Genomic DNA, 139,259 nt, shown 5'->3' with positions numbered 1-139,259 from the left:
AATTAGTAATCAATAAATAAATAAATTTACCTGCCATTGACGACAACCCCGGTTGCACATCGGCAACATTGGCCGTACGCAAACCACACCGTCATCATCCCTTGTTAAAACAAAATTCAGTTGTTCCTATGTTGACCTTGAAATAGAATATGTGCGAAATCGAGATTAGGAACGCAGCCCTTCACTACTCGAATGCAATTTTTTATACATTTATTTTTTAATTAATAAGATCTTGTACTGAATATAGTCATCACTATCAGGGTCTACACTAGGATAATGTGTCTTTTGATTGCTTAATATGACTTACCCTAACTATAGTTGTTGTCAATTTTTGACCCTAACTGCACAAGTCCTATCAAAGGCAAAGAGGTGAAATCTGGAGCCTGCAATTGTGACTGTCGCTTGAAAGTCTGGGAGTGGGTCCGCTGTGCAGCTTAGACAGATAACATTTTTATTTGCAATAGTACTCTTTTACCCACATTTCATAGCCACATATCTTATTTCATTTTACTGTAAGTATTTGTTAATAAAATATGCATATATATTTTCTAATTTTTTTAAATGTGGTATTGATAATTAGAATTGCGTCGTTTTATTTATTCATTTTCAATTATTGATTAATTGATAGTTTAAATGCTTTTTTTAGTTACTGTTAATTTACTATAATGAATTTTGGTACCTATATTTGTGAAGAACTCGTTGTAAATTAAGACGGGGCTGCCTACGTACCGACTACAGGTTACATTACTAGGTATTTTAGGGTTTAAACTTTAAATAATGTATTAAATTTATTTTAGTTAGTATAAATCCGTATTCAAGTGAGCTGTTAAAACTTTTTACATTTATTAGCCAACCCCTTAAACTGTCTAGTTTTACTAAAATGTAATTTAATTATAATCTTGATTTGGAAAGAAAAAATATTAACCTTTTTGATAATCACTATTTGTTTGCTTGAAAGATTCAATATGAAAAACTGTTGAAAATTGTTTTCAGATTTGATTTTTTTCGTGACGGACTTTACATATTATTTTGTTTTACTCACCTGATGTAATAAATTAAATGGGTAATTTTGAAAATCATAAACTTCGGTAGCGCTTCAACAATGTTTGTATATTTAGAAACAGATAACAGTATATTTTTGGTATAAACTTTCCCGAGGGTTTAGAGGGAAGAAAACAAAATCCACATCAATTTGAGCCAGCGGTATTGTGAGGACTCTTGGTCGTCAAAGGAAGAAAGGTACTGATATTCTTTCGGGCATTTCTATTTTTTTACGATTCTCTCTGGTCGCTGTATCTAAGTTGGCAGCCTGGTAACTCCTGGTGCATTTTTGGGTTTTGATATTTGATATGTGTCTGGTTAGTAGGTAATTGGATTTTTTTTAGGTTTAAACCCTATTAGGCTTATGTGACACTTTAAGCCTATTACCATTTTTTTGGTTTTATGTTAAATTTATGGCTATTAAAATAAATAAGACTTTAGTTATTTAGTAGTAAATCCTTAAGAGAAAATCTGGAAATAGCAAACATCATACTGTCAGTAATCTTGAAATTGTGTGATTGGGGCCTGTTTTTAATGATTCTGACTGAAGCTTCTGTAATTCTGCTACAAGTTTATTGATTGTAGATTGCTCAAAATCAATAAGTTTATCTAGTTTAATGATGCCACTCATAAGATCAGCAATAGACAATGGCATTTTTCTCGGGCATTGGTAGAACATCATTATCTATCTCCGGGGATGTTCTGGAACAGGCTCTCAATTGCCCCCAATTAAGTCGGCACTATTGGTATCTTTGTTAATATTTAAGATACGCGATCGAGAAAATTAGCAAACCTTAAAGGATTTTTTCTGCCGATTAAAATGGTGAAAGGAGTAAAAAAATTGAACATCGTATTTTTAAGAATATGTGATAAATGTTTTTTTTTGGTGAATAAAATCCCCTGTATATTTTTACATTTTTACATAAATTTTTACTAAAAATATCAAAGTTATAGTGATATTAATAATTTTTCCAAATTTAGGCTTTGAACATTATTAGTTATCTCGTTTTCTGAGTAGATAAATTGTGATTAAGAACTTGACCTACACGGCCAACTAGTGATTCGGATTTAATGCTTCATACCTTTTTAATTTATTTATTTATTAGCGGAAATCTCCAATTTTACAAAAATGAAATAACAGTATCAAATCAAAATACTCTACAATCAAATACTCCTACTCATAAATCAATAAGTTCATATATTCAACCCTAAACTGAACGAAAGGCTAATTAATGTTTGCTTTAAAGAAAATAAATTTCCAATATTTAAGAACATACTATATCAGAAGCCCCATAAAATTAAATAATTAAGTATACTCAATGGTTGCTTCAAAATAATCTCAAGATAAATTTGGACAAAACTAAATACATATTGAATGAAAAAACATGTTATAATATAATTTAAAAGAAAAAAAAATATATCAAATTAACTTAATTGATTTAACAGTACAAAACGTCTTATACTGGATGAAAATCTAGATTAGTATACGTATTATATTATATTATATTATAATATATTGAAGGTATAAAAATTATACATTTTAGGGAGCCTTTTACAATGTATCAGCTAAGTAGCAAATTTATAATTCTTACATCTTGTCAGTACTAAAATGCCTTATCCCAGTGTGGGCCACCAGTTATAAAATTAATATCCAAAAAGTTAAGTCCTACAAAATAAAGTACTTAAAAAAATTACTACCTCATGCACACCAATGATATTTATAAAATATTAAAAATTAATCTTACTGATTATGTTCGTGAGTTGTAGCAGGCAAAATTAATTTTTAACATTGTTATAAGTTACAAAAGTCAATTCCTACCCTTGTACATATATTCAAATAACATACGCGGATATCAGTTAAGGAGTAATAATATTAGGCTAAATAGTGTAAGAGTCAATATAGAAATCCGATTGATGAAGCTTGAAAACTATTTAACAATCGACAGATTGTGTATATGGATATATTAAAAGAAATTTCTTATTACCAGTTTATTAGGAAACTTAAGCTTAGTTTTAGTCAATATTATTACTGGACTAGCTCTTAATATTTTAGCCACACTCGATGTTTACAGACAGTTATAAATGAAACTGTGGTACCAATTGTGCATTGTTTAGTAGTTCATTTAGTTACGCCTCAATTTTGTAACTGATTGCTTGAAAAAATGTTGCTTTCAAATTTAAAAAAAAAAAGATTCCATGAAAATTTTACTAATTTAATTTTGTCAATGTAAATATGTGAGTATATAATACAAACTTATGAGTTTCAATAATAATAATATGTAATTTTTCGGCATCCCACTTATCAATTAGTCATTTATCATGATTCTGATTGGCTGGTGAAAAATAAAACGAAATTGGTATAGTACTTTTTTTTGGAGATATACATTATTAAGATAATTATAATATTTATTCGTTATTAACATTTAGAATAAAATATTATTTCTTATTTATGAAAAAACAGACAAATTGACTTATTACTGCAACTTATTTGTAGAGCCCAGTAACGAGATTTTTGGCAAAATACGTATTCACTAACCCACAACAGGATTATGAGAAATTTCTATCCTACCTATTTATTGAACATGAGAAATCGAGAATAAGGTAAGTCTATGCATTTGTTATGAAGTTTATTAGTGTTATAACTTTTTTGTAGTACATTCGGATTATGTAATAATTAATAATATTTGTAGGGAACTTGAATCCAAAATCCTGGCTAAAATGTCGGAAGACAATGATTACCAAGCTTATTATTTTAGACCAGTCGCAACAAAATACTACAGGATTTCTAAGGAAGGTTATGACATGATTAAAGATTTACAGGATCCTGTTCCCAAGGAATATTAAATGTTGCAATAATTTGTAGTATATAAATTCTAGAGCTAATTTTTCTCGTTATAATAAAATTACGTGCTAAATTTCAGAAAAACGAAAAGTTCTTTTAAATCACCCCTAAGAAACAAAAATTAAGACATTTTACTAACGATAATAATTATAATAAAGGTCCTTATTGATCACAAAAATAAATATTACATACCAAATTGGGTAAGATGCAATTCCTTCATTTGCATTGCAAACAAAGGCCTACTTACGAAATATATTTGTTGGCCAAAATTTATAGTATTAACTTTCTTTTTATATTAATTAACTTATGTTTAATCATTAGTTAATTAACTTAAAAAAGAAAATTAAAAAGGACAATTATAAAAATAGGTGCCTATAAAGTACATTACAAGCAAACGGGACAAAGCTGAAAGCCAGTAATTTTCTTGTATTTTTTTTATTCATTTACAAGGTAGTGTGAGGGTACTATTTTATTTTACGCTTTTTGGATATTTATCAATTTTTTAAAAAGTTAGTTTCGAAATGATATTTTAGAAGTTTAATTTATTAAAAATTCCGGTAGTTTCTTTTAGATAAGTAAGTGTTAAAAAGCAATATGAAAATGACCTTTCATATAAAGAAGTAGTGAAGTTCAGGGAGGGTGAGTCTACCACGAAATCAAGTTATTCACATCGGTTCTAAATCGTTGTTTATCCTAGAAATACCAACGAATTTTTGACGTAATTTTAAAAGCAAAAACTGATATGTGCACTGAATCCAGTTACTAGTTTTTAATGTATAGCATAGTTCCTTATACTCCATTCTTGTCTGATACTGATACTAAGAGAAGAATTTTAAGTCCTCTATGTACGCTATTGAAATCGATCTGCTTAAGCATAGTGCCCGTATCAGTTCATTTGAAAACTTCCAATCCTAATACTTCATTACGCAAAATTGTTGCTGCCACTGGTATTTCATTAGGCTCTGTTCACACAGTTACCAAACTTCATAAATTTCATCCATTCAAAATAAAAATATTGCAAGAGTTAACCGAAGACGATTTCGATAGGCGAGTTGAGTTTTGTGAAGAAATGATTGAAGCGATTAATGATAATACTATTCATGTAAAGAATATCTGCTTCAGCGATGAATGCATATTTTATCTAAATGGATTTGTTAATAAGCATAACTGTAGATATTGGAGCAATGAAAATCCTCATGCATTTGTTGAAGGGCATACCCAGTACCCTCAAAAAATTAATGTATGGGCAGGCATTTTAGGAAATAATAACGTATTTTTAATAATTACCGGAAATTTAAATGGAGACATTTATTTGGATATCTTGGAAAATACCATCAATCCGCTTATCACTGAATCCATTGAAAACCAAATCGATGATGATGGAAACCCTATAATACTTGATGAGGCTGAAATATATTTTCAGCAAGACGGCGCTCCTCACTATGTTCTTCCCGTTCGGCAATGGCTAGACGACGAGTTTCCAGATAAATGGATAGGGCGAAGGAGGCCTATAAAATGGCCTGCTAGATCTGATATAACGCCGTTAGACTTTTTTCTATGGGGTCATTTGAAATCTATTGTGTTTACTCCCCAACCTGAATGAACTGTTTGGATGAACTTCGTCAACACATCATCGACAGCTGCCATGATATCCCACAACATGTTTTTGAAAATGCCCGTCAGGAATTTGAACATCGCCTATATCATTGTTTGGCCGAAAACGGGCAACATTTTGAACATTAAAATAAAAATTGATATTTTCATGTTTTTGTTTTCTATCTGAACAAATTAACATAAACAAAGATTTTTCTAATTTTCTCGAAAATGAATCGACCTATTTAAAAAAATCAAATGTCAAAATAAAAGACTTCGAAAGACCTTTTAAACAAGTTAGTACTCGATACTCCTTGCCATTTAAAATGTTTAAGGGGATGACCCTGGGGGGCAATGGGTGAAAGGGGGTGAAGTAATTTTAGGTTAGAAAGTTGTCCCCCTTGACAAACCTTTTGACGTATTTCGGCGTTTTTTTTAAACAGTGGTTTTCGATAAATCCGTGGTGGGAAGTTTTCAAATGAACACCCTGTATAACATTCTCATAACAATGTTTTCACTTTCGATGTTGTAGCTTTTTGATTTTGAAATATAATTTTTAAATTAACGTGATCCTTCTACATACATTTGTTAATGTGGTCTGTAAATTTCAAATCTTCCTATATCAGTAATTCTAAACTTCATATTTTTCTTATGAAATGAAATTAATTTAGAGCCAATTTTCTGTAATTTAATTTTTTGTTTAAGTTTTTTGTCGAATTGGCGATTTTTCGAAGAATTTTTTTGAAATGTCTGCTATATGTTACAGATCGTAGTGAATGCTGCTACGGCTTCTTGGCAAGACGTTCTTTTCTTCCCCGATTTTTGTAACTTTCGTTAAAAACTTAAGGCTAACAACTTTGGTACTATTTCGATTTTTTTTTGTAGGTTTTTCTTTGGCGTTATACGTACAAAGGATGAGAGTACTCTCGAAGAAAAAAAAACAGTTTTTCCAAAATTTTCTATCACGATTCATTTGCGTCGTTATAGTGCAGTCAATGGGCATCAAAAAAGGGCCTAAATTTTAATAGCATTCCAGTCCATTAGAAAAGCTTAATTTCACGGATATATTCCTCTCCCTTCGGTTTTTGAGAAACGCCAAAAAGTTTTTTGATTTAAGTTTCTGGCCAAACAGTGGCTCTCAGAAAATTTGATAGGACAAAAAATTAAGAAATCGTGAATGAATAATAAAAAATGTCGTGAATTAAATTCACGACAATTTTGGTCCGGTGTAACAAAGCTGTAAAACCTAGGGAAACAAAGTTAGACAGCGCCAAGTTATCCAAAACGCTATTTTTTTAAAGTTTTTTTTTTACTTTTCACTTTTCTCCTCTATTCAAAAACTTGGGAGTGTCAACTTGCCCATGGATAAGATCTACGTTCAGGAGGCACCAACAAAAAATCGGTGAGAGGAAAACAAAAGAAGATTTAACAATTTTTTTGAAATTTTCTTGCTTTCTTTCTTTGTTATCTTGCTCATTTTTGTATATTGTCATACTGACGTTAAGAATATTTACTGTACTTTAACCATTTTCTTAATTATAACTGTCGTACCAAGCATCGTTTATAGTTACTAACGTTTTATTATGATTAAAATAAACCACCACTCTTCCAGTGACCACAATATGTAAAATTCGTTAAGTTCGCCACATGCAATCAATCTGAATTTTTTTCCAGCGAAACAATCTTTGGTTTCATTTTTCAAACTAGTCTAATATTCATATATTTAGTATTTTTACCTTTTACAATTTTTTTCCTAGGTAGGGAGTTTTTATATTTTTTCTTAATAATGAATCTGGTAACTTCACAGAGCCTTTCGCCTTTCCATCACAGAGGGCAACTGTTTTTGACTACTCTTTGTAGAATATGGAACCCCAGTTAAAAAAGCAGCTTTTTGTAAAAATTTAAAATTTTGAAAAAAAATCCTTCTTATTTGTTAGACGACAAAAATATGGACTTTCCAGTATTCTAAAGGTAATTATAAAAACATTTTATTTGAACACTTTTCCAAAAAAATTAACGATTTTTTTAATAAATGAAAAATGAGATTTTCGCTTAAGAATTCAGGGAATTTATACCCATCCCGCTTTATAAGCAGCGATCCTTCTCCATAAAGTAAGTGTCGGACCGAGCGATTTATTCGCGATGCGTTACTATTGTCTGATATGAGTAGAATTCTGTTGATCGACGAAAGGCACACTTGATCGTCAGGCGATCATATTAATTTTGGTTTGATTTTTATTGTCTTTTTGCAATTCCACACTCTTGCCTCTTGCTGGTGCGACGCGACGGGTCTTATGTGACTATTGATTTATCTCTTATAATTTTTTTTTGTCGTTTTTTGGTATATTTTTGTTGTCGTTAATTATTTAAATATTGTTATGGGCAGATATGTATTTGAAAATTGTTATTAGTGGTATAATAATTTTAGTACGGTATAATAAATTTAGTACATAAAGTATGCCTGAAACAGACGAAAGATCAGAAGACGTGAGAAAAATCTATATTGTTAAGACGTGCTCAATTGCAATCAAGATAAATACATATTAAATAATTTTTACATTTCAATAGAATTATAGCTTTATTATAGATACTGTTTAATATTTACCTAATCATACATCAGGGTTACAATAAATAAATACTACAGACCCCAGAAATATCTGAAAAAAGCTCGTAATAAAAGAGGTAATTTTTTATTTTGAGGAAGATTTTTTGTGCACACCGAATTTGACTTGTGTGGCTTTAATTAAATCAGAAATCCAACCCCTGAATATTTGAAAAATTATATTAGAAAAAGGGGTAGTGTCGTATGATATCATTTTAAATATCTTTTGTTTCTTATGTTATCTCATTATTAAAATTTACAGTGTCATTAAAAAATACTTTATATGAATGTTTTTTAAAAATTTTTGGATGTTTTTTAAAATTCTTTTCTCTTTTTATTATTTTTTTAAATAAAAATATTCTATTCTTATTAATATCATATAAAAGTACGCAGGATATTTTACAAAGAGCTACTTGCTGAAAAATCTGTTGAAAATGTATTTTTAACACAGGATAGGAGTTAATATTGGTATTCAGTCATAGTTTTTGATGGCTATATTTATAAACATAACAACTTTTTATAATGTTGTAATATTATAGATATTATTCATTCATACCTTTATATAAATGTTATATGTTGAAATACAAAACCACACACGTGTGTTATTTCGCAACGAACCAGAGTCAGCAGTTCTAGGAATTGGTAACAATACCATTTCCGTCGATTAGCAAACCGGTGGCCTGATTCCTTTACCATGGGAACCGCTGACACCGCTGTACTATTTTGTATAAATACAGCACATATGATAATTTTAAGTTAGTTCTGTAAGATTAATTTTAAGTTGTATATTTAATCTATGTCCATTTGAATTTTGTTTTGAATTTTAATTAAATAATAATTATATTATTAAATAAACCTTTTTTTAAAAAGCGAAATCAAGTTTTAAAGTGATAACAATTGGCGCAGTCGGTAGAATCCGTAAAACGTCAACAGAACAAGAGAATTTTAACTGTTAACGGCGGATTCCAATCCCAATTCCCAGAGAGCAAACAAGGCGTCCTCACTCATTGGCACAGGCAGTGGAACATCGTTGGAAAACCTCTGTTTGTTCTGACCAATAGAGAACAAGACAACTCCATGCATCTGGCTTTAATGTAAGTAATCGAATCATCCCGTCTTCTTTTATATATAAGCGATTTGATGATACCATTTGTTCGATAATCTGATATAGGTTACCCATTTTTATTTAAATATTTTATATATCTTTACGTTTAAATATTTTAATATAATAAAATCTATTTACCAAAATGCCACCGAAAGAAACTCATATGGCAACAACCGCTAAAATAGATAGAAACAGAAATTGAACTCTATAAACTTTCGGAGATATTTTCAATTACCCCTGTAGAGTATGAAGGTGATCAAATCTCCTTAAACACCTTTATTAGTTCGTGCGATTGTGCAAATAATATGGCTATAAATGATCAAAAAACTTTACTCACTCTATTTATAAAAAATAAACTTAAAGGGAAAGCTGCCAAACTAATACATTCAAGAAATCCCCAACCATATGCAGAAATAAAGCAACTTCTTAATCTTTTTCTTAATCATTTTGGAGATTCTAGAGATTTATCGTCTCTTATTCAAGACCTACAACGATTTAGGCAACTCCCAAAGCTGACAGCCACAAACTGAACGCGTTCCACCAACGCAAACTTATTACAATCGACCCCAACCTAGCTCAACTCAATACCCCTTCCGTTATTCAGAAAAATCCAAACTATGTAAACAACCATCAACGTCGTACCCATCATATGAATTCTAATAATTCTGATATACCAGACTCCAACGAATATGATAATAATAAATAATCTCACTTAGAAGAGGATCAGAATTATTATTCTTATAATAACCAAAACGAGGAAATTAGTCAAGACACCGTAATACCTGAAAGCGACTACCACAATTTTTGGGCACTTTCAGATCAAAACCACCCTCCGGAAGACAACAACCTATTATATATATACCTATTATATATCCAGAATACTATTCAAACATTGAACCTAGACGACTTAAACCCACACTTGAACTTCCCCGAACAAAACTTTCTTTAAATCCACTTCTTACCGTCAACGCGAAAAATTTATATTACATTAAAGATGCTTCCAATAACTTTAAACTTTTAATAGACACGGGAGCAGGAATATCGATTTTTAAAGAACATATTGCAACACAATTCCCCCAAAGTTTTGATTTTTAACCTGGACATAGAATTCGATGGAATTTTAATCTTGATTTTCTAGAACATTATCAATGCACAATTGATTTAAATACAAAACAACTTTTTACAAATTTTAAAACAATACCCTTGCATAAAGCAACTTCCAACACCCTTCCATCCGAAGCTCAACCCTCTTCAAATACCATTTCAATTGACGCACGCACCGAAAAAAATTTTAAATTAAAATGTCATCTTTCCAATACCGATGCTGTCTTGTTAGGACAAGAAAAAGAAAAAGTTAGGCTTCCTCATGCCCTAATACACGTCAATGAAAAAGGTGAATTTCTAACAACAATTATTAATGCAAATGCAATTCCTAAGACAATAGATTTCTCCGATTTAATCGTAGAAACTTTAGATTTATCGAATCCAGTCATGAGCTTCAATGCACAAGACAATGTCATACCCGAACCAATAGACAGAAGGCATATTATAAAAGATCGATTAGGAACTGAACATCTTAACCCGAAAGAAGAAGAAGCTATAATAGAAATCTGCTTGGAATTTGAAGATATTTTCTATCTAGAAGGAGACACCTTAACATTTACCATTGAAGTTAAACATGTAATCGAAACCAATAACACCAGACCGATCTTTACCAAATCTTATAGGTACCCACAAATCCACAAAAAAGAAGTGAAAACACAGGTAGGAAAAATGTTAGACCAAGGCATCATACGACATTCTACTTTACCTGTTTGGGTTGTACCTAAGAAATTGGATGCGTCAGGAAAACAAAAAGGCGTGTCGTCATCGATTACAGGAAATTAAACGAATTCACCATAGATGATAAATACCCTCTACCGAACATATCTGACCTATTGGATCAATTGGGAAAATGCCAATATTTCTCCACTCTCGACCTTGCTTCTGGTTTCCATCAGATTGAGATAGATCCAAAAGATATAAAAGATAGAATTCATTTGTATGCCATTCGGCTTAAGAAATGCCCCGTCCACATTCCAACGTGTCATGGACAACATCCTTTTTGGCATCCAAAATGAATTGTCTAGTCTACATGGACGACAATATTATCTATTCTCCCACCATTCACGAACATCTTGAACGTCTTAAATTAAACCTAAAAATTCAACCGGACAAATGCGAATTCCTCCGCAAAGAAGTCGCATACTTAGGACACCTAGTCACTAAAGATGGTGTTAAACCTAACCCTTCTAAAGTCGATTGTATCCAAAACTTCCCGGAACCTAAAACACCAAAAGAGATAAAATCTTTCTTAGGTCTCGCCGGTTATTATCGTCGCTTCATACCCAACTTTACCAAGATCTCGAAACCACTCACCAAGTTACATCAAAAAGATACAAACTTTTTCTTCGATTCAGAGTGTAAAATCTCCTTTAACAAATTAAAACAAGCATTAGTTTCAGACCCCATCTTAATATATCCTAATTTCGAAGAACCTTTCTTACTTACTACCGATGAGAGCGCATTTGCAATAGGTGCTGTCCTTTCCCAAGGTCCCATTGGCAAAGACCTTCCAATAGCATTTGCCTCGAGAACTCTCTGTAGCGCTGAAACCAAGTACTCAACCATCAAAAGAGAATTACTCGCTATCGTATGGGCTGTCAAACACTTCCGCCCTTATCTCTTTGAAGGAAAATTCACTTTAATAACTGATCATCGACCTCTAACTTGTCTATTTTCGATCAAAGACCCAGATAGCAGATTAGCTAGATGGCGTCTAAAACTTGAGGAATACACATACCGTATCGAACACAAATCCGGAAAAATAAATAAGAATGCCGATGCACTCTCCAGAATAAGAATTAATTATTTTGAAGAATGTGCCTCGATGCAATCCAAAATAAAGGTTTTTGCATCTAATGAAAATACACCTAAAGAAGAAAAGACAGAAGAAGAAAAAAACCCTTGTCTCCCTGTTACAGATGATTTCGAAGAAACCGAAGAGTATATGGTACAAGAATATAATAAATTTACAAAACTTTACAAGACGACATCTTTATTAGATTATTCCAAAATATAAATATCAAATAACCAACTCTTAGATAAATCCCATAAAAATATAATTTCCTTCTTTTGGCAAAGTAAATTACAAAACTTACATCATGAAATAATGGAAGATATACTTGAAGAACACTTTGATTTCAGATCTTCTAGTATTAACATCGTCCATAGCAAATCAGTTAAGAATAGGAAATACTTCATAGTTCTACTACCTTATAACCTGGAAACAGTAGTTCCACATCTATTTTATACATTATACAGGGATATACACGAATTTGATGACTCTGAAACTTACTGTATAGAAAACGATTTAGAACTACCCATTTTAGAATTATTTAGCTTTATATTTGCCGACAAAGAAATTAAAATAAGAATTTGCCAAGATTTAGTTCGAACCCCAGACAAAGATGAAATACCAGAAATTCTAGATCATTATCACCGCGGAAAAGCGAATCTCCACCGAGGAATCAACGAAACCATAAGACGAATCAAAGAAAAATACACTTGGTCCCATCTTTCTAAAGATGTCGAGCAATTTCTGAAAAATTGTGAAACATGCCAAAAAACCAAAATTTGCCGGAAAAACTTAAGTGGACCATTAGTTATAACAGAAACCCCGAAGACCCCTTTTGAAAGAATTAACATCGACGTTTTCGAATACCCAACAAGAAACCACGCATTAACAATTCGAGATGAACTAACCAAGTTTACACAAGCCTACCCTGTTGAAAATAAAACGGCTAAGACCATAGTCATTACGCTGTTAGTATTCTTTCAACACTATGGTAAACCTTTGAGAATACATTGCGATTACGGACCTGAATTTAACAACACGTTGTTAAAAGATCTTTGTCGCTTATTTGACATCAAATTAACATTCTCTAGTGTTAGTCATCCCCAATCAAACGGATCTAACGATTCATGCAACCCTTTCCGAAATGATTCGTGCTAACTACGCCGATAACCCCGATGAACATCCTTTTCAAGTACTACCCTATGCGGTAATCTGTTACAATAATACTCGCAATAAAACGCATGGATTTACTCCATATGAACTCATTTTCGGACATACTTCAAGTCGGTCTCCTGAAAATTTATACAATCAAAAAGAACTAATATCTAAATATGTTAAAGATCTTAATAACCGAATGGACTTTTACTATAAACAAGCACGCCAAAGAACTGAAACACAAAAGGAAAAAGCAAAGGCAAGACACGATGAATATGTATCAAAACAAAACTATGATTTCAAAATCGGTAACAAAGTTTACGTGAAAGAATCTCAAATTCTAAAGCTGAAAACCTCTTTAATGGCCCTTTCGAAATAATTTAAATTTTCCAAAACTCCGCAAAACTATTAAACATCGACACAAACCAAATTTCAAAAATTAATTTCGACAGATTAAAACCAAACTATGAATAAATTTTCTTCTTTTCAAATTCTGCGGCCTGTTCGCAATGTCCTTATCCCAAACATTTCTTACCCCCTATAAACAACAAAAATTCTAAAACCATCAAAGATTCTATCGCGAATCTTACTGATACTACGGGTTATTATGCTGCGAGTTCTTGACACTTGTGAATCTCTTATGGAAAGATATGCCTTTATTGAAGACTCTTTAAATGATATTCTAAATGCCATCACCTTTGCACGACTAAAAATTCTACATAGTTCCATTATCACACCAATTGATTTGATCAGCTCTCTTAAACAAATCTCTCAAGCAATAAATAAAAACAATCTACCCTTACCAGTCTATTCATCTAATATTGCTCGATATCTCACCATAATTGAATTAGAGGCATATCAATCTGACTCGAAAATAGTTTTCATTCTTAAAATTCCTCTTGTAGAACCAGAAACTTATACCTTATAGCATGTTTACCCTATACCTATATCGGATAATAGAACTGGATTTCAACAACACAGAAATATATTGCGCGAGATGATGATTCGATACTTTACGTATCTTTGCAAAATTTGGAACACTGTAAAAGCTTAGGACAAAGCCAGAAAATCTGCCTGGACAAACTACCTCATCCAATCGATAGAGATGCAATTTGTGAAGCACAACTCTGAAGCAGAACGCCCAACTACTACCACAAACCTGCCAAGTTACCGTTCTCCTAGCCAGAGGTTATAACGTCTCCTAGCCAAAGGTTATAACGTCCAAAATATAGACTAAAACTTATGGTTGATTTCACTGTCTGATCCACTACCTATCACCATTAAATGTATAGGAAGAGAGCCCTCCTCTAGTATCGCTAATCTAAATAGTATCCTGCAACTTAAACCCTCTTGTACATACTTCAATGGCGTTTACATTTTGATAAAATGTATTATTGTTTCAAGCGATTTGTAAAATTATATTATATTCTTTTTTGAAATTAATATCGTTAAGTGGAATGTTGAACAATCGTTCATATTATACTATAAATGTTATTAAGAAGCTATACAACAAACATTTTTTCAAAAAACTTAATAAACCATTACTCAGTAAACCCAATACCCTCGGATCTTATCGATCTATTACTTACTTTGGCAACGTCTCTTCTAGTGTCGCACAGTGTTTTAAGTCCAATGAATTTGTCACTAAACCTAATATTGGTTTTAAAAGCAAAAACAACTTGGCAAAACATTTAGTAAACACTAAAGATAAAATACCGATAACACACTGATCTGGAGTTTACAAGTTAACTTGTTCCCACCCATTATGTGATATCTGTTATGTCGGTCAAAGCGAAAGGAAAATTGAAGTCAGAGTCAACGAACATTTAAGACTTATCACGCGAAATAAAAATACTTTTATTAACAATACTAATTCTCCTTTTGCGAACCGCATATTATATTCTGGGCATAATTTTGATCCGGGACCTAACACTGAGGTTCTGTATGTTTGTGATAAAGGGTTACAATTGGACTTGTTGGAAGCATTTGAAATAAATAGGGCCATAAACTCCCCAGACTGCACATGCATTAATGAGCAAACTAAGTTTGACAGTTTACGCTTTTTTGATTCAATTAGCCCTAGAAAATAACTTTTACTTTTACCTTTATTGTTTTTAACTCTTTCATCTTATAACATTTGTATAAGTGAAAATTTAAAATCTTTTCTTTAACGCAACGCTAATATACAATAGTTCTTTATAGTACCTTCTTTTAATATGTAGAAATCTGTATCGTCCTAAGTATAAATTTTATATTTTAAATCGTAGATGTCCTTATTGTACTATGTTTTTAATTTTAATTCTTTTATTTATTCTTGTTTTTTTTTTCCCGATAATGGGTAATTTTTGTTTAATTTGGTGAACGTATATGTTTTTTGTAATGTTCTGGTAAGTTCTAAATCTATATTGTTATAGCGAATAAGCTCTTTTTTAAAATTGTCTTGAATTATCTGTATTTTATTTTAGTATCTGATGATGGCTGATAATACATTTACCTAGGTGACCTACATGCATTTTTCTTGGAGATAAAGACTTCCCCTATTTGTATTGTAACCTTTTTTTAAAAAGCGAAATCGAGTTTTAAAGTGATAACATAAATACACAGAGAGATTTTTTTTAATGTTTATATTTTTAACCTTTGAACCGGAACTCATTGATTCAACTGTCTTTAACTCAGGTTTCTCCGATCATGAAGCAGTGTTAACTAAATTTTCTCTCAATCACAAAAATAAAAGAGTCCCGCGCAAAATGTGCCGTATCTTTGGGAAAAAAAAATTCCTAAATTTCAAAAATCTATGTCTAAGAACGGTCTGGGACTTCCTATCTGATGATGTTAACACTGATTTTCTCGATTTATAAAGTCACTGTCTGATTTGGCATCCAACTCATTTTCTCTTAGACCCATCAAAATTAAACAAAAAAAACCATGGGCTACTAAAGGCTTACGCTTGTCTTCTAAAAATATACGCTCCTTATCACACTTAAAAAAATTCTCAGACAGTGTGTTCTTCCAGAATTACGTAAGGTTGTACAAAAAATTTACCATAAAAAAATAAAGGCAGCCAAGGACCTCTATTACAATAAAAGGATTTCTAATTCTGGAAATGTTGGTAATGAGACTTGGTCTATTGTTAATGAATTAAGGGATAAGGCTTCTCCATCTATCACAAACCCCACTTCATCGGATAACTTAAACAACCACTTTATAAATGTAGCCAAAAATCTCATGAATACCGTAACTCCTTCCCACGATCCTCTCTCATATCTCGCTAATGAGAATTTACATAATTTCTTTCTTACACGCATATATTAGAAGAACTACGCAGCACAATAAAAGACATTAAAAACAAATCTTCATCTGGGGCTGATGGTCTAACACTCAAAATGTTTTCAAATCTCCTGGATATCACTTTAAACCATCTTACCAACTTGATTAATATGTCTCTTCAAATTGGAATCTTTCCAAGCTGCCTTAAGACGGCAATTATTATTCCTTTACGTAAAGGGAGCGAGAAGGATCAATGTTCTAACTACCGCCCAATTGCACTTCTCCCAACATTATCGAAGATTATTGAAAGACTGGTAAAGAAACGACTTTTATCCTTTTTGCTTAAATATAAAATTATAACCCCACATCAGTTCGGATTCTTGAGTAACAAGTGCACCAATGACGCTATGTTGTCCCTCTTTAATAATATATACTCCAGCCTAAACAGCCATCTCTCTACAGCAACAATTTTCTGTGATTTCTCTAAAGCTTTTGACTGTGTAAACCATAATATCCTAATTAATAAATTTCAGCACTATGGAATTAGAGGAACACCTCTCGAGTGGTTCATGTCATACCTGAACAACAGGAATCAGTTTGTTAGGGTTGATTCGATGACGTCTTCGTGCAAGCCAATAGAATGTGGGGTACCTCAGGGCTCAGTTCTCACTATTTATAAATGATATTGCTAATCTGGACATAAATGGTAAAATTTGTCTCTTTGCGGACGATACTAGTTTTTCTTTGAGCAACTTAAATATGGTGGCTCTTCGTAGAACCATATCTCGTGACCTAGTCACCATTAAATCGTGGTGCGATTCAAATCTCTTGTGCCTTAACGTCTCAAAAACTAAAGTATTATCATTTGGCGGTGCGTTGCAACCTTTTGTAATTAATAACAACAGAATGGAGGTCGTTAATTCCGTAAAGTTCTTGGGACTGATGGTAGACAACTCTTTAAATGGGATATCCACATCGATTCCTTATCCAAAAAATTAAGTTCTGCATGTTTTGCTCTAAGATCAGTATCTAGGGAGCTAAGTTTGGCAACGGCTATAAAAGTTCATTATGCACCTCCGATATGCCCTTCCGTTATGGGGTAATTTTAAGCACGCGCTTCCTAAACACTGGTTAATTTGTTTATGTTGTTATGATAATGTACATAAATAATATTCGAATATTATGTAAACAAATTAGTAGTTTGCTAATAATGTTTTTGTAAACAGGTGCCTGCTTTTTTGCCGACTTTGTATACAAGTGAATGTATATATATTTTATAGATTTTAAGGAAATATGACCTCAAACAATTTATAAAATTGTTAAGTTTTTTGTATGTTTTGTTGTATTTTTTATTTTTATGTTTTTGTATTTTTTGTTTTTTCTTTGTATATATTTTGTTTGTATGATTTATTTAAATAATAGCTTTGTCGACAAAATTTTATGATAATAAAGCATTGATTGATTCATTTAATAAATCTGTTATTTTATAGTGATGAGCATGATACTATTAGAAGTATCTTACCTGATATAATTGTGGAACATGTCAAATTTGGTAACGAAATTCTCAATGAATAATATAATCTTAAAAACTTTGGTATGGGTATGTTTCTTAATAAAAAATCATTTTAGCAATTAAAGTCAGATAGAAAATACCATAGTAGGAAGAAGAATATTTGACGTTCAACACTATAAAATAAATATCTCTTGGATGCTCGATTGCGGATATGGTACTTACTATACCCATGATGATTTGTGAAAGTCCGTGGAAGTCAATGGAGGTTGCAGCGAATGAAGAAGCCAAAATTGTCAAAAGAAAGGGAAATCTAGATGAAAATGGAATACATAGCTTGCATTACGAAAATTATAGTTGTAATTTGTTAGAAAACATACCACTTCCAATTATATTTTCAGTGGTATTTTCTTAAAGTCATCCTATTTTTTTGAATTTAGGAAGAAAACGAAGCAATTCTAAAAATTAACCAGTTTCACCAATGTTGAGGAAGTTATTGGCTGTTAATGCACACAGAATGCGTATACCGATAAATAGAATAGGCATACCTAAAAAAAATGAAGCTGACGGTTGCTTAGAGGAAAAGTGCATGAGAGTGATAAAACATAAGAAATGTGGCATCTTATGTATTTGAAGAACAAGAGATGTGCACAGCATTGGGATACTTCACATATACGATAAAGGACATGGGAAAAAATTGTATTCCTAAAATGAAGGAATGCGGCTTATTTCAGGATATCGAGATTCGCTTTAAAAGAGTCGCAACAAGTATAATATATAATAATTTGGTGAAGCACTACAATTCTATAGTTTGTAAGTTTGTTGGTGGAAAATGCATAAATTATTCCCTTAAAGGATGTTATCCAACCGGCTGTAATGCTGCTGCAATTTCTTCTAATTCATATTATTCATGATTATTATAATATTAATCAGAGTGGTTTAAAATTTTAGGAAGAAAATTTCAAAATATAAAGGCTAAGCGCAGGATTTCTTAAAAAAAAAGAGACTTTTTCAACGCTCAAAACTAACAGTCCCTCCCGATGAAGATTGTGGCCTAATAAAACCTATTGAAATAAACCCAATGGACGGAAACGAATATCATAATCAAAAACGATATCGAAATCAAACTAGTTATTTTGAATCGATACAGGAAGGATTCATAGGAATTACTGCATCAATTAGAAAAATATGAAAGTTAAGAAAAAATACTTCCTGCTTCAACACAGTTAAAAACTTATTATACTCCATTTTTTTTGGAAATAATTCCATCAAATATGGTAAAGATTCTGAGTCTGTTGATTCTTAATTTCGCTTTCGGCCACACCGGAAGTGGTATTCAATTATTTGATATATCGAAATATAACCATCAATCGTGACCAAATTTTCAAATTCAAATATATTTCTTGTCTAACAGGAATCTAATCACTAGGACAAAATATGAAAGTAATAACAATGAAATAAATAAATAATAACTATAATGAAAACTAATAATAATTTATTTAAAAAAACTGGATTATCTGGGCTGTTCCACAAGTCTGTTAAGTTTTCTTTCCTCGTATCTCAATGGGCGTAGGCAGTTTGTCGAGATCGACGGCTTTCGTTCTTCTCAATATATAGTGAAATCTGGAGTTCCCCAGGGAGCAAATTTGGGTCCTTTGTTGTTTATATTGTTTATTAACGATCTCGCATCAATTATCTCTTGTTATAAATTGCTTTTTGCCGACGATCTGAAAATTTACACTAAAATTAACTGTTTAGCCGACTGCCAGCATCTTCAAGAAGTATTAAATAGTATTAATAGCTGGTGTCAGAATAACAGACTTTTTCTTAATGTATCAAAATGTTTTCTTGTTTCCTATTGTAGAAATAAAACTTCTATACAATATGATTACCATATACAGAATCTTCCTTTAACAAGATGCCATGAAATCAAGGATTTGGGTGTAACGTTTGATGAAAATTTTGACTTTAAAAGCCACATTCAGAATATTGTACTATCATCATCCAGGTCTTTGGGGTTTATTATTAGAAATTGTCGTAATTTTAACGATACCAGCGTGGTACTATTATTATATCAATCTTTTGTACGCTCAAGACTCGAGTATGCGTCACTTATATGGCATCCAATATATGAAACTGAAATCAAAAACGTTGAATATATACAACGCAGGTTTATAAAGTATTTGCACTATAGGGAAGATGGCGTTTATCCAGCCAGAGGCACTTGCCAAAATGTCATGCTTGGACGGTTCAATATGAAAACCTTACTCGATCGTCGTGTGACAACGGCTATAACTTTCTTATATAAGCTAGTAAACAACAAAATAGACTGCATTTCACTCCTAAATCAGATTTGGTACATTGTCCCAAGGATAAACTCCAGAAATTCTCGCACTTTTTATTGCAACAGAGCATTAAATAATATTTTCAAGAGAGCTCCGATTTTTTACATATGTAATTTGTTTAATACACTTTGTAACTACAACATAGATCTATTTGTTGTTACGCTATCTTCTGTGCTGAGGCTACTCAATCAATAACCTAGTATTACAACCTGTAAGTACCTGTCTAATGCTGTTTGTTATTTAGAAGTGTGGCATAAAGGTATGTTGAGTTCTTTTTTTTATTTTTCTTTTCTTTTTGTTTATTCTTTAAATTAGTTTTAACTGTTTTACTTTACTACTTTGTTTTTTTGCATTTAATTTTTATTCTGTTATTATTGTTTTGATTTGTATTTTTTTTCTGCACTTCCTGTAAGTGGGTGACCGTTGGAAATAAAGACTTATTTATTTATTTATATAATTATATAAAAAAACATAACTAATAGGTAATCATAAAATATGTACGAAAAAAGTACAAGAGATACATTAACTAAATCCTAACAATATTATTTGACAATATTTTTATTAAATGACGAGGACATGTGAAAGAAATTGACATCCAAATTCAAAAGACAAAATTCGACGAAGATGCCCTGTATAAAGGCTCTTTCCTTGCTAAATTTGTACTATATGTTCGTAAGTAAAAAAGGTTTTGTCTTCTAGTACTAATGTAACGCACAACAAGGTATAGAGCTGCTGGTAATTCCGGGCAGTTAATACGACCATTACATAGTTTGAAAAGAAAGCAAACCAACATAAATGGTTTCCTGAAGAAGGGAAAGCATATTTATTCATGATGAGTAGCAAGTGCTGATCACATCCTTTGGGTTCAGCTTATTCGGGGATATATTCTGAGAAATTTACGTTGAACAGATTTCTGACCATGTGAACAACGGTTTTGATACCAGAGTGGAGCCGCATGAAGTAATCGCGTTTTTATAAGGGAATTAAACAAGATGATTCTACTTGATATATTAGTAAAGTATGATGTAGTTTTTATAATAAAACCAAGAGATTTTTAAATATGACTTTATGATGTTAGCTATAGTAAATATTAAGTTTATTAAAACCACGTGTCGGACGAAAAAAAAACAAGAGGTCAAAACTTTTTTAAGAAAAAGTAGTGGCGTAGTATTTTCTTGACTAAAAATATTCAATAGAAGACCTGTAGGGTACTACAGGTCAGGCAGAGAAAATATTTTTTGCACATTAAAAAAATGCGTCTTGATGCATAGAATACATGTACGATTTTCATAAAAATGTTTACAATATTGTTTTAAGTTATTATTAAAAAACTAATTTTTTTGAAAACTCTAACACCCTGTATCTCAAAAGTTAAGTCGTTTAGGACATATGTTCATGGGAACTTTTTTTCTTAAAATGGGTCCAGGAATCACTCTCTTAAATATTAGCAGTCTTCAAGGAACATCCTGTATAATAAAGATAAAATTTACTTTTTTTCACGGGATTCAGCCAGTAAAGCAAGTTTTGCACGCAATATATATTTTTTGTATATTTAAGGATTAAATCTTATTTTAAACATCTAAAGTAAACTTAAGAGAAAAACGATAAATACTTATAGACAAAAAGAGTGTAAATTTGATTTTTTCTTCGGCATAAATGTTTGTAAAATAATAAAAAAATTAAATTAAAAAATCACAGTAATTGTAAAAAATCGTAGAAATTAGTAATAATTTTGCTACACCTTCAAACTTGGAGTGTAAATACAAGATAATAAAATACATATATTTTTGAGACACACGTTTTTTCAGGGGATGAAGGGTGTTACGTTAATTTTTAAGTATTTAAAATGTTTAGTGTTTAAACAAAATTTTGTAAGAATTTTATTTAAATATCCAAAATGAGTAACATCTCTGTATTGACCAATATAACAATAATATTATTCTAAATTTTGTATTAAGGATTCCTAATTATTTTAACACGCTAAAGTAAAGTGCTATCTTTGAACAGTAGGCTATAGTTAGACCTAAATCGATCAATATATTGTAAATTTCTATTATGAAAATGGAAGAATGTCTGAACCATTATTGCAAATTTCTACAGCCGCTAATTTGGGTACCATATATTTTTAATCCGGGCGTATTTAGATATAAATAGCACATACATTTGGTCTATAATCATTTTCAACAGGTGTCGTACTTGGTCAATTGTATTTGAATTTTAGAGATCTATTATTTAATTGATTTTTTGTAATTATAGAGTTGATTATGGGTTATGACTTGTTTGCAATTGATTACATGGTGGTCTGGTTATGTTTTTCTTTGGAGCTAAGAGGGTTTTTGGTGATAGGCTAAATAGTGATTTCCTGCCTTCTGGTGTTCATTATTGGAGGGTCGATCTGTCGTCTGTGTAAATCTTCTCGGGGGAAACAAAAAGGCGAGTGGCGATATTGGGCGAGACTTGCATTGGTGCTGATTAAGTTCGATGTCTATTTTGTCAATTTTTCAGACCTTAGAGTCTCCGTTTCGGGATTTAAAATTGGCTTTAGACAAAAGTAGTCGTCGGTGCTCTTATAAAGTATTGATTGTGTGACAGGGCGTGTCCACGCGTCTATATCAAGTTTATCTCAGAAAATAGCGAAGTTAAGTGCCATTCAAGTCTGGAAACTTCTCAGATTATCCTAACTCTTATTTATTGCATAATGAAACAAGTTATATTTATGTAATATATATATTTTTTGGATTGCTGAACGTTGAAAACGATGATATATTAGATAAAGTTGATACCATAAATCTATTTTGTCATAAATTTTATATAGAGGGTGAAAAGGTTCTGATTTAATAATTAACAGGTCTATAGTTACAAATAATAAATTTTTCTCGGTTGTTGGTATAATTCATTGCTTATACAAAAAAAAAAGATATTGTAAGGCTTGCATGATCACGTCGGTTACATTAATTGGGATATTATCGCGATATATTATAATTCCATACCGTCAATGTCAGTTGGCATATAACATATTTAAGATTTTAGAACACATTAATAAAATCCTAATAATTGTACTTATTTATTTTTTTTTTAAGAAAAAGAATCACTATTATTATATGGTCAGATTGGTATATAGACACTACTCACATACTACAGGGTGGTTAGGATTTAGTACTTAAATCTTGAATAGAATTATTTAATACTCTATAATAGTCGTTACTTACATTATTAACTAAGATAAATTATTGTATGGGCTTTGAGTGGCGAATTAAATACAATAAAATTCAATACTTTGTATGAAAATTTCAAAGGTGTCTTTTATTTATTATTTATTTATCATGACCAGTTCTGTAGTTTTAGTTTAGGGTGTGGGGTTTATAAGTGAATAGGTTTTCTGGTTTAAGCTGTTATAAGCCAGTGGCGCCAATTCCACCTCTGGGATTAATAATTGGGAAATTAATTTATTTCTTTTAATGACAAATATTTACATTAGATATAAAATTCTTAAGTTGAGCTAGCAAGGCATTTTGCTGCGCCATTTGGCATCCCTGTGACTCAGCGGTGTAGCAAGGGGTGTAAGCCACCCCCAAATAACTTAAAAATCGTAGTAATAGTAATAATATTGTTACAGCTTCAAAATTGGTGTATAAATAAAAGATAATAAAATACACGTATATATATTTTATTATATTATACATATATATATATATATATATATAGTATATATTTTAGCGACTACACACGATTTTTCAGAGGATGTAGGGGTGTAAGCCACCCCCTGAAAAAACTGTGTTTCTAAAATATATCGTGTATTTTAATATATTTTATTTACAAACCAAGTATGAAGGTTTCAAAAAACAAAACTCAACAAAATTTATTTAGTTATTTGGAGGTGGCTTACACCCGTTCATCCCCTGAAAAAACTTATGTCTCTGAGATATATCATATATTTTATTATCTTTTATTTATACACCAAGTTTGAAGGTGTAACAAATTATTTTACAAACATTTATCTTTTATGCTGCAAAAAAAGGGAGTAGATTTAATTTTTTTATTTATATGTAATTATAATTTTTCTCTTAGCTTTATTTTAGAAGTGTAAAATCAGATTTAATCCTTAAATATGAGAAAAAAAATATATTGCGTGGAGAACTTATCTCGACAGTCGACCTGTAAAAATTTGATTTTTGTTTCTGATTCTGTTACTAACTTCCATGACGTCAAATGCCTGCGAAACCAAGTAAATTTTTACTCAAAATCATCGACGTAAGAAAAACACATGATTATTATTAAAGTTACGTATGTTTTTAAAATTATTATTTCAATTATTAATTAATTGTTGATAGATACATCGACAAACGGACAAAAATTAAGCGACGCTATAATATTCCTAAAAAACTTTGTCACTGTACCTTGTATAATTAGGAACAATTTTGTAGTATCAGTACATACCTTTTTTAATCGTATTTAAACATTCTTTGCCTCTTGTGATGAATAGCAAGAGATTAGTAAATTGTTGTATGTTTTTATGCATTTTTTCATGGACAAAAATAAAGCGTCTTGATCGATATTGTTCATACCATTAGTAGATAAACATCGGTTTTGGTCGGTATCAAATCTATATTTTGTTTAAAAATGCCTCGTGGTAAAAGTTTTTCTATTGATCTTAAAGAAAGAATTATTGCATCGTATAAGATGGGAACACCACAATACGTCATAAAACAAGAACTAAGGGTTTCAAAATCTGTTGTGTCGAGAACCATTCAGAACTATCGAATTAGAGGAAAAGTAGTTAATCGAAAACAGACGGGTAGACCGAGAAAAACTTCAAAGAAACTGGATAGAAAAATTAAAAGGATCTCCCAGGCAAATCGTCAGCAAAGCAAATTCTGGCTGAAGCTGGGGGCTCTAATGTTTCCTCTGGAACGATACAGCGCAAACTAGTTGAAGCAGGCTTAAAAGCATGCAAACCTGCCAAAAAACCGCTTCTTAGTAAGAAGAATATTAAAGCACGTCTTCTGTTTGCAGAACAACATGGTCACTGGACACCAGAGCAATGGAAAAAAGTACTTTTTAGTAATGAGTCAAAGTTTAATTTGTATAAAAGTGATAGTGTTCAATATGTTCGTCATATTGCAGGTAAAAGACTTGACCCAAAGTATGTCCAAGGTACTGTAAAACATGGTGGTGGCAACGTGTTAGTATGGGGTTGTTTCTCTGGCTATGAAATGGGACCAATATACCAAATTAGGGGGAATTATGGATAGGTTTAAGTATAAATATATCCTTGAAAATGTCATGCTACCTTATGTGGGATGGAATATGCCACTACGTTTTGTTTTCCAACACGACAATGATCCAAAACATACAGCAAAATGTATAAAAGAATGGTTTAATGAAAATAAAATAGCCATTCTTAAATGGCCAGCCCAATCGCCCGATCTTAAGCCGATCGAAAACCTGTGGGAAATTGTGGATAGGCAACTTAGAAGTAAAACCTATAAAAACAATGAGTACATTTTTGAAGAGATTAAAAATATATGGAAAAATATTGATCAATATATAATTGATAATTTAATTTCTTCCATGCCTCAAAGGTGCCGCCAGGTAATCGCAAATAAAGGCTTGTGGACTAAATATTAAGGGAGCAATCTGATAATGTTTTCTTTTATTTTTATTGTAAGCGTCGCTAAATTTTTATCGTATAGAAATATTTAACTTTTCTTTTTCTTTTTATGATCTTGTTTATACGGAAGAATTTTGGAATGTTATGTAATAAATATATGTTTATTAATGAGTGTATTTGTTTTATTGAGTTTTAATTCTTCTTGCCTCTTTGCTTTTTTAATAAAAGAAAAAAACTGTATCGTCGCTCTATTTTTGTCCGATACTGTATATAAAAGAAAACATTTTCTTCAAAACTTGTGAAAACAAAATTGTTACATCAAAATTGATACTGTCCAAAAGCAATAACCCCAAAAAAGCCTATTTCTATTAGCTAATAAGCTACGCCACTGTCTCTCGCCATTAGGAAGCGTTCGAGAATCTTTATGTTGGCCAGCCCCACCGGTATGAAGTTTGAATGTGGCGGGGCCACGAACTTATAAATATACCTGGATTGCTAATGCATATGGCCACGATACCCAAAAATGACCACTGCATGGTGGCCGCCATTTTTATAGTGGTTGTGTCCTTTCGATGTTAGTTACTCTTTTAGAATCCCAGCCCTAATGTCTAATTTTTGACGTACATCAAATATGACAATAGTGACGTTAATGACATTCTAACTGTTGTATTTGACGATTGTCTTTTTTAAGTTTTGTTTGGGTGGAAAACAAGCCAAGCCGCATGATTATCTCCCAATTTAAAGTTTTTAAGTAAATTTATAGCTTTTTGTAGTTTTTTTGAGTCCTGGGTTGATAAATTATTTTACAAACGTGCCAACATCGAATCATCGTGCAACTACATAGAGCAGGAGACAGGTAAATTTCAATTATGACATACCTAAGTGTTTTATAATAATGTTTAGGTGTATCTTGTTGTATTATCGTTTTCCAGGATATAATTATAGATTTAATCCTATTTTAGACATATCTATGTCTGTAAACACATCACATTTTTCCCAACTCTTGATTTAAGAAATAAGATGGCGGGCGGCAAGAACGCATCGTCAAGTGACTCGTCATCAAATATCTATTTTGAGTGCCATAAATCTACTAAGTCAAGTACAATTGTGTGCATAAAGTGTGGAAAAGCATTTCATAGATCTTGTGCCGAACGCGACTATTCCAAAAAAGTGCAGTTTATTGACGCCACTCGTTTAACATGTTGTGATCACGACTTAACCTCCAACACCAGGGAATATCCAGAAACGGAAACCATTAATGTTGACCAAACAACTGAGGTACAACTATTACGAACTCTTGTTAAAGAACTACAGGAAAAAAACCTATTATTAGTGGAAAATACTGCCCTCTTAAAAGAAAAAATTAAGTTTTTAGAGGAAAATAAAATGACAAAAAACATAAACCAAGGTAACAAAAAATCCCAACAGAATAATGTCAACATCCCAAATACGCAGGTACCACTTCCAAACACAACTGATACTGTCACCGAGCAGCTTGAAGTTAGCCGCGAAGCAAGTGGCCATAAACAAGTAGCAACCGAAACGAAGGATGGTTTCCAACTAGTTGAAAGAAGACGGAAGACTAGAGCTGGGCAACAACTATCGACTGAAGTCAAAGTCGATGGTCGTTCTATCTCTGAGCATAAAATGCCCACAAGAAAAAGAGCAAACATAGGAACGCGTGTGGAGGATGGAACTATATTCGGTCAAGCTACTGAAAAAAACGAGGACAGAAAAATATGGTTGTACCTTAGCAAAATCTCGAAAGCAATTACTAGCGAGGTGATTAGAACCTACGTAGCAAAGCACATTGATACCGTTCCAGAAAACGTAACCATTAAAGAATGTCTACCCAAGACAACAAAATCTGAGCGGAAGAGATACATGATTGGCGTAAGCCCCGTCCACAAAGACTTAGTGTATGATAAGAATTTCTGGCCACGTGGAGTAAGTTTCGAAAGGTTCAACTTCTCGCGTGGTCGTAATTTTTTAGACCATCATCAGAGAAGTCAACAAGCCACATGAGTCTGCATTCTAACCTAACAGTTGCTATACGGGATTTGCATCGCAAGAAGCATGAAAACTATTCTCAGTGTGGGTCTCACCATTCTGACGCTGAATACTTGTCACCAAATACAAATACTTTCAGTAATTCTGCACTAAAGCTGCTTAACTACAATGTGCAAAGCTTAAACAATAAAGTTCTGGAGCTCGAGGTTCTGCTGGCTACACTATCTCCTGACATTCTCACAATTACTGAACATTGGCAAAAAAACCAGGACATAACACTTGTAAAGATACATGGGTATAACCTCTCAAGTTACTATGGTCGCTCTTGTTCAAAAGGAGGTGGCACTGCTATATTTTATAAAGATGATCTCAGTGATCATGTTAAAGTAGAGGAAGTAAACAGTCTACAGACTGGCACAGAAAAAGACTTTGAATTTTGCATTTCTAAAATTGTTATTAATAGCAATAATTCCATAATAGTTGTTTGTGTCTACAGATCACCTAGTGGTAACAGCCAATTTTTTCTCCACAATCTTGCTAACCTACTTGATGAGATGTATAATAACAAAATTCCTTTTATTATTTCAGGAGACTTTAACTTTAACTTTAGTAATCCTGATGACCATGGCGTGATGGCCTTGCTTGGACTAATGCAGACCTTTGGTCTAATACCTTACATTAACTCCAAAACTAGAATCACTGCTCACTGTGCCTCTCAGTTGGATAACATCTTTACAAATATGAACTCAAGTCTTGTCATATCTTCTGAAGTCCTTGTTTCTAATCTGTCTGATCATTATCCTCAAATTTTTGTTTTTAAGAGACAGATGGAGGTTCCCCAATGTGGTATGGTTGTGAAGCGACGAAAATTCTCAACACACAACATGAATCGATTTTACAATATGCTGATGTCGGAGGCATGGGAGGAGGTCTATTCTGCTGAAGGAGTTGAAGGAAAATATAATACTTTCTTTCGTATTCTCTTCTATTATTTTGATTTGGCTTTTCCAATATGTACGACTAGGTTGAAAAATAAGAAGCCAACCTGGATTACACCAGAGATAAAAAGATATTCAAACTACATAAAAGATCTCTATGTTTGGTACAAATATACTAATTCTAGGGAACACTACGTTACATACAAACATGAAAGAAAACAATATCGACGTTACATCTCCTCTTATAAAAAGTCTATAAATGATAACAAAATCCAAAATTCAAAAAACAAGATAAAATCAGCATGGTCAATCCTAAAATCTGAGTCAGGTAAAAATAAAACTAACAACAATATTGTTTTAAGGGAAGATGGTCAGTCCATTGAGAACCCAGCTTTAATCACCGAATTATTTGCTAAACATTTTACTCTTGACCATCAACAAAGCTGTAACTCCAATATACATGACTTGCATAATGATTATCCAACCATATTTCTCAATCCTGTTAATTCTCAGGATATCTTTAAGATATTGATGAACCTTCCAAATAAATTTTCCTCTGGCTTGGATGAAATTCCGGTTTTCGTCTTAAAGTTTGTTGGAATTCACTTAGCCGGACCCATTTCCAATGTGATCAATGAGAGTCTTTCTACCCAAATTTTTCCTTCTGCTCTTAAGCGGGCAAAAGTAGTGCCTGTTTTTAAGAAGGGAGAAAAAACGAATATTGCCAACTATCGGCCAGTATCCGTATTACCATCCATATCGAAGGTATTTGAAAGGGTTATCTATCAAATAGTTATGAATTATTTAACTCACCATCAAATAATAAATAAACACCAATACGGATTTGTTCCCAAAAGATCGACGGAAATGGCCATTTATAGTGCAATACAATATATTATGGAGAATCTTGAGAGAAAGGCCAGTGTGGCTGGACTGTATTTCGATTTGTCTAAGGCGTTTGACACGGTTGACCATTCTTTACTGCTGGACATCCTGGAACGGTATGGCATCAGGGGTGCAGCATCTAAATTACTCAGTTCATATCTAGAGCAAAGAGAACAAATAGTTTGTGTGACACATTCCGGCTCACCAACGTTTTCCCGCCCCCAAATTATAGGAAGAGGTGTGCCTCAGGGCTCAATCTTGGGACCTGTGCTCTTCCTATTATATGTCAATGGCTTGCCTGAGCTGTTCCCTTCTGATATGATTTGTCAATTCGCCGACGACACATCAGTTATAGTTGCCAGGAAGACAGTGGCAGATCTTTCACGGGGCTGCTCATCCGCAGTGGAGCGCATGAGGACCTGGTGTCTGGACAGTAAGTTGTCTTTGAACTCTGGTAAAACGGGGTTGATTAATTTTTCGAAGGCCAATATTGTCTCAGAATCTCTACTTGTGTGGTCTGGTGGGCAGTCAATCCCTGTGGCCAATAGTATTAAATTCTTAGGAATACACATTGACCCCAATTTAAATTGGGAGAAACATATTAAAAACCTTTATTCCAGATTAGCTAGCTTGTGCGGATTGATTAGAAGATTAAGGGATGTAGTGTCTGAGGTATCTCTTCGCCTATTTTATTTCGGACAGGTACAGTCGATCTTACAATATGGTATCTGTTTCTGGGGATCTGCAAGAGGAGCTCTAGATATATTTAGAATGCAAAAGCGTATCATTCGTTGTTTATTGGGCATGACCTACAGAACTTCCTGTAGGCCTTACTTCTGCAAACTAAAAATACTCACCCTTCCCTCCCTATACTTTTCTTCCTTGGTGTTATTTGTGAAGAGACACAATCATTTGTTTGTTGAGAATAGGGAAATGTACGCTGAGGATGTGACTATGATTACACGACATAGAAGCGATCTCCGTATTCCATTGCATAATTCAGCTTACTATGAAAGAGGTTCTCATTATATGGCCATCAGGGCTTATAGAATGCTACCTGCTGATATTAGAAGCATTGAATCTACAGTCCAATTTAAAAAAGCTGTTTACCACTGGTTGCAGATTAAATGTTTTTATAATTTTACTTTTGAATAATAATTTTAACTTGTGTTAGATATTTAGAATATTTATTTTAAATTTTGTTATTTTGTTTATATAAGTATATTGCCTCTATGAATTCTAGATAAGAAAAATTAATGTACCCCATGGGAGCTAGATCCTCCTTTGTATGACGTTGCTTTGTCGTCCTGTATACGATTTTGTTGGCAAATAAAGGATATTATTATTATTATTATTATTATTATTATTATTATTATTATTATTATTTACATTATTATTAGTGTGGATAAGTCTGACCTTAGTGGTACTCCTATATACTATTGCCCAATGTCCTGGCTTCTGGCACTTCCTACATGTAGATTTTGCCGTTGGGCATTGATCCCTAGAGTGGGGTCGTAGACCACAGAACCTACACTTCAATATTGCCACTTCGAAAGTTGTTTTTTCCCTACCTTGGTTGGAAATACCTGGAACCTTTGACTTTTCACTTTTAGTTGACTGCACTCGACTTACTTGACGACTAGATAATTCCCTTGACTGGGATGCTTGTAATTCTGCTTGCTTAGCCATCACACTGCACTTTTTTAAATCCAAGTGTTCTTTTAGCTGCAGATGCTCAGAAGTCTTAGAATCCAGCATCCCAACTACATTTCTATCTCGGATAAGTTCTTCTTTTAGAGTGCCATAACTTGATAGAGTGCACCTTCCTCTGCACCTGCTTCATTTTTTTGTTCGGGCATGATGACTTTTTAATCTAACCAAAAAAATTACCTTGTATGATTTCAACAAGGGTTTGCGTTTAATGATACTCTACACTACTGGAACTGGTAATCGCGCATTCGCTGATCTCAATACGTATCCCCTTCCCTAGCTTGTGTTGTGAGGCTTAAAACCATAGAAATAAATGAATATTAAAAGAGTGTTCAAGAGGTAGCCTAACCTGATCATCAAGTTCTAAAACTTAACCTAAAAAATTTAGTTCGGTTAGACCACATCGAGGGCCAACTTCTGTCATAATTGTCATTAGATTATCAATTTTCTTTCGTTCCTTGCCCCCACCTTCGCATCATCGATCGTCGCCATTGCTTATTCCTTTTTATTTTGGCGTTCATTGGGTGTGTCCTGTTGTTTTTTTCTCAACAAAAAATAGTTAAAAATGTAGCTTAAAGTGATTAAAGTGTAATTTCATCATATAGTTTTCACCATGTTGTAGGTCACCTAAAATTGTTGTTTACCATTTTAAAACTGCCCTAATAATGTTATCACCAGGAAAATTCATTTTTAAATGCAAGGCACCTACTAATACATACTATTGGCCTATTGAGGATTCATACAAAAATAAAATTTTCTTTAAATTTCCTGAAAGTGACATTATTAGGAGGTCCGAATGGTTTAAAATACTTGGTTTAAGCCCAACCTCAACAAGGTGTTATTTATGTCAAGACCATTTTGATGATATTTCATTTACTAGTACTATACATACTGGTTTAAGAAAGTGTGCTCTTCCAATTGCTGGCCCAAGTATTATTCAAAATGCCCCAGTACTGGTTGAGGCACAAGTACCTTGGGAAGATACATTGACTTTATTTCCTGCTATTGTAATCCAGCAATCTCAATATGATGTTCAGAATGAACATAATTATGCTAGACCACTTTTTTACTAGGTCTGACAAAAGGTATCATCAGTGCTTTGCTGCTAGGAAGTACCAAAAGCACAATAAGTGAAACAACTTCCATTCTACCAGGTCACTACTCAAAGAGGTACCTCACCTCGATAAGATGGGAGTAAGATCCAGGGATTCTCCTTGAATAGTTAAGAGAAAGGACCGACATCTAGAATTTAGGGTATACATCAGTGTCAACTTATTTTTAAAGGCGGCGTAGTCCTGCTCATTTGCCGCTTTTCCGACGTCTAATCCGCTCTCGTGATTGGTCACTTTTAGCATCTTAGAAAAGTACTTAAAAAAAAAACCTCACATCAGAATGAGTTGAAAATTGGTCAAAGTGTTTCTTACTCGATTCATGTCTATGACGGATCGGTCATAGAAATGTAATTATTAATTACAGTAGACTATTTTACCGACTGTGGCAAATGTCAATTATTTTAGTTCGGTTAGACCGCATCCGTGATGCTGCAATCGAGTTTAGGGTAAAGATGGTGCCTACTTGTTACTATGGGATTAAACCCTCTTATACTTTTAATTACTCTATGCTTAAAACTCATTTATAAGTTAGGTTAGAACCCACGGCGACCCTCTACTGTAAAAGCAATAATTTGCTTTTTTTTACGCCACTGCACGACGAAACTACACCGCTGCTACCATGTTTGATCATTGGGTTCTTGAAATGAAAGCTAATTTGGTCGCTGTAACTCGTTTTTACTTTTTTAAATTATATTATATATTCACGAGCGAAATCAAGGCCTGTTAACACACCGTGTCCAACGTTGCCACGTCTAATAACTAAATCTAATACTAACCAAACACCTGAACAAAACCGAACTCCAACTAGATAATAAGTATTAAATTAACTAACAGAACAGTAACAGTAACTCTCGACCAGTATTTGGCCACGAAGAGTCTAGAGAGAGACAGACCCAATGTTAGGGTTTAAAGAGTAAAGGAAATAGTGGTAACTCGTGAGCAACTTCTCACTTCGATCGCGACTCGACTCACACACTACATCTCGGGGACAGTAACCCATCCTTACTTCTACAACAACTGAGATCGACTGTATTAACTAAACTTTGCCCGTGCGACATTTTTACCAGCTTGTTTTACTTAGTGGGTGTAAAGATGCTCAATAAATGCATCTTTCATCAACAAGCGATGTGAAAAAGGGCTTAAGACTTAAGAGCCTTACAGTTACATGGCAATTCATGGGTTATATTTGTTATTTTTAAAAGTTTGAAGCCTTTAAAAGTAATCACTTCAAATTGACAATTTTCTGACTTGTGGGAATCTTCTAGGGTTCGATCGTGTCCTTAAAATTATGAACATAAACAAAATAAAAATAAATACACCTCGATGACAGAAAAGGGTGTTGTTGGGTTAGTTCCCAATATGTATTAATGATCGGATTTCCTATGGAAGGGTTTTGAAAGAAACTACTGATAAATAACAAATTACATCTGCCGCGTCCTAAAACTCCCAGTGGAACACAATTTACCTTGTCTTATACTTTTGTAGGAGATAAAGCTTTTCCGCTACTTGAAGAAACTAACCTAATGAAGCTGTATGCTCAAAAAAACCTAACAAAGGAAGAAAGGATATTTAATTATAGATTAATTAGAGCACGGAGCATCGTAGAAAATGCTTTTGGTATAATGGCTAGCCAGTTTCGTATGTTTCATACGGATATTGCTATTGACATTAAAATGGTTGATACTTTAGTTTTAGCATGTTGTGCTCTTTATAACTTCCTTAGACGTAACTCATCTACAACTTATTCACCAAGATCTTCATATTACCAAGAAGATGAAAAACTGAAACTGAAAAAGTAATATCTGGAGAATAGCGACAAGATGAAAATCCTTTAACACCACTAAAACGTACTCCGACAGCAGCATCTGCGCGAGCAAAAAAATAAGAGATGAATATAAAATATACTTCAATACTAACGACGCTGTAGCTTTCCAGGAGAAAAAGGGTGATTTGACTCGAACTTATTATAACAAAGAACAACAAAGTGTTTTATGGAAAAGTTAAAATACAGGGTATTGATACTTATTTGGGGTATAATAATAACTCAACTCTATGACAAGTAGATTACAAAAAAATCGTCAGTTGGTTGAAAACTCGGTTTATGCTTTGAAAAACATCTTGAAATGTCCACAAGTGGTCCATTTCGCGTAAAATGCCACTTTTAAAAACATATGGAACAAAATTTGTACATGATTATTTAAAAAAAAATTAATATCTACATGTTTCACGTACCCCGTTCTGTCGCTGCAAGCCGCAACTGATGCCAATAACTTGCATCGTGAAACATAAGAGTCGAATTACAAAGGCGCTCTCTGGGCAAACCCCATTTATTTTTGATACCCCAAATTACAGAAAAAAAAATGAAAACATTTACCTGTTCAGGATATTCATCAGGATAATTTAGAAGATTATCTAGAACTATTATAAGTAGACTAATGTTTTATAGAATTAGCGTTTTCGAAATAAAGACTATACAACCATTAATTTTTCCACCGTCAGGCCACTTCCTGTGCTGCCCATGTTAAAGTGAAAATGACCTTGAATCTCAACCACTCTGGCTGTGTTCATTGACGTTCGGGAGATCATCAATGAAAACAAATTCAGGGACACTTTAAGAGCCATGCAGTCACTGCCCATCAGAAGGAGAGGACATTCCTGTATGGCCCGTGACCAAATTTTTGTGTGACCGGTCTCGCCAGCACGTAGTTCGACGAGGACGTATAGCCTGTACGCAGTCTCGAATTGCACAACGAGGTCCAGAGGCGGAAGGCTCAGCAAAGTCTCAAGCGCTCTAGTTGGCGCCGTCCGCATGGAACCCGTTATGCTGAGACATGCAAGACGTTGGACTCTGTCCAGTTGAGCACGAATTTTCGCTTTCTCCGTACATGGCCACCAAACGATAGCCCCGTATGTGAGAAGAGGTCTCACAATGCGCGAGTAGATCCAGTGGAGGATCTTAGGAGACAGACCCCAGGTATTGCCAAAAGCCCACCTGCAGGCCCATAGCGCGCAGGTGGCCTTCTTTATTCTGGTGTCTGCATGATCGTGCCAGGAGAGTTTGGGATCCAATTTGATTCCCATTTATAAACGATAAAACTTAAGTAAATATTAATAAAATGGTAAAAAAGTACTTACCGACACTCAAAAATAAATGGATATATCACTAAGGATAAAAAAATATTAAGGAAAAACGTTCACTTACAGTAATGTTTTAGGAAAAATATCCATTGTTCTCCTATAGGAATCGATTTGTGTACTCCTAGGATCTTATAGCCTAAACTACTATCTTATAGCCTGGTTGCTGGAAGTTGGATCGTTGCAGGTACTTCCGACGATTCTTGAAGGTTTCTCCAGACCTTCTTTTCAGCTTCCAAGGATTGCAGCGGTCTTCAAACCGTAAAAACGAACCCAAAAAGGCAATTTTTGTCCTATTAGAAAAACCGAACTACCGACTGCGCCAGTTAAATGATAGCTCCGAGCATTTGCTTTTTAAAAAACAAATTTATTCGAGAACGGTTGCAATTAACCTAACTTAAGTCTTAAATCTAATTAAACATAATTGAATTGAACTGGTTACAATATAATCTATGGTATTTATAATAATATAATTATTGACAAAGGCTTATTATACAATTATTATGCAGGGTCGGCATAAGGTAGCGGGTTAGAACCCGTAACTTGCGCCAGGTGGGCAATTTAAGGTATATGCGAAAAGTAATACGGCGAAGCCGGCTTCCGTGGTAAAGCGAAGAACGGAGACATGAGAGGGCGTTTTTCAGAGTAGGTCGAGTGGCCTGACTTATTGTAATCTATAGATGGTGGCTTTGCTTATTCTTGATAATTCTTAATATCAGATAAATAAAAATACATATTATAGTTAATAATAAAATACCTTAAACATATAGCCAGTCGTTCTTTTGGTGTTATTGATAGCCTCCAAAATTTGTCTTTCTTCCTTAATTTTTTCTTCACTTTCGTCATCATCCATTAGATGGGGAAACAATGTTTTAAATTTTTCCACTATAAACCCATGCACACCTCGTTCGTTTCTGTGCAGTTTTATCTAATCTATGTTCTTTATCTAACTCAATAGCTACTAGTGCCGAATTTCTAGTCCTAGAATGTGAGAACATTCCTGTGGACTTATAGCTATGGAAACTCAAAAAACAAACGGACCACTTTGCGGAGTAAGGTGCGATTCGGTACGGGCGGCCCCGCTAAGTTGCACTCTCGGAGATGTGTGGTTTGGTGGATAACGTACCGAGACATGGTCGAGCTGCGCTCCGGGTCGGTACGAATTTACGGTGCGGCTCTTGATTGTCCCCCTCTCTTCTCTTATCTTTCGAATGCGTTTATATAAAAATTTGAAATTTGGCACACACCAGCAACCTAAATACTGCTTTTTGGTCCCTAGCTGATTTTGCAAAACTTAAAAATGGCGTACCGGTGCCAAAAAATGCGAAAAATAAGATTTTGAAACCGCTATTTGGTTATGGGTAAAAGTAATGACTTAATATTCAAGGATCATAAAGCATTCGTGGGAGCTTTCAAACGGTGTATCGCATGATCCCCCTCTTTGTTTAATTTTATTTTTAATATGGTGTCGCGCCGCCATTTTGAAGTTTTGCAAAATGAGCTAGAGACCAAAAAGTAGTATTTAGGTTGCTAATGCTGTATGCCAAATTTTAAATTTTTATATAAACGCATTTAAAAGATAAAAGGAGAAGTCCTCTCTTCTCCTTTTATCTTTTAAATTAAGGGCCGCACTGTATGTGTCCCGACCTTAATTCATCTTTAGGGGTCTACAATAGATAGAAAGAAATGGTGTTATGTTAACATTTTTTTTCTTTATTTTCTATAAATATTTGTTTCAAAATAACAAAAAATGTAAATTGACATAAAATGACAGTATGCAGTCACAAAGGAGGGAAATGGAAATAAAAACGTAAATAACATAGTTAATGGGCGGTTACTACAGAACTAGTAAAAACTACACAGAGATAATTGTTTATATTCGAAGCCGGTCAAGCAACTCCTACACCTAATTATCAGTGTCGCCCAACTGCCGCGAGGACTTTCCTTATTAAAGAAATCTTTGGTTTGGATCCACAGATTCGCAAAGCGTAAATACTTATATGTTGGAAAGAGGTTGAGATTCGAATCATCCTAACTTAGTAATTCGTATTATTCGTACTAAAATTAAATCTTAGATATTATACAATACTATTGTATAAGTACATAACAATATGCCGTATCTTACGGAGGTTTGAATCAATGCAGTTATACAATACGATGCCAAAAGTATGAATACGATACATACGAATTGCGGATTCAACCGAAACGCAGTTCCTAGAACAGCAAGTTTGCTTGTATTATTGATTAGTTGGAACCAGTAGAAAAGCTTTTGGTCAGAGGAAATTATTTAAAAAAGGAAAATTAATTAGAGGTTTTTTAACAGTTGCTGCCGCGGCAACGCGGTGAGTAACAACTATTTGTTTTTACGTTTTTTTGGCGTATCATGCTTCCAAGAACCATGATGTGATAAGAGCTCCGCTCTACTCCTTTCTTTTGGCCGTCTCTCTTTAAACATTGACAATCCAAGTGGCAAGCAACTCGTCAAACAGCTGATCTGAAGATTTTTGGATGAGCCATCAGTGTAGATCTTTGAGCAATGAGTTTTGTTTTCTCACTATTCACCTTTCCCCTAAATTCTTTCCTCAATAATCTACCGATGTATTTCATATTTATCTCCTCTTATTCTATGTCCAATATACTTGTTCCCTTACACATTTCGAAAATGCATTTTTTAAGCGAGAAATTGAGAGTCAAATGCAGCGATACAGGACGATGAAGGTTGTCATTATATTGGCCTTTATATTAAGGCCAATATAATGAAATATGCAAATGATTATTAGAAAAGGAATACAACAAACTATTAACGAATTGAATCGGAGCTACACAAGCCGAGATATTAATGAAACAGTGGAAAAAACAAAAGAAAACTCGTTTTTTCCCATGGTACCATTTTCTTTTCCCAAAATGATTATTCACAAATTTAAATGTTGGTCCTAAACTGACAATTTCCAGTACAAAAATTAAAGAAAAAAATATATTTTTTTTGGTCGAAAATCGAAAGGGGTATGTCCACGAAAAACTTCGAAAAAGTGGTTTTTATTTTTTCTAAATAAACTATAACTCTGACAACTTTTTGCTTCAAATAAAAGTTCTCGGGAATATTAGTTATATATTCCCGAGATAAAATATATTCTAGCTATTACAGAATCAGAGAAAATAGAAAAAACCAAAATATCGAATTATCAAGAGCCCTATGGAAAAATTTAAATTTTTAATTTTTCTATCCTGTACTACTTCAGAGTACCTTTAAAACACATTTGATTTAAAAAATATTTGACTCTAAAATGAACAGAAAACTTATTTATTTGCATTTTTCGATTTTCGAATAAAATCCGGCCCAAAAATGAGCATTTTTTTCAATTCAATTCAATTTTTTCAAAATATGCTCTGAATTCAAAATTTCTTTTTTCTAGGTAAAGACCATTCAAAAAAAGCTTTATGAAAAAATTTTTCACGATGTATAAGAGTGCCGCAATATAAAGGGAAATGATTAGATCCCATAAGAGTCTATGTATTGGGATAATGCAATCGAGTTTTTACATCGATTTTTTTTCATTTCTCACTTTTATTTTGAAAGCCAATTGTAGTAAAATATAAAAAGAATTAACAGGAGGAGAAACAGGAATAAAAGAAACCATCAATGAATTGAATCGAAGCTATAAAACCCGAGATATTAGTAAAAATGTGGGAAAACCAAAAGAAAACTCGTTTTTTCCCACTTTTTTTTCTTAAAATGACGATTGACTAATTTTAATGTAAGCCCTAAATTGATAATTTCCAGTAAAAAAACCAAAGAAAAAAATATTTTTTTTTGGTCGAAAATCGGCAGGGAATGAATCGACATTAAAAAAGGTTATTTGACTCTAAAAAGAACTGAGAACCTATTTATTTTTATTTTTCAATTTTCTAGCAAAATACGTGTCCAAAATCATTTTTTTTTTTAAATATGCTGCGAATTCAATTTTTTTTTAGATCAAGATCATTTAAAAAATAGTAAAAAAAATTATCGACAAAATTTTTTACAATTTATGGGAGTGCCATAACACAAAGGGAAAAGATTAGACCGTATAATCTTTCTGTCTGTCTGTCTCTATAGTCTGTCTATTGGGATTGGTTAAAAGAATCTTCACGTCGACTGTTTTTATTTTCCATTTTTATTTTGAAAGGCAATTATATTAAAAGATGAAAAGAATTTAAAAGAAAAAAATAACTGAATAGAAGCTATAAAATCCGAAATATCAGAAAAAGTTAAAAAGAAAATAAGTGGAAGCACGTTTTTTACACAGCAACTGGTTTCACATTCATATTCTACTTAACAATCCCTACTTAAAAGAATCCCATAACCTAAAATGATTACTACTACTAATTATTACTTTTATTTTCTTTACAAATAATTTCAAGCTATTAATAATCTTAAGCCCTAATAACCCTGTTTCTTACGATAACAACTACAAGTATCATAAATTAAAAAAAATAATATTATAATCATTATTTTTCTTATATATAAACCTAAATAAATCAAATACCAACTCTCAATCAAATGAACAAATATTATATAGGTGTCTATTAATTATTTTAATGCGACATCTTTTGGAAACTTTTGGACAGAGTCACACGCTTCTCGCCTCGGAGTTCTAGCAATGCATTATTTTAATTTTAGACAGACTCGGAGGTAGCAACGGTTAATCTTAATTTTAAGAAATCAATAATGGTTTCCGATATAAACCTCATAAACCAAGTTTCAATCAAATGAGATCAATAAAAAAATAGTTTTGATAGTCACGTGAGCTGAAAACTCAATCGTTTAAAAATTTGTTAAGAGCTAATAATTATTTCCTAAATAAACCCAAAATACCAAATTTCAAACAATTCGGACCCATAGGAAAAAAGTTTTGATTGTGACGTGACATTAAAACTCAATATTTTAAAAATTTGTTTGATATTTGTGTGATACGAGATCTGATTTTCTTAAATTAAAAATTAGACGAATACATAACATTGCCATTAACTTGGTACTTAAAAGGTTTCTATTGGAATATAGTTGTTTAAGCGATATATATGACCTTTGTAGAAGTTGCTCAACATGAGCGGAAAAATTAAGCTGACAATCGAGTATAACACCCAGATTACGAGCAAAATTTTAAAATGGTAATATTTGGTCATCTATTTTGATTTTAATATTATTTTTTAAATATTCGATTTCTTTTGCCAAACAGTATGAGTTTTGATTTTGATAGATTCAGTTGAAGGTCGTGTTTTCGCGTTGAAGAGATCTTTTAGGTTGTTCAGTTCATGATTAATAGTTTCGTTGCAAGTAAGAAAGTCTTTTGAAGAGAAGTCATAGTACATCTGGGTATCGTTAGCAAAAGCTTATTTTTTTCCGACATGAAGAGAGCTTATAAGTTTAGACGTGTAAATAATAAAGAAAAAGGGACCAAGGATAGAGCCCTGAGGTATTCCTGATAGTATGCCACTAGAATCCGAGCACACACCATTACCAAACACTTTTTCTTAAAAATCTTACATAAAATAATAATACCCAATAAATCCCGATTAGATTTTTTTTTTATCATTACGACCCACTGTGTTGTAATTTTTGTCTAGCAAAATGCCTTGTATGTACTGTGTCGCATGAATATCATAATAATACACGGAAAATGCTAAAACGTCAAAGCTTTACCGAATTATCACGGCTAAAAGAACCTGATTTGGTAAAAGATATGCATATATTCGGATTCTCCAGAGTCTCTTGAATAATTCTATACCAATTTCAGGAAGTTCTAAGCTATTTTAAGCATTTTATCGATGAAATTACGGAGCAAGTCTGAGCCGATTCATCCACATTGACCATGTTGTCAAAACCGCCGTAAAAGTCGGCATTAAAATCGCGCGTAGACGTCCAAATCGACCATTTTCAGACGATAATTTAGGGTATAAAAAAAGGTTTTTACCTTATGATTTGTACATGGAAAAATAGTATAGATTAAGGAACAGATTAACATTAATTCTAGACCGATTCCAATCCGTTTTAGTAGTTAAATTTTGATTATAAAAAGGGTCTTCTTTCGGAGAAAATCGCCGTTTTCGTTGCCATGGAGATACGACCATGGACGGCTTTGAGAAAAAGCCAGTGTGCAGGGTGATTTTTAGCGATTTTTGGTGCTTGGGACTTTTTTGAAAAAAAAAAAATACTTTAAGGGTACTTGTAAAAATAGCGAAAAAATGAAATTTTAGTATGTTATAGTAAAATCAATGGCGCATCTGCTCGATTGGTTTATCTATCACATATAGGGTGCGCACAATTAATTTCCAAGGTCAAAAAATGTTCAAAAATTCATAACTCAAAAACGGTTTTACTTAGAAGTACGGTTTATATTGCACAACATTTTGCTTATCGCAGGCTACAAACCGTCTATAAGCTATTTAGCTCTAAATGGCGCCAATAAAAAGTTATTAAAGATGGAAAACAAAGTGTAAAAAACTGCTCACCCTGTATAAATGATAGCGTTAAACGTAATACGCCGTTTTATTTGGAAAGAATGAAGGTTTAATTAATCTAAATCATAGAATAACCAGACAAATAGAAAAATACTCCAATGCATTGTAAATGGCACCTATTTGGACACCCAACTCGATCAGCTGGGACGGTAGTTGGGCGGCCAAGGAATTTCGCTCGCGATGCGAGCTGCTGAGGTGCCAAATTTCTTTTCTAGCGTGTCGCGCGTCGATCTTGATTTGTCTTGTTATTCTATGATCATCTATATATTTGTGTTCGGTGATGATCATATTGAGTTGGGCGGCTCGACGGCTCACCGGCCGGCCTTGTGTGATTATTTTGTTTTTGCATTGACTTGCATATCAAAATATTGTCATGTGATAAAGCCCGCAATTTTTTCGTCTATGTCTAGTCTTACGCGTTTTACAAGTGGCGATAAATGTTATTATTTAAATTGCGACAACCTTAGGCGGAAATGCAGTTTGAAAATGTTTAAGTTTCGCATTAAAAAACCAAATATTTGTATAGTCCCTAAGTATTTTATTTCCTTTTCAAAAAAATTTTGTCCATAGCGTCAATGTCTACCCGGCTCAATCTTGATTTTCTGTTAAACACACATAATTTTGATTTATTGATATTTAAACTCAGTTTATTGTGGTAGAGCCAGCTAAATAAGTTAGCAAGAACAGTGTTTATATTAGATACCAGTTCATTAAGATTTTTACCAACTGTGTAAATCATGGTATCACCTGCAAAAAAAACAATTTTACATTTTTTGACTACTTTTATCATATCATTAATATATAGTGAAAACAATAATGGACCTAACACTGTGCCTTGCGGTACACTAAACATAACATCAAGAACACCAGACAAACAACTAACATACTTAACACGTTGGACTCTGTTACATAGATAAGATTTAAACCTGTTTAAGACTGTACCCTTAATTCCTAATATTTTTAATTTTTAAATTAAAATATTCCTATCAATGGTTTCAAAAGCTCTTTTAAAGTCTAAAAATACGGCTAAAACATAGTTATCACTGCCAATGGCTCTGAGAAAATTATCACAAATATCGACAACCACTGATTCACAAGAGTGATTCTGACGGAAACCTGATTGATTGGAAACGATTATTGAATTTTCGTTGCAAAAATCAAGAAGTTGTTCTTTTACACAAACCTCAAGGAGCTTTTCATAGACAGGTACGGTGTTAATGGGTCTGAATTAATTGTGATTATTGGTATTTTGTACTTTTGGAACAGGAATAACAGTAGACAGTTTCCAGGATTCTGGAAACATACCGTTGCTTAAAGAATTGTTTATAATATTTAATAGACGGCCACCTACAGCATAAGATACATCAGACAGCACAGCCTTGGATATACCACTCTCGCCTCCTACGTTTTTCAGATTTTTTAGAATTTCTTTCATTGAAATTTTTTTAAACTCGGAAAAGATCTTATTAGGTTCAGGGGCCCTGGTAAAATGAGTTATCATATTTAGAGATTATGGAATATTTTGAATGATACTGTCAATACTATCTACAAAATTATCTACAATTAAATTTTTGTACAATCACCACTTCTTGATTTACCAGTTCTCCTTCAAAGTTTATTTGATTGGGCACTGTTTGCCTTTTACCAGGTAGTAGAGTCTTCAGTTTTTTCCATATTTCCTTAGGGTTGTTTTTATTTTCATCTATGAATTCTGCAAAAAATGTTTCCTTCTCTACTCTAATTTTATTAACAATAATATTTCTTTTTGCCTTATACTCATCCCAGGCACCCTCACTCCTATAAAAAACATAAAACATCCCTTTTGTATAAAATATCCCTTTCATGCATAAGGTTTTTAATGTCAGACGTTATCCATTTTTTATCCACATATTTTTGCTTTTGGATAATCTTGACTTTAGGGCACATTCGGTCTAAGATCGTTTCAATATCCCCAATCATAGAGTCTGCCAGTAAATTTACATCAGAGCTATCCTCGTTACAGTCAATAGCAAGCAGCTTTTCCTGTAGATGATTAGAATTATAATTTTTAAAAGATCTTTGATAAATCACGGCATCAACAGGTGGTTTTTCTTGCTGGTTAAATTAAAAAAACGCGCCGTGATCTCTACCTCAGGGGTGGGGTGGAAAAGAGTATACCAAAATTGTAAAAACGGAGGTAGAATTTCATGACTCTGATCAACCACCCTGAAGGATTACAACACGTCATAATGAGGGCACCAAACAATTTCATAACCTTGGTTTTATTATTAAAGATTAAATCCCCCAGAATGGTTAATCAGACTTTAATATTATTGTTTATCCACTGGCGTCTATTTGTTTATTAGTAGGCACATACTTATGCCTAATAAAACATTATTCGATTGGTTAAACTGTTCTATTATGTTATTCTTATTTTTTATGTAAAAAAATAAAAAGCAAAAATTTTGAATGTTCCTCACCGAATAAAATAGTTTTTTTTTTGCAATATAAAACCGCTCAAAATTTATCCTATCTTTTTTTTATTTATATGTTTTACCCATAAAGCCAAGAATTACCTAATGGCCAATAAAAAGTATCAATAATAATAGCAAAATTACTATAATCAAGGGTTTAAATCACTTAGGTTTTAAGTTTGCTAAACATATGTACATATATTTGAATAAGTGTGCAATGAGGAAGTTGCATGAAAAACAAAATCGGTTTTTTAGTATTAAAAACCGAAGAACAAAGTAAAATAATCAATACGTATTTTTTTATTTTGCTTAAATCCGATTATTTCAAAAGATATTCGAGTTTTTAGTTTTGTATATATAGATATACAAAGCATGGAGTGACGACATTAAACTATCGTCTTATGACGTCACAGGCACATTTCAAACCGCTGTAACTCTGTCAAATTTGGAACTATGAAAAAAAGAAAAAACACGTGTTTATTTATTTTTCATTCTCTATCAAAATCAAAAATAAAAAAAATTGATGCAACTTCCTCATTCCATCTTTCTTCTTTCTAAACATTTTTTGAAACTGTGAAATATTTGTAGGAATTTGATAATTTTTTATTAACTATTTTTTAGAAGGCGCAATACTACGCAATAAAATAATTTTCTGTAAAACATGAATTCGCCTCAACAATTTAGATTTTATTTAATAAAATTTAGTATCTAAATATCTTAAAAACCTTAATATCTAAACTATATGATTTCCACTATAACGTAAATAAAAAATAAAACTAATCAAATAATCTACTCTACAAAAAAATACACGCTAATACAGATAAAAATATCTTACTGGGCGAATTTCTGATCATTCATCTGTAGCAGTAGTTTAATTTTGTTAAATTTAGCACAATCCGGCAACCCGCTCCATCGCTCCGTCGAAACAAACCGGCGTCTATTCTCTCGTTAGCCTATGATCTAAATGAAATTAAAAAAAAAAAAAAAAACTCAAAATTTTTTTTTTTTATCAAGGTTTTTTTGATTTTTATCCCCAAAAAAATATTTTTAATATCAATAAAATTTTTATTTTAAAAATTTTTTTTAATATCAATAAAATTTGTAGCTTTTAATAAGACGAACATATCTTCTGTGAGTCATTATTTCCAGAAAGATACCTTTAAAACGTCAGAGGAGCTAGAAGATCACACATGTCTAAAACTTTGGACGTTAAAAAATACTTCCCGTATGCTCAGAATAACCAAACTCACGTGAACTCTATTCGATCTATAGAGTTTCATAATATTCAAATAACCGTTGCGATCTGTAGCGAATCTGGAAAAATTGGACAAAATTTTGTTTTGATTTCAAAGGCGTCCTAGTCTTAAACAAAAAAAAAACAAATGAAATTTATAAATAATCAGGTTGTAGCCTTATATTTCTAGATTATAAAAAGGTAAACATCTTTTCTCTAAACTAAATACAACCAAAGTTATAAGCACTTTTGTCCGGCGGGTCCGAATTTTGTGCGAAAACTCCCCTGCGGGAGAGCCCCTGCATTAGACCTTCGTTCTAATAACTAGGACTGTTATAGTTTAGATGAAGTTACTTGGACAAGTATAAAAACTAAAAACGTTTAGCACGCGGGGTTTTCTTTATAAGGCATTGGCGTGCATATAATTTTTGTTTCTCTGGCTTAATATATATAGTAAAAATATTATTTTACAACCAACAAAAACATTTATCAAGTCACGCAAAAATCGTGGTTAGATTTAATGACACATATTTTTTACACAGTTTTTTTTAAATTTTTAAAAAAATTGTCAAAAAGGTGGGTGGTTTGTTGTAACACAGGTATAAAATAATGTCGTGGCCGTGCTGCAATAGAATAATGTTATACTTGCCTCCGTTGATATTTGTTTCGATAAGCCCAAAAATTCCCGCTGAACAATGAATGTTCATTGAAATGAAATTGACAATGAAATTTTTGGACTTATCGAAATAAAATATAAGTGAAGTTAGCTACATATTCATAATTTAGCACCCAAATTTTTTTACGTCCAAAAATGCTTACCTATTTAGCATCACTATCCATCTCTTCAGAACTGGATTCATCATTGGCATGGATATAATTGGATTCATTCGCGATATCTATTATATCTAATTAAATTATCGTATTTAAGACTTATTGAACTTACATTAAAGTAAATATAACGAAAGGTTTCGTTAAAAATTTAGGTTCAAATATATTTTAAATATGTGAATAAGTCTATTTTCTTCTTCTTTTCAATATTTGAGCGTATGAGATAGTATTTTCTAAATTAATATTTAATATAAGTGACATAATACACAAAATAAGAGACTCGTTAATTTTAATGTCAAAAATTCAATTTAACCTTGAATTTTTATCTTAAAAAATTGTACTTAATTTTTTTTAATAAATTTGGATGGTTTTAAGAGGTAGTTATCGCGCATTTTTTGACATGCAATTAAGAATTTTATGTTCACCATTCTTCACCATCACGCATACAGGTAATGATCTCATTTTTTTAACAAAAAAATGGTACGCCACTGAGATATTTTAAATTAAAAATAATTTTTGAATTCCTCATTCAATTTGTGACAAACCCTAAGAAGACCTCTCTCACCTTTTTTTCGTATGTGGCGCCGTTTCTAAGCAAAAAAAAACATCTTGACGCGTATTTTTCTTAAGTTTTAGTAGATCATGTTTCTTTAATTTGGCTAAAAAATTTAGAAAATCCTACAGGTCGTTTAGTCAGAATGCTCACAAAGATACAACAGTTTGATTTTGATTTAGGTCATTTGACATAGGTTCCTGATCGTGAAAATATACCTGTAGACTTTCTAAGCAAATGCGTTACTTAGATTACAAGATGTTACTTGATAATTGGTATACTCAGAACAAAGGTTTTACAAAGATTTTTAAAGGTTCTACATTTTTTAAAGAACACCCCAGAAAATGTTCCTAAATTCATGGTTAAAAATGGTTATATTTTGAAACATTTAAGTAATAAACTACCTCTTAAAACTAACATTGCAGAATGTATTTCTGCCATATGAAGTTCCCAGAATTTTAATTTTAGATAACGCACCAGCGCATTGGCCATTTTTAATAAAATGGTTGATGATCCTAAGATACCAAGGACTGGTATAATTGTCGGTATCATCCAAACTTTAATAAAGTAGAGCTCATCAATAGAAATATAGGTCCAGCAATTCGCTCTTATAGATTCTCACAAGTCATGGGATAAATTTGTACTTCAAATTCAAAGTGCTTTAAATTCTGCTGTTTATGAAACAACCGATTTTTTTACCATATTTCTTGGTTTTTGGTAGAAAAGTACCTCAAGGTGACTTTTACAAGGAAATAAATAATGAAGTTGATGGTACGAAAAAAAACCGTAAACATTATGCAGAGAAGCTTAAAAGTTTACCGAATATCTATAAAATTGTGCATCAAATATTGAATTACATTTATAAGAGGAATTGCAAAACCTATAATCTAAGGCGGCGTGAAAAGGTATATCAGGTTGGTGAACAAGTATGGAGAAGGAACATGGTTCCCTCAGATGCAAGAAATGAATTTTTAGTAAAATTAGCAGATACATATATTTTATATGTGGTACGGAAAGTGAGGTCTAATAGTACATATGAGCTAGACCATTTAGATGGCAAGGATGCTGGAGTTTGGCATGTCTCAAAGCTTAAACCTTGCTTAATTTCTGATTGGAGAATCGTTGCTGAATTTAAACTTTGTGTTTATAGGAGATGAAGCATTTGCTTTACATGACCATATTTTAAAACCATTTCCACAAAGTGATCTTACTCATGAAAGGTGATTATATAATTACAGATTATCAAGGGGAAGAAATGTTGAGAATGTTTTCGGTTTGATTGCAGCCAGATTTCGAATTTTGCATACGCCTATAAACGTTGCTGTTCATAAAGTTTGTTACTTTATAATGGCTATATGTGTACTTCATAACTTTTTAAAGAGAAAAGCAAGATCATATGTTAGTGGGAATGCGTTGGATTCAGTAAATGCAACCTCTCACGAAATAAATTACAATGCCGAATGGCGAGAAAGTGAAGTACAACTTGTTGGTCTAAGAACTGTACGTCAGAGTAATTATTTATCAGCAAAATCAAATCGCGATAAATATGTTACCTACTTTAGTGGAGAAGGTACCAGTACCTTGGCAAGAGGACATTCTAATGAAGGGAAAAGCCTGAACAATTCTATAACTTATAGTTTAAATTTGAATATTTACACAAAAAAATAAAATATAAAGTTTGAGTGGACACTAAATTGTCAGCAATAAATAAAACTTAAATAATATAAAATGTATACTAACCATTTCACTGCATTCACCTTTTTCCTTCTCCTTTCTAGAAGCAGCAAGTGGTTGTTGTTCTTCAACTGAAGAAATTTGGCTATTTTGTGTAGCGTTTTCCTGAAGGTTATCACCGGTCTCAAAAGCAGAGGTCTCTTCGGAGGATGACTGACTGTTCCCCATAGTATCAAAACTCTCTGTAGGTAACTCATGTTCTCGGGTAAACATTAATAAATCGAAATACCAGAGACTTGGCACATACTGAGTATCACTAGAAGCGCCACTTCTCTTAAATTTTTCAGATTTTATAAGCTCTTTTCGAAACCAACCCCTCATCGATTGAACTTTCTTAGAGACAAGGTCTCGATCAGCATTTGGATCGACCTTGCGATAAAATTGCACTAGTGCATCATATCCCAAATTTTTTAAGTTTCTATTCCCATACTCCTTCGATTTCACTTTCCACAATGCTGGATGAGACCTATAGATCTCTATGAATTCTGTTAAGAATTCTTTGGTGGCGTGACAAGTATCAGTCATAATAAAAATCTAAAATAACAACTACTTGAAATACGTAGTAACTTTAAAAGACCCTGACGTGGTGTGGAGTGTGGGTACAGAACTCGACGTAAGCAGTACTCCCCACACTCCAACGGAATGCACGTTTAAAATCTCCTCCCGATCTATCATTTTTTCTGCGCATAACACTCACGCTTATGATTTTCCACGTGTTTTTAGAGATGACACAATAAACCGTGCAAAATAACGTCTTTGTATGGCTGGCTAATTTTTAAGCCGTAGCAACGGTGTTTTTTTGCTCTTCAAATGTCGAAAATACCAAATTTGGTCTATTCTTTTATCATAGTAAAAAAATTCTAGTTTTTTAAAATACGTCGGCTTTTTCAAACGACATACATAATAAGTATCTATAGATATTGTATTATCATCTCTTAAAAAATCAAAATTTTTCACCGCCAACAACAATGTTTTTTTTATTCTCCAATTATCGAATACACCGAATTTGGTCTCTTCTTTTATCATAGTAAAATTACTTAAGCTTTTTAAAGTATAGATATTAAGTTATCATCCCTAAAAAAATCTTAAAATTTCAACCATAATAACGGTTTCTTTTTTAAAATCTTTAAATATTAAACGTCTTATATGGATTTTAAAATAATTTTATTCGGATTCTTTTTTATATAGATTTTTAATTGTGCCAACATAACAAAATCAGTTAAAAGGAATTTTTTGCATTGAAAAAATGCATCTAATGTAAGTTATAATGCACTTAAATTTTTGCATGATTGTGTTGAGTAAACTATCAATTTTGATAAGCACCGATCCGAAATCGCGCGCGTCTTCGTGGACCGGCAAGTGCCGTTGCTCGTATTCCGTTGCTAACATTACTCCGGTATATATCTTATCTTATGTAGATAATTATCTTTTTAATGATATTCTTACCTTAGATTTAAATATCTGACTTCTCGTCTTTATCTCCTTAATACTAAGGGCTTAATTTGTAAATATTTGAAACCTGCTGCCGGATTGAGTTATGTATATTTCCCTTATATTTCTCCAATATCTTTCTTTTCTAAATTAAATTTTTTTATCTACACCTTAACTCGTTACTTAACTTTTGATTTATCTTATGTACTGTGTAAAGCAATACATTGTGAGTGTTGGACACTTTCTCTGGAAGTTTGTTACCAAGAATAAGAAAATGGTTATCTAACAACCGTAGTAGCTGTAGGGGAGATCAATTGTTTACTTGTTTTTTTTTTCAATTTAATTTGAATAAAAATATATATACAAATTATAGTTTATTCAAAGAGCTTTGGGCTCAAGATATTTAAGGTTTTAGTTTGTATAAAAAATATACCTAAAAAAAATAAAATGATGGTTTATTTTTTTATTAGCTCGGTTTAAAAGATTCTCCTTTCCCTCGTAAATTTGATTTAAGACTGATAAATTGTCAGGTTTTTTGATTAAGCCAATTTCTCTACTAATTTTTTTTTATTTCGACCTTTAACTTTCTACATTTCGGAGTCCACTCCGCTGAACTAGCAGTCCATTTTGCGTGGCTACAGGCTGTGTTGTGTTGGGTGTCAGCGAATGGACAGAACCTTGAATATTCAGCGTTGTAAGACATGTGACCCGGAAATCGGGAGGGTGAACGTCGAGAGGTGACGGTCTGGTTGGTATTCCTAGTGGAATATGTTTCGCCATTCTCACAACATGGGTGCCAAATACTGAGCGGTTGCTACTGCGTTTCACCTCAGTTCCGAACACATTTTTCTGACAGGTCGCTGACAGTGTCGCAATACGGAACACCCTATTTATTAATTTTTTTTGTGGAACTAGTGTTGTAAAAACCCGGATTAATTCAATATCCGGACAGTATTGATTCGGATGAATTAAAAATTCGGTTTTTTTATCCGGATTAATTCATCCGCTTGATGTCTCGCCCGTTTGGCAAATTATGTCATGTTTCGGGCTCGATGCTCGACCGTCCGATAAACGTTTTTTATAGCTGTTTTTCGAATATAAGATATGCATTATGCAACCCATTAGACATTTCGTTTTTACGGATTTCTACATGATGTTAAAACTAAAATAGCTAATTATGTATGTAATAAATCAAGTGTATTTTAAACGAGGCAAAATATCAATACAAAAATGCTTTGTTGCCGATTGCCGGGTTATTTGTCCGGACGATTTAATTCGGATTCTCTTAGCCGGTGGAACGTGGAACTTCGCGAGCCTCGTGCAAGCTCATACAATTATTTCATCGTCGGGCTAACGGACGACTGGCGGCATGTATCCGGACGATTTAGATATCCGGATTGATTCGGAATAATTTGATATTCGGATTGAACGGACGATTAATCCGGACTCTTCGCATTACTATGAGGAACGGTTTGGTGATTGATTAAAAAAAAAATCCATTCTTCAGCAGAATAGTGCTATAACTACTTGGTCTTGTGGGTGCTTGAATCCATTACCTTTTGTTTAGCGGGTTCAAGAAACCACTGGCAAAAATTTACGCGGGGCAAGAAATCATTTGGTCCCAATGATTGTACATTTTGCAGGTGGTAAGGCCGAAAAAGCTGTTCATGACCAACGTTCCATATTCTAACATGATTTACATCCATGGCATTAGCTACTGCTCGAGTACTTACAGATGGGTTATCTTCAAATCGCTGAAGAATTTCTTCCTCGAAACCTGGGCACCATTATCGGGCCGTTTCATTTTTACGGTGCCAGTCTCCCTAAGCCGTTGATTGGACCCTTTCAAAAAGTGTGCGAGTTGGAACTCGCCTTTGGGAAAACCGCTTTTCATATAATCGAGATCATTGCTTAATCGTGATAAAAAAGCAAATTTATACCGTGTAGAATCGATTACTGACAAATGACAAGTTATCACAGTGAATGTTATTCCATTTGATGAAAAGCCATAATACTAGGATGCGTCCTAAAATATAAATCTTTTTACGGGTTATGGCTTATTTCTACTCTACTAGAACTGTATTAAGAACATTTAATTGAATCTATTTATGGGTGATTTTATTAAATTTTAAACATGAAATTTTATAGATATTAAAACAATTTTTGATATGTTATATATAAATTTATGTAATTTTTAAAATTACTTGATTGCACAGCATTGTGGTATTCCCAGCAAAAAGTTAGGAGTTCAGTCCTGATTAATTCTTGAACATTTTTAACATGTTCGAGTTCAGTATCGCTTTTCGGCAAATTAACTTTAGCATTATTAATAAAACAGTTAATTCTGGTGCTGTATCGTAAAGATTAATTTACTTTTAGTCAATTTTTACAAAAACGCTGATATTTAGTAATTTTGGCGGAGAGCGTACTCAAATGAATTGAAATTTTTAGGCCTAAATGCCTATAGGAGGAACTAGCTCTGTATACTTTTTGGGGTAGATCGGTATACATGGTGAGTAATTTAAGCGATCAAATTTGAGTAATAAAAATTTAAACTGCTCCAAAGGCTAAAAGATAATTAATTAAAATCTATTTCTTAATATACCCTACAATGATCTACGTAGAGTAGTTTCTGCTCTACACTATTTTTTTACTTTGACGCTTAATACTGGCATACCTTTGCCACATATGAAAACCATTTTTGCCCTCAGACACCCGGAATTTATTTATTTATATATTTATTTCAATATACGGCAGAGCCAGTTAACAAAAACAAAATAAATAATACAAAATACTAGATAATATAACAATACAAATATAAATATAATACTAGAATTACAATCATCAGCAAGGCTAAAAACTTAACACTATCCAAGGAACGTAGGGTCTAAAATTATTTATTTTTAATTTGAATGTAAGCCGCTGGAAAATGGATCCAAACTATTTTTATTAAAGAAACGCAAAGTCCTAGTCACTGGAGAAAAAAACTTTTTTTTTTAATTTATCTGGCTATAACCGCATTAAAAGCCGTTTATTAATATTACCGTTTACCAGCAAATTGGAATTTTTTTGCTTTATCAGCAAAAAGTAATTTTGTAATCAAGAAGTTGAAATTTAATTTGTTAAAATGTTGAAGATTGTTACTTCCTCTCCCCCCGGGCTTGATAATGGAACAATAAGCCGCATGGTTTGACGACGGCAAATTCTACGTGGGGTTGGAACTGACTTTCTCATTTCGAAAATTAAACTGAGCCGAAATGATCGTAGGTAGTGACGATATGCGGAAACTATGAATTTTCCGAATATGTATATTTTATATCTAATATTCTTTATTCATATGGAAGTTTATTTTGTAGAGAATAATGCGTGGAAGTGGAATGGTATCATGGGAGAAGGATGCTAATATCTGGCAACAATTATAAATACGTTGTGTTCATTTCGTAACGTCACGGGCTATTTTATTAATAAATTATTGATATTATGAAGATAATTTTAAACGATTTTTTTATAAATTATTAGGATAATTAAAATAAATATGAATATTATTATTATATATATTTATATAAATATAAATATATATTTGCATTATGCAGGCGATATTGATGTTTAGGAGCATTGATAATCTAAAAATAATAATAGTAATCGTAATATACAGAATGATATAAAGTTTAACGGCATTTTTAAATAAATAATACTTACACTTTTTTTAAGATACCATTAATAATTTTCCAAAATTGTATTAAAATTGCATTAAAATTTTGTATATTTTTTTTTTAAATAAAAGAATGAACTTTTCTTCTAACTACACGTGGTGGTCGTGTTTAAATAATCATGCACGTTTTCATTGACTGACAATCCAGGAGTATGAGTAGTAGATCTATTATTGGAACTTCCTTTCGTTGAAGTTAACGTCTTATCCATTTTTTATATTTTTATACTCTGTGATATACAGGGTGATTGATGGTACCTTAGACGTTTACGGAGAACGGAAAATGTTTGTTTTTAAATTTTTGAATCATGGTGCAAAATTTTGAAAATTTTGCACCTGGGATCTAACGATTAAATATATTTTTAGCGATACAGCGTTGCCGCTTATATCAAAAAATAGTAGCAACTTTGTTATTTTAAATTGAATACCCTGTATATTATTTAATTTTCCGAGCCGCTCCGAATCACTTTCTGATTGTTTTTGTATAAGTTGTTCCTATACCTATCTTAAGAGGTTTTCGAGAAATTAATTATTTTCTTTATTTTTTGACCAAAATATAGCTCCAAATAAATTTTCATTACTACGGCATTGGAAAGCGCAGAAAATTGAAATTATAATTGTAATTTACGGTAGTAAGTATTGTACAGGGTGGCCAAATAACAATGCGAGGTACTGTATCTGGGAAACTATTCATCGTAGAAGCTTGCGATAAAAAAATGTATTACTAAAATGGCCAAGAGAATGACCTGGAAAATATTTTCAAGTTTCTAAAATGGCCGCTAGGGGGCGCAACTGCAATCTTGAATCTAGAAAACTGATGTTTCTGTAAATTTTGCTGAATTAACCTAACAAAAAAATAGCTGATTATTAAAGTAGAGACTAATCCGAACCTTTTTTATTTGAATAGTTTTGCTGTATCTCTAAAAATAAAGTGGTGGGGGGTGTTCAAAAATTGGCTTAAAACACACCCTGTATACTAAAAACGCCTTAGCCGATTTTATCAAACTTGGGCTAGTTGAAAAGAGCTATTATTAAGCTACGAATATTATTATATTTCATGTTTTTTTAGTTTTACATCTCGCCGCTAGAGGGCCTTTTTCGGCTTTCTGACACAAATGACTAATTTTCTCAAAAAACTTAAATGCAATGGTATACATTTTTTTATACAAAAAAATAGCTTAATGACGCCTAAATATGCTTGCGAAAACCGCATCTTAATATCTTCATCCTAACCTAAAATTTAGGCCAAAGAAAATTTTATATGGAAATCCCTTAATATTTATAAAAACTACAAAATCATTTATTTCGAATTTCTTTTATAATGTACGTTGTAGTATAAAGGATTATTATACTATAAAGGACCGATATATTATACTATAAAGGACCGATTTTAAAAAGAAAGGGTTTTAATGCCCCCGTAAATGCTCGAAATGCTGACCATCACGCTCTATGCATTGCTGAAGCCTCTCATGGGTAGATAGAACTGCAGCTTCAATTTCGGCTCTCGGTATGGTATGTATTGCATTACGAATGCGGTTTTTCATATCTTCTCTAGTCGTAGGCTGAGTCTGAAATACAATGGCCTTTAACCGCCCCCATAAATAGAAATGAAGACAGGTTAAGTCTGGGGATCGCGGAGGCCATGGAAACAGGCTTCCTATTCCAATCCACCGCTGTTGAAAAATGTTATTAATATGCTCTCGCACGTTCCTAGCAAAATGTGCTGGACAACCATCCAACTGCAAAAACAAATTTTGCCGGACTTCCAGTGGCACATCTTCCAGCAACAACGGTAATTGATTTACCAAAAAGTCGAAAAAAACATTGCCATTTAGAGATTGCTCAAAAAAATATGGTCCAATAATGTTGTCTCCAAGTATACCACACCACACATTTAAACTTCAGCGCCCTTGGTGCTGAACTTCACGCAACCAATGCGGATTTTCTGCAGACCAATAATGCATGTTATGCAGGTTGACTCTACCGTCACTATTAAATGTGGCTTCATCGGTCCAAAGAATTTTAAATAAAAAATCTCTGTCCTCGCGTATCATGCCTAATATCCAATGGCAAAAGTCCAACCTACGGTCAAAGTCTGCTTCTTCCAATGCGTGATGTAAATTAACATGATATGGGTGCATTCTATAAATATATTAAAAAAAAAGCTGAACTTAAATAAATCCATATATGGCGATGGCTATTAGAATTTACCTATTGTCCTTCAAAATATTTTAAATCGTTGTTCTTGATATGCCTAATTCAAGGCATAATGCTCTTGTGCTAACATGAGGATTTCCTTCAATATATCCCAGTACGCTGTTAATATTGTCCACATTTCTTCTAATTCTTGGCCGTTGAAACCTAGGCCGAAAACTACCATTGGCTCGTAAGTTCGCCACTAATCGGGGAAAAAATCTAACATCGCAAGGACTTCGATTTGGATATCGAGCAGCATAAACTCTTTTTGCTACTGCAGCATTTTGAAGACATTCAAAATAAACCGCAAGCATATCAACAGCTTCATCGTTCGTAAAACGCATTTTGCATTAACAAAAAATGCTCAAGTAACGTAAAACTTTTGACAACTTACTATTGACAATTTGAGGAATGTTTATAATTTGAGTAGACATTTGTTTTGTTGCATTCCATGGCCTGCTTTCTACGAATTATTTTTTTCGTATTATATCCATAGTGAATATATAACATAAAATAGGTCTGATTTTTGATATAAGCATTATTAATACTTACCTTTTAGTGATATTAGGTAATATTTTCAAAAATGGTAAATTTTGTTTTCAAAAGTAGTGAATTTTAAAAAATTCCAAAATAATTAGTATAAAAAAATTAAAATTTAAGGGTATAAAATATTCTTTGGCCTATATTTTAGGTTAGGAACAAGATATCGAGTTGCGGTTTTCGCAAGATTATTTAGACATCATTTAGTTATTTTTCTGTGAAAAAAAAATCATATCAACGCATTTAAGTTTTTTGAGAAAATTAGTCATTTGTGTCAGAAAGCCGAAAAAAGCCCTCTAGCGGCGAGACGTAAAACTAAAAAAACATGAAATATAATAATATTCGTAGCTTAATAATAGCTCTTTTCAACTAGCCCAAGTTTGATAAAATCGGCTAAGGCGTTTTTAGTATACAGGGTGTGTTTTAAGCCAACTTTTGAACACCCCCCACCACTTTATTTTTAGAGATACAGCAAAACTATTCAAATAAAAAAGGTTCGGATTAGTCTCTACTTTAATAATCAGCTATTTTTTTGTTAGGTTAATTCAGCAAAATTTACAGAAACATCAGTTTTCTAGATTCAAGATTGCGCCCCCTAGCGGCCATTTTAGAAACTTGAAAATATTTTCCAGGTCGTTCTCTTGGCCATTTTAGTAATAAATTTTTTTATCGCAAGCTTCTACGATGAATAGTTTCCCAGATACAGTACCTCTCATTCTTATTTGGCCACCCTGTACATTAGTTTTCCCTAAAAAATTTTGTTCTACGTTATACAGTTCAAATTACAACTAAAACATGTTTGCGCCCCATTATTATCGTTTAAAAAACAATCCTTTCAGTCATTTAATGAGAAAAAAACTTGATGTTCTCAATAAGGGTCTAAACTTCGCACCAGTTTCAAATTGCAAAAATAACCTGGAGGAGATTGTAGTAAGTGTTGAATCATCAATTCAGTACTTGCCAGAATCTTCGGAAGGTTTTGCTAGAGAAACGATTCACAACCAAATTACAAAGAATCTTACTAAATCAAAAAACACATCGGGTTCTGATATTGTTAAACGACTGAGAGAAAAAGATTGTTTCTATTTCAAAGTTGACAAGGGAAACAAAGTTGTTATTTTAGACAAACCAGAATATTTTAAACGAGTTGATGATCTTATTGAAAATGCTCCATATAAAAAGATTTCTAAAAACCCTTTATCAAAAATGATTTCGCAGGTTAAGACAGCATTAAATGACGGCAAAAATCTTATTTCCTCGTCAGAAAAATTCAAGTTACAACTTTGCGAACCCAACATTTTCAAAATTATATTGTCTAATAATTCCACTGCGAGAATGGATTATTTCTTCAACTCAATAACTGTTTTTCATCTATCAAATTTACCTTTGCATAAGAAATAAATAACCAACTTCGATTCCTAGATACTCTTGTCATCAAAAATAATAATAAGTTAGAATTTGATATTTATAAAACAGAAACAAATACTTTTAGATACATAACTAGTGTTACCTCTAACTACTGTTTTCAACATAAAATGGCTAGCATGCATTTCTTGGTACATCGTTTGGTCTCATTTTCTCTAAGTAATAGCAGATTTAATAAAGAAAAGACAACAATTAAAACAATCGCTAGGGTCAATGGTTATGACGATGAGATTATGGATAAGCTGATTAGAAGACATAGGTTTAAAGTTAATCTTAAAAACTCTACCATACCAAAGTTTACTGAATAAAATAAAAGTTGCTTCACTGAGCTCCACGCGCCGAATTACCTATTCACCGCCCCTCACTTCATTTGCCGGGCGACGCTCCAACAATCGAATCTGTTGGGTTACACAGTAGAGCTTAAATCGTTTTGATGTGCGAGCGTTTTATTACTAGTTGCACCGGGTGGACTCAGTGGACTGGCAAATTAATTATTATAATCTATTATATTAAAATGTCGACTTATTGTTCGGTAGACAGTTGTTTTACAAAGCGTGGAAGTGTTTTGATGTTATTTAGATGTCCGAAAAATAAAAATATATTTATAAAATATATTTTTATATATATAATAAAATAACAAATAAGAAATAAGGGTAACCAATTTCATGCCAGGTTATAGTACCTTTCTGTCTTGAGAGGGTGTGTTGTGACCAAAATAACGTGCGCAGTTTCGTTTTCACATAAAATAAAATATGAAAGTTGGATTTTGGTCAACTTCTTATTTTATTCTTATATTATTTTGCTATATAAATGCGTTTATGGAACTTTTGTACATTTAACTCTTATTTTATTTTTATTTTATTTCTTATTTTACTTTATTTGTCTGTATAAATCCAGATTAAGAGGCAACATTGTTTACATTTTAAAATGACAAAATATATTTTCCTCTCAATCTTTTGTCCTTCTTTTACAATATTGCACTTTTGCCAGAGCTATTTATCCGCTTTTTAAGTATTAAAAAATGTAATACCTTTTAAAGGTTATTTGAGTCGGAAACATACCTGAGCTTATAATGAAAAAGAACTAATCGAAAATTAATAAAATTCATAGAAAAATCGACTTAATTTAAAAGCAAAAATATTAATAAAAGCAGCAGTCAAAACAAAAATATCTTGGAGCATTAAAAAATTTAGTCACTTCGGCAACGTTGCGCTACAGTCTTACGCACGTTTTACTATTTTTCGAGTTCTGTCAAAAATTATGAATGAATGAATCCCGAGCGATGTTGCCAAGGAATTAAAACAAATAAACGCTTTAAATTATTGAGTCTAAGGGCGTATTTTGTGTTTAGAGAAAATATGCATTGTTGCCAGGGGTACTAACAACACTTTCTCCATCCTTTTCTCTCTCACTACTAATTTTAAAACAATAAAATTCCACATTTTTGGGCTGGTTATGAATGAAACATTACGTTTATTACTTATAATGTCTTTGGTAATGGCATTATTAGTCTGACAAAATAACAAAAACGTCAAAAAGTGTAGTAATCAATCATTTAAATTTCAAACATGTCATTACTTAGTAGTTATGTCTATCTTTAGTTGTTAAGTTTAGTAACAGTAATATATGCATTTTTTTCACACAAACTTTTGACTTTGATTTAAAAATAAATCCTAATGAAACCAGTCGTACCAAAACCACCTTTAATAAGATACCTAAGTACCTAATTATTAACAAAAAAATTTAACCATTTAGTTCTTGAATTACGTAAACTTTGATAATGTAAAATTGATTTAGTTTGGTGGCTATAAAAACAAATAATTTATAGTATTATCAATTTACATATTTTTCCCAAGTAGGTACATTAAATAATAATTTAATGCCAGATAACAAAGTTATTATAAAATCGTACTCCGTCTTCCCCTACAGTTCGAATTAGACGAAACTCGATTTTTTACCAGAATTCCCCTTTACATTTTTTGCTAATTCCCAGTCGGCGAGGAGCTCGGCGGCCTGCCTCTGAGATCGAAATATAAAAGGTTTTTCGCCGAGTGAAGCAACTTGTATTTTATTCAGTAAACTTTGACCATACGATCCTATCTTGACGAGAGGCTTTGATAGGGTTTTCAAAGACTTAGGTCTAAGAATGGTCTATCAAAGTTCGGACAAGTTAAGGAAACCCAAAAGATAAAATAAAGGCCAATGAAAAGTCTGGAATCTCTGAGATTAATTGCGACGATTGTGATAAAAAGTACATAGGACAAACCAGAAGATCAATTAATGTCAGATTTAAAGAACATGTAGCTCATGTGAAATATGGAATAGTTGAAAAGTCAAGTGTGGCTGAACATGTTTTAAATACTGCTCAGTTTGTAGGGATAGACAACTTAAAATTACTTAAGCCAGTTAATAACAATAGAAAATTAGATGCAAACGAAAGTTTAGCAATATTCAAAAATCAAATAAACATTCTTAACAGGGATAAAGATTCAATCCCTTATAGTCAATTATATAGTTTAGTTAGTGTTTAAGATTTCTTTGGCCATGCTTCATTGCTTATTCCGCTCTATTAGTTACATAAGAAGTTTTGTAAGTAGTTTTAGTTTAGTTTTAATCTTCGATTTTTAATCTCCCGAAGATGCTAACATCGTTAGCGAAAAACGTATCGAGAGTAAAAATAAAGAGTTTTGGTTAGTGGTAAAACTGTCTCGTAATTTGAGCATCACGCCAAAGGTTCCAACCATAGGACTGTTATACAGGGTTGTTCAAAATTAGTGATTTTACCGCTAGATACAAAAATTGTGATATGTTTATTTTTTTAAACCGAACACACTGTATATTATAACATATTCTAAAAGAAAATTGAAATCTCCTTCTATCGAGGTATTATGTTCCCATATCTAAATAGTTCGGTTTCTGAAACAAAAAGCAATTTTCTGTAAAAATCGGAATATTTTGACATATTTGCTTTAGGTGGCCATGAAAAGTCATAACGCAACAATGCTATTGATGTTTGACAGTTACATTTAGATGAATAATAGTAAATAGGCTTGGATGTTTTTTTTTAAATAGTGACCTAAAAATTCATTAAAATGGAAAGAAATAGTTATTCAAATGAAGTTTTGATGAATCTATTATTACTCATGGGCAATGTGACAAAACTGTAGCAAGAACATGCAGAAAGTTTAACGAAATATACCCCAATTTACAAGAAATTAATAAAAGAAAATGTGTGCAAATTTCATCCGGAGTGCAGCAGATGATTTAGGCCTAACTTATTATTCTATGCAAAAAATTCTGGACGAGAATAAATGATGCCAAATTTTCAAAAAAAAATCTATTTTCTGTTCTCCGTAAACGTCTAAGGTACCATAAACCATCAATTACCGTGTATATATGTCTGTATGTTATATATTACACTATGGCGTAAATACTACAATGTTTAACACTTTTGAAGTAATATTTATACTCTGTGCCTCATAAGCCCTATTTATTTATGTACATCCGCCAGATTACAAGGAAGCACAACGAAGTTTACATTACCTGCCAAATAAGTATATTAAATATTATGCTAATCTGTGTTACATTTAAAGATCGCATCTCCCTGTACCCTTCTCATAGAGTTCGAGCCCTACTTTTTTGTTCTCGGTTTATTCATTGACTTTTGGTATTTCTCGTCTATTTGTATAAGTTTGTAATTAATAGAGTAAGTTTTAGTCTACTTACTTCGACTAAATTACATGATATATTTCTTAAACTAGTTGACGTTATCTACGTTTCTAATGAACTTTCTGACGATTCAAGATGTGGATAATAGCGTCGACTTCTGCATTAGCTTAGAGATGCTATCCTTAAGGTTGCGCAGTTTTATATCTGCGATCAAGCTCTTTGATATTACTCCTGTTGTTGACACAATAAATGGCATTGTCCGCACTTCTCTCATTTCCCATTGTCTTCTTATCTGGTGTTCTCGATCACAGGACTTAACAATCTTTTCATTCATTTCTAAGTATTCTAAGTATTCATACTTAGGAAGGAGAGTTGTTATTTTTAGGAATAGCTACATCAATAAGAGTAAACTTTAGAAATGTACAATAGTATAGTACTCTTAGTTCAATTTGATAGAGCGTACCATTTACGAGAAAAGCGACTTTGAAAATGTTCTGATTGCGTATGTTTATTGATGAAAATTAATTCGCATTACGATCGACAAAAAAGACTATAAAAATATAAACTTTAGAAATGTAGTACATACTTAAAGCATTAGCATATACTACTTTTTATGCATTCCACCCATTAGCGTTTAAACGATATGTGGATGACATTTGTATTGATTGGGGAGGCAATGACGATCAATTGTCCACCTTCTTAAATTTTACAAACGGTCTACATGGTAGAATTTCATTTACCTTAGAAAAGGAGCACAACAAAAGTTTACCTTTCTTAGACCTTTTGTTAATAAGGAATAATAATAAAATCGAATTCGATATATACAGGAAACCATCCAGAACTGACAACAACATACAATTCACTTCTAACTCACCACATACCCACAAGTTTGCTTCATTTAACTCTTTGTTATGTTCACCCTTCCTCTATCCAAGGAATCTTTTTATAAAGAATTTAACATAATAAAGCAGCTTGTAGTTAATAACGGTTTTCCACTTTCTACCATAAATAAACTTTTTTTCGTATACATGAATATATATAAATTCTCCTACCACATCTTACACTCCAAGTCTTTAAATCTTTTAAGACTTGGAGTGTAAGATTTTTTTAAACAAATTCAGATCTTTAACATTTTTTGGTTCAATATCTCTCCAACTTGCAAAACTCTTTAAAAATAATCTTAATCCTTCAATAGCTTTTGAAACTGCAAACACTTTAAAAAAACACTTGATAAACACGAAGGATAAAATGGAGCAAACTTTAAAATCTGGGGTGTATTCTTTGAATTGTGGTGAGTGTTCTGCTGTGTATGTTGATCAGTCTGGTAGAAGAATTTCCACTAGGGTGAAAGAACATATGAGTCTTTTCAACAATTGTAAAAACACCGATATGAAAGAAACAAAGTCAGCCTTTACAAATCATCTTTTATCGACTGTTCATAACTTTTCGGTGTCGGGTGATGTAACTATATTACATGAGTGTGGAAAAGGTAAAAAACTAGATCTCCTCGAAAAGCTGGAGATTACAAGAGCTAAGAGAAGCCCAATATTAAATTGTGTCAATGATATCTTTAATCTCGAACCTAATCTCATTTTCAATAATCTCCAATAAAATTTTAATTTTGTCTCATATAATGTAATTATTGGTACACTACATCGTTACTCCGGTTTGGCGACAAGGTATATGCTTCGGACTTCGGATCCAATGGTCTCTGGTTCGATCCCTATTAAATCAAAACATTAAAAAAAAAAAACCTTTTTTTATATTTTTTTGTCCTTTCATAATTGTATTTGTTTTCATTCCTTGTAAGATAATATGTATAAAATATACTGGATGTGATATTTGGCGTTTTAAATTCCATATTTTAGTCAATAACGATACACGATGGTGTAAACGTATTTTATTTTAATTTTTTTATTTACGTTAGTGTGAGTCAGTGTGGGTTTTTTGTATTTCGATAGGTATATCTTTTCTGTTAATTAGCGTTCTCTTCCGTATAATTTAATTTTGATAGTTTTAGTTAGCTCTGATGATGCACTAATGCGGCGAAACGCGTAACCTTTAATAGACGCTGATTTATGAGACTTGGACTTTGAGTTTACTTTTTTCTCTTCTTTGGTCAAAAAAATGCTTGATTTGTTTAATATACATATGTTAATATCAGTAGTTAGGTAGGAATATAATATACAAATTTCTGCCACCAGACAACAGTTGTTGGATCTTATAATAGCAGTCATCGTATTAAAATAAATTTATACGTATTTTCCAGCATTAAACGCAATTTTTTTTGTGTAACCCTATAAATATAAATATTATATATAAATTTACTTACTTTTTATTACTTATTTAAAAAATATATTTTTTGTATTTTTTCCCATAATTTACGAGATATAAGTAGTTCTGATTGGGATAGATAATATTTGAAATTTACACAGTACCTTTGACCCACTGTGCGACATGATTTATTATTGACAAATTGCAAATGACAAGGGGGGATAGGGGCATTATTGTATCACCAATTTATATTCTTCTGTCTTGACCCCTTGTGAATCATCGAAATTTCATATAGTCTATTAAAATAGATTCTCCTCCACAAGCAATTCTAAAAAATATAGGATAAAAGGATAAAAATAGGATAAAAGGGAAAAATAGATAATTATGGTAATTATTGGACGGCAAACGTCATTTATAACGTAAAACCTTAAATATGTCAAAGACGGTTAGACTTAGATATAGGAGATCATACATCAAATTATTTAGATTCGGATGTAAAATCCAAAAATTTAATAAATATAGGGCGTTGCATTTAAAATAACGAAGTTGACACCTATTTCAGGTATAACCAAAAGTGTCGCCATCTTGAAAATATTTTAGACGACGTGCCTCCATCAACTTTAGTATAATGTTAAATTTTGAGATTTTTCTCAATTATAGTTTTCCCACAATCAATCGATACGCTTCGGGAGATTCACTCTGCGTATATATGACTTTTTAACTAAATATTTGATTCTTAATAAAAAGTAAACCATAGCGGAAAATTCGAGTCCTATTTGAGAAAGTCTTAGTCATAACCAGACAAGTTTTTTTATTACGTAACTTGGTACCATTAGATTTTACAAAATTTGACCGATAACATTTATGAAATTATTCTCTACAATTCTTTCGCTATTTGATTAAAAATGGTATAAACATTTTTATCAATTTTAAGCCAGTAACGTTTGAAATTTCATTGTATGCTCATATTGGAATGGTTTAAAGCAATCTAAAAATTTAATAAACTTCTGAATAAACATTTTAAATTATATTAAAATGTTTATAAAAACACTAAATTATTATGCAAAATTTAACGATATCTCAGACCATTTCTAAACCAAAAATAGAAACCATCTTGAGAGGCCGCTCTTGTAAAAGACTCGAGATCCTGCTTTAGTGGATTTTGGTTTAAATAAAATGTTGTTTCTATGTTATTCATTAATGTTCTCTAGCGATAGAAACCACTAAATTGCTTTTAATCTTTGTGTTGCCTAAAAAAGAAATTTTCCAGAATCCAGATAATGTCACATAGAGTGTTTTAAAACAAACAAAAAAATAAAAATTATTAAACACTAACAAATTTTTAATAAATACGTATATAAGATTAGGCCTAAGGTAAATGAGATTTTACAAAATGCTCTAAAGTTTTGGGCAACTGATTCTTAAAATTTATTTTGTACTTTACTATCTTGGTAGCGCACATGCATTTTAAATTTGTATAGTTAACAAGTGACAGATCTTCCATACTGTGATGTTCAACAATCTGAACTACCCGACATATGGCATGAAGAGGTGTATCGCCTGAATGATCTGGCAGATCCAGGTGAGCTCCATGGTCTAGCAAGAATTTAGCTAACTCTGGGGAGTAATTATAGGGCATTGTTGCCACATGTAACGGCGTGCGACCGCTATTGTTCTTAGCATTAATATCTGCCCCACACTCCAGTAGTTTCTTAAGCACCTTTTGGCAAGGAAATATCATAATTGGTTCCTGGTCTAAGAAGTAACTGGATTTTATAGTGTTATAACGAGACACGCAAAGGTGTAAAATAGAATCTCCTGCTACAATACATTTAGGTTCAGTGACGAGTACATCTACGAGAATTTTGTCTACAAAATCCTTATTGGCTTCGGTTTGGGCGGTTTCTACCATGAGGTAGATCAAGTGAGTTATGCTCCTAGACAAAAGAAAAATATATATACCGGGTGACACAGAAGAAAGGGAACACTTAATAACTTTTTTTACTTTTCAAGATAAACAAATGACATTTGGTATATCCATAGAATAGTTAGAAGAGCATCTTTTGAGATATTCTATTGTTTTCACCACTTCCGGTTTAACAGGAAGTGACAATAACTTTCTTATTTTAAATAGGACACTTGGTATATTATTACGTTTTTCGATAGAAAATAATATTCTTAAAACAATGATACTATATTTGCTACCTTTTTTTATACTCTTTTATTACTTATATTAATTGAAAAATAAGCCGATAAGAAGAAAAAACAAATTTACAAAAACGAACAAATTTTTCAATGCAATATTTTTTCAGTATCTTAATATTACATATTTTATTTAATATTTACCCAACATAACATAGGTAAACAAACAGAAAAAACGACCACCACCTTGTCTTATGAAAGTACGTATGCGCGGGAATATAGCGTGCGGCATATAAACTTTTTCTTTATTGGTAAACATATCAAATATTAGCAAATTTATTTAAATAACAAATAATAATTGCGCTTGACAAGATGTCATGTATTATGTCAATTGAAAAATAATTGAAGAACGCGTCAAAATGCAGCCTATTCAAGCAATCAAAGCTATGCTATTTTTATTGATGAAATGCGTTTATTTATGTGACTTAGTTTTTTTCTTCTTATGGACTTATTTATTAACCGATTTAAAAAATAATCATATCAAATTATTGGAAAAAAGAAACCGCATTTTAAAAGTGGTTGTTTCCAATAATGTGTTCTCTACAAAAATTTAGACTAGTTTTAGCGGTTTAGACATTTTAAATAAGCATGTGAAAGATTTAAGTCATAAAATGTAACGAAAACTATTAAAGAAAACTACTTGATTAAAAATTAAAACTTTCAACGCACCCTATTTTAAAATTTACAAAAGTGATTTTTTCTATGAATATAAAACAAAGAGTGGAAAATACAGTATTATTTTTTTAGAATATTATTTTTTATCGAAATACGTAAAAATATACCAAGTGTCCCATTTAAAATAAGAAAGTTAGTGTCACTTCCTGTTAAACCGGAAGTGATGGAAAATAATAGAATATGCCAAAAGATGCTCTTATAACTAGCTTCTATCGCTATACCAAATTTCAATTGTTTATCTTGAAAAGTAAAAAAGCTATTAAGTGTTCCCTTTTGTCTGTGTCATCCGGTATATGCGCTTAAGGTACAACTGAAAACAGTACCAACAAAATATGTAGTTTAACTTTACCAGTTTGTTCAATCATCAGTTTTTGCAGTTACGTCACAATGGGTGACGTAGTTGTGCATCTGATGATACTTAAATACTAATATTTACTTGTGAAGGTGTAAGAATTTTTGTATATAGATATGTACACTAATAAATAATCTGAATCTGTTAGATTAATTCTGTTATGAAAATTCGATTTCATCGTTTTCTCTGCCTTGGTAAAAGAATGCTTAAATGATGAAATATAGTTATCGCAAAAGAGTTGTAGTGTATTTTATGTTTTTCACACGTCAGTACTGTATAGGGTTCTTTAAATGATGGCAAAGTTGGCGCACTTAATGTTTAGAAAAGTGTAATTTATAAGCTTAAAAATATGTATCTTCGGCATTTTTTCCAACGCTTTTTAAAAATATTCTATATATATTAGTATTTTATTTCTTTTAATCTACAAGAAGATTAATGGCTGATGGTAGGTCAACCATATCAAAATTAAAAAAAAAATAAAATTTCAAAAACTCAGTTAATAAAGAGACTATGAACCCTCATTAGTTAAAAAGATCATTTATAGTTTAAGTTTTAAATTTATAATAATTTAGGGGGTTATATGTGACCTGGGAGGTATAAAGTTTTTGAATTTTTTTAGAAATAATAAAAGTTTTTCAACTGTCAAAATAAACTATATCGCAGTAAAAAAGTAAAGAAAGGTTACGACGATTACACAAGTAATACATACTCGACGACAAATTCAAATTATGACTTAACGAAGACTGAAAAACAGACTGGATTGGTGACGTTGACGGAAGAGTGTGAATTTGTTGGTTTTAATTAAATTATAGGAATTGAGACTATTTGACGGAACAGAACTGAGATGTGACTGGTGTGTCTGAATAGTCCTCGAATATTAGTTTTGTTTTAATTTACACGATCTTATATTAAATCATATTTCAATTTTGAAGTGAGTAAATATTGGCTCTCTGTATTTTTTGGTATTTTGGTAACTTTATCACACATATAGTTAACAAAATTGCTTTAATTTCTAAAGAATGAAACACTTTGTTGACAAAGCGCTCTAAAAGTAAAATATTTAACAGAAACACGATACTATTGGTGCAACAAACATTTTATGTGTTGCGCTGTGGTTTTTTATCAAATTATTTTCTGAAATCAACAGCCGTAATTGAAGATACATGTATAAATTTTTCCAAACAATGAAGATGCCTTCCTCTTAGTGTTATTTACGGTTTCTGAGGTAGCTGACACATGTCTCCGGAAGTTAACTTTAAATTTCAACTATCTACAGAAGTAAAAGTAGTGAGAGTGAGACGACAGTGGTTTAAGTGAAAAGTGGTTGTTTAATAGGGTGCCATTGATTAGAAAAGGGTTCTAATTAATTGAGGCCCTATAGACTGTAAAATTTATAGGTTGCGATGGTTCATGTAACTTTGGATGGTTATACACCACAGCCTGCTGACTTAGCACGAAAAATATAAAAGTAATTGAATTAAATTAAAAGTAAAAAGACTTACCTAGGGGTCAGTCAGGATCAGGATAACACAGGAGGTTTTTGCGGAAGGCCGCGCGAACACTGGTCGTAAAAATGGTTATTAACAGTAAGACGATCTAGTACCGAGTGTTTTTCACCTCGATTCCCCGCGTCAGTCTTTTCGGTACTTGCGTGTGACGTATTATTTGGGTATGTACCAGGTTTGTAGTAAAAGTAAAGAATAGCAAGTAAGGAAATATTATAGGGAGAGGCGAGGAAATAAGGCAAATCTCAACATTCATTATGTAAAACAAAAAAATATTAATAGCAAGAAGCGATACTTTAAATGCACTTAGAATATAACTTATAGAACTAAACTAAATCAAACTAAGTATTCAACTAATCAAGAAAGTGAAATTGAGGTGACGACAAGAACAGAACATTCCCGCGCCCATGAAAACCAAGGGGTTTCATGAAACAATAAATAAATTATTGGTTTGGAAGTGGACATAATTTTACCAAAGGTCTTTTAAGTATACCTTTGGCTGTCCGTACTGTTGCCACTCTAGGAACCCCATCCTTGCCCAAAGTAACTTCCGCGATTCGACCAAGAATCCAGTGTAAAGGCGCCGAATTATCGTCTTTAATAGCTACCATAGTACCCGGCTCTACTCTACCTATTGCATTATGCCATTTGACCCTTTGTTGCAAAATATGTAGATATTCATTAAAATACCACGTAATAGGTTCAACTTCGGCAGATTTTAAAAATATCTGACGTAAGTATTTTTCACTAGCAATAAAATTTGTGCCGCAATCTGAATATAAGTTAAGTACTTTTCCGCGCCGTGCAACAAATCTGCGAAGTCCCGCCAAAAAAGCCTCTGCACTAAGGTCCGATAGCAACTCCAAATGAACAGCCTTTGTACTAGTGCAAATAAATAAGCATACGTATGCTTTATGCACTTTAGCACCCCTTAATCGGCCAATAGTAATTGGAAACGGTCCACACAAGTCCAGGCCGCAGTTAATAAAAGCTTTGGAATTTGCGGATACCCTGAACTTAGGTAAATTACCCATAGGGGGTTGATATGGTTTCGGGTTAACCTTCCAACAACATATGACATTTATGGATTACTTTACGAACTATTCTCTTTGCTGAGATTATCCAGTAGTTTTGAAATAGCAAATTTAATGCGGTTTGTATACCACAATGTAAGTAATTAAGATGTAATTCATTTATAAGTAAGGACGTAAATTTACAATTACCTAGTAAAGCAAGGGAAATCTTTTATCGTACAACAAATCGGAGTTATGGAGTCTACCACCAACCCTCAAGTAGCCCTCTTTATCTAAAAAAGGTCTTAATTTCTGAAGACTTTTCAAAATACGTTTATTATTTCTAAGCAATGTAATCTCTTCAGCAAAATAGAGATTTTGGATGAATTTTATAAGTAAGTAAAGAGCATTATTTAATTCTGATAAAGTAAGATAAGAAGTATTTAAAACTGTCACTTTAATTTTAAAGGACTCGCAATTCTTAGAAGCCCGCAAAACATAAGCTACAATTCTTTTAATCTTTGGCAAGGAATTATATTTATCAATTAAAGATTCAATAAAATGAGGAGATTGCTGTGTTATCAAAGTATTTAAAACAGTCTTTCTCTTCTCAAAATTAAAAGAATCGATACTAGGAATTTCAAATTTTGTAAATGACTATTCCTCTCTGTTTTGTAATAAAAAACCAGGCCCGTTCCACCAAAGAGAAAAATCTGCGAGCTCAGAGACACATAAGCCTCTACTTCCACAGTCGGCTGGATTCAGTTCAGAGGGAACATGGTGCCAATATTCGGGTGGCAACTTTTCTTGAATATAAGAAACGCGGTTGCTTACAAACGTTTGCCAATGGTGAGGAGAACTTTTAATCAAGGCAACGGAACTATCAGTAAATGAAAATATGTTGGTAAATTTAATTTTATGTGAGAAAATATTCAAAACATAATGCATTAATTTGCTAAGCAAAACAGCGCCAAGTAACTCAAGTCGCGCAAAAGTTACTACCTTTAGAGGGCTTACTTTAGATTTGGCACAGACAAGGTAGGTTTTCTATAGAAATTCTCGGGAGAAAAATACACGAATATATACGACAGCACAATAAGCACGTTCTGACGCATCGCAAAAACCAAACAATTCGTGTGATTTAGACTCAGTAACATCTACTTGACGTGGAATTTCAACCAAATGCAAATTATTTAATTCCGTGTTAAACTTATTCCATTTAGTAATAATGTCAGAGGGTGGTCTTTCGTCCCAATCAATACCAGCAATCCAAAGAGATTTTATTAGTAATTTAATAGAAATTGTAATAGGGGTAAGATAGCCACAAGGGTAAAACACCCTAGCACAGTGACTGAGTAGAGTACGTTTTGTATATCCCGTATCATCAATAACGACATTATAGAAAAATGAATCTCGAATAGGATTCCATTTTAGGCCCAAAATTTTTAAAGTTATATTTTCTTCCTGATCGAACGAAATGTCTTGGGCAACATGTGTTTTAGGTAAAGTTTTAAGTAGCAAAGGACAGTTACTGGCCCATTTCCGTGCCTCGAACCCACCCCTAGACAAAAGTTCAACCAATTGATTTTTTATAGCAATTAATTCCTCAGGGCTACTTCCACCCCCGTTTAAATCATCCGCGTAACTTGATGATTTAAGAATGTCTGACGCTAAAGGAAGATCTTTATAATCATCTGCTAACATAAGAAGGCTGCGTATGGCTAAAAATGGGCTGCAAACTACTCCAAAAGTAACAGTATCCAATTGGTAGTGTAAAATAGGCTGATTGGGAGAAAAACGCCAAAGAATTCTCTGGTAATTACGATCCTTCGGATTCAGTAAAATATTTCTGAATATTTGTTTTAAGTCACAAGTAAAGGTATATTTATGCAATCTAAAATTAAGCAAAATACTAAGTAAATCTTGTTGCAATTTTGGTCCCGTATACAAAGCTTTATTCAAAGATAATTTATTGCTGGCACAACTGCTAGCGTCGAAAACTACACGCAGGGTTGTACTTGTCGAATCCTTTTTAAAAACTGCATGGTGACTTATATAAAAATAATTAGAAATTTCGGAACAAAAGGGTTTAGTAACTTCTTGTAAGTGATTATTATCTAAATAATCTTTAATTACGCCTGAGCAAGATGCATGAAAGTCTTTGTCTTGTAAGAACCGTTTTTCAAGAGATAAAAATCTACGTAAAGCTACATCGTAAGTACCACCAAAATCAGGGGCTGTTATTTTAAAAGGCAAAAAAACTACGTAACGTCCCGATTCGGTTCTGTAAGTTGTGTTTAAAAAATAGTTTTCACAATATTCATCATCCTTAGATTAGGCATGAATCTCTGATACTTCTTCAATTTGCCAAAAATTTGTTGATTGAATGTTTGATTTAAATTATTAGTACTAAATGTGGTAAAAAACATATTTATAGTCTTATTTGGTTTTTCATAGGAAGTTTTGCCAGTTATAGTCCACCCAAAGTAAGTTTTAATGCATCCTGGCTTATCTGGACCGAAATCAATTTTACCATCTTGTAAAATATATGGAAAAATATCATTTCCAAGCAAAAGATCGATTTGAGATTTTTTATAAAAGTAAGGGTCCGCCAATTGCAAATTCGAAGGAAAAGTAAAGTTAAAATCTTTTGAAAAGGAAACAGAAGGTAAATCGTCACATATTTTATCCAAAATAATGGCATCAAGTGAAAGGGTATGACTTGAATTGTAAATTGATGAAATTATACAATGCACGCCCGTTTTGGCAGTAGCATACATAGAATTAAGATCATGCAGGGACATAGATATATTAAATTTGGATAAATGTAATTTATTATCACAATTTTTAGAAATAAAACTGGACTGAGCTCCACCGTCAAGAATGGCTCTAAAGGTATGCCATTGATTAAAGGCATCTTTAATTTTTACTAACACAGTAGCAAGCAAAACTTCCTGATCATTTATTAGCATGCCCACAGTAGAAGCTTTAGAAGTAGATGGCATTCGACTTTCAAGATTCCTAGTTGCCTCGACCGGCAAATTTGAATTTAAATTCTTATTAACGTTAAACTTTTCATTGTTTGATTTAAAACACAGTAAGGTATGATGCTCTTGATTGCGATTGCGACACCGTTTTTCAGATGTGCACCGACTTACAGTGTGAGCATTTGCAAGACAATTTACACAAGCCTTTTGGGTTTTTATGAAATCAAATCGATCCCTTGTTGTTTTAGAAAGGAATGACGGGCATCTATAAATTATGTGAGAGCCTTTGCAAAGAAAACATAGAATTAAAATTTGATTTCTGGCTGTTTATGAATAAAGCAGAACGGTATTTTGGTTTATTTACATTAAAGGAGTTTTGTGAATTACGAAAATTATTATTTGAGAAATTTTGTCTAGAAATTGAGGGTTTAGAATTTTCTTGAGAGTTAGATTCGTATAAAATTGACTCAAGTGCAATGCATTGCTTTTTTAAAAAATGCTTGACTGCCTCATATTTCGGTACGTCATTAGACGCGTGAGACTGTTCAAAGGCTTTTCTTGTTAAAGGATCTAATCTATTAAGCAAGAACAAAATCCCATTGATCAGTTTCAAAATTTAAATTTTGAAGAGCACATAAATTTTTGTTAAAAGTATCTAACAAATTTCTTAAAGAAAAGGCACTATCCGAAGACATGCGCGGGCATTCTTCAATTAATTTCCAGTAAGTAAAAGCCTGAAGGCGTCTATTACTGTATCTTTCTATTATGGTGTTGTATGCAATAGGATAATTTTCATTAGTGATTAAAATATCAGCAATGAGATCACGACGTTGTCCCTTTAGAGCATCTAATAAAAAATTAAACTTCGCGATATTACTTAAATTACGTTTGGAATGGACCATAATAGCAAAGCTTTGATGAAATGTGGGAAATGTAGTTATATCTCTATTAAAAGTAGGTATATCGAGCCGAGGCAAATGATCAATCTCGTGAGAGTATTGCAAAGTAGGGCCAACAGGGCGAATAGAAGTATCCAGGACACCATTTTCCTCCAGCGGCAATTCAAAAAGTTGATAAAAAATAGTATCAATTTCATGGCAACGTTTAACAAAATCTAAACCTATTTTTTCCTCAACCTTAATCTCGTCAGGAGAAGCCACAAGTAAAGTGAGTATGGAATTATGGTGTTTCTCGAAATCCTTCTTAATTTTTGCCAAGGTTCTATAACATATTTTAAAAGAAAGTAATTTCGATGAATCAACAAGAGCTAATGCCGCAGCCTCTTTCACTAAAAAGAGTTGGGATATTGCACTTTGCCTTAAGGCTTTTGATTTTAAAATCTTATCATTTGCTGAAGAAGTCATGGTAAGGTTTTTTTTTGTAAACCCCAAAATCACTCCAAAGCCAAAAATCTCAGAGTAAAAATGTTACCTCTTTTATGAATCCCTGTGCTATAAGCGTAGAATGAAATAAATAGAAAATAAAAAAGGCTCCACCTTAACGAAAAGCAAAAAAGAAAAAAAACAGGTCACTTAAAAGTATCACTTTCCGCGAATCCCTGGTAAAGAAACATAAATAATAAAATTCTTCACCAAAAAAAAAAAAAAAAAACCTGCCTTTAGCAACGGAATGCAATTTTAGCTGATCTCGGAGCGGCCGAAAGAAGTAGTATATATATAATATATATTATTTTATATATTATATTTGTATAAAGTATAGTAGAGTAGAGCTGAACTGGTTATGCAACCAAATAAAAGCAAATATAGATTGCCCGGTTAGTGGAAACAGTTTTCTAATATCAGTAGTAGCAATTATGTAAAAATGTAAAAATAAAGGTTATAATAATTTTATAGTATAACTTTCGAAAGTTTTAGGCAAAATCGTATTTCAAATTATGCAAATTAATAGTAAAACTATAAATCGTACTCAAGAAGTAGCACTCAAAGTATATATGGTGAGCAAACTAAAGTACAGAAAATCGTCTAAAGTTTTTTTTTTGAAATTAATACAAGTAATTTAGAAAAGGGGCACTATCCGGCTCGAAGGACCATGTTTAATATGGTGTCATTGATTTGAAAAGGGTTCTAATCAATTGAGGCCCTATAGACTGTAAAATTTATAGGTTGCGATGGTTCATGTCTCAACAACAATCACCTTGTTGTTTTTTTTTCCCGATAACGGGTAATTTTTTGGTTTATTTGGTGAACGTATTTGTTTTTTGTAATGTTCTGTATCTGATGATGGCTGTTTACACAGCCGAAATGCATAATACATTTACCTAAGTGACCTACATGCATTTTTCTTGGAGATAAAGACTTCCCCTATTTGTAATCCTTAATTAATTTTGGCTGGAATACTTATGAATACGAAGCAATAAAAAAAAGACAAATTTTTTGTAAAGATTTTTGGCTGTTTCTCCTAAACAGACAAATCAAAAATAATTAAAGTTATTTTGTTGGTTGTAGATTTTACTTACTTCATGAGCTATTGGAAGATGATTTTGATCGCCGAAATGAATTTTGTGAGCAAATGCAGCAATTATGTAATCATAACAATAATTTTGTACAACGGATAATATTTTCTGACGAAGCAACGTTTACTCTACACGGCCAGAATGTGAGATGTGAACAGACAGAATTGTCGATGCTGGACGACCAAAAACCCTCATTGGTTCACAGAATGTTATACACAACACCCTCAAAAAGTCAATTTGTGGTGCGGTATAGTGAAAGCAAGAGTTTTAGTACCTTCATTTTTTGATGACACTCTCACTGGTGAGAGATATTTAGACTTTCTTCAAAATGATTTTATCCTCGCTCTGATAACTTTGTATTCGGATTTGGAAGAACCCGATATGCACCAACGTCATTCTTTTTTTTTTCAGCAAGATGGAGCCCCGCCACCTTATGCAATTATCTAGATGAAGTTTTTCCAAATCGTTGGATAGGTAGACGAGGGTTCATTGAATGACCACCCAGATCGCCAGATTTAACTCCTCTCGATTACTTCTTATTGGGATACTTAAAAAGTAAAGTGTATGTCACTAAACCAGCGACTTTAGAAGATATAAAAGAACAAATACGCCAGGAAATTAGAAATATAAGTCCAGATGTCATTGACAACGTTCAAAAAGAATTTTTAAATCGCCTTGATTATTGTCATATTGTTAACGGTGTCAAACATTTAATTTAGATAAATATTTCTTTAATTTAACATGTTATCATAATTTTTCGTTTTTCCAAAATAATATCAATAATGAATAATATCAAATATATTTTAGAAAAAAGGCCACCGTCCTTGAAGAAAAAGTTGAAATTAGCTCGTTCCACTCCCAATTTACAAATAAAATCAACGGTAGTACCTATGTAAATGTTCCTTGAATGTATGGAAAAAATAAACAAGAAAGTAAAGATAAAACAATATGGTCGTCAAATGGAGTTGATTTTAATTTATTTTTAAAAGGCCTCCATCATATAACTTCACAATTTGAAATACTGCATCAAGTTCAGTCAAAAAATATCCATAGAATTATTTGTACTAGTGTAATGACAACTCGAGAGTTTGAAGGATATTTTTCAACTTTAAAAAGAATTAAGTGTTTCTTAAGAAGTACGATGGCTGGAAAAAAACTTTTAAAGAATATTTTAGACATTGACAATAAAGAGATGGAAGTATTTGCTTCTTAAAAAAAATAGAAGAGTATCTCTAGTAGATTAGTAATCTGATTTTATAGATTTTATTCCTACACTTTTGTTCTTTATATACTTTTTTCTACATTCGGTTTCACCCGGCTTCATACCTAATAAGAGGGTTCAAACAGAGGAACTAGGCGCATATGTATATATTTTTTTCTGAACATTATCACTAAGCATTTTTATAATAACTATTATTGAATATGCTACAATACTATCTTTAAATATTTTTCAGCAGATATAACAAACAACATCAACTGAGGTTCATTTAAGAATCTGAGATCTGTTCTCAAACTTCTGCTAACTTTAAATATAGATATAATGTTGTTTTGATGTTACTTATAAAAATTATTAAAAAAAATTACCTCACGAGAAATATTTGGAGACCTTACCGCTTGTATATTTTCCCACGCTTTCTCTTTCAAGTACTAGTCAGGGCTATACAGATCGTATTTTCGTTCGTTACTTATAGCAAAGATAATACTACTACGAAAAGATGGTTCATTTAAGTGAGGCGTTTTGAATCGGTCCGGAGATATCAATGCTCCCTTAACTGCAAATGTAATAAGACGGCAACCCTCGCAGAATCCGCCGCGAGAGCGAAACGAGCCACTTAGCTGTGCACAACGTTGCCAATTCTTACAAATAAGTTACGAAATAATTAATTTTAGTTTTAAAATGTAATCAAACAAAATAGTAACACTCGGGTTTTTACTTATGAGGTAGGATTGATAGAAAGATTTTACAAAAAAAAATTAGTATAAACATACATAAATTTTGATATTTTGAAATGAATAGGCTTAGTAGTTACCTATAAATATTTAACAGAAAAAAGTGTCGTTATGGGGTATGTATTTTATAATTTTTATTAAGTAAAACTAACGGCTAAATTTAGGCAGTTAAGTTATTTTATCTGATTAAATTATATTAGTTTATTTTAATATTAATCGCCAAAAAAAGAAATTTAGAATAAAGTTTTTGGCTCGGTTTTTGGTTAAAAAATAATTATTAAAAATAGTTTTAGTTAATTTTTTTTTAGTTAAAAATTAAAACCAAAAATAAAAACTGTTGATATGAATGTAATATATACCCTTTTAATGATGAATACCTACTCCTGTGCAAAACCTACTTGAATTATTATTTAACAACTTAACTGCACTTTTATAGAACACTAGTTTAACCATCAAAAATAAAAATGTTAATACAAGAGTAGTATAGTTTTTTCTAGAGTTTCTATGCTTTTAGAAAGATATTAAATAGTTTTATGCAAATACTCAACACTAGATGTCTCGGTGGACATTTACTAAAAAGTCTAAGAAAATACGAATTACTATATTAGCCCAAAAGGTGTCTGGACGTCGCCGTCGGGACCTCTCCTAAAGTTATTAATTTTAAACAACAAAAAAAATTACAAAAACTATTTGGAAAACTGTATTGACATCTAAGATTTTAATCACATGATACTTATTTATTCTGTAAGTTTTTGAGTGTGTGTTTTTTTTGGACATTTGTACCACTTGCAAAATTTAAAAATGTTTGTGATAACTAAATATTCAATTAGAAATGTCTTGTGGTTATAACATGGATCATCTTTATTGCCCAATTAGTTATTGTTTAAAATCAGTAGTTACTCTTTAATTTTTTTGACATACGAATTCTGCGGACTTAAAAGTTTCGAAATGTTGTTTAAATGCTAAAAATGAGCTTTGAACTAATTTAGTAATTTCATCAGAGAGCAATTGTTTTTAAAGTTGACTTTTAAAGATAATTTTATTTTTGTAGGTACCTAGGTTTCCTAGATAAAAATTATAGGTATGTGTATATAAATCTTGTTTTGTTTCTCTTATAAATATGTATTTATCATTTAAAAAAAAAATTAAAATCTACCTATGTGGTAAAAATGTTTGTCTTTTTTACTTACCAGAGTTGATAATCCAACGTTCACATAATTCAGCGTTTTTATAGGGAAATGTAAATAACTTTACTTTATCTCGTCTTCTGTTTGCTCTACAATTAAAGTATTGGCATACCTTGCCTGACATCGTATACTTGCTTACTTTAAAACACAATGGAACACCAATTTTTAAAAAATAAACCCAAAAAGCAGTAACCGCATAAAACCGAAGCAAGAAAAACAATAAAATTCTATTCATCGAAGTAGTTATGGCACACGCATAGTAGGGCACCGATATGCGATGATAGGGCGACGGCGACGCACGGGCAAGAATTACATTCGACGAACATGTGTCGCGGCAACGCTGTTTAACGCTCTCTCGATGCACATCGGCTCGCGGGAGCCAAAGTCCATCGGGGGTATCAAAATTTTAACATTGTATGGTTTATCTTCCCGTAGTAGTATTATCTTTGCTTATAGGAAACCGCATAGAGGCGAAATTTTGCAACGTCGCGCGTGCCTGCGACAGAGCACCGCCCCGGCCGGCCCGAGGACGGGATTAGTAAACATCTGACTTTCGTGAGAGCTGTGTCGTTTCGCGACAAAATGTCCCAAAATATTACGCGAAAATTCAGGCATTTTTAAAATATTTATTCTAATGCGGGTTTTACAGACATGTCAATGTGTAAAACCCGCATAGAATTGTAATCTTAAAATGTTTAATATGCTGTGTTTTGCACAATGAAAATTAAAGCGTTATTCTAATAAAAAATAAAATATCAACTCTGATAAAAATATAATAAAAAATCAAAAATAAAACTGTAATAAACAAACTTAACAATATATCATTTTTTAAATAAAAGGCTCAAATAAACCGCCTTCTTTCGCTAAACAAAAACTTAACCTATCGTAAAAGCCATTTCGCACCTCCAAAAGAGTTTCAGGTAAAATGGAATTGGCACCGACAATTTTATTTCGCAACTCCTCTAAATTTGTTGGCCTACTAAATTCATGCTTGTAAATGGTCTGCTTAAGGTAACCCCACAGATAAAAGTCATTTGGAGACAAATCTGGAGATCTAGGAGGTCATTTAATATCGCCAGTCCCACTAATAAGGCGGTTAGAAAAAGTATTTGTTAAAAATTCTTTTACCCTAGCCGCGTTATGAGCAGGACAGCCATCTTGCTGAAAATAAACCGATCCCAGCTCTACATCAGGTAGGATTTGAATGGCAGGAAGAAATTGGTTTTGCAGCAACTCAAGGTACTTTTGGGCGTTTAAAGTGCCATCAATAAAAAATGGCCCTATAACATTGTCGCCCAAAATACCTGCTCAAACATTCAATTTCTGAGGATACTGGGTACGAAACTGAAAACTTCTGTGCTCGTTTTCCTGAGACCAATAACGAACAATGGAAGGATTGTGTTTGAAAGGAAAAGAAGATTCATCAAAAAACAAAATATTTTTTAAAAAATATTCGTTTTTAATTGCCTTTTCCATCATGGTTTCACAAAATTCCATTCTTCGCCACTGGTCTTCAGGAAATATTTCCTGAGTTTTTGAATACTTGAAACATTTGTACCCATATTTTTTCCAGATATGAGCAACAGTTTTATTGCTCACTCCTAGTTCGTCTTCAACACTTCTAGTGGACCGTGTCGAATCAAGCTCTAGGGTACTGCAAACCATTTCTTCCCGCCGTTCTATATCCTGGACCACTTCAACAGGTGGTTCTTGACGTTTTGTGTGGCATTTTTTACAATCTTGAAGACAAAAAGATGTCTCAAAATTTGTAACCACATTTAAAACCGTTTTTGCACAAGGAATCGGTCTATTCTCAAATGTCACTGAAAACAAATCTCTACATTGTACTGCCGAATTGCCTCCATAAAACCATTTAATTAGTTAAACTCTTTCGGAAGGGGTATAAACAGCCATAGTGAAAAAAACACGAAAATAACGCTCAAAAATTATTAATGCAACGTGCAGTACACAGCAAAGTGAGGTCTGCTGACTCCCGGTTCAAAAAATAAAACCGAAAAATTCCGCCGCCTGCAACCGCAACCAAGCAATGTTGCTATTATGTTGGGTAATACATAGCTCACGATAACACGATCTGCATAAAAGTTTCTAAGCTATCTACTAAATTTATAAAACTATTATTAAAAAAATGTTTGTTCAATTTGAACTGTTTTATATGGCTTGCACCGTCATTCCACGTGTTTTTTGTACATCGTAGATGGAATATACGAAATATATATCGAAATTGCGATTAATTATTTTAAAGAATACAGGCATCTAAATATAAATATACTCGTATATTGGAGATAATTTCCATGAATGGCATTGATATTAATAGTGCAAATAAGAACTTTTATTAAAAATTTTGGTATAAGCGCACAGCAGAGCCAATATTTATTTATTAGTGAGTGAGCAATGTGCCATTATATCGTAACCATAGATTGAACAAACTGTATTTATCGGCTCATAGACTAAGAATGGACTTACCTCAAAATCTTCTCAAAAAAGTCTAGTTGTCTCTTATATTGGGGACGGATCAACATCAATGGCCTCATTTCTAAAAGACTTGTTGCAAGTAGAATAAAAGTTTCGACTATGTCATGGAATCGCCTATCCGTATTGTCAAAATTGTCTAAAGCTGAATTTATATTATAGTCCACCATCAGTTTCACAAGCGCTTGTGCAGCAAAGCAGGTGTCTGTATACAAGACGGTATCTTTTTCTATGCGAATTTTCAGGACACGTCGCCAAAGTTCAATGCAACGCTGATAACAAGCTACATCTGCATAGTAGGCACCTCGATACATTAATCTACAAATTGAAATATCATTTTATACCCTACCTGTAAGGCTATGAGTTTCATTACACGGCGCATTATGTAATACAAAATATAATAGTGAGCCGATATAGCATGATTTCTTTTATAAAGATTTCTTTCAGTGACCTTTTTCGTCCACATTTTACAGTTAAGTACCTAATTCAGGTTAATAATAATTTAAAAGATATCCTGGTTACCTGGTTACGTTGATAAGGTAAAATCGTTGTTGGCTTGCATAATTGCGGTGTATATGATTCCACGCATATCACACGATGTTTTAAGTGTAATCATTTCGGTCACTCGCTAAAATTTTGCAAAAATAATATAGGGTCTTATGATGTTAAGTCTTGTAAAGCTAAGTCAGATCAATTTAAATGCAGTAATTGTTCTTTTTTGAAGAATAAATATAAATTAGATATAGATATAAATCACACTGTTTGGAATTATTCTGTCTGCCAATCATTTCAGGAGGCTAATAAGAAATACGTAGCCAATATCCTCGGTTCCTCTCTGTAGCAATTAACGTCACACCAGCTCCCCTCTACTTATTATGGTTCTCCGTCAGTGTTGTCTCATTCACACGATTTAAATAGTACCGACTTAGTTGATTCTCAACACCAACATTCTTACAATAACCTTTCGATTTATTACCAAAATACCAAGGGTCTTCGATCGAAAACTAAAGATTTCTTTAACGCCGTACTTACTAGTGAGTTTGATATTATCGCTCTTAGCGAAACTTGGCTGAATAATAGTATTTTGGACTGGAAATATTTTGTTTATCGGTGTGATAGAAACTATGATAAGAGAAATCAGAATCGGGGCGGTGGGGTTCTGTTAGCAATTAAACAAGAATATGCCGTTTCGATAATTAGAATGCATCTCCCAGATGATCTTAATAATAAACTTGAAATTGTAGAGATAAAAATACTATTAAAAAGTGCTTCAATTTATATAATTTTAATGTATATACCACCTGGGCTTGGTGCTGATATATATCAATCAATTTTCGAATATTTCTCTTCATTAGTCTACCTGTACAATTCACGAATTATTCTTTTAGAGGATTTTAATTTGCCAGAATATAGCCTCTATCTGAAGGGTTCTCTTCCAAGTACTAAACTAAAACAGATATTAAATATGATGGATTTTTTAGTTGGAATCAACTTAACTTAGTACAAAATCACCAAGCGCGGCTGCTGGTTATGGACGCCATAACCAGTCTTTATCTGAAGTTTGTACAGCTGAAAGATGTAATGATTTTTTAATTAAAGAAGACCCTTTTCATCCCTCTTTACTAATAAAATATAAAAATGTTGGAGATAAAATTCAAAATAATTTCAGAATTGAGAAGAAGAGAAGATTTAAATAACTTTAAACAATTACGTTGTCAGGTAAAAAATAATATTAAACTTTCATACACAAATTACTGTGCACAACTAGAAAACAATTTGATTACTGATCCCAATAGTTTCTGGAAATTAATTCACAACGCAATAATACTGTACCCCAGACCATGTCTGATGCATTTGCTAAATTCTTTCAAAGCTCATATACCAGTTCTACACATACCCTTAATATGGAAAATAATACCAATAGTAATGCCGACACAATTAACATAACAGTATTTACAGAAAAAGGAGTATTATGTGCCTTAAAAACAATCAAACCTAAAAGTATTGTGGATTGTGGGACCAGATAAGATTCCAGCGTTTTTTATTTCTGATTGTGCACACGTACTTGCCAAGCCCCTAACAGTCCTTTTTAATTTGTCTTTAAAATCAGAAGCATTTCCAGATTTATGGAAAGCTTCAAAAATTGTTCCTGTACATAAAAAGAATGATAAAAATAAAATTGAAAACTATCGGTCTATAACTATTATCAATAATTTTTCAAAGTGTTTTGAATGAACTCTGCATTCTATACTTTATCCACGCATAAAAAATATAATTGATATTCGCCAACATGGATTCATGAAGGGTAGATCAACTACCACGAATTTAGTGACTATAACCGAATTTATTGCCGACTCAATTAACTCAAATTCTCAAGTAGACGTGATATACACCGATTTTTCCGACTTTTGGCTTTTGACCGACTTGACCATAGCATTCTCATAAATAATTTGATCAATATTATGGCTTTTCCACACGGTTAAATCATTTTTTTATTTCCTATTTAACAAAACGCATACAGCATGTTGAGTGCTATGGTCATACCTTGGTTAAAATAATTCCAAATCTGGGGTACCTCAGGGCTCAATTTTGGGGCCACTATTTTTTGATTCATTTATTAATAATATGCCCAAGCATCTTAAAGTGGAAAGTCTATTGTTTGCTGATGATAATAAAAAATATTTTAAAATCAACAATATATCTGATTGCCTTGTACTTCAAAATGATTTTAGCCTCATAAACACCTGGTGTAAAAACAACAATCTCCCTCTTAATGTTGCCAAGTGCACTGTGATCTCATATACCCTGAAGAAAAATCCCATACACTACGAATACTCTATAGACAATGTACCTATTCCTAGATCAGAGGTGTTTAAGGACTTGGGGATTACATTCGATACCAGTCTATCTTTTGTTCCACATATTGCAGATATAGTGAGCCAAAGCTATACAATCTTGGGATTTATTATTCGAAATACACAGCATTTTAATAATATATTTACGTTAAAATCATTATATTTTTCGCTCGTTAGAACCATTCTTGAATATGCTTCGCAAGTTTGGTCTCCTTTTTATCAATGTCATATTCAAGATATCAAAAATGTCCAACAAAAATTTTTGAAATATCTCTGGTTTAAATGTGACATGTGTATCCGGAGATCGGTTTTCCACATCAAACTTTACTTGACAGATTTTCCATACGACCGCTTAATGTTCGACGTAAATCAGCTGATCTGCAGTTTTTATATAAATTGGTAAACCACTTGAACGACTCACCAGACTTGTTGGGAATGTTAAACTTTCACCTTCCAATGGTCTTAACAAGAAATCCTCCTACCTTTTACTCAACAAGAGCCAGAACTAATATTTCTAAATTTTCTCCCTTGCGCAGAGCTGGGGATGTATATAATGCTGTGCAGAGCCAGTGTACATATTTAGCTGCAGCATTAGAAATATTAAAAATGTAAACTTTGTAGTTTAAGTTCATTAAATTGTTATCTTTATTCATTCTACGTTAGTTTTGTATTTGGATAGTTAATTTTAAGCTGTAATTATGATATTTTTCCCACTAAATAATTGGATTTTGTAATCTGTTTATGTGGTGTAAATAAATAAAATAAAATAAAAATAAAATAAGTTCAACTAGTTATCATGGAAACAAATCATTTAATTGCCCAATTAAACAAGTAAATTAAGTTGTAACCCGTTTTCTTAAAAGTTTTGACGTATTGTAGTAAGCAAAATTTACTTAAGTTTACTATAATACAAAGAATAAAGACAAAATCTACTTTTTTAAAAGAGTACATATTAAAATCATAGCTTTTCTTTAGATCATTTGTATTAACTTTATTTTAAATTTTATAATTATAGACTTTAGATAAACCAGACCCTCTTTCTAAGTCTGATGTATATTGCCTACAATGCGCAGATTGTTCTGCTTTTTATTTTTATGTAGGACAGTCAGGAGAAGAGTGTCCACTGTGGTACAAGAACATCTTAGCCTTGTTAGGAAATCTTGAGACAACTGTTACAGAAACTAAGTCTGCTTTTGCTACCTGTCTTCTGACGACAGGGCATAATTTTACGGTTTTTTTAATGAAAAGTATGTTGTTGTTATCGCCTATATTATTATATTATATTAGTCGATTTTATTAGTAGATAGTAAATGTGTGTGACGGTCTTGTAATATTTTTAATTGGTAATATTTTTTAAACTTTGTCTTGCAGTGAGGTGCATATTATATTTTAGGTCTGATGATGCTTAATTCTTTAAGCGAGACAGGTAACCTATAATTTGTTTAAATATATAGCTCCTGCTATGAATTTTCGTTTTTCCGTTTTGTTATAAATTTTACGAAGTCTAATTTGACAAGGTCCTAAGTTGACAAGGCTTGTATATTATTCTACTTTCTTAATTGGCTTTATCTTTACATTCAACAACACACTGTAACACAACAGCTAAAAGCTTACCTAAATATGGTATCCTTATGATGACTTCCCAAGATCCTCTCAGCAACTAAAAGACTCTGGATGCGAATTTTATCTAAATCGCCAGACATAGCTAGTAGTTCATCTTCTGTTTCAAATTCTTTTTGATACCTATAAGCCTCGTACAAACCTACAGCTGGTTTCTTAGGATGTAAGTTGTGCTCATCCCTTATTTTTAGTGCTTTTCTCCAGTGCTGCATACATTTTGACACTCCATTGTGTTCGTCCAGGAAAGTGGCGCCCATGAGTTCATGTGCGTTGGCTAGCCTCTCTGGCGAATAATTTATATTTACTGTCAGATACTCGAAGATCTCATGAGCACCCTTGAGGCATGACATTTGTAAAGCGTCATCTCCATACCTTAAAATCATAGTCCATTAAGCTAAATATTAATAAAAAAATATGCCTTACATCAGTTTTAGGAAAATAGTATACTACACACCAATGCGCAAAATACAACAGAAACGAAAAAAGCTCTTAAAAAAATTACCATCTTTGTATTCTATTAGATTAGAAAGCAAACATTATAAAATTAAACTTTAAGAATAAAAAGAATCTGAATATAACTGACTTACTACTTTAACTGACTACTCTAATGAAGAAACAAGTTTGCTGGGTTTTTGCATGGCCAAGTAAATTGTAATACTACTTATTATATAATTATGTCAACTCAAATGCTGGTATTACCGGGAATGAAAAGCGAAAACCTTATGGATTAGATCTATTTAAAAAAATCTTTAAAGTGAATAATCTAATAATTAATCTTTTAATAAATAATTAATCTTTTTAGTGAATAGAGATTTAATATAACCTTAGAACATTAAATACATTAGAATAAACATTGGCTGCTTTGGATTGAGCGCAACATCTACACAGGGGAAGAGGGGATATTTTGTTGATAAACATGTTTAATATTCCAATATTTCCAAAAGAAAATAAAGTGATTTAATAAATTATTATAATTAGCAGAAACTGAGTTGCATTCTTTATTATATAGCAAAAGAAAGAGTGAAACTCGTTTAATAACCAAAACTATTTTGTACTATATTTACCCTAGACACTAATAGTAATTACTATTTTTAATTTGGATTCTTTAAACCACCAAATTTCCACACACAGCGGCAACGCTGTAGATTTTGCCCAGAAATATTCTCGCGATAAAGTATTTGGCAACAATGGCAACTGCCCTCGTTTACTTTTGGATGGTGCACCGTTCGTACAGTATTAGTATTAAAAGGATGTTTTGACTGGTTTCAGTGCGTTTTTTTATTTAATATTAAGACTAAAAACTCACCTGATTTATAAATGGGACATACCTTGACTAATTTCAGTTTTTTTGAGTCCAAAATTGGCGGTTTGAGAGCGCGCTATTTTGCGTTTGTTGTATAAGGTGTTGGTTTATAACGAAAAAAAACACTGATAAACTCTGTGATATTAATAATGATTTAAAGAGGTACTATATATGGCTTCTCCAAAATGTATTAAAAATACACTGACATAACACCAAACATATAATTTTTAAACAAAAAAGTAAGACTAAGCGATTGAAATATTTCGATAAACATTTGTAAACTGGAAACAATCAAGTATTTGGGTCCTATTTTAGATGAATATTTAAACTGGAAGCATCATATTGAGTAAATTTAAAGCAAAATTATATCTATTACAGGGACTATGGTAGATATCATTGGACGCCAGATCGTTACGAGATTAAGAGCAAGTAGCAAGAAGCATGGACCGAACAACGTCTGGTCAATAGGAAAAAAGTGAAAATTAAGTTAAGCAAAATTACAGAATATATAGCAACAAAATATTTAAGGCTAATAATCAACTTTTCTGTTCTCTTTGTTTACTATAAATATAACTCCGTCATAGCAGGTGTTATTTATTTATTTTATTTATATATTCTTTTTTATACAACAATGGCATTGTGATAAATATATAGGTATATATGATTTAATAAATACAGCTGATTATTGTAGAATGAAATTATGTATAATAGTATATTTTGTAATTTACATTTAGAAAAGCATATAATTTATAGTTTAAAATATGAATTAAGTTTATCGAGAGTATAGGCTTAAAAGGCTTGGCTTATTTCATTTGAAGATGATAAAAAACGATTTGTTCTATCCTCCACATTTAATGTTCGATCTTACGACATTATTTGTTCACCCGAAACGTGGTTAAAATTGTGAGGACGAGGCGTGAGAGTTATGTTTTACAGTAAAGGTACTATTAAGTTCAGAGAGCTGGATTTGTCATCTTATGATATATCTGTTTTAGAACATTCTTGGATTTCCGTTAAAATTGCAAGTAAAAAAAATTTGTCTGGGAACTTGTTATAGTGGGAATATTAAGAGTTGATTGGAAGTACTTGAAGAGCCTATACTTTTACTCAGGTTTCAATTTGATTTAATTCTTTAAATCAAATTGAGAGGGAGATTTCAACATCGACCTGTCACTTCTGAATAATGTCTCTACTGCACTTCTCTCATTTCTTGAAAAGTATGGTCTCTCAAAAGTAGTTAAAGACTCGACACGCATCAGAGGGCTTTATTTAATTGACTTACTGATAACATCAGCTTCGCCGTATGTTATAAATCGTATAGGCCGATATATCTGATCACCAATTTATATCTTGTAATATTGAAGATACAAAAGATAAACCTATTCCTATGCTTAACACATATAGAGATTTTTGGAGCTTTGATGCTAAAAGGTTTCTTATTAGGTTAAGCCAAATAGTATGGCCAGATTTTTCAATTAATGATGTTAATAACGCCATATCTCTTGTAACATTAATTATGTAATATGTAAATATTAATGTTATTTTAATAAATATTATGTAATATTAATATCATGAAAATATTTAATGAGTTTGCACCTTACAAAACTGCTCGAAGTTCCCCGCTCCTTGGCTTAAAAAATGATTCTAAAACTTTCTGGCATACTCTAATACTTAAATGTAAGTCAATCTGAGAGTGAATCAAGTTTGAAGGCTTCTGTGAATGAAATTAGTATAATCTTTATAAATATTACATCTAGAGTACCATCTTTGAATTCTGATAGAGGTTTCTGTTCCACTTAGAACTAATGCAATAGGTGTAGACAATATAAATCTGAAAATCCCTGCATTTATTTGTCTTGCCAGAATTAATAGAACATTTTACTTATATAACGAATTTATGTCTTACCACTAAATCATATCCAAATATCTGGAAAATGGCAAATGTGATTCTGGTGCCCAAAAAGAGTACTGCGACTGACAATGTGTATTATAGATCTGTAAGTTTGCTTCCCACGGTGCTAAAGATTCTGGAAAGAACTGTTGCTTCTCAACTTTGTGATTTTCTTTCACAAAATAATATACTACCTCCTATACAATCTGGTTGTAGGCCTGCCTACAGCACTACAACAGCCTTGCTGAAGGTCACTGATGATATTTTTACAGATCTTGACAAAGGATTAAACACTAGTTAGATCCTACTGGATTTCAGCAAGACCTTTGATACCCCAGATCATAGTCTTTTGTATAGGAAACTTCCTTATTTTGGGCTGCCTAAGAAAGTTGTCGAATTTTTTAAAAGTTAGGTATCTGTTAAAACGCAAACAGAGAATAATATACAGAAGTAAGCATTCTGTTTGGACGAATTCAAGAGACTATCCTCTGGGTTATATCCTAGGCCCCCTTCTGTTCCTAATTTATACAGCAGACTTTCATAATTATTTAAAATATTCAAAGTATCACTGCCGATATCATATGCCGATGGCACAATAAAAATTGAATGATAACTTTAAAAGCATTTCAAATATTTCCAGGACCTACTCCCTACTTTTGAATGAACTGAAAACAGAAGTTTTACTAGAGTTTTACAAAAGTTTTTTTACCTATGTAAAAATTCCAATTTTCTTTTGCAGGATAACACTTTCAGATTGGCTTTGAAAGGCGCCCAATTAAAATTAATCAATTCTTGTCGTAATTTAGAATTAATTCTTGATAATGACTTAAGGTTTTCATAGCATGTTTCTTACCTAATATCCAATGCAAAACTTAAAATTAAAGATCTTTATAAACACAAAGATTATTTAACTAAAAATTTGCAAACTCAGAATTTGTGATTTACTAATTTTGTCCGCTATTTCATATTGCAATGTTCTTTACTGGTGTTAAGGAAAAAAAGATAGGATTTTCCTGCAAAGCATACAGAATTGGTGTATAGATTTTTAAGAATTTGAACTGTGAACATATGTTGCTCTGCATCCATTATAAAAAGCGTCCACTTCTTTTAATTATTTACCTATACAGGGTGTCCTATTTGCCATGTGTGACTATTGCCATTTCCGAAACTATAGGAAACACGAGAGCGGTTAAATTTAAAAAAAGTTGCCAATTTTGATGCTTATTCTAAATCCTTTTAGAGCGTTGCAGAATGTTTTTTAGTTTGTGAGTTACGGGGTGATTTATAAACGCCAAATTTTATTTTAATTATTATTTCCAAAACTATTGGTTTTAGAAATTTCCTTTTAATTACAAAGTTTTATATTTTTGTGTGCTCTACAAAACTTCACCTTTAGTTTATTTACGACGTGTGATATATTGACAATGACTATCAACTACTTTTTTTTTTAATACGGCCCTGCATTTTTTATAGCTTATTTTAAAAGAATTTTTAATTCTTTTTAAAATGATGTATCTCATTCATACGTTTTCCAACGTTTCGACGCATTAATGACCATCATCAGGAATTTTTCCCTAATGCGGGCCTGATTTTTTTTAATTGGAAATGAATTACTTATTAATACAGTAAAAAGTTTATCTTTTTGGTTGTTATTTAAAAATATTTATAAACTCTAAAATAATATAAAAGTAGTAGAATTAATAATAATTATTAATTCTACTACTATGACTTGGCTTTGTCAATAACCTTTAAACAGTGTACATTTGTTTAGCTGTCATCAATTTCTTTATTCAATAATCATCTGCAGAATAACATTATTACTTTTAAATGTTAATCATCAATATTAATAGGTCATTAAAAAAAAATAAATATTACAACAATGATCTGACTAACTTTATAATAAATTTATTTTTAATAAACAGTATAATAATGAACAAAAATAAATTCAGAACTTATTTAAAATAAATAAAGGCTATTAAATATTATGTACATAATTATGAAATAAATTGTTATTAATCTAAATGTTTGAAATGACCACCATTATTTTGTACGCATTTGCGCGCATTGATTACAATTTTTCTTTGAATGTTGTTGAATGACTGATCATTGTTTTCAGAATATCATTTTCTATCGAAATACGTAATAATATACCAAGTGTCCCATTTAAAATAAGAAAGTTTAAGTGTTTCTTCCTGTTAAACGGGAAGTGATGGAAAACAATAGAATATGTCAAAAGATGCTCTTATAACTATTCTATCGATATACCAAATTTCATTTCTTTATCTTGAAAAGTAAAAAAGTTATTAAGAGCAATCATCAGCACGTGACATTGCCTGAAATGGGTTTAACGCGCTTTATCGGGAAGATGAGCATTTGGCAACAGCGCATTGTTACAGCAAAGCAGAACACTGTTCGTCTCGCAGCAGACCGGTCAATGTTACCAGAGATTCATCGGGAGGAACCGATCCGTGCATTTTTTAGTTTGCATGTGTATTTTGGTATTTCAAGACCTTTGTCTCAGTAAAGAAAATAACATTTTTGTATAAGTTCAATCAAAATATCTTTATGTTTCTCTGGTAATACAGTTTATTCTCTACTCAAATTAACGGATTTAATTTATTCATAAAAAAAGCTTTTATATAGGAAGGTATTAGTATCAAAAATTTAGGGAGAGAAGGAATGAAATATAAAAATGTTTATAATTTTGTCTCACTTTCAAATATATGTACCTAAAACAGTATTTAGTATTTAATTAAGATATAAATAATAAATTAGAGACATGTGAGTGACTTCCGTCAAAAAAGGGTAGAAGCAACCCTATAGATCGAAAAAAGAAATTATCTTATTTCCAAATATGCGTAACACTATTATAATATATATACAGATCGTGTTTTCGTTCGTTACTTATAGGAAACGGCATAGAGGCGAAATTTGGAACGTCGCGCGTGTACGAGTGCCTGCGACAGAGCACCGCCCCGGCCGGCCCGAGGACGGGATTAGTAAACATCTGACTTTTGTGGGAGCTGTGTCGTTTGGCGACAAAATGTCCCAAAATATTACGCGAAAATCCAGGCATTTTTAAAATATTTATTCAAATGCGGGTTTTACAGACATGACAATGTGTAAAACCCGCATAGAATTGTAATCTTAAAATGTTTAATATGCTGTGTTTTGCATAATGAAAATTAAAGCGTTATTCTAATAAAAAATAAAATATCAACTCTGATAAAAATATAATAAAAAATCAGAAATAAAACTCTAATAAACAAACTTAACAACATATAATTTTTTAAATAAAAGTCTCAAATAAACCGCCTTATTTCGCTAAACAAAAACTTAACCTATCGTAAAAGCTATTTCGCACCTCCAAAAGAGTTTCAGGTAAAATGGAATTGGCACCTTCGACAATTTTATTTCGCAACTCCTCTAAATTTGTTGGCCTACTAAATTCATGCTTGTAAATGGTCTGCTTAAGGTAACCCCACAGATAAAAGTCATTTGGAGACAAATCTGGAGATCTAGGAGGCCATTTAATATCGCCAGTCCCACTAATAAGGCGGTTAGAAAAAGTATTTGTTAAAAATTCTTTTACCCTAGCCGCGTTATGAGCAGGACAGCCATCTTGCTGAAAATAAACCGATTCCAGCTCTACATCAGGTAGGATTTGAATGGCAGGAAGAACTTGGTTTTGCAGCAACTCAAGGTACTTTTGGGCGTTTAAAGTGCCATCAATAAAAAATGGCCCTATAACATTGTCGCCCAAAATACCTGCCCAAACATTCAATTTCTGAGGATACTGGGTACGAAACTGAAAACTTCTGTGCTCGTTTTCCTGAGACCAATAATGAACAATGGAAGCATTGTGTTTGCCATGTAATGGAAAAGAAGATTCATCAGAAAACAAAATATTTTTTAAAAAATATTCGTTTTCAATTGCCCTTTCCATCATGGTTTCACAAAATTCCATTCTTCGCCACTGGTCTTCAGGAAATATTTCCTGAGTTTTTGAATACTTGAAACATTTGTACCCATATTTTTTCCAGATACGAGCAACAGTTTTATTGCTCACTCCTAGTTCCTCTTCAACACTTCTAGTGGACCCTGTCGAATAAAGCTCTAGGGTACTTCAAACCATTTCTTCCCGCCGTTCTATATCCTGGACCACTTCAATAGGTGATTCTTGACGTTTTGTGTGGCATTTTTTACAATCTTGAAGACAAAAGGTTGTGTCAAAATTTGTAACCACATTTAAAACCGTTTTTGCACAAGGAATCGGTCTATTCTCAAATGTCACTGAAAACAAATCTCTACATTGTACTGCCGAATTGCGTCCATAAAACCATTTAATTAGTTGAACTCTTTCGGAAGGGGTATAAACAGCCATAGTGAAAAAAACACGAAAATAACGCTAAAAAATTATTAATGCAACGTGCAGTAACACAGCAAAGTGAGGTCTGCTGACTCCCGGTTCAAAAAATAAAAACGAAAAATTCCGCCGCCTGTAAGCCGCAACCAACCGGTGTTGCCATTATTTTGGGTAATACGTAGCTCACGATAACACATATAATATTATTATATATATATTCGTTATGACTCGGTCGTTCAATCGCCCAGCTAAAATTTATATATATATTTATATTATCCGAAGCCCGTTCACAGATCTCTTCCCATGCCGGACCGGTAAACACCCGATCCTATTAAATATATATATGATGTTTAATAGGATCGGGTGTTTACCGGTCCGGCATGGGAAGAGATCTGTGAACGGGCTTCGGAATAAAGCAAAGGTCCACGAACAACCACAAGTTGACTGAGCGAAAGTCTGTCTACTTTATTTTTTGAGGTTAAAATGACAGTTGTAAATGTCAAGTTTACAGGTAAGCGCCATCCTAAAAAAAAGTAATTATGGAAAAGGGGTCTTGTGTTTAAATGAGTATTTTTCATTTAATTATACGGAAGGTCTCTATTTTAATTCGTCTTAAAGTAGCAGGCTAAACAATTCAACTTTATATTTTTTATTAGTAATAATTTTACGAATAACAATTATTTACCTAAAACAATAATAAAAATAATAAGATTTAATTTAAAAGATGTTAAAAATGATTTCTTTGTATCTTTTAGCAATAATAATAAAAATCTTTTAGCAAAAAAAAGTATTTGACACATAAATTCTCTTGAAACGGGTTAAGATATGACCATCATATTTTGTAATTATAAAGTACTCATCCTTTCAAACAAGGTATCATAAGACCTCCTTCCTATAAAATTTATTCGTTTATTCTAAAATTTATAAAATTTTAAAATGAACGCACATCAGTCCATTTATTTATTCAATATTGAAATTTACTGATATTAAAAATATTTTTAGGAGCAAATTCTTTATCTCAATGCAAAATTGAGAAGGAAGAGACTTTATTCCCAAAACATCTTTAGGTGCGCCACCGCCCACCTTCTTTTAAGGGAATTTAATTTAATTTCAAATAAAAAATACTTACCGGAGTTCTTAAAGTAGTTTCGGCTTAATCAATTAACAATACAAAATTGATATAAATAGCGAATAATAGGAATTTAGTAAAGACCGGGCTGTATAACATACATAACAACTATAGCGAGAGTGTATTAAAACGCAATTATGCTTATATTGTATACGTATAATAAATCAAAAATAATCAAAAGAAAAACAAGGCATTTCATCCCCCGTCAAACGAATTATTATCAACTCGGTAGGGCTTCACAGTGATATTACAGGGGGGCTAACCGAAACGGCGGCCATGCCATGTCGAGCTCAACAAACGCTCGGACAAGTCAATTTAGACTACCAGGAGGAAACATTTTCTGAGTATAATACCACCCCTGTCTGTCATTCCTTAGCTAGGGTGGAACTATCCTCAAAAATGTATTACTATCCTTTAAATTTTGTATAAACGGAATAGCGAGTCGAGTTATAGCGTAGCCGATCGATAATTCTAGCCTGGACACTTATCCCCGCTTCCATCGATACCTCACAACAGAAGCCGAAATCATGCGAGGCGACGACCGCATCGCGATGGCAAAAATTCCGCGCTGGGGCACATATTTTGCGTTGATTCGAAATTATATTTTACTGCAGTTATTATTATAGTTTATAGTAAGATTACGCATTTAAAATTTTAAACTACCAAACTAAGCAACAAAAATTTGGCGTAGGTACCTACCTAATTTTGTTTTCGGCATTAACATTTTTACGAAAAAGTAATACAGCAATGCAAAAACTTTCCCATAACAACCAAGATAACCCACAAAAGTGTCAAGAATAAGTTTTTGAAAATTTGTTTTTTTTTTCAATAATCTTCAAAACCACATAAAATATATATATAATTTTTATATGGCATATTCTTTTATAAGTCAATAATGTGCAACTTGGGGTAAATTATCCATTTTCGTATTTTGAGGGTAGACGAATTTGAAACACCGTTTATGTATATTTTTCCAATAAAATAAATAATAATAAATATTTAAAACCTTTATCATGTACCTAAAAATACGTAATAATAAAAAAAATATATTATCTTGTAAAATGTAAAATATTAGGTCCCGCGGTATCTCCACTTAGTCGTTCCACTGTACGGCGTGCGCCACCAAATCTCGGCTTCAATTTTGACGCCACGAGACCAGTGTCACGGCTAGAACTATCGATCGGCTACGGTTATAGCTTCTTTGAAAGGTCTTTTGATTCTCTTTACGTTTCAGCTGTAGGTTATAGTCCATAAAAAAGGGTCGAGTGATATGGTGTCCGATAATTCCCACAAATACATTTGTTTTTTGGGGATATTGTGTCCGAGTATGAACAAAGCGATGTTCATTTTCTTGGCTCCAATACCGGCAGTTCTGAACATTTGGTTCATTGTTGAGGGTAAATGTACATTAATCGGTAAAACAAATATTTCTTAAAAAATTCCTATCATTATTTGCTCTTTCCATCATTTTAAAACAAAATGCCATTCTTCGCTCTTCATCTCCTTCCTGCAACTCTTGATGTTTTTCGAATTTATACGAATAATATTTGTGTTTTTTGAAAGTGCGCAATACCGTTGTATGATGTTTATTTATCTCTTGCCCAAGAACCCTCGTACTAACCATCTTGTTTTCCTCCACACTCAGTAGATTATTAAGATCTCTGTTCTCTCTTTCTTAGGCTCTATTTTCGATATCCTGAGTTGAACATTTACAATGATTTATTACGGTACCTTTGGACTCGAACATATTGACATCACGTTGAAATGGACGGAATGGGCTTGGTGAGGAAATAAACTGAAAACATTTCAGATACTGCTCTAAAACTGTTTCCCGCATAATGCCACTTAATTATGGCTATTTTTTCGTCGATTGAATAATTCATACTTGTTTTCAAATATTGACTGTCACTGATTTATTGACACTTTTGCTCACGTCAGTGACAATATTTATTTTACTGGTGCCCGTTTGGTTTTACCTGAACCGAAAATTTGCTAATTTTGCAATTACATTTAATTGAATAATTCAAGATTCGCTTATTAAAATTTTTGGAAACTTTACAAAAGGATTTGCCAGATTGGTCTCTTCAAAAAGTTATCTTCCATTTTTTCTATAAAATGTACAGGGAAGCCAATATTTGACCCCCTTAAAATTTAAATGGGTTTTCCTATGTTCCTCTCGGCGAAGCACCACCCGGTATATATAAATCTCTATTATTGCATGGCTTATAACGATGGCCATTTTCAGTATTTGTTGGACTAGCGTTTATGTATGATTGTTATAAATTAATAGTTCGATAAAGAATTGCGATTTAATACAGTTTTTCCAAACACCCAACATTGAATACTGGTTTTCCAAAAAACTATATTAAATGTTAAAATAGTCAATAGTTTGAGAATCGCTGAAGTAAGATCCTTTAAATTAGGTGTAGCCGTAAAGAACATCAAAAGACCTCTCAAACAAGGTATAACTCAACCCACTATTCTATTTAAAATTTTTGAGTTTAGTTCCACCCTGGCTAAGGGATGACAGATGGGGGTGGTATTATACTCTGAAACTGTTTCCTCGTGGTAATCTAAATTGATGTGTCCATGTCCAAGCGTTTTCTTTTTAAAATCTGTACGAGCTCGACATGGCCGCCGTTTCGTTTTCGTTTAGCCACCCTGTATATACAGCTCTCGTCAGAGAGAAATAAAAAAAATAAATAAATATTAATTTCTTTTAATGTTAATTACCTTTAAATATGCCTTCTTAAACAGGTCTTAGCAATCAATATAAAAAAATAAATTATGACATACGCGTGAGCTTCATCAAAGGGGCATAAAATAAACCCCAAAGTTTTTTTTTAAATGTGTGTCTCAGTTTTAAACTCGTTACATTAAATTACACTTATTTTTTTGTGTTTATGGATGTTGTGTGTACTTATAATGACGTATACTACCGCTCAAAAGTATTTGCCCACATATGACTGTTTTAAAGTTATAACTTAAACAAAATGAATATAAACAATACATTTTTCAATTAATTAAATTTAAGAAAATCAAATTTTGGATTCATCTACATGTTAGCCTCAATTTTTAATAACAGCTTCACAGAGTTTCGGTAGTCTTCTAATTAATTTGTCCAAAGTTTCCTGAGGTATCTTGTGCCACTCTTCTTGGATAATCCTCCACAAGTCTTCTTTTGATGTGGGGCATGATTTTCGCACTTGTCTATCCAGTTCATCCCACAGTAATTCGATAGGATTGAGGTCCGGTGATTGTGAGGGCCATACCATAACTTTCAGAAGATGTTGCCTTTAAACTTGACCTAAATATTGCTTGCACAATTTCGACGTGTGCTTGGGATCATTGTCATGTTGAAAGATGAAGTTTTCCCCAATTATTCGAGTACCAGAAGGAAGTACATTGTCACTTAAAATTGTTTTGTAACCCTCTTTTCGAAGAATTCTCTTTATTCTAATTAGATCGCCCACTGCAGATCCTTCGAAACAACCCCACACCATCACCGAACCACCACCGTGTTTAACTGAGGCCACCGTACAGTTCTCAGCGACCCTTTCATTGGCATAACGGCGAACAAAAACTCGCCTCTTTGTTCCAAAAACCTCGAATTTCGACTCGTCACTCCAGAGAACTTTCGTCCAGTAATCAATGGTCCATTCTTTGTGTGATTGGGCCCACTCAAGTCTTTTCTTCTTATTAACATCATTCAGTAGCGGTTTTGATACAGCTAAACGTCCTTTAAGACCAGCATTATAAAGTCGCCGTTTTACTCTCGAAACACTGACCGCTTTTTTACGCTCCTTGTTGATTTTTGCTGTGATTTCAGGGGCGTTTTTTTTTTTTTGGGTCGGTGGAGAAATTCTTTATGAACACTGGTTACGCGGCGCCGCCCCCAGTAGTGTGGGACTCAGTGTCGAGTCTGTTTCGTCCTATACCCACTAAAACTCCACCGCTGGGTGGTGCCTTGTGGCTCCCTACACTGCGGTCTGCTAAGAAGCAGTCCTATTGTGTCCCATATGTTTAGTCCCACAGGTTCAATTCTGTAGCTTCAAGGAAGTCCAGGATTGTGCCCAGTGGTAGATTTCTTATACCCTCTGGTGAGGGTTTCTCTTCCCCCAGGAATGTTGCCCTGGTTTGATTAAATGCTTCACAGAAGCACAGTATGTGAAGAGTTGTTTCGTCCTCCTCATTGCATCCCCTACATAGCGAGGTAACTGATTTCCCTAGCGTATGCAGGTGTTTCCTGCTGGGTGCATGGCCTGTAAATAGCCCCGCGACCCTTCGCAGTTGCTGTCTGGAGAGGCTCAGTATGTTCCTCACCCTTCTTGAAGGGTGGGCTGCCTATAAGTTGTTTGGATTGTTCCATCTTTGGCAGCTGTTCCCAGTAGAATTTGTTCTGGTTTGTTAGCCAGTTGCCGATTTCCCTCTTCCAGGTCTTATCGTTGACACAACATGTTGGTTCAGGGCCTACCAGGCTGTTGCTGGCTCCCTGGGTTGCAAGTTGGATAGCCCTTCTTGCAGCCTTATTGTTGCCCATATTCTCTGCTAGGATTATCTTTGGCCTATTTTGCGCTTCGGCGAGGTTCCTGAGATCCTCCCAGCAGCTTTGCACAGTCCTTGACTTAGTCTCGAACTGTTGTAGTGCAAGTGTTGCAGCCTGGTCTCATGTGAAAATTGCGAAGGATTTGCCTCTTGGCAGCCCTTCTCTCATCAGTTGGACACAGGTTTGTATTCCTATTATGCTTGCCTGTAAATTTGTTGTTTCCAGGCCCAGGTTTAGCATAAGTTGTCTGCCCTGTTGTTCGTCCTCCACCACGCCCACAGCTACCCCGATCTTGGATCGTTTGGTTGCCGTGTGCCATACTGAGTAACCTCTTTGCCTGAGCCTGTCCGCTTCTGCGTCCAGTGGTCCCCTTTTCTCTTTGATGACAAAAGGTTTGTCTAGGTATGTGACCTTGGTTCTGTCTGTTCTTAGGGCCAGGCGCCCAAGGTCCTGTATCTTGTCAAATAAGGCATTGTGCCCATCTTTCGATAGGATTGTTGCGCCATTTGACAGCAGTCTTTTCGCCCCCGATATAGCTTCAGCCCGTACCACTAAGTGTAGCGGGCTTAGTCCTATCAGGTTCTCTAGGGCAGCAGTCGGCGTTGTTGACATCGCTCCTGTTATGCCCAGACATGCTATTCGTTGTGTTTTGTTGAGTATCTGTATTACAGTCCTCTTTTCTGCCGCATGCCACCATATAGGTGCTGCGTATGTAATGATGGGTCGAACCATTGTCGTGTACATCCAAGTCCCCATGATCTACCGAACATTCTCTTACAGTACATAAGAGTTTTCGTGGCTTTATTTGTAGCCTGGATTACATGTTTCTTGAAGCTGAGTTTCTTATCCAGGGTTATACCTAGATATTTGACCTCGTCTTCAAGTCGCAGATTTTCTCCATAAAATTTTATGTTTCTAATGGGCTCTAGTTTCCTTCTTTTGGTAAAGGAAACCAGAGTAGTTTTTGTGGGATTTACCCTTAGTTGTTCTTCCTCACACCAGTGCTCGACAGTAGTCAGGGCTCTTTGCATTTTTTCGAATACATGAACCTGACTACCCCCTCGTGTAAGGATGACTATATCGTCAGCATATCCTATAGCGAGGATAAGCTGCCTCTCCAGTCGTGTCAGCAAGCTGTCCGATACAAGGTTCCACAGCAGCGGTGACAGTACGCCCCCTTGCGGTGTTCCCCTGCACACTCTGGCCTTAACCGTTGTGCTGTTGAGATTTGCTGCTACTTTCCTATGATTTAGCATTTGGGTTATCCAGCCGCCAATCATGGGATGTATTCCTCGTGCTGCTATCGCACGGTTGATTGAGTCATATGATGTATTGTCGAATGCTCCCTCAATGTCTAAGAAAGCTCCTAGGGCGATCTCTTTGTTGTTCAGAGATTGTTCGACCCTCTGGGTTATCTCGTGAATCGCTGATTCGCAAGATTTACCTGTTTGGTAGGCATACTGGTGTCGATCTAGAGGGTTGACCCGTAATACATTGTCCGTTCAGGGGCGTTAAGGCGTCTATTGCGTTTGCTTGTAATTATAATATTTAAATCCTCCTTTGAACTTATTGCCGTTGGCTTTCCCGATCGAGGTTTGTTGCTAATAGTCCCTTCTCCGGTAAATTTTTCTAACATTATTGTTTGGGACTTAAAATATTAACGCTAGACTAAGAATTATATTGGGAATATTCTTGGGTTATTTTTTAATTGGGTTTGCAGCTTTCTTAAAAATGATAAACACAGCTTGCATAATACTAAATTAAATTTAAAATTGGCGCGTGCAAAATGGCAGTTCCATGGACACGCGCAGTTTCCGCGTATATGCGGATGTATGAACTCGCAGCAAAAGCGAGCTCTCTTGCAATAGTGCTAGCACCGCTAATTTTATACGTTCGTACTAACAATGGCCGGCCAAAACCTATAAAGTGAAAACCGACGCTTATCGAGGTAAGTCTTTTGGTTTTGCCATTTATTAATTTTTTTTATAATCAAATACAGTCCATTCATAAACATTTGGTACCTTCTGAAGCCGGATTACCGGTCTTTGTCTTATGCAAGTTGTGTAAAAAAAATATATAATTTAATATATTTTTTACATTTGATGATAAAATTTAGTCATTAAAGACTTTAGGAAATTCAATTCATTATAATTGCATTTATCCAAAAAAAAAACTCATTTTAACATATTTTAAAATGAAAATTTAGTCTTTTAAAAATAATTATTTAACATTGGTCTTATACCAATAAATATATTACCAAAATTCCACATTGCGGGAGAAGTTGGCCAACCTTGAAAAGTGGACGCATATTTTTACCTTTTTTTAAAAATAGTTCTGCTGTAGATAGCACAAATAAATTTGGAATTTTAGTAAATAAATGCCGTGGTAACTGATACGACAAGAAATATCTAATTAATAATTATCGGGATTGTTCGGTGCGTTATTTATTTTCAAGTAAATAATACGAGCATATCAATGGTGTACCTAATACGGTTTTGAATAAATATATTTAAAATTAGTGTTAAATAACATTAGGTGTTTTGTTTTGGTATTTATTGGGTAATTAGGTATAGAATTATACTTAACAAGTGTAAACATAGTGCTATTGTTTGGATAAAAGACATATAAATACTCGTACACCTATGTCCTGTGGATTAAATAGAATAAGTGAGTACTTAGAAACTTCTATTTTTCTTAAAGTGTCATACGTTATTTTGTTATCCAGGCTTAGTCTAAATGATGTTATAAAGGTGGAAACTGACAAAATTTAAATATTTTCGCAGATCTAGCGACTTAAAGTTTAGAGTAATTTAACTTAAGGTTTTTTTCTTGACAAAATTTTGGTGGAACTTTTAAATTTATATTTTTGTAATGGCAGAAAGAACTAAAAAAGAAATAAAAAAGCTGCAGAATCAGCGTAATATTGAGATGAATAGAATTAAAGAATTATATAGACTCGCCGAAGAATGTTTGGCAGATCCTGATGATAAAACTAAAGCAGGCTCCTTTAAATTAAGGTTTTCGTCGAGAGAAATATTATATAAAGACTTTAATCATGCACACAGTAATATTGTAGGGATTTTGTCAGGCTTGGATGAGTCTGAAGATATGTTACGTGAGGAGGAGGCTATCAGATCTTCATTTGATGAAATTTTTCATTCAATTGGTACGTTATACATCAATATTTTTCCTCCTTCCCGTGAAGATCCTCCGAGTTCATTGAATTTTTCTGGAATAAAATATTCGAATAATAATATACGACTACCTAAGTTATCTTTGCCCATTTTTAAGGGCGATCTTAAAGAGTGGTGTTTTTTTATAGATTTGTTTAAAGTTTTAGTACATAGAAATCAAGATTTATCTAATATTGAAAAATTCCAATATCTAGTTACATCTCTGACAGGTGAACCATTAACTATTGTAAAAACTATTCCACTTAATTCTTCTAATTATGAAATTGCCTATAATACCCTTTACCAACGATATTAAAATAAAAGATTTCAAAGTTCTCATTACTGGAATGAAATATTAACTGCCCCTAAAGTAACTTCTGAGAATCCTCAAGCCTTGAGACATTTGTTGGACATTTTTAATGAAAATTTAAAAGCTTTAGAAGGTTTAGGATTTCCTGTACCCCACTGGGATTTTATAATCTTTAACTTATTACAAAAAAAGATTGATTCTCAATCAGTTAAACGATTTGAATTGCAGTTTAATCCGACTGATCCTTCTCAAGATATTCCTTCTTATAAGGAATTAACTTTTTTCTACAAAAACAATGTTTAGCACTTGACTCTGCCGCTTTGACAGTTACGAGTCCAACTACAAAGCCATTATTCAAGCCGTCATATGGTAATAATTTGCCAAAACATTCCTCTAGCCCAAATAAACCTACATATAAGGGCCCTAGGGCAGGTCCTTCTACCTTTTTTCTCCAGGGTAATACCTCTGAGCGGAAAAACTGTATTAGTTGCGCAAAAGATCATGATTTGGAACAGTGTTCATATTTTTTGAAGAAAACTCCAAATCAAAGATTTTCCTTTATTAAACACAAACATGCCTGCATAAATTGCTTTGGCTCCCATTCTGCACGTCAGTGCCCAGTTTCCAATGGATGTTCCATTTGCAAAAAGAGACACAATTCTCTTTTGCATTTTAATGATAATTCTCCGCCCCATAACACCGCTACCACCTCCTCAACAGAAACTCAAACCATGCCCAGTACCCTGGAGGATACTCCTGAGAACAGTGCCTTTCCTCAGGTAAAAACATTCACTAATGTAACGTCTTCTTCCTCCTTGGTATTCTTGTCAACAGCTAAAGTAGCAGTACTTGATAGTCGTGGTATTTTTCAGACTGTCAGGTTGTTACTGGATAGCGGAAGTCAAGCCAGTTTTATTACAGATAAATGCCTCATGCGATTAGGTTTACCTCGTAGAAGGTCACAGATTCCCATTTATGGATTAGGTGAAACTTCCACAAGTTCATCTGGTGTAGCTTGTTGTACAATTGGGCCTATTGGTAAATCTTCTGTCACATTTGATGTTGAGGTTAAGATCGTACCTAAAATTTGTTCTCACTTGCCTGAGCAATACATTTCATTGGAAAACTTTTCCTACTTAACGACGTTAAAATTGGCTGATGACAAATTCAACCAACCCGGATCTGTAGATATGTTGCTTGGAGCGGATATATTTCCATTCCTTATGGATGTGGGACGAATTGAGGCAGGGCCCGGAAAGCCAGTAGCTCTTAACACTATATTTGGTTGGGTTGTCATGGGAAAAACAGATGTTCGGCTAACAGGAATTCGTACTCTTCTTACTATCTGTCAGTCACCCTTGGATGAGACCATTAGAAAATTTTGGGAAATTGAGGAAATTCCGGCTGAAGTTTTGCCTTCAGCGGAAGACATTTTATGTGAAAAATTGTATTGTGATACTACATTTACTAACCCAAAAGGAAGATATGTCGTTTCATTGCCCTTTAAACAAACCGATCCTAAATTCGTCGGATCAAAAGAAATTGCTCTTCGGCGCTTTTATTCCTTGGAGCAACGATTAATTAAAAATCCTACTTTATATGCTGCCTATTCGGAATTCATGAAAGATTATCTAGATCTTGGACATATGTCTTTAGATTCCTTGAAAGTAAGGGGCTTAAACGGACAGGAGTATTTTATTCCACATTTTTGCATTTTTAAACCAGACAGTGCCACTACTAAATTAAGAGTAGTATTCGATGCCAGTGCTAAAGATGCAAACTGGATTTCATTAAATGATGCTCTTTTGGTTGGCCCTAAGCTTCAGCAAAATCTTTTCTTTATTATTAAATTTTAGATTTCATGAAATAGTATTTACATGCGATATCAAACAAATGTATCGCCAAATTTTAGTCAAAGAAGAGCATAGAAGATATCAAAAAATCTTGTGGCGATTTTCACAAAAAGACCCGATTCAAGAGTTTATTTTAAACACGGTTACCTATGGTGTGTCTTCGTCACCATTTCTCGCTTTGCGTACTATTGTGCAAATAGCAAAAGATCAAAAGGCAAGCTTTCCTATTGCTTCACAAGTTTTGCAGTCGGACTCCTTTGTAGATGATTTGGCAACGGGCGCACATTCCATTCAATCAGCTTTACGCCTGCAATCGGATCTTATCCAATTATTGGGACGAGCTGGGCTGGAACTGCGAAAATGGGCCTCAAATCATCAGGCAATTCTTCAAGCAGTACCCTTGTCTGATTGTCAGCAGCAACCTCTCTCTTTTGACAATTCGGATTGTGTTACAAAAATTTTGGGTCTGACATGGTTACCTACCTTAGACAAATTTTCCTACACATGCATACTGAAAAATAATTTGCCGACAAAGAGAGGCATCTTATCTGAATTAGCACGAATTTTTGACCCTTTGGGTTTTATAGCCCCTATATCATTTTTTGCCAAATATCTTATACAGTATTTATGGGTATTGGGCATGGATTGGGATCAGCCTGTGCCTAAAGATGTCGAAAATCGCTGGGTGCAATTTCAAAATGAATTATCCTTATTACAGGCCATAAAAATTCCTCGCAGAATTATTTCAAATAATTTCGAGTCTCTTGAGCTTCATGGATTTTGCGATGGAAGCGAAAAAGGATATGCAGCTGTTGTTTATTGTCGAGTGGTACGTAGTAATGAAGAACCCGTTGTTTCATTGGTTTGTGCTAAGTCAAAAATTTCCCCTTTAAAGAGAATTTCGGTTCCACGGTTGGAGCTTTGTGGCGCAGGTCTTTTAGCTAATTTACTTTCAGAAGTTATTAAGTGTTACTCGTCTAAAGTTGCCTTTGACAAGGTATATGGTTGGTGTGATTCCAAAACAGTAATCGCATGGATAAAATCATTCCGCATAGATGGAAGCCTTTTGTCAGCAACCGAGTAACACAAATACAAGCAAAGGTATCTCAAAATATTTGGCATTATGTTTCCACTAAGGAAAACCCAGCGGATTGTGCTTCGAGAGGCTTATTGCCTAATGAGTTGCTAAACCATCCCTTATGGTGGGCGGGACCTTCGTGGCTGCAGTCTGGGGTTGTTCCTTGTAGCGAAATTGATGTTAGTGATTGTCATGAAGAATCCAGGCCACTTGTTCTTATTTCAACACGCAGTTCTTCAGAAATATTAGATTTGCTAACAAAATTTTCAAATTTTGGAAAAATTAAAAGAATAATTGCTTATTGTTTGAGATTTATCTTCAATTGCAAAAATCCTAAAAATAAAAGAAATTATGGTCTTGATTTAGAAGAAATACATAAGGCTGTTTTGGTCTTGGTTAGAGAGACTCAGATCGAGTACTTTTTTGAGGATATTCTGAACTTAAAAAATAAAAAATTGGTTTCAAATCAGTTACGAAAATTAGCTCCTTTTTTGGATGAATCCGATATTTTAAAAGTAGGAGGTAGACTTAAACATGCTAATGTGGCATACAATTATAAGCATCCCATGCTACTTCCACGTCAAGCAAGACTTACTGAGTTAATTATTCTGGAAACGCATGTGGAAAATTTTCATCCAGGTTTCCAAACCACTCATTCACTTATTGTTCAAAATTTCTAGATTTTAAATCCCAAGAGGGCAATTCGCTCCGTAATTGGGAAATGTTTAAGATGTTTTAGAGTACATCCCAGGTCAAATATGCCTCAAATGGCTGATCTCCCTACATTTCGTGTCAACCAGTTAAAGTGCTTTTCACATGTTTGCGTGGATATGGGCGGGCCTTTTCAGATAACTCCCAATCGGACTAGAGGCTGTAAAATTTTAAAGGCATATTTATGTCTATTTGTTTGCTGCTGTACGAAAGCCCTGCATCTTGAAGTTACAACAGATTTGTCTTCAGAGTCATTTCTAGCTGCTTTACGACGAATGATTTCCCGGCGAGGAAAAGTCGCAAATATATACAGTGACTGCGGCACTAACTTTGTGGCCAGCAGCAAATATCTCAAGGATATCATGCAATCCGCCTTCGAAACTGAGAAAATTTCCTGGCATTTCAATCCACCAGCCGCCCCCCACTTTAATGTTTTAGCGGAATCTGGCATTAAATCTGTGAAAAGTCATTTGGTTCGGGTCATTGGCGATCAGATATTAACATATGAAGAGTTTAATACTGTGGTAGTACAAATAGAAGCTATGTTAAATTCACGACCCTTAAGTCCTATAAGTTCCGACCCAAACGACCTTAACGCCGTTACGCCAAGTCACTTTCTTCTTTTAGAGCTAATTACGGCACTTCCTGATTTTGATTTGACTAACTGTAAATTAAACACATTGACGCGTTGGCAGCTATTGGTGCGTATGTGCCAGGACTTTTGGAAGAGGTGGCGCAATGAATATTTACATACTTTGTCTCAAAGATATAAATGGAATGCGTCTTCTGATCCACCAAAGATTGATATGCTTGTACTGATCAAAAATGAGCAACTTCCCCCTTCAAAGTGGGAATTTGCCAAAGTGGTAAAATTGCATCAGGGCTCTGATGGAATATGTAGAGTTGTAACAGTTAAAACGGCTCGTGGTTTATATCAGCGCCCAGTGGTGAAAATTTGTCCATTACCCGGTCAATAATTTTAAGCTTATTGGCCTTATAATTTAATTTTTTCTTAGAATTTTCGTTATAGAATACTTTAATATTTTTAATTTTTTTATTTTTTGTGTGTGCAAAATACGCATTGGGTATTTTGGTGGGCGGTAAAGTTTGGGACTTAAAATATTAACGCTAGACTAAGAATTATATTGGGAATATTCTTGGGTTATTTTTTAATTGGGTTTGCAGCTTTCTTAAAAATGATAAACACAGCTTGCATAATACTAAATTAAATTTAAAATTGGCGCGTGCAAAATGGCACTTCCATGGACACGCGCAGTTTCCGCGTATATGCGGATGTATGAACTCGCAGCAAAAGCGAGCTCTCTTGCAATAGTGCTAGCACCGCGAACGGTACTAATTTTATACGTTCGTACTAACAATGGCCGGCCAAAACCTATAAAGTGAAAACCGACGCTTATCGAGGTAAGTCTTTTGCTTTTGCCATTTATTAATTTTTTTTATAATCAAATACAGTCCATTCATAAACAATTATAATCGACAGTAGGCCTTGGAATTCCCAAATCCGTCGAAATTTGACGGTTAGTCTTTCCAGCCTTATGAAGTCCAATGATAATACCTTTTGTTTCTACCGATAACTCTTTTGTTTAAGCCATTTTAAAGAATGTTGAAAAACAAGCAAAGAAACAGTGACAATCGTCAATAAGCAAGCGAAATTATTTACCAATATTACACAAAATCAATTCTTGAAGACTAAACACCATTAAATGTTTCAAATTTCATCGGAAACGAGCTGTAAACAGATTATTTTTTTTAGAAGAAGTGCAAATTTTCACTACATTGTTTGTTATTTGCAAGACTATTTTTAAATACTCAGTGTTTTTCAATGAACCATAGTTGATAGGTATGCTGTTTAAGCATATATGCAATTTACAAAAGAGATACAATCTAAATATAGGTATGAAGATAAGATTTTTGTATCTAATTTAAAATATTAAAAAGAATACATGGTAATTATGGATATAAAGTAAGTATACAAAAATGAAAATTATAATATAACGAAGTGGTATATTCTAATGAAAATAGAAAAACCAAACAAATGTAATACAAAAATTGTCATTTACAGCTCAAGTTCTAGATGGGTTTCAAATTTATTTCCATGTCTCTATTATGCCTAGGATCTATGATTTCAGGCAGTAGACATTTAAAATAAAAAATCTTTTTATTTTAAATGTCTTCTAATCTAAAAAATCTTTTTATTTTTTTTAAATTTTTCTATAATTTTTTCTTTCCAAAATGAATCATTTATTTTCATTTATATATAAATGGTAAAAACATGTGGCATTCTTATTCCATATTTGCAGCCATTCTAGGCCTAAACTGATCCTTTTTTGGACTTTGATCTACTTTTTCGTTTAGAATAATAAAATTTTGACTTTCCTTCTTTTCTTTTTCCCATTTTTTAAAACTTTTAAACTTAATAGTATAAAGAACAACGTGCAGAAAATTGGAACACCTTCGCAATAAAATACTTCTAAGTGAAATCCCAATATTTTAATTTTACATAATATTGAATTGCTGCTGATCGGGCCGAACAAGCGTCGCGCGTTTCTTGATTTGATTCATGCTAGCCCGGCTGTGCGTTGTTCCATATGATACTAAACTTATCGGCGGTTCAAGAAATTATAAGAAAAATGCCTGAATTTTGTATTTCCAGTCTCAAAGGTTTATTAACTTTTTTGAAATGGTTTTTTTTTTATCTTTTTGGTTTTTAAATCAAAAATTTAAATTTTAGAAATTTAAAAAACTGGCACCTATCAACTCTTGACAAAAATATGTACATTTCATTAGTGAAAACCGCGTTAAAAAATATTGTAAAATAAAAAAGTTATCCAGGAAGCAGAAATTTATGGGTGAATAATCCCCTTAAGTGTCCCCTTTTTTCTGTGTCACCCGGTATACATAATCTCAATACTCATAACAATAGAAAGATTCCCAAGGCATTTTAATAATTTTTTGTCCAGATATTAACAATGAATATCTATATTGTATGGCTCTAAACCTCTAAAAAGTAAGGTTTTTTTAAGAAAATTAATTAAAAATTCAAATAAGAAAGAAATAAAAAGGGTTCTCCAACTCAAACTCAACTCCAAAGGATATGGATAAAACTTTTTTCTAGAATAGATTATAAATAACTAAACCGATTACAGATGGTTGCAACCTGTACAAACAAAAGTTTTTCCCTCAAGAAAAGATTTTTTTGTCTCTTCGCTTTGGATGCTCGAAAACCTTTATTTTGGTTATTTACCCTTTACCCCTTTAATTTGGTTTTGTTGAATTAATATATTTAGAGAATTTTCACAAATAATAAATCGTTATATTCAGATATTCATCGACATCGGCATATTCATTGATTCTCTGCTATCAAGTTTACACGCATTTTCAAAAGAGGAAATTTTCAGCTATATATCAACACATATCATAATGTTAATTTAACTTATTGATGTTAGATTTTGGTTTTAAAATAAAAAGTAGAAATAGATATAAGTTATTCTAAGCACAAAAATAACATCTTCGAAGCAAAAAACAAAAATTAACATTCTTATTCCTAAAAGCGCTTCTAAAAAAATTGAAATGGCAACACCGCAGATAAAAACGTATGTCATCTTGCCAAATGTCATCTTGACAAACAGCTTTGTATTTACATTTGCATTTGTGAAGTTTTGTGTTTTTCTTTAGTTTTTGATTGAAAAAGCAAAAAGGTTGAGTCATTTCAGTGTTTTTGTGAATTGTTACGATAGTAGCAATTCACAAAAACACTGAAAGTAGTAGTAGAAAGTAGAACTTATGCCGTTTGTGCCGCACCGTGGGAAAAAGGCGATTTAAGCCGATCTTTTCACAAGTAAATACTGATATTGTCATAACATCATATCAAGGGACAACTATCGTCATGAAGGTAGAATAATAAAAACTTATTAAGGAATCTATAATAAATATAAAATATTTAATTCTCATAAGAATGCTGTTTATTTAGTAAGTACCTCCACTCTAATGAAGTACGTAAAAAAACGCATAAAGAGTTCATAAACGGTAATATTGTTTATAATTTAAGACATAATCTATTAATAATAAATATTTATCATGTAAATATTTTTTGACGACGTCACTGCTTAAGATTACTTGTGTCGGTGGAATCAACAATGCAATCAAGCGGCGTTACGATGTTGTTGCCTTTTTCTCTAATACACATTATCTACATTCATTTCACTTTGAATGTTGATTTCTTTATAGAGTATATATCTTCTCATATTTTATGAAAAAAAAAGCTTCATATTTTATTAAAGAGGAGTAGTAGTGGGGGGGGGGGAGGGGGAATAGGGTTATGATATTATAAAGTTTTTTTTTGCCATTTCTACATAAGCATTTGACATCATTGCATCAGAGATGTTGCAAGCAAATAAACTGCCCATAGTTCCGCGGCAATGCTAATTCTAGCCGTTCAATGTTCTAAGAAAAAAACCAAGTAGTTATTTTTGAAATATGCACATAAATATTAGTTAGGTACAGAAAAATTTTAATCGGGTATGCTACTTTCATAAATAATTCATAAATAAGTTGCAACCGTTAGAAGAATTAATATAAGTTCTAATTTACTATCGATATTTTATCATACAGATTAGAGAATCGATTATTACGCATAGAGAGGTTTTTAAAGGCAACATATGTCAACGCGCACGCATTTTTGAGTACTACGTTATGATAAGGGTAACTTCCTATAAAATTTCGTAAAAAATTACGCGAAAGTTCAGGCATTTCTAAAAGATTTTTTTGATACACGCTTTACATAAATCATGAGTAAACCCACCTAGAATCATAATCTCAAAATATTTGTTGGAATGTGTATTACATAATGAAAAATTAAAGCGTTATTTTAATGAAAATAAAATATAAACTTTTAAAAATAGTTAAAAATAAACTTAACATAAAAGAAAAACAAAAACTCAAACTTCAACAGTTAGCATGTAGAATAGCCAAACTGTAGGCCGAAAACATATAAAACCGAAAATAACGAAAAAATTGGCCGGAGGCTAATTTTTTGTAAGTCGTGTTTCAAGGGCTTCGACTTTGCTGTTTTATCTACATCGACAAAAATTTTGCATCAATGATAAATAAAAAAAATAAATAAATAAAAAATTGGATATACGGAAAAATTAGATAACCGGAGGCGACCGCTCATCGACGGGAGGAAGCGGTATTGCCATTATTTTAAAAAATGCGTAATCTTCAATTCCCCAACCTGTAAAGGAACAAAACTATTCCAAGGGAGCCCCCATCTAACAGAATATCTAACAAAAAATAATTTTCAATAAATTTTCTGTTAGATATTAAAAAATATAGACGCCGTATATATTTTTTAACATATAACAATTCAGTAATTTTTTATCAAAAAACATAAGTTTGCTGTAGAAGTTTGCAACCATCTGAAATCGGCTTACACATTTATTATATCCAGGCATAAGATATTGAATTTTGTTTTGTTTTAGTCTCGGGTATGATTATTTTTTAAATTGCTTCTCCGTTGAAATGATATATATACTATCGCGATTTTCTAATTTCGAACTAGTAGGAATTGGTTTAACTTGGTGTGTAATAGTGATACACTTAGAACTGGTGTTTTAAACAGTAACGAAAGTCACTATTTTCGTAACGTTACCTTAATTATTCTGACCTTAGATCATATTTACCTTCTGTTAATAAAAAAATTATTTGTGGAATACGGACGGCGGCAACATTTTTTTTAGTATTAATAGATCTTTAAATACAGCCTGAGATTCTGGAGCATTTAGAATGCCAATGAATGTAGAATGTACAATGAATGAATATAGAAATTTCTAAAAAATTAAAAATACTATTTCCGCCGCCTTAAAAGAAACACTTAATTAAATGTTAATGAGAAAGTTCGAATTTACAGTTTCCTTGCGGAGAGTATTGATGAATTGATACTCTCCGCCCGAGAAAATCCCATTCCAAATAAGAACGTCATGAAAATTCCAATCTCACTACATTATACATAACTGTTTTACAGCAGGTTTTATACTGATGGCGCCAAGTCCTCAAAATTTAAAAAAAAAACATTATAATACGTAAATTATTAATTACCTGGATATTGCATTATAATCTGCCCCATATTCCAACAGCAGTTTAGTAGATTCCAATCGATGTTCCTGAATAGCATAATGTAAAGCAGTCTTATTTTGTATATCTTTGGCATTAACATCTGCTCCATTCTCCAATAAAAAATGACATAACTTAACACTCTGTACAGAATTTATCAAACAAGTGCCTCCATTGAAGTTGGGTGTATTGATTTCAGCTCCATGTTGGACCAGGTACCGTACAACTTCAAAATGGGTCATAAAACAAGCCGATCGTATTGGTGTTGAGCCACTATCAGATACTGCATTGATATTGGCCCCAGCATCAAGAAGAAGCTCTACAATGCTAAGTTTCCCTGATACTGCTGCACACCATAATGGGGTAACAATATGAGTTGACCTATCCTGAAGAACCTATAAAAATACAAAAATTTCAACTAAATAATTAGATATGTCAAATTCTAACTTAATAATAAGAAACACGGAACAAGTTAAACATCTGAACTATCAAAATAATGGACTAAGTAATCAGTTTTAAGAATTACAAATCAGAGAAAATAACTGGTATGCATTTGATGTAATGAAGCAGAAATTTGATAAGAAGTTTACTGACCGAACGATAAGTCAAAATCCAGTCATCATGGAATAAATTTGCTTGCGCTTTTGAAAAAAATATTTCAGAAAAAGGCAAAACGATATTTTTTGCCACTTTTTAAAATCTTTGAAAATTTTTTTTCCAACCCCTACAAAAGGGTGAATTCTAACCCAACCTAATTTTTTTAAATAAGATAATTCAACTTGTGGCACCCTGTTGGAAAGCTCTTTTAATAGAAAATTTATGGTGTACTTTTGTTTTTGGAACCAATTAACCCTTGACTTAAATGAATATAAGTTGAAAAAAACTAAATGAAGGTATAAAAATTAAAAACGCAATATACTGTCGTTAAAAGCGTTATTTTGTTTATCCTTAGAAGGTGATTAATGTAGAATGGCTTTGAATTTCTTAGCGATTGATCATCTTGTCAAGATAACCAAAATACGCATTTAACGTCGGGATATTTAGTTTTTATACCTCTGAACAGTTTATTCAATTTAAAGTCAAGGCTTAATAGTACACAGTCTATTTGTTTTTTAGGAGCTTTCCAATTCAAGGCAAAATTTCAATTTAAGAAATTAAATAGGGTTAGGTCTAACTCTTTCGGAGAGAATTTTTTTAACTAAATTTTTAAAGGCCGCGAAAAATATAAAAATACGTCTATTTTTATATTTTTGTGAAATTTCTTTTTTAAGAACGCTATCGAATTTATTCTAGTTGGGGAAATTTGATGTAATTTTTAGTAGGGTAAAATAATGGCTCTTCTAAATATTTTAGAGAAAAAACGTATTAGAGTAACCACCAAGATAACTTTTAATTGTGTGGGTTTGCCCGTTTAGAAGTTCTTGGCGAAAATCTTAGGCTAAATTTTGTCCTTTTTGTTACCCCATACTTACAGGTATCGCTCAGGGTGAGAAAATTAAGTGAGGGTAAACTGCCAAGTAAAGTTGTCATAATAAAATTGTGGTTTTAATTAAATTATTATTGAAAATTCAAGTATGATAAATACAAATGAAGTACACACATAACATGCATACAAGTTATTGTAATATAAACCATGAAAATATTTTTTATAAAATCGTTATCAATGTTTGCCCTTTCCATCCTATCTAATCAGAACTCCTGCCGCCGTAATTCATCCTCATCTTTAAGCTCCTGATGCCTTCCATATTTGTACAAGAAATATTTCTGTTTTTTTAAAGCCCGAAACGCAGTTGTATGATCAATGCCCATGATCTCTCGAAGATTTCTTGTATTTATTTTTCCTTCATTTTCTTCCATATCAAAACCTGCATGTGTGCATCATTTTTTGTTTTGTTCTTGTTTTGAACTAATTGAATTGTTTGCCTGACATTTGTAATTATTTACTTGAGTGCCCTTTTGCTCAAAGTTTGTAAAAGTTCTATTCAACAGTTAGATCTTTCTGGTATCAGCCTATTTGGGAAAAAAGCTGAAAACAAGCCTGAAATTTCTCGGTAACTATTGCCTAAGTAAAAAACATTTAATCATTTTTGAGTTTTTTAATGTAGAATTTGGTGAAAAGGGACTGTCCAGGCCTACTTGCCCAGCTCTAGCTCCCCCACCCTTACTACTACTATTATAGAATTTTAATGCAGTGAACTTATTATGACAAATTATCTGATGTTCATCACCAGTCAAGGTAATAAATTTTGGCTGGCATACCTGTGAAAACCAATAAAAAAAGGCAAATTTACGTCAAGATTTTTAGCTGTTACTCCCAAATGGACAAACCAAAAATAATTACACTTATTTTGTTGGTTGCAGACTTTGGTGCTCTTTAAGTTAATATATAAACCTCTTTCTAAGCAAAGATTAGAAAAATATAGGGTCACCTATATTACTAACAAATTTAAGAATGCAATGAAAGTAGTGATTTAAAAGTATTTCGAAGTAAAATTAGAACTTCCACTTTATATTACAGTGTCTAATATAAATGTTAAATGTAATTTTTTATTATGGTAATTATGTTGTATATGTAACAAATAACATTATTAATATTCTTATTAATTCAACGCAGATATGTCAGAGGTAAATCACTAACTATAATAATATTGTTGTACATATTTACATTTTATTAGGTATAGTTGTATCATAGATCTAAGAAAGTCATTAATATCCTGTACTTATAAGATTAGGCTTGCTTCTACAAAATGGCATGGATGAACCAGTCTTGTTGTTGATAATCAAAGTAATAAAAAAATGTGCTGCCTCTATATTTCATTGAAAAAAAAATGCAAAAATGTATATGTACCTATCTGTACAAACATATGAAGTATAAAATTTATTTTTATCAAATAATTTTTTTTACCATAGTGGAATATACAAAACTACTTAACACATAAATATATACAGTGCAATACAAAATAAATATATCCAGTATTGTAATTTACACAACTACATTTACTATAATTCAGGTTTACTCTTACTGTCATCATCTAAGTTGATAATTATCCTCTCTTTAGGTATTAGATCAGTATTTAAGTAAATTTTTTTAATGTTTTTAATATGTTTTACACAGTTTTTTAACCTTTTGTATATATATTTTTAAATTTAAATTAAATTAATGCTATAACAGAAGAATTTAAAGTTGGTGAAACATTATTCCTCCTTACCAATGCTTTTAGTTCATGCCATATGTGTCAATTAGGTTAAACCTGCAATAATAAGGAGGTAATCTCAATATCACTTTAACCATTTCTTCCACCAAATTGTAATATTGCTTTTTTATTGAAAATGATTTTAATATTTTAAGCAATTGCTTTTTCATATAATTTTCTTCAAAGGCATATTATGCTTCATTATATAGAATCAAAATTGACACATCCACTTTGAGTACTGATATCTTCCGACAAATGAAACATTTTTAATTTGCAACAAATAAGCTACACATCTACAAACATCTAACTGAATTCTAAAACAAACCATGGGCATATAAACCTTTAGTAACTTTTTTTACCTACTTATACAAAACTTTTGTATAAGTAGGTTGAAAAATTTTTGATAATTATCTAAAAATAAACAATATTTAGTATAATCCGAAAGAAAAGTAATTACAGGTATAATTTATAATTGAATACCTATTATATTTTTAACCTAAAATTATACCACTACTTAATATTTTGGGAAAATTACTCTGAAAATTATATACTAATAAAAGAAACAGTATTAAAGCAACCAAAGATAATCTCTTATAGTGTTTATAATTTAGAGACAAAATAAAAATTATAGGTATCATTTAAATGCCTAAGCATATTTAAATGGTTTTATTGTAGTCTTCTAGGTCCTCACCCGGATCCCCCAGACAGAGCAGTTGAATTTCACACTTATAGATTGTTATTGGAAAAGGGGATAAGCATCATAATTATTTTAGATCTATGGTATTACTAATACTATTCTTTATTTACTGGAAATAGTATTTGGGCTTTTAATGCTGTGCCATAAAAGAAGAAGAAAAAATATTATGAAATTACCTCATATATTCCTTTTTGTTCAATATCAGCTCCACATGTATGAATCAAGTACTCAACAACCTCCAATCTTCCAAATTTACAGGCCTTAAATAATGGCGAACAACCATCTACCACTCTGTTGACAATTTCTTTTCTGACATCTATTGAATATTTTTCAAGTCTGTTTCGCAAAGCAAAGGTCAGACGGGCTCCCGGGTTCCACTCAGCAACTTCAGATACCAAATCTTTAAAGATTCCGTTTTTCTCACTTACCCAGTCAACTTTTGCTTGTTTCCACATTCTTAATGACCCTAGAAGTAAAATTTTTATGTAATATTAGTTTTATGTATGACCAGAATAGTAAACAACTGAATAGCCTCTAGAAAATAGACTAAAATGTAGCCCTATTAATTATAAGATCTAAAATACAATTTCATAATTAATGACTTTCAAGGGAATATCAAAAATATAAGACAATTGCAGAATGTTTACTTCCTATTTGATATAGGAGACCTACTTTATTTTTGTTGTTCACTTTTCAAAGTAAACAAAAGGTATCCATAGACATAGAATATATTTCTTAGATAGGAAACTTTCATAAGAGCCAATAAAACACTGAACGCCGATTGAATCTTGCGCCCTCTGTATGTCGAGGAGTAGTACTGAATTTTTTGGGTCTCAAAAACTAAACAAGAAATATTCACAAAATGTATTACTATATTTAGGGCCGAGCCGTGCCGGGGGTGCAAGGAAAAAAAAATATGAATAACAAAAATTTATAAAATTTAAAACTTATAATTAAGGCGCCAACAGAATAAAATGTTTACTGAAACCGAGCATTGTTCCCCGAATCGTTGCTATAATAATAATAATCTATATAGATAAATAAATAGGTACCAGGACCAGGTAATAAAAACAATAGCACCGCAATTATGGTGGGTTCAGCCAGGGCAGCGCCGACGCCGCCGCCGGTGTTGATGATGTTATAAGGGCGGCGTAATTAAATGAATTATGATAATTAAATGAATAATGATAACAGCCTGGCGTTGTTACTTTTAAAAAAGCTTTATTTATAAAAAACCCAAAAACTTAAAATTAATGGACATCTAATATGAACAGCAGAGCTTTGACACAATATTAAAATGTTACACTACACTTACTTAAATAGTACTTAACTGCTATATCAGCAAGTATGCTGGTTATCGGCTATTACGCCTAGTTATATGCAGACACCCTTAGACATTACCATTATGAGAACTACGCCCACACATGAGTTCCCGTGGAATCCGATGATCATACAGAATATATGCAAGCGCATTTATATTAAGATTATAAATACTATTGTAACCCATTTCAGTTAGCTTAATTTTTCTCTTGACTCTGTACGTGTAGAAATAAAAGTCGTGATAATTTGTAAACGTGTTGTTTTTAAAAACGCTCTTTTCCCGTTCGATCATAAAATTGGCGCAGTCGGTAGGATTTGCTAAAACGCTTCGACAAAAATCGCGAATAGTTTCCGTTTCTACGGTTAATTTGGCAAATCGAACATGCATCGCTGTGGGAAGAGCAGAGAACGCACTTGCAGTTATCAGCGTTGGTGGAAGATAAACATCGCAGAAGCCAGCATAGCTAAGAGGGCCAGGGATTAGAAGACGAAATCGCTTCTTTCCTATTGGACGCATAGATTAGGAAGACCAGGGTTACTGAAGACAGCATCGCTTCACTCCTATTGGCACTAGGTTAAGCAAGAATCCAAAAGAATGATACGAATCTTCATTCTACTGTAAGTAATTTTAAAAGAATTATTTGTCCTGATATACATTATTTTGCTCGTTTGACAAGTGAAATTTTTAATTTTAGAATTAGCTAGGATTTAAGAATTTTTGTTATAATATAAATTTTCAATCACCTTAATGTCCGATAGTGACGATTCTGACGTCGCATTACAGGAATTAATCAAAAAATATAAATTACCAAATTTAAGGAATAAAACTAAACCCGCGTTTAATTTAAAAAATATGGCAACAAATCAAGCTAGTATGGAACAAATTACAAATGCCAGCACTAGTGGAAATAACAATAACACTAACGTAAACTATTCCCTTTTGAAACTATATGTGGATTCTATTGCTAATTTTGATGGAAATCCACATACTTTGACTGTTTTTATCAATAATTGTACAAGTTTAATTAATAATTTCTATAAAGAAGGTGATGACATTCATAACAATTTTATAAGTAGGGCAATTATTGGAAAGTTAACTGGCAGAGCTCTAACTTTGATTGGTTCCAGACTTTGAATTGGAAACATGGGAAAATATAAAAAGCGCATTAGAATTAAGTTTTGGTGATCAAAGAAATCTTGATTGTTTAGTTCAGGATCTAATCACCAAACAAGGGCGAAACCCCGTATAATTTTGGTATGCGTTGTCAAGATGCACGATCTTTAATATTTTCTAAACTAAACACTTTAAACCTAACAACAGCAGATAAAGAATTAAGAACAAAAAACTATGACGAACTAGCTTTAAAAACTTTTATTAGAGGTCTAACCGGAACTCTACAAAATAATATTAGAATTAGGAACCCCGAAAATTTAGAAAAAGCAATGTCTCTTGTAATTGAAGAAGAAAACTTCCTTTATAGTCAACAAAGAAGTAATACCCTTAATACCCATAACTTTGGACCGACCCCAAGAATCATATTCTTTTCACATAATGGAAACGCAAGATCCCCTAATTTCCCAAATAACCATAACGTCATTCCCAGAATAAATCAACCACAAAATGATTTTCCACAAAATAATTTAAGACCCAACCACTTCCAGAATCGACCCTATTTCCCAAATTTTAATCAAAATTCTTTTAGGCAAATTGCTCTACAAAATAATTTCGCTCAGAGACCAGTTTTTGGACAATCCTCTTTCTTTTCGAGAAACAACGTTCCTCAGTATAATTTTATGCAAAGACCGAATTATTTTAATAGTCCCAGCTCTAGTCAAGCTTACAATCCAAATAGATTCAATAATAACCAGAATCAAAACAACGTCCAACAATTACATGAACCAATGGACATTTCATCTGGCCATTCCAGACAAAAACCCAATCAATTGAGGTTCACGGAAATTTCCAATGAATACGATTATGATTATGAATCCGATTATGATTATAATAACTATATAGGAAATTACGAAGAACCTTATCAATATGATCCATATTATAATTAACCCGACAACAATGCAAATAATACTGAATCATCAAATGATACTATTGCAAGCAATTTTAACCAACCCACACAAAATGAAAATATGCATCCGCATCTGCATCAACATTCTCAAAACGACGACAACGATTCAGCAAATTTTACTATAGACCCAACCAACAAGGAAGCGACGTAATACTTTTAAATAACACATCGGCAGAGGCAGACTTACCATATATAATTATACCCGAAATAAACGCCAAATTATTAATAGACACAGGAAGTACCAAAAGTTTAATCTCAACAGAAATTGCACATAAATATTTTAAGAAATGTATTTTTAATGAAGACTTTTAAATCCAAACTGCACACATGATTTCCTATCATGACAAAGTAATTTCCATTCCAGCTTTTAAACTTTTTAACGTTAAAGAAAATCATAAATTTTATATTTTTGATTTTAGTAATAAATATGATGGTCTCATAGGTGTTGATTTGCTTAGTCAACTAAAAGCAATCCTAGATATTAATAACAAACAAATTAAAACACCATTTGCTAAAATACCTATCATCTATGATCTAGAAAATACCCAATTTACATCTGACATCCAAGAAAATATAAGTCCAAATAAATATTCAATCAAAATACCCGGTAGAACAAAACAAATTGTTAAATTACCTGTCAATAAGGAAAAAGGCATAGCGATTTTTGATTACATTAAATTCAACGACAAACTTGAAACACCTGAAGCAATTGTGCAAATTGACAATTACTTCATAACAACAGTAATTACTAAGTGCAAGTGACGAAATTTCCAAAACGATTAATATTTTAAAACCTTTTAATATAGAATTATTAAATCTCAATGAATTAAATTTAATAGAAAACTTAGATAATAGTGAACAAATACATGATAATAAGTCATACATTATCCAGGATAATTTATTAAAAAATAACCTAAAAAACATTCGTGTCGATCATTGTAATCAAGAAGAAAAACAAGCAATTAGAAACTTATGTTACGAATTTCGAGATATCTTTTATTGTGAACAGATTCCTTTAACCTTTACAAACAAAGTACAACATAAGATAAACGAAACACCAATTTTTACCAAAACATATAGATAGTTCATAAATCTGAAGTCAGAAACCAAGTAAAAAAAATGCTCGAAAAAGGTATAATTCAAGACTCAGCTTCTCCATGGTCAAGTCCAATTTGGATCGTACCTAAAAAGATGGACTCATCCGGAAAACGAAAATGGAGACTAGTTATTGACTACAGAAAACTAAACGAAAGAACGATAGACGACAAATATCCCTTACCAAACATCACGGAGATACTCGATAAATTAGGAAAAAGTCAGTATTTCTCGACCTCAGATTTAGCTAACGGATTTCACCAAATTGAAATAAACCCTGAGGACATACAAAAAACGGCTTTCTCCACTGAAAGAGGACACTACGAATTCAAAAGAATGCCGTTTGGCTTAAAAAATGCACCCGCTACGTTTCAACGGGTAATGGATAATATATTGCGAGGACTACAAAATGAAGAATGCCTAGTCTATGTGGACGACATTGTCATCTTTAGCACTTCTCTACAAGAACATCTAGATAGATTAAGACGAATTTTCACTAGACTAAGAAAAGCCAACTTCAAAGTTCAACTTGATAAATCGGAATTTTTGCGAAAAGAAGTTAACTACCTTGGACATGTTATTACTAGAGACGGAGTTAACCCAAATCCCGATAAAATAGAAGCAATAAAAAATTCCCTTTACCCAAAACACAAAAAGACATAAAAAGCTTTCTAGGATTAGTCGGCTATTATTGCAAATTCAAGATTTTATTTCTGCCTTTAATATCTGTAAAAATTTGTTAATTAACGCACCTATATTGGAATACCCTGATTTTACAAAAAAATTTATATTGACAACAGACGCATCTAACTTCGCTGTTGGCGCCATCTTATCGCAAGGAACCGTGGGCTCAGATAAACCCATAGCTTACGCCTCAAGAACTCTTAATGAAAGCGAGACAAAATATAGCACGATTGAAAAAGAGTTATTAGCGATAGTTTGGGCTTGTAAATACTTTAGGCCATATTTATTCGGAAGAAAGTTTACAATATATACCGACCATCGACCATTAGCATGGATAGCTAAACTAAAAGAACCAAATTCAAAATTAATACGCTGGAGATTAAAATTGGAAGAATTTGATTACGATATCGTGTACAAAAAAGGCAAACTAAACAAAAATGCCGACGCTCTTTCTAGGATACAAATTAATGCAATAGAAAATGAATCAATGATTAACAACCCAGGAAATTTCGAAGACCAATTAGATACCTTAGAATACCTGCGACGAGTAGCAGAAAGTTTTACACTTTATGAATTACCAGACACAACAAATATAAATGCGAACAGAAACGAACCCTCATCTAGTCATCAAATCCCGAAAAAGAAATAAATAAAAATTCTATCTGATATACAAATAAGACCATCGGATACTCAAATAATAAATAATGAACTAGACCAAACCGACTCACAAACGCAACATTCTTCGATCAATGAAACTACCAATAACGGAATAAAAATACTCGATGAGATGATCAATAACAAAACTAATCAAATATTAGTTTTTCCCCATATTTATCCTAAATTAAAAATCAACCAAGACAACTATGAACACCATAAAATTCTAACAATTCATATTCCTCAAACTAATAACGAACATTTAATAATCGAGTTTTTAAGGGACTATACTATCCTAAACAAAACATATTGTATCGATTTTCACACAGATGATCTATATAAAAAATTTAATGAAGTTTATTTAAACCATTTTGCAGAAAATGGCCCAAAACTCTTAAAATGTACTAAATTACTTAATACTATAACTGATAAAGAAGAACAAATTTTATTAACGAAAAACCACCACGAAGGAAAAGTAAACCATAGAGGTATAAACGAAACATTAGAATATCTAAAACGTAATTATTATTGGATAGGCATTAAAAACACTGTAACTGACTATATTAATGCTTGTGATATTTGCCAAAGAGCCAAATACGCACGAAAATTACCATATGCACCCCTTATGCTAACAGAGACACCATCAAAACCTTTTAGGTGGGTTCAGCCAGGGCAGCGCCGACGCCGCCGCCGGTGTTGATGATGTTATAAGGGCGGCGTAATTAAATGAATTATGATAATTAAATGAATAATGATAACAGCCTGGCGTTGTTACTTTTAAAAAAGCTTTATTTATAAAAAACCCAAAATCTTAAAATTAATGAACATCTAATATGAACAGCAGAGCTTTGACACAATATTAAAATGTTACACTACACTTACTTAAATAGTACTTAATTGCTATATCAGCAAGTATGCTGGTTATCGGCTATTACGCCTAGTTATATGCAGACACCCTTAGACAGTACCATTATGAGAACTACGCCCACACATGAGTTCACGTGGAAACCCATGATCATACAGAATATATGCAAGCGCATTTATATTAAGATTATAAATACTATCGTAACCCATTTCAGTTGGCTTTATTTTTCTCTTGACTCTGTACGTGTAGAAATAAAAGTCGTGATAATTTGTAAACGTGTTGTTTTTAAAAACGCTCTTTTCCCGTTCGATCATAAAATTTCCTCCACCCTTAGAGCAATCAACGTCCTCGTTGATTAATTTTTCCAGAACTTTAGTCGGGATGGCTTTCAAATGTTTCTGTTTATGCCAAAGATAAATAACTAAGGCTAAGATACATATAAATACAAAAGAGATAACCATAAACATAAAATACGATACATTATAAGGCGAATTAATAGCTAGGGGTTGCAAAGTCTCTACAAGATCTTCTTGAATTTTTCTGGGGTATTTTAAATGTCTAATTTGTAAGTTTATAGACAAATTTGTGGGTTGAAGTTTTTCGATTTTTGGGGGTATAAAAGAAATATTGTTGGAGTCTAAAGAATACTTTTGCTGACTAATTATGACATCACATTGACTAAAAATAAGTGCACAATCCTGAAGGGTGGTTTTTTAGAAGTAAAAACAATTTTCATAAATTTTTTCTGGCGTTTTTGAGCAAAAGAGCAAACATTTTTTATAAGTCACAGTGTGTACTTGATAGTTGTTTTGAGCTATAGCATAGCGACAATTTGCTGGTGGTAAACAGTTACTAGCAATAGGGTTAGAGCACATCCAGTTTGAACTTATTTCTAAACATTCACTATACCATATCTTACTACAGTAAAATTTGCTTGGACTATCAAGAATTTTTGATTCGTTATTTGGTATAGGGTAAACAAAATTCAATTGACACATTTTTGTTCAAAAATAGGAATCTTAATTGCTAGAATTGCCAGATCCCTTAATACCAAAAGGCCGGTCTTACATACTAGGGTTAGCTCAGATAAATGCTTTAATGGCCATAGAGCACTTTTAGGATAATGTGTTTCAAGATATTGCCAAATTTCCTGAACTTCTTCAAAACTCAATATTTCAAGGTCTAAAGTCCCTAGATGAGCAAAAGAAATTATTCTTAGCAGTTTTTCTAAAAACTCTTTAATACCTACAATTTGTGTATATTGGCTTTGTACCATTAATAGCAGGTTAATTTCACTGTAAATGTTTTAAATTTCAGCTTTAAATTTCTCTGCGTTTTCGTTGGTTATTACAACATTTTTCTTAAAATTAGACATAATATTTCCTGCCAATGAACTGAGGTCATTGATTTTTTGCATAGAGTTCATTTGATTTTCTTTTAAAATATGCAAATTTTGCGTAATGGTTTCCAAGTCGTTGTTATCTAGGTTACCGGTTACGAACTTGATGCCGCTTCCTAGAAAGTTCACCGCGGTTATTACGATTACTGTAAAATGAGTTATTTTTATACAAATTAAACTTTGCAAACGTATCATAACTATCTTGTAATGCCTTTGAAACGTAGTAAAGTTGGGATATTGATATATTACTATTTTTCGTAATCATAGAATATGTACTACGAATATTTTTTGATAATATATACAGGGTGGACTGAATATTAGTAATGTTAAAGGGGACATATGTCGTATGATAATAACTTACAACTAGGGTGGGGGAAATATCTTCTACATAATATCCGTTACTAAGGAGTTTTTGAGTTTGAAGGGCCTGGTAAGGGCTTATCTGGGTCTGGTAGGTCAGGATCAGGAGGCTGGAAAAAAATTGGATTTTTCCTTATTCTTTTTAACTTACGGATATGAGTCATAGTTGGTTTTCTTTGAAACACTCGTTATTTTATTTCCAGTTATTTCGGTTACTTTAGTCGGTATGAATTGCGGGTTGATTTTATTTCTGAGTGTGGTTTTTATAAACAGTCTGATTTTTTGATAACTGTGGGGGTGGTTCTACGTTTTTGTTCAGTCGTTGTGTGTTTTCGGTCTGTCTTTGATAAGCCTTTTTATACACAGCTTCGTGAAAAGGGGCAAGTTCCTGCTTTCTTTTTTCATTGTACTGTTCAAATATAGTAAGGTCGTTATCAAGGCTGGGTTCGTTTAAATAGGGGCCGTACAAAATTGAAAAAGGGGAGTGACCAGTCGTGGAATGTATACTCTGATTGTAAATTAAAACTGCGCTAGTCATTAATGTTTGAGGTGTTTCTTCAGGATTTTGCATTTTTAAGCTTCTTAATTTTTCTAATAAGGTTGAATGTAATCTTTCGACTGGACTATTTGATGATGAATTGCCTGGAGTTGTATAGTGTACTTCTATACAAAATAGTTGACAAAATTCTTTAAAAAGATTATTTTTAAACTATGTGCCTTGATCAACAACTATTTTTAAGGGGGTGTTATGGTGTGACATAATGTCTCAATTTTCCAACTATAGTTACTGCATTTTTATCTGGAATAAGGTAGGCTTGTGCGTATTTTGAAAAAGAATCTATTATTGTCAAAAAAAGGCTATTAGAAAATTGAAAAATATCCATATGCAATGATTTAAACGGTTTTTCTGCTAATAAGGGGCCTTGGTAAGCAATTTTGTACGGGTGTCTTTCGTACTTGTTCTGCAAACATATTTCGCAGTTGTTGATGACGTGGGTGATTGAATCTCTTAATTTAGGCCAATAATATTTTTGCTTTAAATTGTTATAAGTTTCAGTTGTGTCGTTGTGATTGTTTTTATGGTAGTTCGTAATTAAGTCTTTTTGTTGGTTTATGTCGGTGACGTCATTTAAATAAATATTCGAGAATAAGGGATTGAGGTTTGCATTTACTAGTCTTTAGAATTCGAGTTTTAATTCCTGATTTGGAATGTAAATAGTGAAGGAAACATCTGGTTTAATTATTTCCTTTAAAGTTTTTAAAATACAAATGTCAGTATTTTCTTTTGGAATTCTTACGAAATGGTGATTTTTCTTAAAAGGCTGGGTGTATGCATGTTTGTACTCGTTTCCATAATCAATGACTAATCGATTACTTGCATAATTCAGGGGTAATTCTGAAATTGGAATATTTTTTCCTGTCGTGTCGTTGTTCGAATGCACTGTAATGTCAGAATTATTATCGTTGATGACGTCATGTCCTACAAGTTGGGCAGGGTCAAGGTTTGGTTGATTTATATTACTCTTAGTTGGTTCGTTATATAGTTCGTTAAAGACAAAATCGACAAAGTCAAAGTCACACAGATTTGCGACTGATGCGTCAGCATTTGGGGCGGTTGATTGATTATCTTGCACCTCGTTAGTCTCTTGGGCGTTGAGTTCAATCCTTGAAAGGGCGTCAGCAACATGATTTTCCTTCCCTTGTTTATACTTAATATCAAAGTTAAATTCCTCAAGTTTTAGTCTCCATCGGATCAAACGTGAGTTTGGTTCCTTCATTTTTGAGAGCCATACCAATGCCATGCCATGGGTTATGATCAGTCTCAATGAGAAAGCGTTGACCATATAAATAGGGACGGAAATTCTTTGTGGAATCGACAATTGCAAGTAACTCCTTCTCAATTGTGGAGTAATATCTCTCAGTCGAATTAAGAGTTCGAGAGTAAAAACCTATAGGGTGCTCATTTTGAGACAGTACACTACCAATAGCGATATTGGATGCATCTGTGGTAAGCTTGAAATGCTTACTGAAATCAGGAAATTGCAAAATTGGTGAATTTGAAATAAATTCTTTGCATTTTTGGAATGCATACTTGTATTCGTCATAATTGGGATTTATAGTTGAACCTTTGCGTAAACACTTAGTGAGTGGAAAAGTGACTTTTGAAAAATTTTTAATAAAACGGCGGTAGTACCCTACAAGACCAAGAAACGCTTCTTTTTGATTTTTTGGAATGGGATAGCGTTGGATTGCGTCAATTTTTGATGGATTAGGTTTTATTCCTTCGGGGGTAATTATATGGCCAAGAAATGCTACCTCTTTACACAAAAACTCTGACTTATCGGGTTGAATTTTTAAATTCACTTCCCTTAATATTTGAAAAATTTTCCTTATATGGTCCATATGTTCTGCCAAAGATTTTGAGAAAATGGCGACGTCGTCTATATATACAAAGCAAAATTTATACAAATATTTACGAAAAACTTCGTCCATCATTCGTTGGAATGTGGCTGGAGCATTCTTAAGCCCGAACGGCATACGTAAATATTCATAATGACCATTATTTACGGTGAAAGCCGTTTTTCCGATCGAATTCGGGTCCATTTCGATCTGATGAAAACCCTGGGCTAAATCAATTGTCGTGAAATACGTACATTTGCCTAAATTATCCGTAATTTCTGCAATTCTTGGAAGGGGCCAAAGTTCGTCCAATGTATCATCATTCAGACGACGATAGTCGATGACAAGACGAAACCTCTTTTTTCCTGAAGCATCTGGTTTTTTCAGGACTATCCAGACTAGGGCTGAATAGGGGGAAATTGATGGCCGAATAATTTTTTGTCTAACAATTTCTGAATTTGGGCTTGAATTTCAGAATTCATAGAGGGGGGGTGCCTAAAAGACTTGACATATATGGGTCGATCACTTTTTGTGCGGATACAATGTTTTGTCTGACTGGTAAATGAGAGATCACAATTTTCATGGTACAATATGTCCTTAAATTCGTGACAAAGGGGGATGATTTTTGATTTTTCAAGGGGGGTTAAATGATTGAATCTTAACAATTCTTCTGGGTTAATGTTTTTAATATCTGGTCTAGAGGGGTCAATTAGATCAAATTGATCCTCGGGCACAACTTTCATTCTTTGATGAAAGTTTATTTCAATATTAGGGATGGGGTTGGGGACTCGACAAAATGCATTTTTGACTTCGACTAAACAATCGGGAATAATATGGTCGTTTATGTTTAAAGATGGTAAAATTAGCAATACCATTTTCCAGATTTACGGGAACAGTTAAAGAGTTCACGTTAAAATTTTTAACGGGGTGTGCTAGGGGTTTGTTATAAGCTAATGAGAATGGTATTTGTATATTTTTTAGAGTCAATGTCTTGTTTACATAATTAATAAGTGCTTGAAGGTGCTTTAAGTCTCTTGTACCTATTAAGGCATCAAAATTATTATGCCAGCTTAAAATGCGCATGTCAAATGATTCATGAATTCCTAGTTCTTCTAACAAATTTATTTTTAGATTTTTATTTTCTTTATAGACTCTTTTACAAGCACTCACTTTAAATGGCTCAAAAAAGATGTTGTTTGGATAGAGATTTGCGATTTTTGGACTTATTATAGAGTCAGAGGCGCCAGAATCAATAAGAATAGTAATTTGTTTTTTTGGCAAATGAAAGTAAGGCAGCACTATTTTTTGTGCAATATTGTTTAAGTTAATGTTTGATTCGAGGCCAAGTCCTGAAAATTTTCTGGATTATCAGAAAAATTTTGACTATTGGGCGTGGCAACATAATTTTGATTTTCAAAATTTTGTGGTGGGTACATGAAATCAGGGCTTAAACAATTAGTTCCTTCGTCAGAATCGGGGGATTGTTCTACAAAATATGGTTCGGGGTTGTCAAAATCTGGGTAAGTCTCTACGTTCGTCAATTGAAAATTATTTTTTCTTTGGGGAGGTTGTTGATTTTGGTGAGATATCCTAGAGGGTCCTGCAGATGTGACTGACATAGGAACGGGGGGTTCAGTGATAGGTTTATGGGTTGGGGCAAATACGTTTTTTGTCTGCCAAAAGTTTGGGTATTAGTGGGGTAATGTCGGTGCTGAACGGATCGGGGTTGTATCGGTACAGGTTGACTAGGGAATTTTTGGTCTGCCGGGAATGACATGGGAGCTAAAAGTAGATTTAGGTAGTGTGGCTGACTAGAGGCTCTAAATGATTGGTTTTGTGGAAAATTATGGTTATTGAGGTTAGGGGGTGTACCAAATTGATTGCGATGCAAAATTGAATTTGTATTTGTAAAGTTCACTTGCGATTCAATCATGTTGAAATTTAAAACGTGATTATAAGCGTCATCAAGTGTATTTGGTTGCTGTAATATGAGTAATGTTTTTAGTTTTTGTGGAGAATTGGCAGTCAAAATTAAAACTGAGGTTTTTTTAACTTGATTAAGCAATGCGATTTTTGCGCTGTAATCATTGACCTCGCATTGTATTTTTGCAATTATTTTCTGCATAAATGTTTTAAGCCTATCTACAAATTGTAAAATATTCTCTGTGTGTCTAGAAATTTTAATGTACTGAAGCTGTTGTAATAAAATTTCATATGTAATAGGATCGCCGAATTTAACTCGTAATGCGTCCTTTATTAAGCGCCAGGAAGTTAAATCAGGCCTAGACAGTAAAAAGTCTCTAGCTTTATCTGTAAATTTAGATTTTGCTGCTAAGACTAATTTGTTTTGATCAGCATTTTCACTATCGTGAAGAGAAAAAAATTCATTAATTGAGATAATGAAACTTTCTAAATGGCTTTGATCGCCTGAAAAAGTGGGTAAGAGTGATGAATGGAATCTTAGGGTTTCCATATTTAAATCTAAAGGTCTTAAAGTGTTTTCTACAACTGATGGTGAATTTTCTTCGGAACTTAAACTTAAATTTTCTAGAAGCTCAGCTAGTTCTTGTGAGTCTGAAGAACTTGAGCTTTGCCTTAAATTAGAAGTTGAGCTTAATCCTAAAAACGCTCTATTTTTTAACAGGATTTTTTGCAAACGGTTAGAAGGACTTGACATTAAGGCAATTCAGCAAAAAAGAAAAAATTACAGTATAGGTCCTCCTGATGAAACGTCAAGACTGCTGGGGGAAGAAGGGCGGCAATAACGTCGGCATCGTTCTCTGCCTGGGTGTGTGGTGGCGGTAGATGCACTACAGGATCGCTCTTCACTACGCTCACTAGGCACTGGATCACACAATCACTAAACTTTTTTGCACTTATTTCTTCTTACTCCTCTTAGTAGGACACTCTGGATGCACGTCCAGAAGGTCCTTGACTCGGATAGTCGGCTAAGATTTAAAAATCACTTCTGCACAACGAAAACACCGATAAAGGGCAGAATCACAACTATCCTGTTCGCAGTGCCAATAATGATAATGATAAAGCCTGGCGTTGTTACTTTTAAAAAAGCTTTATTTACAAAAAACCCAAAAACTTAAAATTAATGAACATCTAATATGAACAGCAAAGCTTTGACACAATATTAAAATGTTACCAATTGTTATACTACACTTACTTAAATAGTACTTAATTGCTATATCAGCAAGTATGCTGGTTATCGGCTATTACTCGCGTAAAGTACCACCAATAGTAATTCCTCGAAATTTATTTCTTGCGGAATTTCAATACTTTTGGGTAATAAATAATATGTATTTTGGAGCTGCAGAAATAAGCAGGGGTGTAATGTTTAGAAATTCCCACCCTTTTGTTTTTAATTTATTTTAATTTGCGAGTTTTAAAGCGACTTGTCGATTAGTGTTTATTTTTAATACATTTAATATAAAAATTGTGTTTGTGTTGTTAACGGTAAGTTTAAAATATTTTATTAATATCTTCCAAATATTTAGAACTTCATGCCTTAAGCAATTTTTCGTTGAAAAAAGTAATGTCTGATTTTTGTGCCAATTCTAAAAAAAATATTTATTGATTTAGATGGCTGATGGTCGAAAGAGGCTTTCTGGTTCCCAATACCGAAAAAGGAAGCTAGAAAAGGAGGAAGATGACAGGCGGTTAGCAGGTTCGTTAAAAAAGTTTTTTGCGTCATCAACGAAGCCACAACTGGCACAACCTCAACCTTCAACAAGCCAAAGGCCGGATGTTCAACCTTTGACGTCAACTGAAGCCGATGCCGATGTAGAACAACCAAATGATGGAGATCAACAATCATCAGGAGATGAACTAAAACAAGATGATCACTCGACGAATACGCCAGCAAATACGCAACTGAGAACATTGAAGCTATTCAGGTAAAAGAAGAACGATTTAAAGATCCAGCATATTGGCCCGAAATATTAACGGATAATATTAGATTATTGATTTTAGGAATAGGACCTGTTCAAATTAAAAATATAAATTATCCCATTAATAATTTAAATAGATGTTTTTGCGCTGCTTTCTTTGAAAAAAAATTAACCGACAATGAAAAAGTTTCTAGAACCTGGCTTATTTACTCAAAATCTAAAGATTCAGTGTACTGTTTTCTTTGTAAATTATTTAAAGTTTCTGATAATAGTTTTAATGAGGGGAATGGCTATAGTGACTGGCGACATTTATCTCGGACTTTAGAAAGACACGAAACCAGTAAGGGGCATTTTGAAAGTGTTAGGAAATGGCTTGAATTAAAAAAAATCAATAGAAAAAGGTTTAACTCTGGACTCTGTCAATCAAAATTTATTTCAAATGGAAAAAAAAAGATGGACTTGGATTTTAGAGAGAATAATATCTGTTATCCAGTTTTTAGCTGGACAAAATTTAGCTTTTAGGGGTAATAGTCAAAAACTATTTGATAAGGGTAACGGTAATTTTCTGAAATTAATTGAGACGATTGCAAAATTTGATTCTGTAATGGCCGAACATATTGATAGAGTCTAAAAAGATGGGAACAAAATGCCGCATTATTTGGGAGATAAAATACAAAATGAATTGATTTTTTTAATAGGAGAAAAAGTAAAAAAGTGTATTGTTGAATGTTTAAAATTATGCAAATATTTCTCAATCATTCTTGACTGTACACCTGACGTTAGTCACCAAGAACAAATTACCATTATTGTTAGATTCGTTTTTATTGATGATTGTTCTAAAAGTATAGAAATTCGAGCATTTTTTAGGATTTTGTAAGTTACAAAAACTACTGGTCAGGGGTTAACAGATTTTTTATTAAATTAGTTAAAAGAACTGGATATTGATATTTAGTGTTTCTGTGGTTTATACGTAAAAATAAGACTATTCAGTTGGATAAATTGTGGAAAGAACGTCCCTTTTAAGTGATTTTTTGTTGTTTTTGCCCAGGTGAGTTAATCTAAGATAGTAATTCTGCTTTAAAACTTTTTGAGGTTAGGTATAAATTACATTGTTTTTGTTGTTTATTTTTGTCATCTACTAATAGTCATGAGTTTTCGAATATAATTAAATTATTTTAAAATTGTTTAGGCCTAGGACTGCATCAGAATGGGTATGTGCTTTGTTCCGGGCTGTAAACATTACAGTTCAAAGCATCCATGTAAGTTTTTTCGGTTCCCAAAAAACAAGACCGAGAAGAATAGATGGATTTCTCTTATAAGGTAAAAGAATAATACAACATTCAGTTTTCAAAAATGTATGTTTTAAATTTATTTATTTACAGAAGAAAAGATAGGGATCCAAGTGAATTTGCAAAAGTGTGTGATTGTCACTTTGTAAATAAAGATAAGAAGAATGGGCCAACTTTATTTGACTTTATTCAATCTTCACAAGAAGTTTAATGTACAATCACTAGAAAAGAGGTATGCATTTTGCATTTTGTTGCAAAAAATCCATTAGTGTAGTGAATAATTTTTTAGGAAGAGGACCGTAAAAAAGGTTAATAATTGTGGGGATAAGCTTTTGACCGAGGCACTACCTGGTCCTTCAACTGAGCTACTGCCAGGACCTTTATGTGAGCCACTGCCGGGAACCTCAACAGAGCTACCGCCAGGCTCTTCAAAACAAGTTTGTAAAGAGTCTCAAATAAAACTTGATGCATCACTCCTGAGTCCATCATCTGCATCTCAAGATGCTGAAAATTACTTTTTAAGGCAAGAGGTGGCTGAATTAACCGAGAAGTTGGCAAATATATCAACACGGTTCAGCTGTGAAATTGTCAAAAAAAATAATGCTCATTTGCTTATGTATACTGGTATTCCAACCAATGAGCTGTTCATGGTTCTTTTGAACTAATGGACAGCGTTAACTTAAAATATTATGCTGGATGGAATGTTCGGATTATTCCTAAAATTGATCAGCTGCTTATGACCTTAATGAAGCTAAGGCTTAACCTTCCACATGAAGATTTGAGTATAAGATTTAGTTGCAGTACAGCTACAGTAACGAATATTATAATGACGTGGATCTATGCTCTACATGAAGTCCTTTTCAAGAATTTAATGAAAACTATACCATCGAGACAACGGAATCAGGCCTGCCTTCCTATTGCTTTTACAAATTTTAGGAATTGTAGGATAATTTTGGATTGCACTGGAATTTACTCAGCAGTTCCAGCAAGCATGGAAAATCAGAGATTGACCTACAGTTCATACAAACACCGAAACACATGGAAAATATTGGTAGGAGTTGCACCAAATGGTGTAATCACCTTTGCCAGCAAGGCTTTTCCAGGCTCTACATCTGATAAAAAAATTGTTGAGGAGAGTAGAGTTTTGGATCAGATGGTGGCTGGAGATTTGATATTGGCAGATAAGGGTTTCTTGATTAAAGACCTTCTTCCTGCACGAGTATCATTAAATATCCCCCCATTTCTAACTACAGCACAGTTGACAGAATCTCAGGTATATGAAACGCAGCAGATTGCAAAGGCTAGGATTCATGTGGAACGGGCCATTAGGAGGATAAAGTGTTATAATATTCTCCAGCAAGTTCCGTCATATTATATATCTCAAATTTCAATTATTTTTCAACTGTGTGCGGCTCTCACAAACTTCCAATATCCTCCAATTAGAGAAAGTATTTGTTGAGGCCTATATGATTATCGAAAACATTATGCAGCTCTTGGCAACCGCGTATAACTGGGCAGCTTATATCGACGGCTCCGTGCAAGAAAGGAAGGGACCAGACTCCTCTTTAACACGCCGACGCGAAAGTAGCGTCTCTGCACGTTACGTAACAGTCGCATGAATTATAATCGTTTGTTTTACGTTTTTCTTATAAGTTGTAATAATTAGTTTAAATAATACATATGTAACTGATTTACATTTCTACTTTAATAAATTAGTGTTTAAAGTAGTGGTCCTTCAAATTATTAAAATCGAACAAGTCACGACAACGAAATTGGTTTCCACAGACCAATAAACAGTATTATTGAAGGATCACATACACAAATTTTCATTATTTTATTTAAAGAAATTTATTGTGGCAATTTTATTTCCTTATTCGATTTTTTTTTGTAAAAAGTTCTAAGAATTTTAATTTAAAAACTTAATATTTACGTTTTACTTTGTTTATAAATAAATGACTTGCTCTTATAAAATGCTTTTAAAAGTAATAATGGTACTCGTCTCTTGAATTATTTCCTGTTTTTCCAATTTATTAAAAGACTGTACATCCAACAAAAATGTTTGTAAAGAAAGTAAACAAATGCAAATAAACTTTATTTCTTGTCAGTATATTACTACAGTATTTACAAACATCAAAATAAACTTAGAACATTGAAAGGCCTTTCAATGTTCTAAGAAAATAAAGTATTAAGTCACGAACATTGTTTTAGTTTGTTTACATCTACAAAAAAAAATTACACATATAGTTCATACAATGCAAATAAAATTATAACAACATGTCACAAGTTACTAATTTTCTAACAACTTTGGTAAGTATTGTTCTATATAAAAATGTTCCAAGAGTAAAAGGTTTTCTTTCCATGAATCGTCAATCTCTACAATTGTCACAATTGTTTGTTTCAAAGTATAAATACATAAGTAACATTTTTTCTTTTTTAAAATATGTAAAGCACCTTGAATTTGGTGATAATATTCGTGGCTTATATTTAATACCAAATTACGCTCATTGTCAAAGAAAATTATAGATTTAGTATTATTCCTCAATTTTTCGGACAACTGATCATTTCTAAAAGAGTATGGGCATTTTACTTCCACAAGAGCTTCTTCTTCATCAATTAATCCATCAGGGCTGGCACCAAGAAACCCTGAATTTGAAAGCCATACTCCAGTTGGTTGAACAATTAAATTATAATACTCCTTTAAATGGTTTAGAGCATCTTTTTCATGGGTTCTACCCCACTGGATTGCTTTGATACCATCCAAATTGTATTCACCTGAAAAAAATAATCAATATATTATGATAAAATATGTATGACAAATTTAAAGATAATTTATTTTGTCATTGTAAAATAATGTATAAGGATCATTTCAATAATTCCTATTTCTATGTTCATGGACAAAGCGACAAGTTATAATGAGGAGTAAAGTTTTTGAGACTAACTTGTAAACTAGGGGGTTTAGGGTAAAAAGTGTAGGTCAGTAGTGTAGTTTTAGTTTTAGATGCATTTTAGTTTATTTTTCACTTTTGATGCTTTTGAGGTATGATTTATTAAAATCTTAAGAAAGGTATGGCAGTTTTTTGTTTTTTTTTAAATTATTTTTTGGCCTTTGGCTTGGCTTAAAAAATAATCTTTAAGTGCTCTATTTTTTGCCTCAAAAAACTATAATACCTCAAAACAATCACCAAATAACCCTCTACAACATTCCAAAATATATATTTTTTTAATTTCAAGTACAAGGAGTTAAGGACAAATTATTAAAAAACTTAATTACGTGATAGGTGCCTCCTACAAAACGATTTATGGAACTGTATGTAAAATTCATATTACTAAATGAAAGCAGATAAAAATATATACCTAATATATTCATATTTACTACTCACCCAAGAGCATCTTGAACAAACTCACTGGGAATCTGTTTCTCCGACATGCTGCAATAATAGCACCAAAGTTGCTAGCAGTCAAACGAAATTTTCTGACCAGATACCATTTTTCATTTAAAACCTGACCAGTAGTGGTGGCCACAATGTCTTTTATTGACTGATCATCAACAGCACATTTTTTTTTAAACACAGACACTTTATCTACGGCCTCCAAAAAGTCCTTGGAATGAATTATATCTTCAATTACCACAAATTTATTTTCCAACGGATTTTGTGACTCCTCATTCAATATCCACGTAAAACCAACTGTATTTCCAAAGCTGCGAAGCCTTTGCTTCAATCTGTTGATAGACGCATTTGGCACCTCGCCTTCAAGTGCTGTATAGGGCTTTGGTGGATAAAGCTCTTCTGCCGATTTCACCGGCCCCCATCTTTCGGTTTAGGTGGTGCATTCCACGCACATGCTTTATCTGTTATCGATATGTTGTAATGCCCAAAAAGGGCTAACGCCGCGATGTGATGGCACTTTATGCCTATTGGACAAGCGCAAGTTGCTTCCTTAATATCACCGTTTTTTTCCAAAGCTAGAATAAAATTATAACTAAATTAATACCATATTATATTAACAAAAGTGAATGTTTATACCTATAGATACCTTGTAGCTCTTGTTTTTCATACTTGCAAATACATACCCTGTGATGATTTGCAAATTAGAGTCAAAGTCCATCTTCTTGACGTGGCTGGATTCTAAGGCATTTTCACCTCTTTTTATGATTTTGTTGTCATCTATAAAAGCATTGATGCTCGAAAGTTTAAGAACATGTTTCAAAGCCATTATTTTATCAACAACAAAAGGTTCTAAAAATGAAACAAACAAAAATGTACTTCAAAAAAAAATATACATAACCTAAAAAGTTTTAAAGCAGAATTACTATCTTAGATTAACTCACCTGGGCAAAAACAAAAAGAAATCACTCAAAAGGCACGTTCCTTCCACAATTTATCCAACTGAATAGTCTTATTTTTTCGTATAAACCACAGAAACACTAAATTAAAAATTCCTTATGGGGATCTACCGTTATCAACGAAATTGTTTGGAGTCGGTATAAGCTCCACCCCTGTCTGTGACGTCAAGCCTTAGGCTGTCTATTATTATTATATCGATTCTGCGACTATTTTGAACAATCATAGTGTTTGGTATTGACTCCCTTATCTATAATATTCGGTTCTACGCTAATTTTGAGTTAAAAACAAATATTTTAGTGTTTGACTTTCTAATAAATTTTCAGTGATTTTTTTACTGTATAATTTCTTTTTTAGCTGCTGCAGTACCTGTTTATGATAATTATGGCACTAAAGTAAGATATAATTTTTTTAGTTCTAATCTGAATGATGTATTTTCTAGTCAACATGCAACATGTATGCAATCTGCAAAGTCTGTGAGAAGGAATTTTCAAGCATATCAATGAGAAACAAATATCTTAAGAAGTTTCACCAAGAATTTGTTGGCCAGGAATACAAGAAACACATTACATGTCTAATGTATACCAACAATACCCAGGTAATTTCTTATATTAATAGTTTAAACAAACATTTGCTTGGTATTCACAAAGAATGATTAATCATTTTTACATTTTAGGAATTTTGAATAAGATACCTACCTCTTGGAGGGCACAAAGTAATAGGGAGATTGATTCTGATTGTCAGATCCGAAATAAATTTAAGAATGGAGAAGAACATTATATTATACAATTATAACAGGAGTGACATTAAAAGTAGTATAAACTCTTAGTCATCAGACATAATTGTATATTTTGTTGTTTACTTTTAGGATTCAATATCTCATGTAAAAAGAGATGACACAATAGAAAGGCCAAACTTGGTAACAAGAGGTAACATGGCATATTTGATAAGGAAATATAATGTTGACAAGAAAAGAGACCATTATAATATGGTAGCCACTGCTTTAAGAATTAATGGGAAAGGAAAAATGGCCAAGGGAAAAATTATGCTTTGTTTTCAAATGAATTGGTATGTGTATGTGTATAAAGATTACAATTAATACTCATAATAAATTAGAGAGTTTTGGGTGTTTTAATAATGATGTAAATAATGAAAGTGCTCATGTATATGGGGGTTGATCCATCAATGAAAGACATATCTGATTTTCTGAGTAATTTCATAATTTTACTTTAGTTTTTCATAATTGAAAAATTACTACATAAAAATAATTGCATGAAAAATTATTTTCATGTAGGTTGTCTTTTTAAAAATTCCATTTACAAATTGATGTGACAGTTTTTAAAGTGATTTTTTTTGCAATAAATATAGCAATTAGTCAAACTAATCAGCTTGTACCAACATCGATTGAACTCCTTGTTCATTAAGCTTTAATTTTTAGGGGATTCTTATCTGGGACTGAATGATAACAATTTTGCTACATACATTGAATTATGGAGAAGAAATCAAAAGATTGTAAATATCAATTTAAAGACCCTAGGTGTTTGGTTTCTATCTATATAGGTGTACCCATATTTTATCTTGAGACTATTTTAGCTTATTGGTATTTTACTTATTTTCTATTTAAATTTTCAAATGTACTTAAATTTGGATTGCTATATAAGTATAATACTTTTAGAGCGCCGAAAACCTAACTGAATTGCTTCAAAACGAAGATGGAATGATGAGGGACAGACCCTCTGTGAATATATTTATTTATGAAAATGTATAAAGAAAAGTATTTTTTTTCTTTCATGGTACTACAAAAAAAATCTGTTGAATGGAAGGTTGGGCTGTTCGTGACCAGCAGAGATGACAATGCTAGCTAAAGAAGTGCTAGTGTACATACCAAGCATGATGGATTTAGTTTTTTCTCTACCATTTTAGTTTTAAGTTGTTATTATTTAATATAATACATTTTGACCAATCTTAATATAATATAGAGTCCATAGTATAGTTTATTGTAAAAACTATTAATATAAAACATGTTATTATAAAATTTAACGTATATTTGCTAAAATTTAAAACATTTCAGTAAGCTAGTCGGCATTAAGATAGTTGATAAATATGATGAGAATTTTTTCATTTCGAAGTAATATCACTGTCATCACAATGATTTAAATAATTTTCAAATTTTCTTTGAAAACTACTCAGCAAGTAAGTTGCCTCAAAATATTTATGGAATATTTACTTCTTATGGCGACTATGATAATGCTATGGGGTTTTATCAAAACAATGCCTGAACAGTTATACAAAAATTAAAATAAACACACATATTTTTTAGGATTATTTGTAATATATATTTTGATTTTAATTGTTGTTAAATAAAAGTTTATATGTTATTCATATGGTTTTTTTTTGAAAATTCACATACATTCATCGCCTAGAAATCTTTATCATATATCCACTTGACATTCTCTGATCCACATATTTTAATTTCCTAAGTAATTTATAATTGGCTATTTAAATAAACTTCAAACGTTCATTGACAATTATTATATTATGAAATTATAGGTATAGTCCATATGAACTCAATCCGAACAGCAGAAAAACTAAAACGGGTCATTAGCGGTATCTTCTTTGTAAAGCATAGGCGTGCCACAGAAGGATTGTAAAAAATATTTTAAAGGTGTATTTGTACGTTATACTGACCAATTGTAGTGATTTTTAACTGTTATATGAGTAAATTAGGCAATCTAATGGACTGTCAAAACGAAGTTTTTGGTGCCTTTAAACATTGCCATGTTGCATGTGTGCAAAAAATCGAAAAATGTTACATTTTTTAAGTCACAACAAAATAAAGCTTAAAATGAATGAAAAAACGTACAAACATTGCGTTGT

The 139,259-nt window shown here is 32.6% G+C and overlaps 2 protein-coding genes and 4 long non-coding RNA genes across 10 annotated transcripts in view; 4 read left to right on the top strand and 2 right to left on the bottom strand.

Annotated features, from left to right (window-relative positions):
* The window catches only part of LOC126743046 (NADH dehydrogenase [ubiquinone] 1 beta subcomplex subunit 5, mitochondrial), a 15,420-nt gene extending 11,447 nt beyond the window's left edge, over nt 1-3,973 (top strand). Inside the window, exons 3-4 of the mRNA XM_050449977.1 lie at nt 3,536-3,642; nt 3,732-3,973. Coding sequence (XP_050305934.1) covers nt 3,536-3,642; nt 3,732-3,885 — 261 coding nt within the window. The 3' untranslated portion in view covers nt 3,886-3,973. The remainder of the gene's footprint in view (nt 1-3,535; nt 3,643-3,731) is intronic.
* A 15,496-nt stretch (nt 3,974-19,469) lies between these two features.
* LOC126743045 (protein fem-1 homolog CG6966) lies at nt 19,470-116,798 on the bottom strand. Of its 5 annotated transcripts, none has more exons than XR_007662762.1 (6): nt 116,170-116,653; nt 112,088-112,497; nt 85,605-85,982; nt 81,130-81,453; nt 36,799-37,424; nt 36,146-36,738 (listed from the first exon to the last, which is right to left on the bottom strand). XR_007662762.1 is itself a non-coding variant. In XM_050449974.1 (6 exons), the coding sequence occupies exons 2-6, from the start codon at nt 116,446-116,448 to the stop codon at nt 65,671-65,673; spliced, it is 1,959 nt and encodes a 652-aa protein (XP_050305931.1). In that variant the 5' UTR covers nt 116,449-116,459; nt 116,666-116,798; the 3' UTR covers nt 65,617-65,670. The 5 variants fall into 5 exon arrangements, 3 of the variants coding, with proteins under 3 accessions (XP_050305932.1, XP_050305933.1, XP_050305931.1); XR_007662763.1 differs by having other exon boundaries at nt 36,147-36,431; nt 36,515-37,424; XM_050449974.1 differs by lacking the exons at nt 36,146-36,738; nt 36,799-37,424 and adding exons at nt 65,617-66,238; nt 116,666-116,798 and having other exon boundaries at nt 116,170-116,459.
* On the top strand, nt 26,644-88,480 carry LOC126743048 (uncharacterized). Its single transcript, XR_007662765.1, has 2 exons — nt 26,644-26,823; nt 87,292-88,480. It is a non-coding gene; the product is annotated as an uncharacterized LOC126743048 (long non-coding RNA).
* Nucleotides 116,799-130,959: 14,161 nt separating the features above from the next.
* LOC126743049 (uncharacterized) lies at nt 130,960-133,564 on the top strand. The gene is made up of 4 exons (XR_007662766.1): nt 130,960-131,798; nt 131,940-132,070; nt 132,133-132,271; nt 132,329-133,564. It is a non-coding gene; the product is annotated as an uncharacterized LOC126743049 (long non-coding RNA).
* A 637-nt stretch (nt 133,565-134,201) lies between these two features.
* LOC126743053 (uncharacterized) lies at nt 134,202-136,520 on the bottom strand. Its single transcript, XR_007662768.1, has 4 exons — nt 136,370-136,520; nt 136,065-136,277; nt 135,420-136,003; nt 134,202-134,811 (listed from the first exon to the last, which is right to left on the bottom strand). It is a non-coding gene; the product is annotated as an uncharacterized LOC126743053 (long non-coding RNA).
* A 17-nt stretch (nt 136,521-136,537) lies between these two features.
* LOC126743050 (uncharacterized) lies at nt 136,538-138,680 on the top strand. Its single transcript, XR_007662767.1, has 6 exons — nt 136,538-136,777; nt 136,825-136,980; nt 137,059-137,194; nt 137,251-137,450; nt 137,821-137,982; nt 138,058-138,680. It is a non-coding gene; the product is annotated as an uncharacterized LOC126743050 (long non-coding RNA).
* Nucleotides 138,681-139,259: the final 579 nt, after the last annotated feature.

This window comes from Anthonomus grandis, chromosome 12 (assembly GCF_022605725.1).
Source record: "Anthonomus grandis grandis chromosome 12, icAntGran1.3, whole genome shotgun sequence".
NCBI lineage: Eukaryota > Metazoa > Arthropoda > Insecta > Coleoptera > Curculionidae > Anthonomus > Anthonomus grandis.
The sequence above is the reverse complement of the archived record's forward strand: the minus strand, read 5'-3'. Positions and strand labels throughout refer to the sequence as shown.

Excerpts from the sequence above, each read along its gene's own strand:
- LOC126743045 (XM_050449974.1), bottom strand. The coding sequence starts at position 116,448 with ATGTGGAAACAAGCAAAAGTTGACTGGGTAAGTGAGAAAAACGGAATC. Across the intron at positions 112,498-116,169 it reads AACAAAAAGGAATATATGAG|GTTCTTCAGGATAGGTCAAC; the intron begins GTAATTTCATAA and ends GTATTTTTATAG. Across the intron at positions 81,454-85,604 it reads CATAAGGATACCATATTTAG|ATTAATGTATCGAGGTGCCT; the intron begins GTAAGCTTTTAG and ends TTCAATTTGTAG.